Below are 144,179 nucleotides of genomic sequence, written 5' to 3' on the forward strand. Positions count from 1 at the left end.
TGCACTCCAGCCTGGGCGACAGGAGCAAAACTCTGTCTCAAAAAACAAAACAAAACAAAACCTTGCATCCTTTCAGGGGGCTCACACCTCCCTAAGGGCCCAGTAATTAAACCCCTTGGGCCTGAGGGTGAGAAACTTTGTCTAATTTCTTCCCCAAGTGATCAGCCCAGGGGTAAGGAAGGAGAAGCCAGAAAGCAGGACCCATGAGAAGGGCCCCCTCCTGGAGTTTGAGGCCCACTCCCTCCTGCCCCTGCCTCTCCTCTGTCCAGGACTCCTCCCTGCTCTGCCCCACTCCTGGGGCCATAACCATGGGGAGCTGTGGTTTTCTACAGGCCCTTGGGCACAAAGTGGGCAGGCTCACCTGGAGGCGATCAGAGTAACATGGCAGGAAGTGAGGGGGAAAGCCGCCCTGGAACTGCGCCTCTCTGTCCCCTGACGTCACTGGCGTGCACTCCTCCCTCCCCTCACTCAGGCAGTGGCATGAGTTCCATGTGAGCGCTGTCCTGCTCCTTCTGCTGCCTCTTTTTTTTCTTGGGGCTACCATAACACTTTCCCTTCCCCAGCCCTGCCAACCTGGTGGGACATTGGGCTTCCCTCTCACAGGGTCCTGGGGACAGGCCCATCCTTTATCATACCCACAGAGAGACCCTTTTTTCCTTCAGGACCTGGGGAGCAGCCAGGTTCCATGAGTTAAATGCACATCTGAACCAAGCTGGGATTGGGGTACACACTCTCCTCTACTGAAAAGTAGCTAGGGATTCCAACTAGGTGAGAAGGAGAGTGGGGCAGAGCCAGACCAGACAAGGACTGATCACCTGGAAAAAGCCTGCCATCAAAGGTCTTGGCAAATGCTGGGTGCAGTGGCTCACTCCTGTGATCCCAGCACTTTGGGGGGGCTGAGACAGGTGGAATACTTGAGGCAAGGAGTTTGAGTCCAGCCTGGGCAACATGGCAAAACCCCATCTCTACTAGAAATACAAAAATTAGCTAGGCATGCTACACTCCTGTAATCCCAGCTACTCAGGAGGCTGAGGCAGGAGAATCACTTGAACTGGGGAGGCAGAGGTCAAAGTGAGCTGAGATTGTGCCCCTGCCCCTGGAGACAGAGTGAAACTAGGCCTCAAAAAAAAAAAAAAAAAAAGAATATGGCCTTGGCAGAGAAGGGCCAGCCTAGCAGTGCCGTCCCTTGGGTTTCTCCTGGGTAGGCCTCTGCCATGAGGAGGCGCTTCCTTCTGCCTGTCCATGGCCCACAGCAATGGAATGTCTGCTTCTGGGGGTTGGGTGGGAGACTGCTGGCAGAACTGAAAACCTTCAGGTGGGGTTTTTTTGTTTTGTTTTGTTTTCGAGATGGAGCATCGCTCTGTCACCCAGGCTGGAGTGCAGTGGTGGAATCTCAGTTCACTGCAACCTCCGCCCCCCGGGGTTCAAACAATTCTCCTGTCTCAGCCTCCTGAGTACCTGAGATTACAGGCATGTGCCACCATGCCCGGCTAATTTTTGTGTTTTTTGTATAGATGGCATTTCGCCATGTTGGCCAGGCTGGTCTCGAACTCCTGACCTCAAGTGATCCACCCACCTCGGCCTCCCAAAGTGCTGGGATTACAGGCATGAGCCACTGAGCCCAGCCCCTTCAGGGGGGTTTTGAGGCTGCACTACAATACTAGTTTCCTGTGGCTGCTGCAACAAATTACCACACACTTAGTGACTTAAAACAACCAAAATGTATTCCCTTACAGGTCTGAAGGCCAGAATTCTACAGTAAGTCCTACTGAGTCAAGGTGGGAGCAGGGTCGGTGGCTTCTGAGGCTCTGCGGGAGAATCCGTTTCCTGTTCCTGGAGGTGGCCTGCACTCCTCAGCTTGTGCTGCCTGTCTCGAATGACTGGAGTTTCCTGCTTCTGTCACTACACCTCCCACCCTCTCCATCACCTGCTTTGCTCTTATAAGGATCCGGGTGAGTACATCAACCCCAAAAGCCAAAGACCCTTAACTTCATTATATCTGCAAAGCCCCTTTTGCCATATAAGGCCATGTTCACCGGTTCCCGGGATTAGGATATGGGCATCTTGGGGGCATCAGCCTGCTACAGCTAGGCTGCAAAACTATTACACCCTCCTGGTGTTTCAATGATTGGGAGAAAAAGGGTTGGCATTTTTTGCTTAGGGGTCCCTCTTAAACTTGTATCTGTAAGGTCTGGGGTCCCTCTTAACCTTGTGTTTTTGTTTTTGTTTTTTTGAGGTGGAGTCTTGCTCTGTCATCCAGGCTGGCAGTGGTGTGGTCTTGGCTCACTGCAGCGTCTGCCTCCTGGGTTCAAGTGATTCTCCTGCCTCAGCCTCCTGAGTAGCTGGGACTACAGGCGCCCACCACCATGCCCTGCTGTTTTGTATTTTTGGTAGGGACGGGGTGGGGGTGGGGCTAGGGAGGGGGGTTTTGGCTATGTTGCCGTGAGATCAAAGCGATCCGCCTGCCTCTGCTGCCAAAGTGCTGGGATTACAGGCCAGCACCACTGCACCCGGCTGCTGTAAAGTCTTATTTCACACAGCTGAGACATGTTTTAGGAAGTTTGCTGAAAGACCCCTGGAGACCTCCTCATTGTGACCTCCCTGTTATTGTGTTTAATTTGATTGAACTTTTCTGCCCTCCTGCTTTTCAGCTTCTCTAATAGTCTCCCATTAAACCAATTCTAAGAACCACCAAAAAAGGGAAATTTTTTTTTGAAAGCAGTAAAATGATATGGACTGTTAGAATGTAAAATATATGAAATAAATCATTATATGTTAGTGCTGCTCTGACATAGGGACGTATTATTGAGAATCAACTTTTGCTTTTCAGAGAAATGGAATAATTGTATCGCTCATCTACGTAAACAAATTGAAGAATTGTCTGAAAGAAAATATGGTAAGTCTAAACTGGAAAAGTCCTGTAATCTTATGTTCATGGGCGTTTACACAATGGAGTTACTGTTCATCATGGGGGTACCGTGGACAAGCCCAGGGCTGCCGGCGAGTCATGCCATCCTTACACGTTTCTGCTTGTAAGGTGCTTTGTAGTGTCTACACACTGTTTCTAGATTGCTGCAAAGCTGAGGAAAAGTTGTATTTCTTTAATTATTAGTTAGCATTTCTTTTAAACTTTCAGTATGGAGATTGGAAATTTATTTACATATTTATTGCAAAGCCCTGGATCTTAGGGATTTCATTGAATTATTTATTTTATTTTTTTTTTTGAGACGGAGCCTCACTCTGTCGCCCAGGCTGGAGTGCAGTGGCATGATCTCGGCTCACTGCAACCTCCGCCTCCTGGGTTCAAGCAGTTCTCTGCCTCAGCCTCCCGAGCAGCTGGGATTACAGGCGCCAGCCACCACGCCTGGCTGATTTTTGTATTTTTAGTAGAGACGGGGTTTCATGATCTTGGCTAGGCTGGTCTTGAACTGGTGACCTTCTGATCCACTCACCTCAGCCTCCCAAAGTGCTGGGATTACAGGTGTGAGCCGCCATGCCTGGCCAAATATTTTTTTTTTTAAATGAATTGTTTCTCTTAGTCTGCTTTGTTAAATTTGGAATTCATCTGGGCACGGTGGCTCACACCTGTAATCCCAGCACTTTGTGAGGCCAAGGCAGGCAGATATCTAGGTCGGGAGTTTGAGACCAGCCTGACCAACATGGAGAAACCCCGTCTCTACTAAAAATACAAAATTAGATGGGCGTGGTGGCGCATGTCTGTAATCCCAGCTATTTGGGAGGCCAAGGCAGGAGAATCACTTGAACCCAGGAGGCAGAGGTTGCGGTGAGCTGAGGTTGCACCATTGCACTCTAGCCTGGGCAAAAAGAGCAAAACTCCATCTCAAAATAAATAAATAAATAAAATGTTCCGTACTCAACGAGGTGCCTCTATTGTCTCTACTTTTATCTTGATGCATCACTGAATTGATGTTAGATTTCAAATTCATCAGTGCCCTTATACTATTCTATCCTGAAGCCACCTTTATATAATGATGAAAGAAATTAGCGATTTGTTATTATCCTCTCTCTCTTGGTATACATCAAATGCTCACCTAAAAAGAGCAACAACCAGTGGAAAACACATGATGTTTTTATTTGGATGACTATTTACTTGTAACCTACTAGCAAACTGTAAAATTGTATGATATGCAGAATTTTAACTGAATTGCTTTAAGTGAACATTTAAACATGATAAACCATATTGATGGTATTTATTTTAATATACTTAAAATGATATACTTAAAATGATACTTTCTTCATCATAAGTAATATAACCTACTCCTCAATGAAAACCTAGCATTAAATTTGCTAATGAATTCAATGACATTTCCGTAATATTTTTAGTTACATGCTTAAGGTTCTCTTAGTGTTTCTCCCACTTTTTAATAGCTTATGCCTTTTTCACCTTTGGTTTTTTTTGGTTCATTTTAAAGCAAAAATCTCACAACATGTGATACCTGGAAACACTGTAACCTAGTGGTAAGACCATAGGCCCTGGGAACACAGGCTGGCCATGTCTCTTCTCCTGTCTGAGCTTTAGTATCCTCTTTTGTGGTCATGAGAACTGAAGATCTGTCCCGAAGATTTGATAAGATAGTAAAGTGCTTCACATAATACCAGACATATAAATACACAGTAAATCCTTCCTCCTTATATTTTTATTGATTGATTGATTGAGACAGAATCTTGCTCTTTTGCCCAGGCTGGAATGCAGTGGCGTGATCATGGTTTCTGCAACCTCCACCTCCTGGGTTCAGGCAATTCTCCTGCCTCAGCCTCCCGAGTAGCTGGGATTACAGGTGCCTGCCACCATGCCCAGCTAATTATTGTATTTTTAGTACAGACGGGGTTTTACCATGTTGGCCAGGCTGGTCTCGAACTCCCGACCTCATAATCTGCCTGCCTCGGCCTCCCAAACTGCTGGGATTACAGGTGTGAGCCACTGTGCCCAGCCTGTCTTTTCTCTTCACACCCACAGTTCATGATGAAATATTAAATATGTACTAGTGGATATTACTTTGCTGAATATTGCCTGGTGAATATTAAGTATTTATTCTCACCTTTCAGACATGAACTTATGAATTCAACAGGTGAAGATTTACAACTTGATAAATCAGCTTCGTGAGGTACATCTTCAGTCTTAAGTCAGATTAGAAGATTATGTGAAGTAATTAACACTTAACGTTGATTTAATGATAGCTTCCACATGAAATAGTATGCCTCTAAGTATTAATTATGTCCTAGGACAGGAGAATTCATGTTGTCAAAATTCTCATACTCTCTAGAACAATAAACTCATTTTCTTTTTATTAGTAAATATTGCATTTATGGGCAGAGAAAACTGAAAGAACAATATTTGTTCTACTTTTGAGATGCAAGATTCATGTGGCATAATGCATTGAACAGGTTATTATTGAAGTCTACACCAGTCAACTGAATAAGCATTCATCAAATGTCCATGATATGCAGGACATAAGTTTTCTTTTAGAGTATGGAGCCATGCATATTATCTTTTAATTAGATGATTTAGTTAGATATGTTTTTAAAGAAATAGAAATATAATTGATTTTCTTGTTTTGGCTCTGGAGTGGAGTGGGGACGAAACAGAATGGATTCACACTGTTTAGATTTACTAAAATGGAAGGATTGCAGCAAGATCATATCCCTAGTCTCCCCGTAGCAAATGTCACCTGCTAGCTGTTTTTTTTTTTTTTTTTTTTTTTTTTGTAAGCTGAAGTTTTGTTCTGTCTCCCATGCTGGAGTGCAGTGTTATGATCTCAGCTCATGGCAAGCTCACCTCCTGGGTTCAAGCAATTCTGCCTGCCTTGGCCTCCTAAGTAGCTGGGATTACAGTCCTCTGCCACCACGCCTGCCTAATGTTTGTATTTGTAGTAGAGTTGGGGTTTCACCATGTTGGCCAGGCTGGCCTCGAACTCCTGACTTCAGGAGATTCATCCGCCTCAGCCTCCCAAAGTGCTGGGATTAGGGGTGTGAGTCACTGCACTTCGATTTAATGGGATATTTCACTACGGACTTTGGTAAACAGAATATTAGCATTTTTGGTGTTCTTTTTATTTTACTCATACTATTTTTCTTTGGACTCAATCACAATAACAGAATTACAGATCAAAGTGTAAAAGTTAAAGACCAGTACAGATTCAATAATTATTCTTTTCTACATACTGTGTTTAAATGATATCCCTTTTTCTTTTTGTTCTTATAGCTCGAGCTGTAAAAGCCAAAGGTCCGGTGATGATCCCATACCCTTTTTTCCAGTCTCATGTTGAAGATTTTTATGTAGAAGGCCTTCCCAAAGGAATTTTCTTTTTTTCTTTTTTTTGGAGATGGAGTTTTCACTCTTATCGCCCAGGCTGGGGTGCAATGGCACAACCTTGCTGTTCACTGCAACCTCTGCCTCCTGGGTTCAAGAAATTCTCCTGCCTTAGCCTCCCAAGTCGCTGGGATTACAGGTGCCCACCACCACACCAGGCTAATTTTTGTATTTTTAGTGGAGATGGGGTTTCACCATGTTGGCCAGGCCAGTCTCGAACTCCTGACGTCAAGTGATCTTCCCGCCTCGGCCTCCCAGAGTGCTGAGATTACAGATGTGAACCCATGCCAGGCCAGGAATTTTGTTTTTTAGGAAGGCTTTCTACTAATGGAATTCCTGGCCTTGAGAGGATATTACTTTCGATGGAAAGGATTTTTTTGTTATTAAAAGGTAAGATTCTTGGATTCTTATTGGACTGTTATCTCTGTTATGAGTAATCCATCTTTAGTCATTCACCACTAGGGTTGTATTTAATTAAGTCTGAGTTATTTTATGGTGGTTTTGTTTTGTTTTGTTTTGTTTTCTTTTGTTTTTACCGAATTTTGTTCTCATTGCCCTGGCTTGAGGGCAATGGCGCAATCTCAGGTCACCACATTCTCTGCCTTCCGGGTTCAAGCAATTCTCCTGCCTCAGCCTCCTGAGTAGCTGGATTTACAGGCATGCGCCACCATGCCTGGCTAATTTTTTGTATTTTTAGTAGAGATGGTGTTTCACCATGTTGACCAGGCTGGTCTAGAACTCCTGACCTTGGGTGATCCACCCACCTCGGCCTCCCAAAGTGCTGGGATTACAGGCATGAGCCACCGCACCCAGCCTGGGCCTGCTTCTTTCTCTTTTTCTTTTTTTTTCATTAGCAGCTTAAAATTGGTGCCTTATTCAGACAGAAGCAAAAGGACATTAGCCCAGCTTTGGAAATAGGTGTGAGCCCATATATGATTTTCCTAGTTTCTCCTCCCCCTTTGCTTTTTGCTCTCTTGTTAGTATGTTAATTGTTTTCACTCTCTGAATCTTTTTTCCCCATTTCTTTGGCAGACATTTTTACTTGTCTTGGAAGAGTAGGTGAAGAGCTGTTTTTAGGACTCTTTGAAAGGGTACAGTATGGGTGACAGTCTTGGCTAATGGTAACATCCAGGGAGCTGGGGTCAGCGTGAGCTGGAATCAGTTCAAATTAGCAAAGCACTGGCACTCAGTGGCAGGAATACAAGTAACTGCAAAATGTTAAACACATCTGGAAAGGGATACTGACATCATCCTCAGAATCTGTGGGGAGTTTACATAGCCAGTTAAGACCCATTCCTCTTTGACCCTATAAAGATTCTTTAAAGAATAATACCCTTAGTGGTTTTCTAGCCAGCTTGCCTGCTCATTTATCTTTGAGGACGACATGCCTTGTGGAGCTCCACAGGCCCCAGAGGGGTGTGGATTCTGCATTTGAAAGTGCTGAAGCTGAGAGACTGGGTCTTGGTGGACCCCAAGAGGTCTGTTTCTCCTCTACTCTTCGTTCCTTTTTTTCCCAGCAGCTGGCATTGTTGTTTAAATGGGTTGTTCTTTGCTGTTTTAAGTTGTTTCATAGTGGTGTGTCAGGATTTGGGTTTTCTGAATACTTTCCAAGCTGGTGACTTGAGTGGTGGTTAGGGAGGAGCTGTTTTAGGGCTGTTCTGGATCTATTGAGGTCAGGTATCTAGATACTCCCAGCTTGTCTGTTGAGGAGAATGCTGTTCTCATTGTGCTGCCTTTGGTGGTGCTGTGTGTGGCTCTTTAGATGTGGGTGGAGGTGAGCTGGGGGAGTTAATGAGATCTTTTTTAGGTGCTTTTGATAAAGTAGCCTGCACTACAGGATTCATTGTGACTTTTTTCCTTAACCTGTGCATTTCTCTCTGCTAGCTTTTGCTGTCTTTCTCATGCCTTTGATTTTCCCAGCTCCTCTTGGTTGAATTAACCTAAGTGCTCTGCTGTGGTTTAAATGTGTCCCCCAAAGTTTATGTGCTGGAAACTCAATCCTCAATGCAACAGTTGGGATGTGGGGCCTAATACAATAGCCTTCATGAATGAGTTAATGTTGTTGTTGTGGTAATAGATTAGTAATCACAGAGTGGGCTTATTATAAAACAGAGTTCAGCCCCTTTTGCCCTCTTGCTTTCTTGCACTCTCTTTTCCTTCTGCCTTCTGTAGTGGGATGATGCAGCAAGAAGACCCTTACCAGATGCAGGCCCCTCAACCTTGGACTTCCTAACATCCAGAACTGTTAAGAAATAAAATTTATTCCTTTCCTTTTCTTCCTCCTTTCCCTTCTCCTCCCTTTTCTTCCCTTCCCCTCCCTCCCTCTCTCTCTCCCTCCCTCCCTCCTTCCTTCCCTTCCTCCTTCCCTCTTTCTCTTTCCCTTCCTTCCTTCCCTTCCTTCCTTTCCTTCCCTCCTTCCCTTTTTCCCTCCTTCCCTCCTTCCTTCCTTTTTTCTTTCCTTCCTTTTTTCCTTTTCATAAATTATGCAGTCTGTGGTATTCTTTTATAGAAGCATGAAATGGACAAAGACAGACTCCATTTTCAAGAGCAAGCACTTTTGTAGTTTCTGAGCGAATTTTGACTGCAAAGGAAGTTCTATAGGTAGCCTCAGATCCACTACCTAGGAAGCATGCTACCAAGCAGACCTAGGATCTAGGATTTGATCAAGTGCTGGGCAACATGATACCTCTGCAATTTAGCACCTTCCTATATACCTCCAGTTGGCTCAGCACATCAGGGCTAAAACTACCCCTCATATCCTAGTGTCTCTTGTAGGCAAAAGCCTTGCCTAAACCCTAAGCTGTTTGGCTCACATTCTGTCTTGTGCTTTGTTGTAGGGGGTTCAAATATACACAAAACAAATATGTTGAACCTCCATGCACCCAACCCGCAGATTAAGCAGTTACCTCCATTTTTCCAGATTTGTTTCATCTGCTTCAATCTCCCTAAAAGTTTATGTTTGTACAGGAAAGACTGAATAAATAGCTAATTCTCCACCCTACCTCTCATCTTAAGTCACTTTTTAGAGTAGTGAGTTAGTGACCTAGTAACCTTCCCTCTAATGCTAGTAGTTTTTTTTCTGAATACCATTATGAACTCATAGATTATTGTTTGCATTTGATGTATTTCAGGCCATTGCAGTCTTTATTGTTTTGGATGCTTACATTGTCTCATCTAGGTTAATAATTATCTCTTCAAGTTGACTTTCATGTCTTTTTGACGTGATCCTGTTGGACTTTGATGGCTTCCTTGCTTTCTGGCAAAAAAGATGTTCCAGGATCAATATACTGCACCATACATGGAGTCAGCCATTTCTCTAGGGAACCTTGATTCCTTTTAGTAGAGAACACAGTTTGAGGTCTTGGACTGAATGACTTTTGTGAACCTCCTCTCCTGAGACTACAGCCTGCATCCCTGCATATAGCCTGTTTGGAGCTCTTGCTGGGCACCAACAGATCTCCTAAAACTGCTATATAGTTCTGCCTCACTCTTACAAAGATTCATCTCTTGAGAGTTTTGTGCTCTACCCCCAGATGTGGTCTTTCTGGTTCTGAAGCTTTTGCTTCAGTCACCCTGAATTTTGCCAGCCCTATGCATGCTATACCTTGGATTGCCAACTTGCCCTCACTGAAGCCAGTTTCTCTGGTTAGAATAGTTGCCCCAACCCATGCCTAATACTCTAGTAAACAAGGTTCTACCTGGGCTTAGGTTAACTTTTGCTCCTTTGGGCCCTGTGTTCTACCAGCATTCCATTTATCTGAAACTCTCCCTCACCTTAAGAACTTATCTGTTCTTTAATGATTTACTGCTGCTTTCTGGGTTTGAAAGAACCCAGTTCAGGAGTTTCTGTTTTAGTTTGAGATCTTAAAGGCCTGTCTCATCAGGTTGGTGTCAGCCCAGCTAGGATTAGGCAGAATTGGGTGGGGGCTGTAGTGCATTTTTGGCACAGCATGTACCTGTCTGACTAATTCTCTGTCTTTTCTTTCCTGTTGCAATTCATGGGTCTTAGCATCTTCTGAATGGTGTTTAGTAGGTCATCCTGTTGATTTCCTGCTAGGGAGTAGCATACTCTGGCTCTGTACCATTGGCCAAGGGACTTAAGGATAGATGAAGGGCTGCGGTTTTGTTAAATGGAACAATATGAAGAGATGGCATTGTAAAAAAAAAAAAAAAAAAGGTTTGGCAGCAGGGCCCATTTGAATGGTTGGTCCTTGGCTCATTTGTTGATATAGGCAGATCCTTGATGGGAATTTGGAATGATCCCAAATATTGTAGATGACTGGTACATCAAGTCATCCTCAAGGTTGTCTGTGTAACAGTCTTGAATGATATTTTGTCAGTCTTTGGAGATTCTCTGTATAGGGTTTAATCATTTAGTTATTTCAGTTGAGCCTGTTTAGTTTCTTTGCAAGGAGATAAGAAATGTGAAAGAGATGCAGACATTAGGGAAAAAAAGTCAGGAGCCTTGTTTCCCCACCCTCTACTTGGGTTCTGGAACCAGACTCATAGGTGAGTAGTGAGGAGCTGGGCCCAAGCACATTAATCCTAGATCTAGCTCTGCTTTGCGCTCGCTCCAGTTCTTGTATCAAATTCACTTCAAGCCACCCAGAGTAGTATGTAGAGGAGTCATTCAGGACCGTTCTTATACTTCATTGTATCAAATGGGAGATCCAGTAATTTATAGCCTATTGTTTCTGGAGCCTGGAGATGGCTCTGCATAAGATTTGCTGAAGCAAATTTTATTACATTAGAAGAGAACCTAGCTGGCTGCATCCTACACTGGAAGCTTTTAGATGCTAATAAGGAGGTCATGTAAAGGTCACAGAATGACTCTGGAATCCATTCCCCGCCAAGAAAGAATAATGACATTCTATGTTGGCATCTTTTCATTTCCCTTTGATTTTGAGTAATAAATTCTCTCCTCACTTCCCAGCTGAACTGTTTGGGAGTCTCTATTCCCTAGAAAGACTCTGGTCACATACCCATCAGATTAAATTAGGTGAAAACTCTTTGGCCTTCGTGAATGTTGAAGGATTTCAAAGGGCTAATGGAAATTCTTCTAGAAGTAACTGCAACCTCCGCCTTCCAGGTTCAAGCGATTTTCCTGCCTCAGCCTCCCGAGTAGCTGGGATTACAGTTGTCCACCACCATGCCCAACTAATTTTTGTATTTTTAGTAGAGACGGGGTTTCACCATGTTGGCCAGGCTGATCTAGAACTTTTGGCCTCAGGTGATCCGCCCGCCTCAGCCTCCCAAAGTGCTGGGATTACAGGCGTGATCCACCGCGCCCAGTTAAACTTCAGTTTTTCATGTTCCATGCATAGGTCAGGGTCTTAGGGAGTGATTCATTCTAGCAGAACTCCGTGGATTTTAAGGCAGATGTTCCATTTATTAATTGACAAAGGAGGCATATTTCTCCCCTGGTAAACCAAAGATGTAGGTTCTTTTCCCAGAGACTCCATTTCCACTGTGAGGGTTCTTGGAAAACTAAGCAGAGGATGAGGAAAAGTCTGTGAACAAGCTTGCTGGTCTCTCCCTGTCCTACAAAAGAGCATACCTCTTCTGTAACCAGAAGTCCCTTTTGATTAGTCAAGGCTGGACAGACTGAGATTGGGTGTGTGTGTGTGTGTGTGTGTGTGTGTGTGTGTATGTGTGTTTGTGTGTGTCTTGAGACAGGGTCTCACTCTGTCACCCAGGCTGGAGTGCAGTGGTGAGATCAGAGCTCACTGCAGCTTCCACTTCCTGGGCTCAAGCGATCCTCCTATTTCAGCCTCCAGAGTAGCTGGGACTGTACGAATGTTTTACCGCACCCAGTTCATTTTCTAATTTTTTGTAGAGATGAGGTTTCACTGTGTTGCTCAGGCTGGTCTTGAACTCCTGGCCTCACGGAATCCTCCTGCCTTAGTCTCCCAGTGGGCTGGGATTATAGGTATGAGCCACCTCACCTGACCTGCGACGATTTTTCAACAATGTAATTTCTCTTTTACAGAGCCACCTAAGCTGAAGATTCCCTTGAGAACAAGTACTGTCCTGCGGTTTCATGGCCTTTCTTCCATCTGTGGTTCTTGCGAAGTGGAATTTAAATGACATCTTATCAAGATGGATAAACCCTAGTTTCCCAGTGCTGGAATATAGAAAATGGATGGACAAGTAAATCCCACTCAGCACCCATAGTCCAGGCATGGGGACCTCAACACACCTGAGCCCCAGACATCACCTTTCATTGTGAGTAGCTCTGAGATGACACTTCTGCTGTTCCCAATTCCAGCATTAATTGGATTAGATAGTTATTTTATGAAGAATTTTCATATGCGACAGTCCTGACCATATCTTCAAGTGAACAGAAAAATTCTATTAAAAAGTCAACCTTCTGTCTCACTCTGTTGCCCAGACTGGAGTGCAGTGGTGCAGTTATGGCTCACTGCAGCCTCAACCTCCTGGGCTCAAGCAATCCTCCTGCCTCAGCCTCACAAGTAGCTGGGACTACAGGTGCTTGTCACCACACCTCACTAATTTTCCCATTTGTGTTACATGTGGATTCCACAGGACTGACTTCTAAAACTTGAGTATGCATGGATTTTGGTATACACAGAAATGGGAGAGCTGGAACTAATCCCCCCATATACCAAGGGACAAATTGTATCTGTTTTTACAATTATACAGTAGGAGACTTTATGTTCCATGACAATGGTAATTTTTAATGACAGTTTTTAATTGAGTGAAATTACCATAAAAATAATAATAGTAGCAGCTAATATTTACTGAGCTGTTACTAGGTGCCTGTAAATAGCATAGATTTTTAAATTCTCCATAATTTTCCTTATTTCACTTAACCACTCTATCTTAAATTACTCATGCTTGCCTCAGTAGCACACATACTTAAGTTGGAACAATAGAGAGATTGGCACGGCCTCTGTGAAAGAATGACATGCAAATTTGTGAAGCATTCCATATTTTTTTTAAAAAAGAGAAAAAAATTACTCCCAGATTTTCACTGTGTTTGTGCATATGACCTTTTGTTTAGGTTGAATTATATCCAAAGATGAAATTTCCAGAAGTGAGATAACTGTGAGTCACAGGGCATGAGCATTCTTATTACCCTTGATGTAAATTGCAAAGCTTTCAGGCATGGTGGCTGTCAGCCTGTAATTCCAGCACTTTGGGAGGCTGAGGTGGGAGGATTGCTTGAGGCCAGGAGTTGGAGGAGGCAGTATAATGAGTCACTGTCTGTATGATTTAAAAAAAATTTCCAAGCTTTATGCTGGAAGGCTTATATACATTTTAAACACCACTAATACTACAAGAAAATGGCCATTTCACTGCACCTTCGCCCACACAGGTATTATAATTTAACGAGTTATTTTCTGTGTGATAAATGAAAGACCTCATATTATTACTTTGTCACACATTCTTTTTTCTTTTTTGAGACGCAGTCTCGCTCTGTCGACCAGGCTGGAGTGCAGTGGTGTGATCTCGGCTCACTGCAACCTGTGCCTCCCAGGTTCAAGCGATTCTCCTGCCTCAGCCTTCTGAGTAGCTGGGATTACAGGCACATGCCACCATGCCCGGCTAATTTTTGTATTTTTAGTAGAAACATGGTTTCACCATGTCGATCAGGCTGGTCTCGAACTCCTGACCTCGTGATCTACCCGCCTTAGCCTCCCAAAGTGCTTGATTACAGCTGTGAGCCATGCGCCCAGCCTATTTGTCACATATTTTATCTTTCCTTATGTTAGCTTATTAGCTTTATTTCTTTATTGTCCTTTTTTTTTTTTTTGAGATGAAGTCTCGCTCTGTCTCCTAGGCTTCAGTGTAGTGGCACAGTCTCAACTCACTGCAGCCTTGACCTCCTAGGCTCAGGTGATCCTTCCACCTCAGTAGTTGGGACTATAGGCACATGCCACTATGCCTGGCCAATTATTTTTATTTTTTTATTTTTACTAGAGACGAGGTCTTGCTTTGTTTCTTAGGCTGGTCTGGAACTCCTGGCCTCAAGCAATCCCCCCACCACCCCCTCCCAAAGTACTGGTATTATAAGCATGAGCCACCATGCCTGGGGTATCTGTGTCTTTTCCATTTATTTATAGAGTTACTTTGTCTTTTACTAATTCAATGATCTGTTTAATCTTTTATTAAATTATAAAAATAATAAATACTTTTAAATAAGTGAAAAATGTCCTTCACTCTTTAGACCCATAATCTTATCTCAGGAAATAATTGCAATTGAGAAAATGGGCCATATCCTTCAAGATACGTACATGGTGATTGAACATCACTTCCTATTTTCATATTTCGTGGACATTTGTGCCAATACCTATTGATCTATCTTAATCCTTTTCATGGTTGCATAATATTTTATTATATGGATGTATCACAATTTACCAGTACCAGTCAACTGCTGGAGGCATTTAGGCTCCTTCTAATATTTGCTTTGAGCTCTTTATATAATTAAAAATTAACCCCCTCAGCCAGGTGTGGCAGCTCACACCTGTAATCCCAGCATTTTGGAAGGCTGAGGTGAGAGAACTGCCTGAGTGTAGGAGATCACCACCAACCTGATCAACATAGTGACACTTTGTCTCTACTAAAAATTAAAAAAAAAAAATGAGCTACACGTTGCGGTGCACACCTGTAGTCCCAGCTACTGGGGAGGCTAAGACTGGAGGATCACTTGAGTCTAGAAGGTTGAGGCTGCAGTAAGCTATGATCACACCATTGCACTTTAGCTTTGCTAAGAGCAAGACTGCATTTCTTAAACAAAATAAAAATTAGATGGGAATATTGCTCAAGTCCTGGAGGTTGAGGCTGCAGTTAACTGTGATTGCACCACTGCAGTCCAGCCTAGGCGATAGAGCAAGACCCTTTCTCTAAAAATAAAATAAAATAAAAATTAACCTTCTATCATATTTCCCAGTAACACCTTCCCTCCTACATTTCTCCTAGAAGCCCTTAAATTTTGTTTTTCACATATCGTTTTAAACTTTTAAGTGCTGATGTCTGTCTGTGTCATCCCTCTTTTTTTTTTTTTTAATGTCTTTTTGTCACTTCTAGCTGGACCTACCATGAAAGACTTCTGAATCCAGGAAGAGAAACTGACTGGGCAACATGTTATTCAGGTACAAAAAGACTTGGACTGTAAGTCAAAAATGATCAAATAATAGTGCATGCATCAAGTGCAATGGGAAGCTCTTCTGGAGAGGGAGAGAAGCTTCCAGTTAAGGTGACATTGAAGCCAAGTCCTGTAAGATAAGGAAGAGTTGTATGAGAGTGGGGAGGGAAGGGGGAGGTGGAGGGATGGGGATTGGGCTGGGATGGCATGGAGTGAGCTGCCCAGGCAGGGAAACCAGCACTATACAGACCTGAACAATGAAGATGGCACATTTTGTTCAGGGAATGGTGAATTAAGTGTGGCAGAAATGCTTTGTAGAGACAGTAATTTTCTTGTATGGAATTTTGCCCAAGAGACCTCATTACAGTTTCTAATTTTTTGATGTTATCATGCATCACTGCCCTTGTCAGATAGTATCATGATCACAATAACATCAAGCATAATATTTCATTGATTCTCACAAAAACAGGTGGGTGCCACAGTTATCCCCATTATATGCACAAAATGATGAAGACTTGGGGTTAATGAGCGATTTGCCTAAGCTCACCTGAATATTAAGACTGAGTCAAATGTTAGTCTGGTCTGACTTTAATGCTTGCCTTGTTCATCAGCACCATGCATTGCCTCTCCTATGCAGTTAAGCAGGTAGGTGAGAGAAGAGCCCGTGTGATATCGGGGGAAATTCACCCCTGATATTTCATGTAGGTTCTTTTCTATTTTCCCTGAGTGTTGGCCGGTCTGAGAAATAAAGGGAAAGCGTACAAAAGAGAGAAATTTTAAAGCTGGGTGTCCAGGGGAGACATCACATGTCGGCAGGTTCCGTGATGCCCCCCAAGCCGCAAAACCAACAAGTTTTTATTAGCGATTTTCAAAAGGGGAGGGAGTGTACGAATAGGGTGTGGGTCACAGAGATCACATGCTTCACAAGGTAATAAAATATCACAAGGCAAATGGAGGCAGGGCAAGATCACAGGACCACAGGACCGGGGCGAAATTAAAATTGCTAATGAAGTTTTGGGCACGCATTGTCATTGATAACATCTTATCAGGAGAAAGGGTTTGAGAGCAGACAACCCATCTGACCAAAATTTATTAGGCCGGAATTTCCTTGTCCTGATAAGCCTGGGAGTGCCACGCGAGCCCAGGGCTTATTTCATCCCTTATCTACGACTGTAAAAGACAGCCGTCCCCAAAGCGGCCATTTCAGACGCCTCCCCTTAGGGATGCATTCTCTTTCTCAGGGATGTTCTTTGCTGAGAAAAAGAATTCAGCAATATTTTTCCTATTTGCTTTTGAAAGAAGAGAAATATGGCTCTGTTCCACCCGGCCCACAGGCAGCCAGAGTTTAAGGTTATCTCCTTTGTTCCCTGAAATTGCTGTTATCCTGTTCTTTTTTCAAGGTGCCCAGGTTTCATACTGTGTAAACAACTTGTGCAATTAATGCAATTATCACAGGGTCCTGCGGGGACATTCATCCTCAGCTTACGAAGATGACGGGATTAAGAGATTAAAGTAAAGACAGGCATAGGAAATCACAAGGGTATTGATTGGGGAGGTGATAAGTGTCCATGAAATCTTCACAATTTATGTTCAGAGATTGCAGTAAAGACAGGCCTAAGAAATTATAGAAGTATTAATTTGGGGAACTAATAAATGTCCATGAAATCTTCACAATTTATGTTCTTCTGCTGTGGCTTCAGCCGGTCCCTCCGTTTGGGGTCCCTGACTTCCCGCAACACGTTTCTCTCTACTCACAGACTTCTGACCAAATGTGTGTGCAGAGTTTCTACGCCAGTTCTCCAACTCTCTGGATACCAACCGCGTATCCCACAATTCCATTCTGACACTACCTAGAGTTAGCGCAGAACCCACAGGTTAGGGGCTCAGTCCCACAAGACCACCCTCACTTCAGATGCCAGTTGCAAGTCCTAGGTTGTCACCTGTATTTTGACCAACCAGTTAGAAATCAGGGTTTCCCATGACCCTCTTCTTGAGTTTAATTATTTACTAGAACAACTCACAGAACTTAGAAAAACAGGTTTTTTTCTTTTCTTTTTAAGAGACAGGACCTCGCTCTGTTGTCCAGGCTGGTGTGCAGTGGTGCAATCATAGCTCATTGTAGCCTCAACCTCCAGGGCTGAAGTGATTCTCCTGCTTCAGCCTCTCAAGTAGCTGGAATTACAGGGTTCCCACCACCACATTTGGCTAATTTCTTTTATTTTTTGTATAGATGGGGTCTTCTTATGTTGCCCAGGCTGGTCTCAAATTCCTAGGCTCAAGTGATTCCACCCACCTCTGCCTCCCAAAGTGCTGGGATTACAGGCATGAGCCAGCGCATCTGGCCACCTTATTTTCTATTACTGGCTCAATGTAATGGCTCCATCTCAGGAAAAGCCAATGAAAGAGATGCACAGGACAAGGTAAGTGGGGAGGGGCACAGAGCTTCCATGCCTTCTGTTGGGCACACTACCCTCCCAGGACCTCCTTGTGTTTAGCAACACAGAAGCTCTCCAAACCCTGCTGTTTGGGTGTTTATGGAGGCATGATTGATAAAATCATTGGCCATTGGTAGTTAAGTCAATCTCCAGTTCCTTTTGCCTCCTGGAGTTCAGCAGGTGAGGCTGAAAGTTCCAAGCCTCAAAAAATGTGGTTGGTGCCAGGTGCGGTGGCTCACTCCTGTAATCCTAACAGTTTGGAAGGCTGAGGCACATGGACCACTTGAGGTCAGGAGTTTGAGACCAGCCTGACCAACATGGTGAAACCCCGTTTCTACTAAAAATAACAACAATTAGCTAGGCATTGTGGCACATCCCTATAATTCCAGCTACTCGGGAGGCCGAGGCAGGAGAATTGCTTGAACCCAGGAGGTGGAGGTTGTAGTGAGCTGAGATTGTGCCATTGCACTCCAGCCTGGGCTACAAGAGCCAAACTCCGTTTAAAAAAAAAATGTGGTTGCTTTCTCTGGCAGCTAGCCCTCCTCCTGAAGCAGTCTAGGAGCTTGCAGCCACCCTGTTAGCTCAACAGCATCCCACATGCATTCTTACCATGCTGCAGATCTGAAAGACCTTAGAGGCCCTTGTGTCAGGAACCTGGGACTAAGACTAAATATCAAAACAGAAAATACTCCTATTACCTCTGTCATGAAGGGCTTTATAAGAGCTTTGGAAGCTCTATGCCAGGCACCAGGGGCAGAGACCAAATGTATATTTCTTTTCTTATATTGGAGACAGAGTCTCACTCTGCCACTGAGGCTGGAGTGCAGTGATGTGATCATAGCTCACTGCAGCCTTGACCTCCTAGGCTAAAGCAATCCTCCCACCTTAGCCTCTCCAGTAGCTGGAACTACAGGCGTGCATCACCATGTCCAGCTGATTTTAATTTTAATTTTGTAAAGGCAGGGTCTTCCTATTTTCCCCAGGCTGATCTCTAACTCTTGGCCTCAAGCAGTCCTTCCTCTTTGGCCTCCCAAAATGTTGGGATTACAGATGGGAGCCCCCATACCCACCAATCACAAGGATCTTTATAAGAGAAGGAGGTAGGAGAGTCAGAATTAGAGAAAGTGATGTGGTAATGGAAGAAGAGGTCAGAGAGGGAGATTTGAAGATGCTGCACTTCTGGCCTTGAATGTGGAGTCACGAGGTAAGTCAAGGAATGGGGGTGGCTTCTAGAAGCTGGAAAAGGCAAAGGAGCACATTCCATCTAGAGCCTCCCCCAGAAGGAATGCAGCCCCTCTGACACCTTGACTTTAGCCTTAATAGACCTAGTTGGGCTTCTGGCCCCCAGAACTGTAAGATGGTAGATTTGTGGTGCTTGATGCCACTAAATGTAGGGTACTTTGTTGTAGCAACAACAAAAAATGAACATGAAGCTGGGACCTCATGTTACAGTTGCTCACGCCTGTAATCCCAGAACTTTAGGAGGCTGAGGTGGGAGGATCGCTTAAGCCCAGGAGCTTAAGACCAGCCTGGGCAACATAATGAGACCTCATGTCTAAAAAAAATTTTTTTAAAAGGCCGGGCGCAGTGGCTCACGCCTGTAATCCCAGCACTTTGGGAGGCCGAGGAGGGTGGATCACAAGGTCAGAAGTTCAAGACCAGCCTAGCCAAGATGGTGAAACCCCATCTCTACTAAAAATACAAACATTAGCCAGGTGTGGTGGTGGGTGCCTGTAATCCCAGCTACTCGGGAGGCAGAGAATCACTTGAACCCAAAAGGCAGACATTGCAGTGAGCCAAGATCGCACCCTTACACTTCAGCCTGGATGACCGAGACTCCGTCTCAAAAAAAAAAAAAAAAAAAAAAAAAAGCCATGTGTTGTGGCATGCAGCTGTAGTCTCAGTTCCTAGGGTGGCTGAGGCGGGAGGATTGTTTAAGCCTGGGAGGTTGAAGTTGCTGTGAGCTGTGATTGCACCAGTGTACTCCAGCCTGGGCAATAAAGCAAGACCTTGTTTCAAAAAGAAAGAAAGAAATGAGCATGGTGGGAATGGGGACAGATGGCAGTGTTAAGTAGAGTGGTCAGGGTTGGCCTCATAAGTGAATATTGAGCAAAAGTTTGAAGCAGGTGATGGAGCTGGCCAAGGTGCTGAGGGAAGAGCTTTGTAGGCTGAGTCAACAGGATAAAGGCATTAGGAGGAAACCCTCTGGTGTGTCTGAGGCTCTGGAAGGAGGCCAGTGGAGCAGAGAGATAGAGGGAGTGAAGTCAGCGAGGAGGCCAGGGAGTTGCTGGGCTGGGATCGGTACAGATCGTGTAAGCCCTGGGACGCTATTGCTGGGGCTTTGGCTTTTACTCTGACTAAAATGGGAACCACCGAGGGCTTCTGAGCAGAGAGGCGACGTGATCTGTCTCCTGATTTAAAAGCACGACCTGGCTGCCAAGTTGAGAAAGACTATGGGAAGATTTGGGTAGAAGCATGGGGGCCAAGCTGTGGCAACATCCCGCTGGGAGATGATAGTGATCCTGACCGGGTTCACGGTGGTGGTGAGAGATGGTCAGAGCCTGGATACATGTTGAAGTCAGTCAGTAGGATTTCCTGACAGACTGGATGTGAGCTGTGAGAGAAGGCAGTGGTCAAGGTTGAGTTTGATTCTGATTGAATTATTAAGTAATTTTAAAAAACACTACTGCCTTTCCCAATCCTACCAAGTAAAGGATGCTAGATAAAAGAAATCTCAAATTAGGCCAGGTGCAGTGGCTCACACCTATAGTTCCAACAGTTTGAGAGGCAGAGATGGGAGTATGTTTTAAGGCCATGAGTTTGAGAGCAGCCTGGGCAACACAGCAAGACCTCCTCTCTACAAAAATAAAAAAATAAATTTAATAAAATAAAATAAATATAGCCAGGCATGATGGTATGTACCTATGGCCCCAGTTACTCATGTGGCTGAGATGGGCAGATCTCTTGATTCTAGGAGTTTGAGGCCAGCTTGGGCAACATAGCAAGACTTCTCTCTCTACAAAAATGAAAAAAATGCCTGACATGGTGGTACTTGCCTGTATTCCCAGGTATGGGGGCAGCTGAGGCAGGAGCATCTCTTGAGCCCAGTTGGTCAAGGTTGCAGTGAGCTATGATTATACCACTGCACTCCATCCTGGGTGACAGAGTGGGACCCTGTCTCAAAATACAAATACAAATGAAATCTCAAGTCAGACCAGTCCCTTCTAGGCTATGTAGGCCTTGTAACCACATAGCTGCATGATCGGGTTTGTGTGGCTGTGGATGAGGAGACCCCTGTCCAATTGTTGGCTATGTAACCAGTTTATTTTTCAATATAGTAATCAAATATATTTCATCATACTTGATGGTCTCAGATATGTGTGGATTTTGGAATTCCCCTTGGAACAGGTTGTAACATCTTACTGGCTCCATAATTCCATATATTTTTTAATCTGATCAGTTTTTAATAAGATCAGAATTGATATTAGACTACTTAATCAGTTTTGTTAATGAGAAAATGAAATTGGGTTGTTTGCATTTTATCCAAGATGGGTGTCATATTGGCTACATCTCATCAATACTTGAACAAATGCAAAATTAGAGCTTCTTTATCATGAAACACGATGTAATTCTTGAAGAAGATGCCCTTTCTTTTTTTTCTTTTTTTTTTTAAGATAAGAGTCTTTCTCTTGTCACCCAGGCTGGAGTGCAGTGGTGCGATTTTGGCTCACTGCAACCTTCACCTTCTGGGTTCAAGCAATTCTCCTGCCTCAGCCTCCCGAGTAGCTGAGATTACAGGTGCCCGCCACCATACCCAGCTAATTTTTGTATTTTTAGTAGAGATGGGGTTTCACCATGTTGGCCAGGCTCCTCTGGAGCTCCTGACCTCAGGCAATCTGTCTGCCTCAGCCTCCCAAAATTCAAGGAGTACAGGTGTGAGCAACCACGCCCAGCCTCCATTTCTTTTTTGTAGTCTTTAATAAACAGCTGCTATCATTGCAGACTTGCTATTTAGGCACTTAGGAATTTTTCACTAGAAGGCATGTAAATAGAGACCATGGGCATTTGTAATGAATTTAGCATTCATTCTTTGACTACATGACTGTCCCCAGAGCTGTAACTTTATTGAATTTTTTAGAAGCTATTTAGCTAGCAACTGAGCCTAACCAGCCACTCACCGTCATTATTCAGTGCTCTTTTATTGTCTATTTCTCCTCCAACTTGGCTACACTCACAAAGTGATAAAAGCTTGCATTTGTTTTCTTTCCTTTTCAGAGACAGCGTCTTGCTCTGTTGCTCAGGCTACAGTACAGTGACATGATCATGGTTCACTGTAGCCTCAAACTCCTGGGCTCAAGCGGTTCTCTCACTTCAGTCTCCCAAGTAGCTGGGACTACAGACATGTGCCACCATGTCCAGCTAATTTTTTATCATAGAGACAGGATCTTGCCACGTTGCTCCGACTGGGCTCAAAACTCCTGACCTCCAGTGATCCTCCTGCCTCAGCCTCCCAAAGTGCTGGGATTACAGGCAGGCATGACCACCTGTCCCCAGCCCCCTATTATTATTATTTTAAATAATAGCTTTATTAAAATATTCACATATCATTCACTTTATTTATTGAAATCTGCAATTCAGTAGGTTTTAGAATATTCACAGAGCTGTGCATCGATCACCAGTCACTTTTAGAACCTTTCATTACCCTATAGAGAAATCCATACCCCGTAGCCACTACCTCCTACTCTCCCCACCTACCTTCTCCCACCTACCTTCTCCCCCAGCCTTAGGCAACCATTGATTAATTTTTTTGTCACTATAGATTTGCCTAATCTGGACAAATAGAATTGTACAATATGTGATCTTTTGTGGTTTTTTTTCCCTCTTAGCACGGTGTTTTCAAAGTTCCTTTATGTCATAGTGTGTATCAATATTTCATTCCTTCTATGGCAGTATTCCATGGTAGAGACACACTGCATTTTGTTTATCTGTTCATCAGTTGGTGGATATTTGGGTTGTTTCCATGTATTCCATGTATTGGTCATTATGAATAATGCTGCTATGAAGATTGTTGTACAAGTTTTTGTGTGGACATATATTTTTATTTTTCTGGGATATATGCCTAGGAGTGAAATTGTTGCATTATAGGATGACTGTACATTTAGCCTTTTGAGAAACTGCCAGACTGTTTTCTAACGTGGCTACACCAGTTGGGTGCAATGGCTCACACCTGTAATCCCAGCTACTCAGGAGGCTCAGCTAGGAGGATGGCTTGAGCCCATGAATTCAAGACCAGCCTGGGCAAGATAGTGAAACCCTGTGTTGATTTTTTAAAAATCCAATTAAAATGACAAGAAAAGAAATACCCAAACAAAATGGTTACACGATTTTATGTTCCCACCAGTAATGTATGTGGGTTCCAATTCCTCCACATCTTCACTGACATTTTTTTTTTTTTCTAGATAGGGGCTTGCTCTGTCTCTCAGGCCGCAGTGCAATGATGCCATCACAGTTCACTGCAGCCTTGACCTCCCAGGCACAAGTGATTCTCTCATCTCAGCCTCCTGAGTAGCTGAAAATTACAGGTGTACACCACCATGCCTGGCTAATTTTTATATATTTTTTGTAGTGATGGGATTTTACTATGGTGCCCAGGCTGGTCTCATACTCCTGGCCTCAAGTGATCTGCCCACCTCAGCCTCCCTAAGTTCTGGAATTACAGGCTGCCACCATGCCCGGCCTTCACCAACATTTGCCATTATCTGTTTTTTTTTTCTTCCTTTATACCTTAAAGCAGTATAAGAACAAGTGTCTTCAATTATAGGAAACAGTATAATCCCAGGGCATTGGGAGGCTAAGACAGGAAGATGTCTTGATGCCAGGAGTTTTTTTTGTTGTTGTTGTTTTTGTTTTTGTTATTGTTGTTGTTTTTGACAGAGTCTCGCTCTGTCACCCAGGGTGGAGTGCAGTGATGGGGTCCACTGCAGCCTCCACCTCCCAGGTTCAAGTGATTCTCCTGCCTCAGCCTCCCGAGTAGGTGAGACTACAGGTACACGCCACTACTGCCCAGCTAATTTTTGTATTTTTGATAGAGTCAGAGTTTCACCATGTTGGCCAGGCTGGTCTCAAACTCCAGACTTCGGGTGATTTGCCTGCCTTAGCTTCCCAAAGTGCTGGGATTACAAGCATGAGCCACCATGCCCAGCCTGATGCCAGGAGTTTTAGACTAGCCTGGGCAACCTAGCAAGACCTTGTCTCTACAGAATATTTAAAAATTAGCCAAATGTGGTGGTGCCTGTGTATAGTCTCTCTCCCTCTCTCTTTTTTTTTTCTTTCTAACTTTTTGTGACATGGTCTGGCTCTGTCACCCAGGCTGAAGTGCAGTGGTGTGATCATGGGTCACTGCAGCCTGAAACTCCTGGGATCAAGTGATCAATCCTCCCACCTCATCCTACCAAGTAGTAGGGACCGCAGATGTGTGCCACCCAGGTCTTGCTATGTTGCCCAGGCTGGTCGTGAGCTCCTGGCCTCAAGCAATCCTCTCACCTTGGCCCCCCACAGTGCAAGGATTACAGGTGTGTGCCACCATGCCTGGCCCCTACCCTGCCTATTGAGAACCAAAAGAAGGATCCAAATTCTCCTTAGCTCAACTCGAGCCATTTCCTGATTGCTTCATCAGCAAGGAGCTGGTTATTGGGCTGTCCAGGCCTCCCAAGCAGCACAGAAATGACGTGAAGGAGTTTTCCTGCTGCTCCACTCTGTAAGGAGTTGGAGGGTGATGTTTACTCATTTGCAGACAGAGATGCCTTGTAGGCACCTCAGGATGGAGAGGACCCTGATTCCAATGTCCTTTTTTTCTTTAGAAACAGGACCTTGCCCTGTCACTCAGGATGGAGTTCAGTGGTCCTATCATGGCTCATTATAGCCTCAAACTCCCAGGCTCAAGCAATCCTACCATGTCAGCCTTCCCAGTAGCTGGGACTACAGGTAAGCATCGTGACACTCAGTGAATTTTGTTTTTATTTTGTTGTAGAGATGGGATCTCAGTATGTTGCCATGGCTGACCTTGAACTCCTGCACTCAAGGGATTTTCCTGCCCTGGCCTCCCAAAGTATTGGTATTACAGGCATGAGCCATTGTGCCCACCGTCTCTGGTTCTTAACCTTCTGCCTCCCTCTTCCAGTTTTAAAGAATGCTTATAATTACATGGGCTCTCCTAGATACTCCAGGATAATCTTGCTTTAAGGTCAGCTGATGAGCAACATTAATTTTATCTGCACTCTTAATTCCCCTTTCCTATGTAATTGTGCTGTGTAACATAGGACATGAGCAATTGGTGGCGGTGGGAGTTATTACTTTGGCCACCACAGTAACTATTTTATGCCAGGTACTCAGCTAAGCACTGGTGAATTAAGCATGAATAACACACACTCCCTAATCTCCATCCATTCATGGGAGGAGCACCTCACCTGCCATGCTCCTGAGAGTCTCGGGAGTCAAAGAAGTCTTCTATGAGGAGGTGATGCCAAAGCGGACAAGTGACAGAGGAGTCGAAGCTAGCTAGGAAGAGAGTAGAGGTTTAAGGGGAAGCATATTATAAGCAGAGGATATTACCCACTTCAGAGACTCCAGAGGAGAAAGAGTGTGCGTTGAAGGGGCAGATGAGGCTCAGTTGGACTCCATAGCAGATGAAATGGAGAGGGGCAAGCAGTGAGGCTGCCTTGCAAGGCAGGGCAGAGCAGGGGCTGTTAAGGAGTTTGGACTTAATCCCTGAGGCAAGGAGAAGTGATGTAAATGGGGGAGTAACATGATGAGATTCATGGATTAGAGACATGGCTCAGGCTGCTGTAGAGAAGGCACCAGGGAGAGCAGATGGCTCAATGGGTGTGCAGGAGACCTCTCACTGAGTTTAGGGAGAGGTTTTTAAAACAGAAGAAGTTTGAGTAATTTAAATGAAGATGGGAAGGAGCTAAAAGTGGGGGATAGGTTAAAGATACAGGAAAGTGGGAGGAAGAACTGACAAGTGAGGTTCCAGAGAGGGCAGGAGAAGAGGAGATTCCCATAGGGGGATTAACACTTTCTTTTCTTTTTTCTTTCTAAGACAGGGTCTCACTCTGTCGCCCAGGCTGGAGTGCAGTGGCATGATCTTGGCTCACTGTAGTGTAGACTTCCCAGGCTTAAGGGATTTCTCCCACCCCAGACTTCCAAGTAGCTGGAACTACGGGTGTGCACCACCACCACACCTGGCTAATGTTTCTTTTTTTGGTAGACACAGAGTCTCACTATTTAGCACTGATTGGTCTCCAACTCCTGGCCTCAAGCAATCCTCCTGCCTAGGCTTCCCAAATTGCTGGGATTACAGGCATGAGCCACAATGCCTGGCCTCTGCTAGTTCCGTATTCTCTAGAGTTGTCTTTACTTTGTGCTAGTGTGTCCCTCATTGTGCTGATCCTCTGTAAAAATTAATACCTTTTTTTTTTTTTGAGATGGAGTTTCACTCTTGTTGCCCAGGCTGGAGTGCAATGGCGCTATCTCGGCTCAGCACAACCTCCACCTGCGAGGTTCAAGCGATTCTCCTGCCTCAGCCTCCCGAGTAGTTGAGATTACAGGCATGTGCCACCATGCCCAGCTAATTTTGTATTTTTAGTAGAGATGGGGTTTCTCCATGCTGGTCAGGCTGGTCTCGAACTCCTGACCTCAGGTGATCTGTCTGCCTTGGCCTCCCAAAGTGCTGGGATTACAGGCATGAGCCATTGTGCCTGGCCAAAATTAATACTTTTTATATTAAATTTACATATATATTCGTTTTTTCTTTTTGATACTGGGTCTAACACTGTCACCCAGGCTGGAGTACAGTGGCACAACCTCTGCTCACTGCAGCCTCCACCTGCCAGGCTCAAGCAATTCTCCTGCCTCAGCCTCCCGAGTAGCTGGGATTACTGGTAAGTGCCACCACACCCAGCTGATTTTTGTGTTTTTTGTAGAGACGAGGTCTCGCCATGTTTTCCAGACTGTTCTCAAACTCCTGAGCTCAAAGCAGTCCACCCACCTTGGCCTCCCAAAGTGCTGGGATTACAGGTGTGAGCCATCTTGCTCATTCTAGTTTAAACTTTTGAGTGGTTTGTGTCTCCTGATTGGACTCCTACAAATACAGAATTGATGCTAGGAAGGGTACCAAGAGATAGACGCACACAGATGGGATTTGGGAATAGGTTTGGTTATCCAAGGAGCAGTGCTGAGCTCCTTGCTAATGGGATATGGGATGCTGGTGATTTCCAGGAAGTGACCTCACAATGACTCAAGCTACCACATACTGTTGATTGTGAAATGCCGGTTGAAGCATATGTCCTGCGAGCTTAGGGGTGCTACAAGTTGACCACTGCAGCAGAAAAGATGACTCTGAAGAATGGCATGGGATGGATCCTCTCGAATGTACTTGAGCAGCGGTCTCCAACCACAGGGCCACAGAGCTGGAGGTGAGCAGCAGGCGAGTGAAGGGAAACTTCATCTGTATTTCTAGCCCCTCCCATTGCTTGCATGAGCACCTGAGCTCCATGTCCTGTCAGATCAGCAGCAGCATTAGATTCTCATAGGAGCACAAACTCTGTTGTGAAGTGTGCATGCGAGGGATCTTGGTTGTGTACTCCTTATGAGAATCTAATGCCTGATATTCTGTTACTGTCTCCCATCACCCCAGATGGACAGTCTAGTTGCAGGAAAACAAGCTCAGAGATCCCGCTGAGTCTACGTTATAGTGAGTTGTAGAATCATTTCATTATATATTACTATGTAGTAATAATAGAAATAAAGTGCACAATATATGTAATGCACTTCAATCATCCTGAAATTATTCCCTCATTCCCAGTCTGTGGAAAAATTGTCTTCCACACATTCACTCTGTTTTTTGGTAGAGGCAGGGTCTTAATATATTGCCCAGGCTGATCTCAAGCTCCTGGCCTCAAGTAATATACCTCTCTCAGCCTCCCAAAGTGCTGAGATTACAGGCATAAGCCACCACCCTCAACCAAAACTTTCTTAAACCAAATAAAAATTAAGTGAGATTACTTGAGCCCAGGTGGTCAAGGCTGCAGTGAGCCTGATTGCACCACGACTCCAGCCTAGGTGACAGAATGAGACTGTCTCAAAAAATAAAATAAAATAAAATAAAATAAAATAAAATAAAATAAAATACAAATTAACCCTTTATGACATTCCCAGTAACTTTCCCTCCTAAGTGTTCCCCACAAGTCTTTGAATTCTGTTTAATTTTCACATAACATTTAAGACATTAAAGAACTTATGTCTGTCTGTGTCATCCCTTTATGTCAAAAGATGTCTTTTTGTCACTTCCAGCTGGATCTACCAGGAAAGACTTCTGAATCCAGGAAGAGAGACTGACTGGGCAACATGTTATTCAGGTACAAAAAGATTTGGACTGTAACTTAAAAATGATCAAATAATAGTGCATGCATCAAGTGCAATGGGAAGCTCTTCTGGAGAGTGAGAGAAGCTTCCAGTTAAGGTGACATTGAAGCCAAGTCCTGAAAGATGAGGAAGAGTTGTATGAGAGTGGGGAGGGAAGGGGGAGGTGGAGGGATGGGGAATGGGCTGGGATGGGATAGCGCAAACTGCCCGGGAAGGGAAACCAGCACTGTACACACCTGAACAATGAAGATGGCATATTTTGTTCAGGGAATGGTGAATTAAGTGTGGCAGGAATGCTTTGTAGACACAGTAATTTGCTTATATGGAATTTTGCCTGAGAGACCTCATTTCAGTTTCTGATTTTTTGATGTCATCATCCATCACTGTCCTTGTCAAATAGTTTGGAATAGGTATAATGATCACAATAACCCCAAGCATAATATTTTGTTAATTCTCACAGAATCACAGGTAGGTGCCACAGTTATCCCCATTTTATGAATGGAGTGATGAAGCCTTAGGAATAATGAATGATTTGCCCAAGCTCACCTGGATATTAAGACTGAGTCAAATGTTGGGTTTGGTCTGACTTTAATGTTTGCTTTGTTCATGAGCACCACATATTGCCTCTCCTATGCAGTTAAGCAGGTAGGTGACAGAAAAGCCCATGTTTGTCTCTACTCACACACTTCCGACTGAATGTATGTATGGAGTTTCTACACCAAATTCTTCAGTGCTCTGGATATTAACTGGGTATCCCATGACTTTATTGTGACACTACCTGGAGTTAGCACAGACCCCACAAGTTAGGGGCTCAGTCCCACGAGGCTATCCTCACTTCAGATGCCAATGGCAAGTCCTAAGTTGTCACCGTACTTTTGACCAACCTGTTACCAATCGGGGGTTCCCATAACTGTCTTCTTGGGTTTAATAATTTGCTAGAACAGTTTACGGAACTCAGAAAAACAGTTTATTTTCTTTTTTTCTGAGAGAGAGGGTCTTATTTTGTTGCCCAGGCTGGTGTGCAATGGTGCAGTCATAGGTCATTGCAGCCTTGATTGTCTGGGCTCCAGTGGTTCTCCCACCTCAGCCTCCCTAGTAGCTGAGACTACATGCCTGCACCACCACATCTGGCTAGTTTCTTTTATTTTTTGTGTAGATGGGGTCTTGTTGTGTTGGCCAGGCTGGCCACAAATTCCTGGTCTCAAGTGATCCTCCCACCTCAGCCTCTGAAAGTGCTGGGATTACAGATGTGAGCTACCACATCTGGCCAGTTCATTTCCTATTACTGGTTCATTGTGAAGGATACATCTCAGAAACAGTCAATGAAAGAGACGTGCATGCTGGATGCAGTGGCTCATGCCTGTAATCTCAGCACTTTGGGAGGCCAAGGTGGGAGGATCGCTTAAACTCAAGAGTTTGAGACCAGCCTGGGCAACATGGTGAAAACCTGTCTCTATAAAAAATTAAAAAATAATAATAATAACCGGTGTGGTGGTGTGCACCTAGAGTTCCAACTAGGGAAGCTGAGTTGAGAGGATACCTTGAGCTGGGGACTGGGGAGGCTTAGGTTACAGTAAGCTGAGATTGTGCCACTGCACTCTAGCTTGGACAAAAGAGCCTGATCCTGTCTCAAAAAAAAGAAAGATACCCAGGGCAAGTTAAGTTCGGAGGGGCACAGAGCTCCCATGCCCTCTGTTGAACATGCGACCCTCCCAGCATCTCCTGTGTCCAGCAACCCTGAAAGCTCTGCAAACCCCATTCAGGGTGTTTATGGAGGCTTTATTATGCAAGCATGATTGATAAAATCTTTGGCTGTTGGTGATTAAGTCAGTCTCCAGCCCCTCTTCCTCCTGGAGTTCAGTGCATGAGGCTGAAAGTTCCAAGCCTCTTACCATGTGGTTGCGTGGTAATCAGCCCTCCTCTTGAGGAAATTTAGGAGCTTGCAGTCACCCAGTCATCTCAACAACATCCCCAAATGTATTCTTACCATGCTGGAGATCCCAAAGTTCTTAGAGGCTCTTGTGTTAGAAACCTGGGACCAAGACCAAATATTAAAACAAAAGATGTTCCTGTCACATCTATCACTGAGGTCTTTGTAAGAGCTTTAGAAGCTCTGTGCCACGAACCAGGGACAGAGATTAAATATATATTTCTTTTCTTTTTTTTGAGACAGAATCTCCTGTGTCATCCAGGCTGGAGTGCAGTGATGTTATCATAGCTCACTATAGCTTTGGCCTCCTGAGATCAAGCAATCCTCCCATCTCAACCTCCCAAGTAGCTAGGACTACACATGTATGTCACCCATGCCCAGCTCATTTTTGTAGTCAGAGTTTCGCCATGGTGGCCAGGTTGGCCATGTTGGCCAGATGGGGTCTTCTTTTGTTGCCCAGGCTGGCCACAAATTCCTGGGCTCAAGTGATCCTCCCACCTCGTCCTTGTAGAGATGAGATTTAGTTATGTCGTCCAGGCTGATCTCAAACTCCTGGGCTAAATCGATTGTCTCACCTCAGCCTCTCAAGTAGCTGGGACTACAGGCGCATACCACCATGTCGGGCTAATATTTATTTTTATTTTTTTCTAGAGGTGGGGGTCTCACTGTGTTTTTCATGCTAGTTTCAAACTTCGGGCCTCAAGTGTTCCTCCTGCCTTGACCTCCCAAAGTGTTGGGATTCTGGGTGGGAGCCACCATGCCCAGCAATCACAAGGGTCTTTATAAAAGAAAGAGAGTAGGAGATTCAGAATTGGAGCAGGAGATGTGGTGATGAAAGCAGAGGTGAGAGAGGGAGATTTGAAGATGCTTCACCTCTGGCTTTGAAGATGGAGTCAGGGGTCATGATCCAAGGAATGGGGGTGGCTTCTAGAAGCTGGAAAAGCCAAGGGAACATATTAGAGTCTCCAGAAGGAATGCAGCCCTGCTGACACCTTGACTTTAGCCTTAATAGACCTAGTTTGGGTTTCTGGCCCCTAGAACTGTAAGATGGTAGATTTGTGGTGTTTTAAGCCACTAAATGTAGGAAACTGCAAACTATGTTGCAGCAGCAAGAAGAAATGAACATGAAGCCAGGCATGATGGCTCATGCCGGTAATGCCAGCACTTTAGGAATTTAGGCAGGAGGATCACTTGAGGCCAGGAGTTCAAGACCAGTCTGGGCAACATGGTAACACCTTGTCTCTACAAAAAATGAAAAAATTGGCCAGGCGTGGTGGCTCACGCCTGTAATTCCAGCACTTTGGGAGGCTGAAGCGGGCAGATTACCTGAGGTCAGGAGTTCGAGACCAGCCTGGCCAACATTGTGAAACCCCGGCTCTACTAAAAATACAAAAATTAGCTGGGCGTGGTGGCACGCACCTGTAATCCCAGCTACTTGGAAGTCTGAGGCAGGAGAATCACTTGAATCTGGGAGGTGGAGATTGCAGTGAGCCGGGATCGCACCATTACACTACAGCCTGGGCAAGAAGAGTGAAACTCTGTCTCAAAATAAAATAAAATAAAATACTAAAAAATTTAGCCAGGCATGGTGGCATGAACCTGGAGTCCCAGGTACTCGGGAGGCTGAGGTGGGAGGATCGCTTGAGCCTGGAAATTTGAGGTTGCAGTGAGCTGTGATTTCGCCACTGCACTCCTGCCTTGGTGACAGTGAGATCTGAAAAAAAGAAAGAAGAAAGTAAAGAAAGAAGAAATGAGCATGGTGGGCATGGGGACAGATGGCAATATTAAATAGAATGGTCAGGGGTGGCCTCCTAAGTGAAAATTGAGCAAAGACTTGAAGGAGGGGAAGGAGGTGGCCAAGGTGCTGAGGGAAGAGGATTGTAGGCAGAAACAATAGAATAAACTGTCTGAGGTGTGTCTCCGGCTCTGGAAGGAGGCCCATGGAGCAGATGGAAAGAGGGAGAGAATTAGGGGAGGGAGCCAGGGAGTTGCTGGGTGGGGATCAGTACAGATCACATAAGCCCTGGGAGGTTATTGGTGGGGCTTTGGCTTTTACTCTGACTCAGATGGGAACTGCGGGAGGGTTCTGAGCAGAGAGGCGACATGATCTGTCTCCCGATTTAAAAGCATTCTCTGGCTGCTGAGTTGAGAAAGACTGTGGGAAGATGTGATAGAAGCATGGGGGCCAAGCTTTGGCAACATCCAGGCGGGAGATGATGGTGGTCCTGACCAGGGTCATGGTGGTGTTGAGAGATGGTCAGAGGGGAGAAGTAGGGGAGGAGGCCAGGGAGTTGCTGGGTGGGGATCTTTAGTAGATGTCGAAGACAATCAACAGGATTTCCTGACAGACTGGATATGGGGTGTGAGAGAAGGCAGGGGTCAAGGTTGAGTTTGATTGTTACTGAAATTATTAAGTAATTTTAAAAAACACTACTGCCTTTCCCAATCCTACCAAGTATGGGATGCTAGATTAAAGAAATCTCTTCAGGCTCATTGCAGTGGCTCATGCCTGTAGTCCCAGCTGTTTGGTAAGCAGAGGTGCGAGTATCTTTTAAGGGCAGGTGTTCAAGACCAGCCTGGACAACACAGCAAGATCTGCTCTTTACAAAAATATTTTTCAAAATTAAATAAATGTAGCTAGGCATGGTGATGTGTACTTGTAGTTTCAGCTACCCAGGAGGCTGAAGTGGGCAGATCTCTTGAGGTCAGGAGTTTGAGGCCAGCTTGGGCAACATAGCAAGACCCCTCATTCTACAAAAAAATTAAATAACCAGGCATGGTGACACTCAACTGTACTACCAGCTACTGGGGAGCTGAGGCAGGAAGATGGCTTGAGCCCAGGAGGTCGAGGCTGCAGCGAGCTGTAAGTGCACAGCTGCACTCCAGTCTGGGTGACAGAGCAGGACCTGTCTCACAATACAAATAAAAATACAAGTAAAATAATATCTCAAGTCAGAGCCTTTTGGCTCTGCAGCCCTTGCAACCCCTCAGCCTTGCAGTGGGGTTTGCGTCGCTGAGAATGAGGAGACCCCTGCCCGGTGTTGTTGCCTGACTAATCAGTGTTTTAAAACGTATATTAATCGGGGTGGGCGCGGTGGCTCACACCTGTAATCCCAGTACTTAGGGAGACCCAGGCGGGTGGATCACCTGAGGTCAAGAGTTCAAGACCAGCCTTGCCAACATGGCGAAACTCCTTCTCTACGAAGAAAATACAATAATTAGCTGGACGTGGTAGTGGGCGCCTGTAATCCCAGCTACTTGGGAGGCGGAGGTAGGAGAATTGCTTGAACTTGCGGGGCGGAGGTTGCAATGAGCTGAGATTGCGTCACTTCACTCCAGCCTGGGCGAAAGAACAAGACTTTGTCTCAAAGAAAAAAAAAAGTATTATATCAACATGTAATGGTTTTATTATTAATATGTAATGGATATTAAATATTTTTAAAATCTTGTATTATATCAACATGTAATGGCTTTAATATGTGATGAATAATATTTTAAAAATTGTGTCTTATTTTCTAGTTTTAATATAATTATCTACAGAAAGAAATAGTCTTAGAGATCTTCAATAAAGTTAAAAAATGTAAAGGGATGTTAGACCCCAAAAGATTGAGAATTTATAGTTTAGAAATATTCAGAGTAAGCCACATACAACTTGCTACTTGAACTATTTTTTTTCTTTGTTTTTTATTTTAGGAGATGGGGTCTCACCCTGTCACCCAGGCTTGAGTACAGTAGTGCTATCACAGCTCACTGCAGCCTTGAACTCCTGGGCTAAGGATCCTCCTATCTGAGCCTCCTGAGTAGCTAGGACTGTAGGTACACATGACGATACTTGGCTAATTTTTAAATTGTTTTGTAGACATGGGGTCTCACTTTGTTGGCCAGGCTGGTGTCAAACTAATGGCCTCAAGTGACCCTTCCACCCCTGCCTCCCATCCTAGAGGTATGTGCCACCACAAGGAGCACTTGTTCAATTTTCTAAAGAAAAAATTTCTAAAGTAAGGCTGTGGGATGATGGCAGGAAGATAAAAGAAAAACAGAAGAATAAGTTAAAATGACTTATTCACACATCTTCTTTTGACAGCAAGAAGAACTTTTAGTATATACATTCGTTACAAACAAACAAAAGGCAGATAAACAATGTTGTATAGGAACTTCAACACACACTGTACAATATTCCCACTTTGCTGACATAAGTTATGGAAATTTCGTGGTTTACTTGAGTGTCACTACCAGTATTTTGCTTCTCTGATGATTTTTATCAACTTCCTCATCTGTTAACTTCTCTCCAAGGTATGTCATGTCACGACATACTGCCGCTGCACGAACATGGCCAGCGTCTTCCTATTAAACATGTAGAATGCTTTCCTAATTTCTCTTTTTACTCTCTGTCTTTGTGTTTTGCATTTTCCTTACTTTTATTGTCAGAAACTCCAGGAAGTCAATCGTACTAATTTATCACGATTTGCTTTATTAGTTTATACTTTGCTTGTATGGAATTTTGCCCAACAGACCTCATTACAATTTCTAACCTGTTTTATTTTGTTTTTTTTTTTTTTTCTGAGACAGGGTCTCCCTCTGTTGTCCAAGGCTGGAGTGTAGTAGTGCTATCACAGCTGACTGCAGCCTCAACCTTCCAGGCTGAAGCGATCCTCCCATCTCACCCTCCCACGTGGCTGAGACTACAGGTGCTTGCCACTATGCCCAACTAATATTTGGAATTTTCATATACGTGGATTCCAGAGGGGTCACAGCGAAACGTGAGTAAGCATGGGTTTTGGTGTATGCAGAGATGGGGGGCTGGACCTAATTCTGTATACTGAGGGACGACGACTGTATATGTTTTTACAATTATGGTGTAGGATACATACTGTTGCATAGCCTTGAAAATAATAATTTTTAATTGAGTGGAATAATAATAATATTGATAAAAGTAGCAGCTGGCGAGGTGTGGTGGCTCACACTGGTAATCGCAACACTTTGGGAGGCTGAGGCAGGAGGATGGCTTGAGGCCAAGAGTTTGCGATAGGCCTTGGAAACAAAGGGGGAGTCACCATCCCTACAGAAAAATACATGAATTAGCCTAGTGTGGTGGCATGTTCCTGTAGTCCCAGCTACTTGGGAGGCTGAGGTGGAAGGATCACTTGAGCCCAGGGAGGCTGAGACTGCAGTGAGTCATGATCAGGCCTCTGCACTCCAGCCTGGGTGACAGAGTGAGACCCTGTCTCAAAACAACAAAAAAGTAGCAGCTAACATCAACTGACCTTTTATACCAGGTGCCTATTGATATCATAGTTTAATTTCTTATAACTGTTTCTTATTTCACTTACCAACTCTGTCTTCAGTTACTCCCAGATTTTTACTGTGTTTGTACAGATGACCTTTTGTGTAGATTGAATTGTCTCCCCGGAAGTAAGATTACTGTGAGACATGGTGAATGGACATTCTCATTACCCTTGATGTAAATTGACAGGGTTTTGGGTGCCTCCCAGCCTATAATCTTAGCACTTTGGGAGGCTAAGAGAGGAGGATTGCTTGAGGCCAAGAGTTGGAGGAGGCAGTATGGCAGTATGGTGAGACCCTGTCTCCATTATTTTAAAAAATTGACAAGCTTTACCCGGGAAGGCTTATACACAATTTAAACACCCCTCATAGTATAAGAAAGTGCCCATTTCACTGCACCTTTGCCAGCACAGGGTATTATAATTTAGTAAGTCATTTTTTGTTTGATTATTTTAAATAGATAAAAGACCTCATATTACTTTACTTGTCACATTTCAACATCCTTCCTTAGCTTATTAGCTCTATCTCTTTTCTGTCTGTAAATGGTTGTTGTTGTTTTGTTCTTTGAGACAGGGTCTTGCTCTGTCACCAGGCTGGACTGTAGTGGCATAATCATGCCTCACTGCAGCCTTGACCTCCCAGGCTCAAACTTCAGCATTCCGAGTAGCTGGGAGTACGAGTGTGCACCACCACTCCCAGCTAACTTTTTTCTTTTTTTGGATAGAGACAGGGTCTCACTGTGTTGTCCAGACCGGTCTCTAGCTCCTGGCCTTAAGCAAGCCTCCTGCATTAGCTTCTCAAATTGCTGGAATTTCAGGCATGAGCCACCATGCCTGGCCTGGGCTAGTCCTGTATTCTCTAGAGTTCTCTTTACTTTGTGCTAGCCAATCTCTCATTATGCTGTTCACCTGTTATAATGAATAATTCTCCGTATTAAATTTTACCACTTTAAACTTTTGAGTGGTTTATGCTTCCTGATTGGACTCTGACTAATGTGTTAGGAAGGGTCCCAGGAGATAAACCCACACAGATGGGATTTGGGCATAGGTTTGGTTTCCCAGGGGGCAGTGCCGAGCTCCTTGCCAGTGGGAAATGGGATGCTGGTGATTTCCAGGAAGTGACCTCACAATGACTCCAGCTACCACTTACTGTTGATTGTGATGAAATGCCAGCTGAGGCACATGCCTTGGGAGCTAAGTGGTTGCTGCACTTGACCACTATGAAGACTGGTGTGGGAAGGGTCGCTTTGGATGCACTTGAGCAGGGCTCCCCAACCCCTGAGCCATGGAGCCATAGGGAGCCACAGGGAGCCACACAGCAGGAGGTGAGTGGTGTCGAGTGAGGGAGTGAGGGAAGCTTCGTCTGTATTTACAGCCACTCCCCTTTGCTCACATTCCCGCCTGAGCTCCACCTTCTCAGATCAGCAGCAGCGTTAGATTCTCATAGGAGAACGCACCCTGTTGTGAACCGTGCATGTGAGGGATCTAGGTTGCGCTGTCCTTATGAGAATCTAATACCTATTGATCTGTCACTTTCTCCCATGACGCTCAGGTGGGACCATCCAGTTGCAGGAAAACAAGCTTAACACGCCCACTGATTCTACATTATGGTGAGTTCTGTAGTTATTTTATTATATATTACAGTGTAATAATGGAAATGAAGTGCCTAATAAATGTAAATGTGCTTAAATCTTTTGGCCCAGCTCCTACCTCCCGGCAGCCTCTCCAGGCCCAGAACTTTCTCCAGTCAGCCTCTACAGACCAAGCTCATGACTCACAATGGCCTATTTAGGCCCATACCCTACCTCACGGCAGTCTCCGCAGATGAGCCTACTGCCTCACAACAGCCTCCACAGGCACAGCTCCATCGTTACAATGGCCTCTTTAGACCCAGCTCCTGCCTCCCAGCCTTCTCTCCAGGCCCTGAACTTTCTCAGTAAGTTCAGGTAGCTGGGACTGTAGGTATACATGACGATACTTGGCTAATTTTTAAATTGTTTTGTAGACATGGGGTCTCACTTTGTTGGCCAGGCTGATGTCACACTAATGGCCTCAAGTGACCCTTCCACCCCTGCCTCCCATCCTAGAGGTATGTGCCACCACAAGGAGCACTTGTTCAATTTTCTAAAGAAAAAATTTCTAAAGTAAGGCTGTGGGATGATGGCAGGAAGATAAAAGAAAAACAGAAGAATAAGTTAAGATGACTTATTGACACATATTCTTTTGACAGCAAGAACTTTTAGTATATACATTCCTTACAAACAAACAAAAGGCAGATAAACAATGTTGTATAGGAACTTTAACACACACTGTACAGTATTCCCACTTTGCTGACATAAGTTATGGAAATTTCGTGGTTTACTTGAGTGTCGCTACCAGTATTTTGCTTCTCTGATGATTTTTATCAACTTCCTCATCTGTTAACTTCTCTCCAAGGTATGTCATGTCACGACATACTGCCGCTGCACGAACACGGCCAGTGTCTTCCTATTAAACATGTAGAATGCTTTCCTAATTTCTCTTTTTACTCTCTGTCTTTGTGTTTTGCATTTTCCTTACTTTTATTGTCAGAAACTCCAGGAAGTCAATCGTACTAATTTATCACGATTTGCTTTATTAGTTTATACTTTGCTTGTATGGAATTTTGCCCAACAGACCTCATTACAATTTCTAACCTGTTTTATTTTGTTTTTTTTTTTTTCTGAGACAGGGTCTCCCTCTGTTGTTCAAGGCTGGAGTGTAGTAGTGCTATCACAGCTGACTGCAGCCTCAACCTTCCAGGCTGAAGCGATCCTCCCATCTCACCCTCCCACGTGGCTGAGACTACAGGTGCTTGCCACTATGCCCAACTAATATTTGGAATTTTCGTATACGTGGATTCCAGAGGGGTCACAGCGAAACGTGAGTAAGCATGGGTTTTGGTGTATGCAGAGATGGGGGACTGGACCTAATTCTGTATACTGAGGGACGACGACTGTATATGTTTTTACAATTATGGTGTAGGATACATACTGTTGCATAGCCTTGAAAATAATAATTTTTAATTGAGTGGAATAATAATAATATTGATAAAAGTAGCAGCTGGCGAGGTGTGGTGGCTCACACTGGTAATCGCAACACTTTGGGAGGCTGAGGCAGGAGGATGGCTTGAGGCCAAGAGTTTGCGATAGGCCTTGGAAACAAAGGGGGAGTCACCATCCCTACAGAAAAATACATGAATTAGCCTAGTGTGGTGGCATGTTCATGTAGTCCCAGCTACTTGGGAGGCTGAGGTGGGAGGATCACTTGAGCCCAGGGAGGCTGAGACTGCAGTGAGTCATGATCAGGCCTCTGCACTCCAGCCTGGGTGACAGAGTGAGACCCTGTCTCAAAACAACAAAAAAGTAGCAGCTAACATCAACTGACCTTTTGTACCAGGTGCCTATTGATATCATAGTTTAATTTCTTATAACTGTTTCTTATTTCACTTACCAACTCTGTCTTCAGTTACTCCCAGATTTTTACTGTGTTTGTACAGATGACCTTTTGTGTAGATTGAATTGTCTCCCCGGAAGTAAGATTACTGTGAGACATGGTGAATGGACATTCTCATTACCCTTGATGTAAATTGACAGGGTTTTGGGTGCCTCCCAGCCTATAATCTTAGCACTTTGGGAGGCTAAGAGAGGAGGATTGCTTGAGGCCAAGAGTTGGAGGAGGCAGTATGGCAGTATGGTGAGACCCTGTCTCCATTATTTTAAAAAATTGACAAGCTTTACCCGGGAAGGCTTATACACAATTTAAACACCCCTCATAGTATAAGAAAGTGCCCATTTCACTGCACCTTTGCCAGCACAGGGTATTATAATTTAGTAAGTCATTTTTTGTTTGATTATTTTAAATAGATAAAAGACCTCATATTACTTTACTTGTCACATTTCAACATCCTTCCTTAGCTTATTAGCTCTATCTCTTTTCTGTCTGTAAATGGTTGTTGTTGTTTTGTTCTTTGAGACAGGGTCTTGCTCTGTCACCAGGCTGGACTGTAGTGGCATAATCATGCCTCACTGCAGCCTTGACCTCCCAGGCTCAAACTTCAGCATTCCGAGTAGCTGGGAGTACGAGTGTGCACCACCACTCCCAGCTAACTTTTTTCTTTTTTTGGATAGAGACAGGGTCTCACTGTGTTGTCCAGACCGGTCTCTAGCTCCTGGCCTTAAGCAAGCCTCCTGCATTAGCTTCTCAAATTGCTGGAATTTCAGGCATGAGCCACCATGCCTGGCCTGGGCTAGTCCTGTATTCTCTAGAGTTCTCTTTACTTTGTGCTAGCCAATCTCTCATTATGCTGTTCACCTGTTATAATGAATAATTCTCCGTATTAAATTTTACCACTTTAAACTTTTGAGTGGTTTATGCTTCCTGATTGGACTCTGACTAATGTGTTAGGAAGGGTCCCAGGAGATAAACCCACACAGATGGGATTTGGGCATAGGTTTGGTTTCCCAGGGGGCAGTGCCGAGCTCCTTGCCAGTGGGAAATGGGATGCTGGTGATTTCCAGGAAGTGACCTCACAATGACTCCAGCTACCACTTACTGTTGATTGTGATGAAATGCCAGCTGAGGCACATGCCTTGGGAGCTAAGTGGTTGCTGCACTTGACCACTATGAAGACTGGTGTGGGAAGGGTCGCTTTGGATGCACTTGAGCAGGGCTCCCCAACCCCTGAGCCATGGAGCCATAGGGAGCCACAGGGAGCCACACAGCAGGAGGTGAGTGGTGTCGAGTGAGGGAGTGAGGGAAGCTTCGTCTGTATTTACAGCCACTCCCCTTTGCTCACATTCCCGCCTGAGCTCCACCTTCTCAGATCAGCAGCAGCGTTAGATTCTCATAGGAGAACGCACCCTGTTGTGAACCGTGCATGTGAGGGATCTAGGTTGCGCTGTCCTTATGAGAATCTAATACCTATTGATCTGTCACTTTCTCCCATGACGCTCAGGTGGGACCATCCAGTTGCAGGAAAACAAGCTTAACACGCCCACTGATTCTACATTATGGTGAGTTCTGTAGTTATTTTATTATATATTACAGTGTAATAATGGAAATGAAGTGCCTAATAAATGTAAATGTGCTTAAATCTTTTGGCCCAGCTCCTACCTCCCGGCAGCCTCTCCAGGCCCAGAACTTTCTCCAGTCAGCCTCTACAGACCAAGCTCATGACTCACAATGGCCTATTTAGGCCCATACCCTACCTCACGGCAGTCTCCGCAGATGAGCCTACTGCCTCACAACAGCCTCCACAGGCACAGCTCCATCGTTACAATGGCCTCTTTAGACCCAGCTCCTGCCTCCCAGCCTTCTCTCCAGGCCCTGAACTTTCTCAGTAAGTTCAGGTAGCTGGGACTGTAGGTATACATGACGATACTTGGCTAATTTTTAAATTGTTTTGTAGACATGGGGTCTCACTTTGTTGGCCAGGCTGATGTCACACTAATGGCCTCAAGTGACCCTTCCACCCCTGCCTCCCATCCTAGAGGTATGTGCCACCACAAGGAGCACTTGTTCAATTTTCTAAAGAAAAAATTTCTAAAGTAAGGCTGTGGGATGATGGCAGGAAGATAAAAGAAAAACAGAAGAATAAGTTAAGATGACTTATTGACACATATTCTTTTGACAGCAAGAAGAACTTTTAGTATATACATTCCTTACAAACAAACAAAAGGCAGATAAACAATGTTGTATAGGAACTTTAACACACACTGTACAGTATTCCCACTTTGCTGACATAAGTTATGGAAATTTCGTGGTTTACTTGAGTGTCGCTACCAGTATTTTGCTTCTCTGATGATTTTTATCAACTTCCTCATCTGTTAACTTCTCTCCAAGGTATGTCATGTCACGACATACTGCCGCTGCACGAACACGGCCAGTGTCTTCCTATTAAACATGTAGAATGCTTTCCTAATTTCTCTTTTTACTCTCTGTCTTTGTGTTTTGCATTTTCCTTACTTTTATTGTCAGAAACTCCAGGAAGTCAATCGTACTAATTTATCACGATTTGCTTTATTAGTTTATACTTTGCTTGTATGGAATTTTGCCCAACAGACCTCATTACAATTTCTAACCTGTTTTATTTTGTTTTTTTTTTTTTCTGAGACAGGGTCTCCCTCTGTTGTTCAAGGCTGGAGTGTAGTAGTGCTATCACAGCTGACTGCAGCCTCAACCTTCCAGGCTGAAGCGATCCTCCCATCTCACCCTCCCACGTGGCTGAGACTACAGGTGCTTGCCACTATGCCCAACTAATATTTGGAATTTTCGTATACGTGGATTCCAGAGGGGTCACAGCGAAACGTGAGTAAGCATGGGTTTTGGTGTATGCAGAGATGGGGGACTGGACCTAATTCTGTATACTGAGGGACGACGACTGTATATGTTTTTACAATTATGGTGTAGGATACATACTGTTGCATAGCCTTGAAAATAATAATTTTTAATTGAGTGGAATAATAATAATATTGATAAAAGTAGCAGCTGGCGAGGTGTGGTGGCTCACACTGGTAATCGCAACACTTTGGGAGGCTGAGGCAGGAGGATGGCTTGAGGCCAAGAGTTTGCGATAGGCCTTGGAAACAAAGGGGGAGTCACCATCCCTACAGAAAAATACATGAATTAGCCTAGTGTGGTGGCATGTTCATGTAGTCCCAGCTACTTGGGAGGCTGAGGTGGGAGGATCACTTGAGCCCAGGGAGGCTGAGACTGCAGTGAGTCATGATCAGGCCTCTGCACTCCAGCCTGGGTGACAGAGTGAGACCCTGTCTCAAAACAACAAAAAAGTAGCAGCTAACATCAACTGACCTTTTGTACCAGGTGCCTATTGATATCATAGTTTAATTTCTTATAACTGTTTCTTATTTCACTTACCAACTCTGTCTTCAGTTACTCCCAGATTTTTACTGTGTTTGTACAGATGACCTTTTGTGTAGATTGAATTGTCTCCCCGGAAGTAAGATTACTGTGAGACATGGTGAATGGACATTCTCATTACCCTTGATGTAAATTGACAGGGTTTTGGGTGCCTCCCAGCCTATAATCTTAGCACTTTGGGAGGCTAAGAGAGGAGGATTGCTTGAGGCCAAGAGTTGGAGGAGGCAGTATGGCAGTATGGTGAGACCCTGTCTCCATTATTTTAAAAAATTGACAAGCTTTACCCGGGAAGGCTTATACACAATTTAAACACCCCTCATAGTATAAGAAAGTGCCCATTTCACTGCACCTTTGCCAGCACAGGGTATTATAATTTAGTAAGTCATTTTTTGTTTGATTATTTTAAATAGATAAAAGACCTCATATTACTTTACTTGTCACATTTCAACATCCTTCCTTAGCTTATTAGCTCTATCTCTTTTCTGTCTGTAAATGGTTGTTGTTGTTTTGTTCTTTGAGACAGGGTCTTGCTCTGTCACCAGGCTGGACTGTAGTGGCATAATCATGCCTCACTGCAGCCTTGACCTCCCAGGCTCAAACTTCAGCATTCCGAGTAGCTGGGAGTACGAGTGTGCACCACCACTCCCAGCTAACTTTTTTCTTTTTTTGGATAGAGACAGGGTCTCACTGTGTTGTCCAGACCGGTCTCTAGCTCCTGGCCTTAAGCAAGCCTCCTGCATTAGCTTCTCAAATTGCTGGAATTTCAGGCATGAGCCACCATGCCTGGCCTGGGCTAGTCCTGTATTCTCTAGAGTTCTCTTTACTTTGTGCTAGCCAATCTCTCATTATGCTGTTCACCTGTTATAATGAATAATTCTCCGTATTAAATTTTACCACTTTAAACTTTTGAGTGGTTTATGCTTCCTGATTGGACTCTGACTAATGTGTTAGGAAGGGTCCCAGGAGATAAACCCACACAGATGGGATTTGGGCATAGGTTTGGTTTCCCAGGGGGCAGTGCCGAGCTCCTTGCCAGTGGGAAATGGGATGCTGGTGATTTCCAGGAAGTGACCTCACAATGACTCCAGCTACCACTTACTGTTGATTGTGATGAAATGCCAGCTGAGGCACATGCCTTGGGAGCTAAGTGGTTGCTGCACTTGACCACTATGAAGACTGGTGTGGGAAGGGTCGCTTTGGATGCACTTGAGCAGGGCTCCCCAACCCCTGAGCCATGGAGCCATAGGGAGCCACAGGGAGCCACACAGCAGGAGGTGAGTGGTGTCGAGTGAGGGAGTGAGGGAAGCTTCGTCTGTATTTACAGCCACTCCCCTTTGCTCACATTCCCGCCTGAGCTCCACCTTCTCAGATCAGCAGCAGCGTTAGATTCTCATAGGAGAACGCACCCTGTTGTGAACCGTGCATGTGAGGGATCTAGGTTGCGCTGTCCTTATGAGAATCTAATACCTATTGATCTGTCACTTTCTCCCATGACGCTCAGGTGGGACCATCCAGTTGCAGGAAAACAAGCTTAACACGCCCACTGATTCTACATTATGGTGAGTTCTGTAGTTATTTTATTATATATTACAGTGTAATAATGGAAATGAAGTGCCTAATAAATGTAAATGTGCTTAAATCTTTTGGCCCAGCTCCTACCTCCCGGCAGCCTCTCCAGGCCCAGAACTTTCTCCAGTCAGCCTCTACAGACCAAGCTCATGACTCACAATGGCCTATTTAGGCCCATACCCTACCTCACGGCAGTCTCCGCAGATGAGCCTACTGCCTCACAACAGCCTCCACAGGCACAGCTCCATCGTTACAATGGCCTCTTTAGACCCAGCTCCTGCCTCCCAGCCTTCTCTCCAGGCCCTGAACTTTCTCAGTAAGTTCAGGTAGCTGGGACTGTAGGTATACATGACGATACTTGGCTAATTTTTAAATTGTTTTGTAGACATGGGGTCTCACTTTGTTGGCCAGGCTGATGTCACACTAATGGCCTCAAGTGACCCTTCCACCCCTGCCTCCCATCCTAGAGGTATGTGCCACCACAAGGAGCACTTGTTCAATTTTCTAAAGAAAAAATTTCTAAAGTAAGGCTGTGGGATGATGGCAGGAAGATAAAAGAAAAACAGAAGAATAAGTTAAGATGACTTATTGACACATATTCTTTTGACAGCAAGAAGAACTTTTAGTATATACATTCCTTACAAACAAACAAAAGGCAGATAAACAATGTTGTATAGGAACTTTAACACACACTGTACAGTATTCCCACTTTGCTGACATAAGTTATGGAAATTTCGTGGTTTACTTGAGTGTCGCTACCAGTATTTTGCTTCTCTGATGATTTTTATCAACTTCCTCATCTGTTAACTTCTCTCCAAGGTATGTCATGTCACGACATACTGCCGCTGCACGAACACGGCCAGTGTCTTCCTATTAAACATGTAGAATGCTTTCCTAATTTCTCTTTTTACTCTCTGTCTTTGTGTTTTGCATTTTCCTTACTTTTTATTGTCAGAAACTCCAGGAAGTCAATCGTACTAATTTATCACGATTTGCTTTATTAGTTTATACTTTGCTTGTATGGAATTTTGCCCAACAGACCTCATTACAATTTCTAACCTGTTTTATTTTGTTTTTTTTTTTTTTCTGAGACAGGGTCTCCCTCTGTTGTTCAAGGCTGGAGTGTAGTAGTGCTATCACAGCTGACTGCAGCCTCAACCTTCCAGGCTGAAGCGATCCTCCCATCTCACCCTCCCACGTGGCTGAGACTACAGGTGCTTGCCACTATGCCCAACTAATATTTGGAATTTTCGTATACGTGGATTCCAGAGGGGTCACAGCGAAACGTGAGTAAGCATGGGTTTTGGTGTATGCAGAGATGGGGGACTGGACCTAATTCTGTATACTGAGGGACGACGACTGTATATGTTTTTACAATTATGGTGTAGGATACATACTGTTGCATAGCCTTGAAAATAATAATTTTTAATTGAGTGGAATAATAATAATATTGATAAAAGTAGCAGCTGGCGAGGTGTGGTGGCTCACACTGGTAATCGCAACACTTTGGGAGGCTGAGGCAGGAGGATGGCTTGAGGCCAAGAGTTTGCGATAGGCCTTGGAAACAAAGGGGGAGTCACCATCCCTACAGAAAAATACATGAATTAGCCTAGTGTGGTGGCATGTTCCTGTAGTCCCAGCTACTTGGGAGGCTGAGGTGGGAGGATCACTTGAGCCCAGGGAGGCTGAGACTGCAGTGAGTCATGATCAGGCCTCTGCACTCCAGCCTGGGTGACAGAGTGAGACCCTGTCTCAAAACAACAAAAAAGTAGCAGCTAACATCAACTGACCTTTTGTACCAGGTGCCTATTGATATCATAGTTTAATTTCTTATAACTGTTTCTTATTTCACTTACCAACTCTGTCTTCAGTTACTCCCAGATTTTTACTGTGTTTGTACAGATGACCTTTTGTGTAGATTGAATTGTCTCCCCGGAAGTAAGATTACTGTGAGACATGGTGAATGGACATTCTCATTACCCTTGATGTAAATTGACAGGGTTTTGGGTGCCTCCCAGCCTATAATCTTAGCACTTTGGGAGGCTAAGAGAGGAGGATTGCTTGAGGCCAAGAGTTGGAGGAGGCAGTATGGCAGTATGGTGAGACCCTGTCTCCATTATTTTAAAAAATTGACAAGCTTTACCCGGGAAGGCTTATACACAATTTAAACACCCCTCATAGTATAAGAAAGTGCCCATTTCACTGCACCTTTGCCAGCACAGGGTATTATAATTTAGTAAGTCATTTTTTGTTTGATTATTTTAAATAGATAAAAGACCTCATATTACTTTACTTGTCACATTTCAACATCCTTCCTTAGCTTATTAGCTCTATCTCTTTTCTGTCTGTAAATGGTTGTTGTTGTTTTGTTCTTTGAGACAGGGTCTTGCTCTGTCACCAGGCTGGACTGTAGTGGCATAATCATGCCTCACTGCAGCCTTGACCTCCCAGGCTCAAACTTCAGCATTCCGAGTAGCTGGGAGTACGAGTGTGCACCACCACTCCCAGCTAACTTTTTTCTTTTTTTGGATAGAGACAGGGTCTCACTGTGTTGTCCAGACCGGTCTCTAGCTCCTGGCCTTAAGCAAGCCTCCTGCATTAGCTTCTCAAATTGCTGGAATTTCAGGCATGAGCCACCATGCCTGGCCTGGGCTAGTCCTGTATTCTCTAGAGTTCTCTTTACTTTGTGCTAGCCAATCTCTCATTATGCTGTTCACCTGTTATAATGAATAATTCTCCGTATTAAATTTTACCACTTTAAACTTTTGAGTGGTTTATGCTTCCTGATTGGACTCTGACTAATGTGTTAGGAAGGGTCCCAGGAGATAAACCCACACAGATGGGATTTGGGCATAGGTTTGGTTTCCCAGGGGGCAGTGCCGAGCTCCTTGCCAGTGGGAAATGGGATGCTGGTGATTTCCAGGAAGTGACCTCACAATGACTCCAGCTACCACTTACTGTTGATTGTGATGAAATGCCAGCTGAGGCACATGCCTTGGGAGCTAAGTGGTTGCTGCACTTGACCACTATGAAGACTGGTGTGGGAAGGGTCGCTTTGGATGCACTTGAGCAGGGCTCCCCAACCCCTGAGCCATGGAGCCATAGGGAGCCACAGGGAGCCACACAGCAGGAGGTGAGTGGTGTCGAGTGAGGGAGTGAGGGAAGCTTCGTCTGTATTTACAGCCACTCCCCTTTGCTCACATTCCCGCCTGAGCTCCACCTTCTCAGATCAGCAGCAGCGTTAGATTCTCATAGGAGAACGCACCCTGTTGTGAACCGTGCATGTGAGGGATCTAGGTTGCGCTGTCCTTATGAGAATCTAATACCTATTGATCTGTCACTTTCTCCCATGACGCTCAGGTGGGACCATCCAGTTGCAGGAAAACAAGCTTAACACGCCCACTGATTCTACATTATGGTGAGTTCTGTAGTTATTTTATTATATATTACAGTGTAATAATGGAAATGAAGTGCCTAATAAATGTAAATGTGCTTAAATCTTTTGGCCCAGCTCCTACCTCCCGGCAGCCTCTCCAGGCCCAGAACTTTCTCCAGTCAGCCTCTACAGACCAAGCTCATGACTCACAATGGCCTATTTAGGCCCATACCCTACCTCACGGCAGTCTCCGCAGATGAGCCTACTGCCTCACAACAGCCTCCACAGGCACAGCTCCATCGTTACAATGGCCTCTTTAGACCCAGCTCCTGCCTCCCAGCCTTCTCTCCAGGCCCTGAACTTTCTCAGTAAGTTCAGGTAGCTGGGACTGTAGGTATACATGACGATACTTGGCTAATTTTTAAATTGTTTTGTAGACATGGGGTCTCACTTTGTTGGCCAGGCTGATGTCACACTAATGGCCTCAAGTGACCCTTCCACCCCTGCCTCCCATCCTAGAGGTATGTGCCACCACAAGGAGCACTTGTTCAATTTTCTAAAGAAAAAATTTCTAAAGTAAGGCTGTGGGATGATGGCAGGAAGATAAAAGAAAAACAGAAGAATAAGTTAAGATGACTTATTGACACATATTCTTTTGACAGCAAGAAGAACTTTTAGTATATACATTCCTTACAAACAAACAAAAGGCAGATAAACAATGTTGTATAGGAACTTTAACACACACTGTACAGTATTCCCACTTTGCTGACATAAGTTATGGAAATTTCGTGGTTTACTTGAGTGTCGCTACCAGTATTTTGCTTCTCTGATGATTTTTATCAACTTCCTCATCTGTTAACTTCTCTCCAAGGTATGTCATGTCACGACATACTGCCGCTGCACGAACACGGCCAGTGTCTTCCTATTAAACATGTAGAATGCTTTCCTAATTTCTCTTTTTACTCTCTGTCTTTGTGTTTTGCATTTTCCTTACTTTTATTGTCAGAAACTCCAGGAAGTCAATCGTACTAATTTATCACGATTTGCTTTATTAGTTTATACTTTGCTTGTATGGAATTTTGCCCAACAGACCTCATTACAATTTCTAACCTGTTTTATTTTGTTTTTTTTTTTTTCTGAGACAGGGTCTCCCTCTGTTGTTCAAGGCTGGAGTGTAGTAGTGCTATCACAGCTGACTGCAGCCTCAACCTTCCAGGCTGAAGCGATCCTCCCATCTCACCCTCCCACGTGGCTGAGACTACAGGTGCTTGCCACTATGCCCAACTAATATTTGGAATTTTCGTATACGTGGATTCCAGAGGGGTCACAGCGAAACGTGAGTAAGCATGGGTTTTGGTGTATGCAGAGATGGGGGACTGGACCTAATTCTGTATACTGAGGGACGACGACTGTATATGTTTTTACAATTATGGTGTAGGATACATACTGTTGCATAGCCTTGAAAATAATAATTTTTAATTGAGTGGAATAATAATAATATTGATAAAAGTAGCAGCTGGCGAGGTGTGGTGGCTCACACTGGTAATCGCAACACTTTGGGAGGCTGAGGCAGGAGGATGGCTTGAGGCCAAGAGTTTGCGATAGGCCTTGGAAACAAAGGGGGAGTCACCATCCCTACAGAAAAATACATGAATTAGCCTAGTGTGGTGGCATGTTCATGTAGTCCCAGCTACTTGGGAGGCTGAGGTGGGAGGATCACTTGAGCCCAGGGAGGCTGAGACTGCAGTGAGTCATGATCAGGCCTCTGCACTCCAGCCTGGGTGACAGAGTGAGACCCTGTCTCAAAACAACAAAAAAGTAGCAGCTAACATCAACTGACCTTTTGTACCAGGTGCCTATTGATATCATAGTTTAATTTCTTATAACTGTTTCTTATTTCACTTACCAACTCTGTCTTCAGTTACTCCCAGATTTTTACTGTGTTTGTACAGATGACCTTTTGTGTAGATTGAATTGTCTCCCCGGAAGTAAGATTACTGTGAGACATGGTGAATGGACATTCTCATTACCCTTGATGTAAATTGACAGGGTTTTGGGTGCCTCCCAGCCTATAATCTTAGCACTTTGGGAGGCTAAGAGAGGAGGATTGCTTGAGGCCAAGAGTTGGAGGAGGCAGTATGGCAGTATGGTGAGACCCTGTCTCCATTATTTTAAAAAATTGACAAGCTTTACCCGGGAAGGCTTATACACAATTTAAACACCCCTCATAGTATAAGAAAGTGCCCATTTCACTGCACCTTTGCCAGCACAGGGTATTATAATTTAGTAAGTCATTTTTTGTTTGATTATTTTAAATAGATAAAAGACCTCATATTACTTTACTTGTCACATTTCAACATCCTTCCTTAGCTTATTAGCTCTATCTCTTTTCTGTCTGTAAATGGTTGTTGTTGTTTTGTTCTTTGAGACAGGGTCTTGCTCTGTCACCAGGCTGGACTGTAGTGGCATAATCATGCCTCACTGCAGCCTTGACCTCCCAGGCTCAAACTTCAGCATTCCGAGTAGCTGGGAGTACGAGTGTGCACCACCACTCCCAGCTAACTTTTTTCTTTTTTTGGATAGAGACAGGGTCTCACTGTGTTGTCCAGACCGGTCTCTAGCTCCTGGCCTTAAGCAAGCCTCCTGCATTAGCTTCTCAAATTGCTGGAATTTCAGGCATGAGCCACCATGCCTGGCCTGGGCTAGTCCTGTATTCTCTAGAGTTCTCTTTACTTTGTGCTAGCCAATCTCTCATTATGCTGTTCACCTGTTATAATGAATAATTCTCCGTATTAAATTTTACCACTTTAAACTTTTGAGTGGTTTATGCTTCCTGATTGGACTCTGACTAATGTGTTAGGAAGGGTCCCAGGAGATAAACCCACACAGATGGGATTTGGGCATAGGTTTGGTTTCCCAGGGGGCAGTGCCGAGCTCCTTGCCAGTGGGAAATGGGATGCTGGTGATTTCCAGGAAGTGACCTCACAATGACTCCAGCTACCACTTACTGTTGATTGTGATGAAATGCCAGCTGAGGCACATGCCTTGGGAGCTAAGTGGTTGCTGCACTTGACCACTATGAAGACTGGTGTGGGAAGGGTCGCTTTGGATGCACTTGAGCAGGGCTCCCCAACCCCTGAGCCATGGAGCCATAGGGAGCCACAGGGAGCCACACAGCAGGAGGTGAGTGGTGTCGAGTGAGGGAGTGAGGGAAGCTTCGTCTGTATTTACAGCCACTCCCCTTTGCTCACATTCCCGCCTGAGCTCCACCTTCTCAGATCAGCAGCAGCGTTAGATTCTCATAGGAGAACGCACCCTGTTGTGAACCGTGCATGTGAGGGATCTAGGTTGCGCTGTCCTTATGAGAATCTAATACCTATTGATCTGTCACTTTCTCCCATGACGCTCAGGTGGGACCATCCAGTTGCAGGAAAACAAGCTTAACACGCCCACTGATTCTACATTATGGTGAGTTCTGTAGTTATTTTATTATATATTACAGTGTAATAATGGAAATGAAGTGCCTAATAAATGTAAATGTGCTTAAATCTTTTGGCCCAGCTCCTACCTCCCGGCAGCCTCTCCAGGCCCAGAACTTTCTCCAGTCAGCCTCTACAGACCAAGCTCATGACTCACAATGGCCTATTTAGGCCCATACCCTACCTCACGGCAGTCTCCGCAGATGAGCCTACTGCCTCACAACAGCCTCCACAGGCACAGCTCCATCGTTACAATGGCCTCTTTAGACCCAGCTCCTGCCTCCCAGCCTTCTCTCCAGGCCCTGAACTTTCTCAAGTTGACCTCACCAGTCCCAGCTCATGCTTCTTTGCAGCCTCTCCACGCCCAGCTTCTGCATCTTGGTGGCCCCTCCAGGCCCCTCTGCCTCCTGTCTGCTTTTACAGTCCCAACATCTGCCTCATAGCAGATTCTTCAGGCCCAGCCTCTGCCTCACTATGGACCCCCCAAGCCAAGGTCCCAACCTTTCAGCAGCTTCTACACACCCAGCTCCTGCCACCCAGTGGCCTCTTTAGGCCCAGCTCATGCTTCACAAGGGCCTTTCCAGGCCCAACTTTCGTCTCATGGCAACCTTGCCTGGCCAGATTCCTACGTGTCTCCCAGCAGCCTAGACAGGCCCAGGTCTTGCCTCACACTGGCCTCTCTACATCCAGCTCATGCCTCACGGTGGCCTCTCCAGGCCCAGCTCCTGTCCCAGGACATCATTTCTGGGCCCAAAACTTACTCAAGTCAGGCTCTCTAGTCCCAACTGCTGCCTCCTGGTGGCCTATGAAGGCCCAAAATCTCCTCAAGTTGACCTCTCCCGGCCCAGCTCCTGCCTCCTGTCTGCGTCTAGAGGCCCAACCTCTGCCTCATGGGGGCTTCTCCAGGCCCAGCTCTTCCTCTTGGCTGAGTCTACAGGCACAACTGCTGCCTCACAACAGCCTTTTTTGGCCCAGTTCCTGTCCAGGTCATGGCGGCCAATGTAGGCCCAAAACTTCCTCAAGTCAAACTCTCCAGGCCCACCTTCTGCTTCCCAGTGGCATGAAAAGACCCAGCTTTGGCTTGAGAACAGCCTCTGCAGGCCCTGCTCTTGCCTCCCAGGGGCTTTTCCAAGCCCAGCTCTTGCCTCATGGCAGCTGCCCCAGGCCAAATTTCTGCCTGCCTGCCAGCAGACTCAACAGGCACAGCTCCTCCCTCACAGTGGCCCATTTAGGCCCAACTCATGACTGTCGGGCCATTTCCAGGCCTAGTGCCTGCCTCCTGGCTGACTCTTGAAGCCCAAAACTTCCTCAAATCAGCCTTTTGCCCAACTTCTGTCTACTGTCGGACTCTACAGGCCAGCCTCTGCCTCACAGTGGACCCTCCAGACCCAGATGGTGTCTCACTGTGGCATCCTCAGGCGAAGCGCCTGCCTTTCGGCAGCTTCTACAGGCCCAGCTCCTGCCTTGCAGTGGCCTCTTTAGGCCAAGCTCATGCCCCATGGCAACTTTTCCAGGCACAGCTTTTGCCTTTTGCAGCCTGTCCAAGCCCAGAATGTCCTTAACTCGGCATCTCCAGGATGAGCTCATCCTCCCAGTGTGTCTACAGGCCCGTCTCCTGCCTCACAACAATCTCCTTTGGCCCAACTCCTGCTGAGCTGCTGGAAGCCTCTGTAGGCCACAGACTTCTTAAAGTAAAGCTTTCCAGGCCCACCTTCGGCCTCCCAGCAGACTCAGCAATCAAACTATTCCCTCACTGCGGCCACCGAAAGCCAAGTTTCTCCCTGCCTCGCGGCATCCTCCGAAAACTGAGCATTTGCCTCACGGTGGCCTCCCCAGTCCACGAATCTGCCTGCCTCCCAGGCAGGTGCTGCCTCACAATGGTCTCTTTAGGCCCCGCTCATGCTAAAAGATGGACTCTCCAGGCACAGCTCTTGCCTCCTGGCAGCCTCTGCAGGCCCAAATTCTCCAAAAGTTGGCCTCTCCTAACTCAGCTCCTGCCTCATGTTGGTCTACACAGGCCCAGACTCTTACCACACAGTAGACTCTCCAGGCCCACCACTTGCCTGATCATAGCCTCCTAAGGCCAAGCTCCTGCCTTTCGGCAGCCTCTACAGGCCCAGCTCCTGCCTCGCAATTGCCTTTGTAGGCCAAGATCATGCCACGAAGTGGCCTTTCCTAGCCTAACTTTTGCTTTTTGACGCATACTCCGGTCCCAAAACTTCCTCCAGTCAGCCAGTCCAGGCCAAGCTCTTCCTCCCAAAGGCTTCTGCAGGCCAAAATCGTCCTGAAGTCACCCTCTGCAGGCCCAGCTCCTGTCTCCAAGTGCTGTGTAGGCCAAGCTAATGCCTCACAGCACACTTTCCAGGCTGAGCGTTTCCTTTTGTGCATCCTCTCCAAGTCCTGAACTTAACTCCAGTTGGCCTCTCCAGACCAAGCTCTCCCTCCCAGTGGCCTCTACAGGCCAAAATTGTCCTCAGGTCAGCTTCTCCAGGGCCAACTCCTAGCTACCGGTGGCTTCTGCAGGCCAAAATCGACCTCAAGTCAGCCTCTTCACACCCAGCTCTTGCCTCTGAGTGGCCTCTCCAGGAGCAAAACTTTCTCAAGTCGGCCTCTCCAGGCCCAGCCTCCTGCTTCCCGAGGGCATGTACAGGCCCAGCCTCTGCCTCACAGCAGACTCTCCACACCCAGCTCTTCCCTGTCTGCGGCCTCTCCAGTCCAAAGCTGCTCCTGCCTTTTGGCAGCTTGTACAGGCCCAGCTCCTCCATCACGGTGGCCTCTTTTGGCCCAACTCATGCTTCTTGCAACCTGCACAAGTGTCAGCTCCTGCCTCACACTGGCCTGTTGAGGCCCAGCTCATGCCTCTCGTGGCCTCAACAGGCCCATCCCCTGCCTGTCGGCGGCCTCTACAGGCCCGGCCTCTACCTCACAGTGGGCTCTTCAGGCCCACCTCTTCCTCACCGTGGCCTCTTGGGGCAATACTCCTCCCTCTTGGGAGCCTCTGCGGGCCCAGCTCCTGCCTCCCAGTGGCCTCTGTAGGCCAAGCCCGTGCCTCAGGGCAGCCTTTCCAGGCCTAGCGTTTGCTGCTTTGCATCCTCTCCAGGCCCTGGACTTCCTCCAGTCGGCCTCTCCAGGCCCAGCTCTTCCTCTCGGCGGCCTCTGCAGGCCCAGACTGTCGTCAAGTCAGCCTGTCCAGGGCCAGCTCCTGCCTCCCGGCGGCCTCTGCAGGCCCAAGTCATTCTCAAGTCGGCTTCCCCAGGCCCAGCTCCGGCCTCTCGGCGGCCTCTCCGGGTGCAAAAGTTCCTCGAGTCAGCCTCTCCAGGCCCAGCTCCTCCTGCCTCCCAGTTGCCTCTTTCGGCCCAGCCCAGCTCATGCCTCCCGGCGGCCTTCCCAGGCCCCGCTTTTGACTTTCGGTGGCCTCTGCAGGCCTCGACAAGGCCCGGCCTCCTGCCTCCCGAAGGCCTGCACAGGCCCAGCCTCTGCCTCACAGCGGACTCTCCACGCCCAGCTAGCTCTCGCCTCACTGCGGTCTCCCGAGTCCAAAGCTCCTGCCTCTCGGCCGCTTCGGCAGGCCCAGCTCCCGCCTGCCAGTGGCCACTTCAGGCCCATGGGGCTCATTCCTCACAACGGCCTTTGCAGGCCCAGTTTTTCCCTTCCGGCGGCCTCTCCGGGCCGAGAACCTCCTCAAGTCGGCCTCTCCAGACCCACTTGCACCCTCTGGGTGTCCTCTCTGGGCCCAGCTCTTCTTCCTGGTTGCGTCTCCAGGCCCGACTCCTGCCTCTTAACAACCTCTTTGGACTCAGTGCCTACCCATTTCCTGGCGGCCTTGGTCGGCCCACAGCTTCCTCAAGCCAAGCTCCCCAGGCCCAGGTCAGGCTTCACGGTGGCCTCTCCAGGCTCAGCTCCTGCCCTCCAATGGCATCTGCAGGCCCCAAACGGCCTCCGGTCGGTGGGCTCCTCTAGGCCCAGCTTGGGCCTCCCGGCGGCCTCTGCAGGCCCAAATCATCCCGAAGTCGGCCTCTCCAGGCCCAGCTCCGGCCTCCCGGCGGCCTCTGCAGGCCCAAGTCGTCCTCAAGTCGGCCTGGAATTGGGCCTGGAAGAGCAGCAAGTCGGCCTCCCTGGGCCCAGCTCCGTCCTCTCGGCGGCCTCTCCAGGTGCAAAACTTCCTCAAGTCAGCCTCTCCAGGCCCAGCTCCTCCTGCCTCCCAGTGGCCTCTTTCAGCCCAGCCCAGCTCATGGCTCTCGGCGGCCTTCCCAGGCCCCGCTTTTGACTTTTGGCGGCCTCTTCAGGCCCAGAACTTGACCTCCAGTCGGCCTTTGCAGGCCCAGCCTCCTGCCTCCCAAAGGCCTGTACAGGCCCAGCCTCAGCCTCACAGCGGACTCTCCATGCCCAGCTAGCTCTCGTCTCACTGCAGCCTCCCCAGTCCAAAGCTCCTGCCTTTCGGCTGCTTCTGCAGGTCCAGCTCCCGCCTGCCAGTGGCCTCTTTAGGCCCAGCTCATTCCTCACAACGGCCTTTCCAGGCCCCATTTTTCACTTCTGGCAGCCTCTTGGCCTCTAATTTTTTTATCTTTTGTGTATAAATCCCAAAATATGGAATTTTGGAATATTTCCATCATTATATAAATATTTTGGTAGGTAATTTATTTGGAGTGAGTTTCTGCACCAAGCCCGAATTTTTTATTTTCCTTATTATTTGGTGTTAAACAGGTTTAATGACGGTCATGGCAACTTTTTGGCACAATAAAAAATATCGCCCATGATCAACGTGTTCTGTTCTGGGGAAGGGCGCAAACGCAGGGTGAATCACTTTCTTAAGAAGTACAACTCAAGTTGGGATAGCAGAGGGAATGGGGAGAAAACCCTCCCGCTGCCTGTGTCGAAGTGCAGGAGCCTCCACCCCCATACTCACCTGAGTCCAGCCCCTCTGGGGAAAGAAGGGGTGCATGAACTCCCCGTAGTCGACAGGCACCTCCCTGTGGCCCAAGGCCCTTTTCACACTCCATCTTGTAGCCCCAGCAGGAGCTGTTTTCCAAAAAGTGAAAATCTCTGAAGGTCCCACACTTCATGGTATGTACAGGGGCTCGGAGGAGGGAAACTGCCAAGCTTTCCCCCGGTACAGCTGCAGGGGTAGTGGGTATATATAAGAGGAGCAGGCCTTGGCCAGGCCTGGTGGCTCACGCCTGTAATCCCAGCAATTTGGGAGGTGGAGGCAGGCGGATCACGATGTCAGGAGATCGAAATCAGCCTGGCCAAGATGGTGAAGCCCCGTCTGTACTAAAAATACAAAAATTAGCCGGACGTGGTAGCGTGTACCTGTAATCTCAGCTACCCGGAAGGCTGAGGCAGGAGAATTGCGTGAACCCGGCAGGAAAAGGTTGCAGTGAGCCAAGATCGCACCACTGCACTCCAGCCTGGGCGACAGAGCAAGACTCTGTCTCAAAAAAAAAGTAAATAAAAAAAAGCAGGCCTTATTCCATCCCAAACTGAAAGGATTAAATGGCTTTACCCGGGAGAAGATAACCTTCCTGACCTCCATTGCTACCCCCACATAGTGTCCATGTTCTCAGGGGGTACTGTGAGTCCTGGGATCTTCTTTGGGGTCGCCCATCTGCCTGTGGTAGTTAATGAAGGGACCCAGGTGTTGAGGCAGGGCTGGGGTGTCCCCTTCCAGCCAGGCTGTCGAGGCCCCAACTCTGGGGCAGAGGCAGTGGCAAGGCACCCAGAGTTGCACCAGAGCCTGAGCAGGGTGAGGTGGGGTCAGGCAGGGCTGGGAGTCAGGGCAGGGGCAGGAGCAGTGGACCTGCTATGCAATCATTTTCTTCTCCAAGGTTTGTGTGCAGAACATCCTGCCCATGCTGCCCCAGCAGCTTCAGTTGGCACCTGCCCCAGTCCAGCCTCTGGGACCATGCAGCAGCTCCCAGTGGCCCTGCACCCACCACCAGCATCCGTTTCACCTGCAGTTGAAGATCCGTGAGGCGCCCAGAAGATCATGCAGTCATCAGTCCCACGGAACAGCCCGCGAGGCTGAGGCTCCTCCCACTGGACCGCCCCCCAACTGGCACCACTGCTGCCCCTGCCCCTACTCTCAGCCTCACGTGACTCTCGGGCAGAGGCAGTGGTGGGGCAGCCAGGGCAGCATCAGAGTCTGAGCCAGGTGAGGTGGGGTCGGGACCCCCACAGGGCTGGGAGTCAGGGCAGGGGCAGAACAAATCTTGGAGGGGAAGATGTGTGCATAGTGGGCCTGGAGGGCAGCTGTGGCCTAGTGGACAGGAAGAAGCAGTGGGCCTGGAAGAGCTGCATGATCAAGGCCAGCACTGGTCCAGGGCGCGTGCAGTGAAGAGGACAGCGCCTTCTCCGTCTCCGGTTCCCTGAGCCCGTCCTCGGCTTCTCCACCTGTACAGGCAAATGGGGAAGCTGTCCCCATCACACATGGCACACTTGGGGGTGTTGGGCTTTGGGCTGCAGCTGGAGCATCTTCTCATCTTGCATTTGGGTGTGGTGGGGTCCGCCAGTGCGGGATCCATGTCCATGGGGTTCCCTCTGCCCCAACCCCCAAAGCCCAGTTTCTCCTCTTCAGGCTCTGCCCCCCGGGTGGCTCAGCCCAGCTCCTGCCTAGGAAAGCCTTAGTGTTGGGAGGGACCACAGTGACTGAGGGACCTGGTAGCTCCAGGTCGCCTACACTTTCAGGTCTCTTGCACCAGAAGGTGGCAGGATCCATTGGGAGGAAACAGGTCACCTTGGAAGGCATCCCTGGGCCCCCATCCCCAGGGGTAGGGGCCGTAGGGGGCCCGCTCTGCTGCCCTGACCAGACTCCTGGGCTTTGAAGGCTCCTGGGCCCAGTAAGAAGGAGGTGGGTGCCAAGGTTGAGGAGGAAGCATCCGAGAATGTGTAGGAGAAGGACGGGGTGGGACCATAGACTTTGCCAAAAACTGCAGGTGGATCGGGGGACCCTGGGGGCTCAGGATCCAGCAAGGGGTGGCAGGAGTAAAGGAGGAAGGAATGACAGGTGCAAATACCTTCCCATGAAAGCCCTTGTTGCGCTCTGGCTCCTCCCCAGAGCTGTCCCCACTCTCAGTCGGTCACCCACTCCTTGAACTTGAGATAAGTGTCAGTGGTGCTAAAGCCGTCATCAGCAATGACATCATCACCCCCTCCTCCTCATGGATGACCATGTGCTCCTCGTCACTCGCTATGTCCTCACTGGCCATGTGCTGGATTAATGAATGGATAAATGAAATTGGTATATACATACACTATATATACGTACAATTCCTTAAAAAGGAAGGAAATCCTGTCACAATGCAACATGGTTGAAGCTTGAGAATGTTATGCTAAGTGTAGTGAGCCAGTCACAAAAATAAAAAAATACTGTATGATTCCACTAATATGAGGTATCTAAAGGAGTCAAGTCAGATTTATAGAAACAGGAAGTATAATAATACTTGCCAGGGACAGTGGAAAGTGGAAAAGACGAGTTGTTTAAAAGGTACAGAGTTTCAGTTTTGCAAAATGAAGACGTTCTAGAGATCTGTTTCACAATAAAGCAAGTACTTACACATAACACTACTGAGTGGAACACTTAAAATGGCTAAGGTGGTAAATTTCATGTTATATGTTCTTTACCACAAATATTTTTAAAAGTTTATAACCATTTGAAAACACTGGTGATGAAAATTAAAAAACAAAAATAAAAACAAAACAAGCAACTAGATTCAACTACTTTCCTTCCCCAGTGAGAAAGGAAGTGTTGCTATAGACAGTCAATGCATGTCACTGTCTTGACTTCAGTGGACAAATACCTGCTCTGCTAAAAAAGAAAGATCACTGGGTTAACATCCCTACGTTTGGCCGCTCTCTTACCTTGTCAGCCTCCACACCAGACTTCTCAAGAGCAGATCTCAATTCTGAAGCCTCTGCGTGCTGATGCACACTCACATCTTTATGTTATGGCATAGCCTCTGGCTCAATTTTACCTTGAAATAGTTCTTTGGAAGTCTTTTTCTTGGCATTAGTCCTACTCAACCTCTCTGCTGATTTTAAGCTTAATGGCCTTCTCTACTGGTTAGGATTCTATATATTTTTCTACCTTTCTGACCACTGAATCTGCCTCCTTTACCTCCCTAAAACTAGGTATTACTATGGTCCTGCCTGCCTTCAGCCTCCTTTTGATTCTCCACTTGTTCTGTCTTAACTATCTAATGTATATTACTGTCCACAGTTATCTTTATTACCCTAATATTGTTGCTTCCAGATCCAACCTCTCCCCCAAACCCCAATGTTTGAATTTCTAGCTGTCTGTTAGTCTCCATATGAATATGATCTAATCATCATGGCTCTTTTAAACAAGACAGAGCCACCCAAACACCATGAAACCAGTAACACATATAAGCAGTCCTCTAAAACCTTCACATTAATTACTACCTTGGGCCACTTACCTTGGCCTGTTTTGAGCTCTGTGGTCTGACTTTTCATCATTGTGCATTTTTCCACTGATGCTATGCTTCACTCTTTGGCCTGATACTTTGATAAAGATTCTCTATGTCTGTTGATATTCCTCTCAACATAAATCAAGTTCTTCCTCTGGCCAAGCTGTCTTTGGCTACTGTTAAACATCTTGCCCAATCTGAGAACCTTTAAATTGATACTGCACTTCACTGCTGGCTCTCCCTCAAGCAAACAAGATGAGGATATACCTACATTTCAAACCGTTTCAGTGACCTCCTCCAGACACCTGCTGGACCTCCCGTGTTCCCTTTGTGTCCTAATGGCTTCACTGTGATTCCAAGGATGAATGAAGTCTTAGTCACAGTGATTCTTGCCTCCCTCCCTCTCTTTTATTATGTGACTAAAAACATAAAATTTACCACCGTAACCATTTTTAAGTGTAAAGTTTAACAGTGTTAAGTATATCCACACTGGGCCAGGCATGGCGGCTCATGCCTGTAATCCCAGCACTTTGGAAGGCCGAGGCAGGTGGAACACCTGAGGTCAAGAGTTCGATACCAGCCTGGCCAACATGATGAAACCCCGTCTCTACTAAAAATACAAAAATTAGCCAGGAATGGTGGTGGGAACCTGTAATCCCAGCTACTTGGGAGGCTGAGGCAGGAGAATTGCTTGAACCCAGGAGGCGGAGGTTGCAGCGAGCCTAGATTGCACCACTGCACTCTAGCCTAGGGAACAAGAACGAAACTCCATCTCAAAGAAAGTAGTATATTCACACTGTTATGAAAAAGATCTAACATTTTCATCTTGCAAATATGAAATTCATTAAGTAACTACCCTTTCCCTCGTCATCCCACTCTTTTTTAACCCCTAATGTGAATTATTTCATAAGCCCTGTTAATTCTTTCTCAGTAATGCCATAAAAATCAAAAGATTTAATAGTATAAGAGATCTGAAAGGTCACCTGACACAGCTTCTATAATATGTATGCATAACCTCAAAAATTTTCACAATAAATGGTTATCTGGCTGTAGTTTACACACATCAACAGATGGCAAGACAGTCACATCATCCTTGAACACTGATAAGGTTTGGCTCTGTGTCCCCATCCAAATCTCATCTTGTAACTCCCATAATTCCCACGTGTTGTCGGAGGGACCTGGTGGGAGATGATTGAATTATGCAGGCAGGTCTTTCTCCTGCTGTTCTCATGATAGTGACTGAGTCTCACGAGATCTGATGGTTTTAAAAATGGGAGTTTCCTTGCAGAAGCTCTGTTTGCCTGCTGCCATCCATGTAAGATGTGACTTGCTTCTCCTTACATTCCACCATGATTGTGAGGCCTCCCCAGCCATGTGGAACTGTTAAGTCCAATAAACCTCTTTCTTTTGTAAATTGCCGAGTCTCAGATATGTCTTTATCAGCAGTGTGAAAATGAACTAGTACAGTAAATTGGTACCAGTAAAGTGGGGTGCTGCAGAAAAGATACCCAGAAATGTGGAAGCAACTTTGGAACTGAGTAACAAGTAGAGGTTGGAACAGTTTGGAGAGCTCAGAAGAAGATGACAGAAAACATAGGCCAGGCCAACATAGAGCTCAGGCCGTGGCCTCCAAGGGTGCAAGCCTCAAGCCTTGGCAGCTTCCACGTGGTGTTGAGCCTGTGAGTACACAGAAGTCAAGAATTGAGGTTTGGTAACCTCCACCTCGATTTCAGATGTATGAAAATGCCTGTATGCCCAGGCAGAAGTTTGCTGCAGGGGCGGGGTCCTCATGGGGAACCTCTGCTAGGGCAGTGCAGAAGGGAAATGTGGGGTCAGAGCCCCCACACAGAATCCCTACTGGGGTACTGCCTAGTGGAGCTGTGAAAAGAGTACCACCATCCTTCAGAACCCAGAATGGTATCACTGATAGCCTGCACCATGTACCTGGAAAAGCCACAGACACTCAACACCAGCCCCTGAAGGCAGCCAGGAGGTAGGAGCTGCCCAAGACTGTGGGAACCTACATCTTGCATCAGTGTCACCTGGATGTGAGACATGGAGTCAAAGGAGATCATTCTGGAGCTTTAAGATTTGACTGCCCCACTGGATTTCAGACTTGCATGGGGCCTGTAGCCCCTTTGTTTTGGCCAATTTCTTCCATTTGGAATGGCTGTATTTACCCAATGCTTGTATCCCCAATTGTATCTAAGAAGTAACTAACTTGCCTTTGATTTTACAGGCTCATAGGTGAAAGGGACTTGACTTGTCTGGGATGAGACTTTGGACTGTGGACCTCTGAGTTAATTCTAAAATGAGTTAAGACTTTGGGGGACTGTTGGGAAGGCATAATTGGTTTTGAAATGTGAGGATATGAGATTTGGGAGGGGCCAGAGGTGGAATGATATAGTTTGGTTCTGTGTCTCCACCAAATCTCATCTTGCAGCTCCCATAATTCCCATGTGTTGTAGGAGGGACCCAGTGGAAGACAACTGAATTATGGGGATGGGTCTTTCCCATGCTGTTCTTGTGATAGTGAATAGGTATCATGAGATCTGATGGTTTTAAAAATGGGAGCTTCCTTGTACAAGCTCTCTTTGCCTGCTGCCATCCACATAAGATATGACTTGCTCCTCCTTGCCTTTCACCATGATTGTGAGGTCTCCCCAGCCACGTGGAACTGTTAAGTCCAATAAACCTCTTTCTTTTGTAAATTGCCCAGTCTCAGATATGTCTTTATCAGCAGCATGGAAATGGACTAATACAAACACTTACTATTAGAAGTTCTTCTGTACGTTGCTCTAAAATCTTTTTCACTCTTATTTTGTAACACTGATAATTCTGCCACAACAATAAACAGAACAAGATTAATTAATCTTTCTCTTATGAAATTCCTCAAAATCTTACAGAGAGCATTATATTTTCCCAAATTATCCTTCAATGGTCTGTACCGTCCTATGTCCTTCAACCACTGCTTGCACAACATGATTTGGGGTCTTCATCATCACCCTGACTATAAATTCAGGGCTCTAGTGCATCAGTCTCTCTCAAAACACTGAACCGAAAAATAAACTCAATTTCATAGCTATGGTCTGATCTGGACAGAACAGAACAGGATAATCACCTTACACCTTTCTGGACACGATTACATAATTGGTTCCCACTGAATATACCATCAACTAAAAGCCTAACATCTTTGCATCAGTTTGGTTAATATAAGCCTAACACAACACAGCCAAAGTGAAAAATTCTTCCATTTCAGTGAATGAATTCTTTTTCATCCTACTGTATCTCAGTAAGGTACAGTAAAAATCAACAGCTACTGCACACTTGCTGTAAATATGCACACACTAAAATGTACCTACAAAGAATTTACCTAAAATGTAATGCTAAAAGGTAGGTCATCTCAGAGTTTAATCTGTTTGCTCTACTTATACTCAGAGTTAGTTCCCATATCTATGATCTTGCTTCATTCACCTCCTCTCTATGTTCATTACACTAGTTCTAACCCTATTACCAACCTCAATTATTGCTTCCCAACCTTTCACCCACATACTGACAGGTCATTTTGTTTATGGATCATAGCTTGTGACATTAGTAATTTACCTTCAGTAGTTCACCACTGGCCACTGAATAAAGCCCAACATAGTTATACTGACATTTAATCATCAGTTGCTTTTCTCTAAACAAATACCATAACTGCAATAGGGCACAATTCCAGGTAGTAAAGACTATGCCATCAATATGCTATATACGTTAAACACATAAACTACACTCACATAATATATAATATACATATGCATCCTTCCATATATGTATATGGAATATACATTCCATTCCTTCCATAATTAACATATATGCTCATTACTCTCTAAAGCAATTGAACTTTTCTATTTCCCTCCAGGAAATAAAATAAGCTAATCATGAAATGAAAGACACTCCCTAGAATTTGCCATACCAGGTCAAGAGAGAGCATCAGGGCTGGGCGCGGTGGCTCATGCCTGTAATCCTAGCACTTTGGGAGGCTGAGGCGGGTGGATCACGAGGTCAGGAGATTGAGACCATCCTAGCTAACACAGTGAACCCCTATCTCTACTAAAAATACAAAAAATTAGCCAGGCATGGTGGCAGGTGCCTGTAGTCCCAGCTACTCGGGAGGCTGAGGCAGGAGAATGGCTTGAACCCGGGAGGCAGCACTCACACTGAGCCGAGATCGCACCACTGCACTCCAGCCTGGGTGACAGAGCGAGACTCCATCTCAATAAAAAATGAAAAAAAAAAAAAAAAAAAAAGCATCAGGTTAGGACCCTCATCCCAAATAAGTGTAATAAAATCAACAATATAAGTCTCAAATGTTATTTGTTCTGTTTTGTATCCTGTAATAAGGTACAAAGTACCCTTTGTATTTGATTTCTAAACACCAAGCACCTTTTTGAACAAAATTAAAATGCCACGATGGTCTCCATAATTCCTCTATACTCAATGCAGAGTCCCATTTGAGAAGTCAGGGCAAAAGTATGAATAACAGTAGTCTCTTATGAAGGGGTGGGTTGCCCCTCCACACCTGTGGGTGTTTCTCATTAGGTGGAACGAGAGACTTGGAAAAGAAAAAGACACAGAGACAAAGTATAGAGAAAGAAATAAGGGGACCCAGGGAACCAGCATTCAGCATATGGAGGATCCCGCCAGCCTCTGAGTTCCCTTAGTATTTATTGATCATTCGTGGGTGTTTCTCCGAGAGGGGGATGTGTCAGGGTCACAAGACAATAGTGGGGAGAGGGTCAGCAGACAAACACATGAACAAAGGTCTTTGCATCATAGACAAGGTAAAGAATCAAGTGCTGTGCTTTTAGATATGCATACACATAAACGTCTCAATGCTTTACAAAGCAGTATTGCTGCCCACATGTCCCACCTCCAGCCCTAAGGTGGTTTTTCCCTTTCTCAGTAGATGGAACATACAATCCAGTTTTATACCGAGACATTCCATTGCCCAGGGACGGGCAGGAGACAGATGCCTTCCTCTTGTCTCAACTGCAAGAGGCATGCCTTCCTCTTATACTAATCCTCCTCAGCACAGACCCTTTACAGGTGTGGGGCTGGGGGACGGTCAGGTCTTTCCCTTCCCACGAGGCCATATTTCAGACTATCACATGGGGAGAAACCTTGGACAATACCTGGTTTTCCTAGGCAGAGGTCCCTGCGGCCTTCCGCAGTGTTTGTGTCCCTGGGTACTTGAGATTAGGGAGTGGTGATGACTCTTGAGGAGCATGCTGCCATCAAGCATCTGTTTAACAAAGCACATCTTGAACCGCCCTTAATCCATTTAACCCTGAGTTTGACACAGCACATGTTTCAGAGAGCACGGGGTTGGGGGTAAGGTCATAGATTAACAGAATCTCAAGGCAGAAGAATTTTTCTTAGTACATAACAAAATGGAGTCTCCTATGTCTACTTCTTTCTACACAGACACAGTAACAATCTGATCTCTCTTGCTTTTCCCCACATCTTAGATCCACAAGCAGCTCATCCCTAACAGACAAAGTGTTTTTGGGAAAACAGAAATATCTCTGGTCTTCATTTTCCTAATTAATAAAATGAAAGTGTTAGACTAGATAACTGCTAAGATTTCCTATAACATTAATACTCTGTGATTCTTTGACTTTCAACACTGTTAATCTTTAGGAGAAAAAAACCATGTATGTCTCCAGCAGTTCTATTAACATAAGGCAGTTTTAATGAAACCTGAAAACAGTTAACTCATGTAAGCTAGAAAAAATTCCTGTCAACAAGGCACAGCAGAGACTGCATGTAGTTTACTAAGGAATAAAGAAGACCATAATGAATGCATGAATATACAAATAATTAACTCTTTTAAGAAGCATCATTTGAGTTGGGATAACTTCAGCTAAAAAGTGCTGTGTATCAAGTGCTTTCACAGTTCTCCAAAGGAAGAATCTTCTGTATCAGTAAATTAACATTATAATAGACCGTTGAATAATCAGCATCTATTCTTTGGCATGCATATCCCATGGCTAAGGCTAGTAATACTATTATTAAAACCACTCACTCAACACAAATTTCTTTCAAGAGGGCGGCATTCAAATCGAGTTTATTCTAACCGATGTTTATTCCAAGCAGTGATTCCTAGCCTAAATTATAGAAAGGTGGGCAAATGATTGAAGTAAATTTTCTGTAGAAGAAACTGTTATAAAAACTGGTTTTACAGAGAATAACGCATATTCCAAATATACTTAATTAGGGTGTGAGTTTATTGTTACTGGACTATAAAGTTAGATTATAAGCAAGGGTTAAATTGTATTGAGCCTGTTATCTATCACCCACAACAGTGTGGGCAATGCCAGGCACATAAAGAGAATAGCTTTGAAATGACTGACTACTGGGTCTAGGCTGAATGGCCAAGAGTTGGCTGGAAGAACAAGGGCCAAAGAGCACAGATTTATGAAGAAATACAAGAGAATGAGAAGGCACACATCTAGTCCGAACCAAGGTGGGGACCCCAGAGTTCTAAATACCAGAAAGGTCCAACAGACCCTGGAACTGCAGTCTAAGGTGATGAATGGGTTTGTGGGGGGAAGATGATAGTCACAAGGAGCTATGAAGGAGTCTCACATGAGCCAACAGTATAGATTCTGAAGGCGTTTATGGCAGGAGAAACAAAATACACAGGGAAAGATAATCTCAGTGTTAAAGACAGATGTATGCCTGGAGGCCAAGGGAGAAAATGAGCTGCAGAGAGAATGCAGTAGCCTGCTAGCCAGCCAGTAAAGAAGTGAGGCTGGTTCAGCGGACTCGCGCGGCCTCGCTCTTTGGACTCGTCACCCGCCCTTCCCCCTCCCGCCGCCGTCACCCAGGAAACCGGCCGCAAACGCGGGCGGACCTGAAGCTGGTTTCATGGCAGCCTCAAAAAAGGCAGTTTTGGGGCCATTGGTGGGGGCAGTGGACCAGGGCACCAGTTCCATGCGCTTTTTGGTTTTCAATTCAAGAACAGCTGAACTACTTAGTCATCATCAAGTGGAAATAAAACAAGAGTTCCCAAGAGAAGGATGGGTGGAACAGGACCCTAAGGAAATTCTACATTCTGTCTATGAGGGTATAGCGAAAACATGTGAGAAACTTGGACAGCTCAATATTGGTATTTCCAACATAAAAGCTATTGGTGTCAGCAACCAGAGGGAAACCACTGTAATCTGGGACAAGATAACTGGAGAGCCTCTCTACAATGCTGTGGTGTGGCTTGAACTAAGAACACAGTCTACCATTGAGAGTCTTAGTAAAAGAATTCCAGGAAATAATAACTTTGTCAAGTCCAAGACAGGCCTTCCACTTAGCACTTACTTCAGTGCAGTGAAACTTCGCTGGCTCCTTGACAACGTGAGAAAAGTTCAAAAGGCCGTTGAAGAAAAATGAGCTCTTTTTGGGACTATTGATTCATGGCTTATTTGGAGTTTGACAGGAGGCGTCAATGGAAGTGTCCACTGTACAGATGTAACAAATGCAAGTAGGACTATGCTTTTCAACATTCATTCTTTGGAATGGGATAAACTCTGTGAATTTTTTGGAATTCCAACGGAAATTCTTCCACATGTTTGGAGTTCTTCTGAGATCTATGGCCTAATGAAAGCTGGGGCCTTGGAAGGTGTGCCAATATCTGGGTGTTCAGGGGACCAGTCTGCTTCACTGGTGGGACAAATGTCTTTCCAGATTGGACAAGCCAAAAATACGTATGGAACAGGATGTTTCTTACTATGTAATACATGCCATAAGTGTGTATTTTCTGATCATGGCCTTCTCACCACAGTGGCTTACAAACTTGGCAGAGACAAACCGGTATATTATGCTTTGGAAGGTTCTGTAGCTATAGCTGGTGCTGTTATTCGCTGGCTAAGAGACAATCTTGGAATTATAAAGACCTCAGAAGAAATTGAAAAACTTGCTAAAGAAGTAGGTACTTCTTATGGCAGCTACTTCGTCCCAGCATTTTCGGGGTTATATGCACCTTATTGGGAGCCCAGCGCAAGAGGGATAATCTGTGGACTCACTCAGTTCACCAATAAATGCCATATTGCTTTTGCTGCATTAGAAGCTGTTTGTTTCCATATTCGAGAGATTTTGGATGCCATGAATTGAGACTGTGGAATTCCACTCAGTCATTTGCAGGTTGATGGAGGAAGGACCAGCAACAAAATTCTTATGCAGCTACAAGCAGACATTCTGTATATTCCAGTAGTGAAGCCCTTGATGCCCGAAACCACTGCATTGGGTGCTGCCATGGCAGCAGGGGCTGCAGAAGGAGTCGATGTATGGAGTCTTGAACCTGAGGATTTGTCCGCCGTCACGATGGAGCCGTTTGAACCTCAGATTAATGCTGAGGAAAGTGAAATTCGTTATTCTACATGGAAGAAAGCTGTGATGAAGTCAATGGGTTGGGTTACAACTCAATCTCCAGAAAGTGGTGACCCTAGTGTCTTCTGTAGTCTGCCCTTGGGCTTTTTTATAGTGAGTAGCATGGCAATGTTAATCAGAGCAAGGTACATCTCAGGTATTCCATAAAACCTACCAACTCATGGATTCCCAAGATGCGAGCTTTTTACATAATCAAAGAACAACCCAGCAATTGTCTCAATGCGATGACACTATTCATAGACTTTGATTTTATTTATAAGCCACTTGCTGCGTGACCCTCCAAGTAGACCTGTGGCTTAAAATAAAGAAAATGCAGCAAAAAGAATGCTACAGAAATATTGGGTGTGTGTGTGTGTGTGTGTGTGTGTGTGTGTGTTTGTTTTTGTTTTTTTAACATCCACAGTTAAGGTTGGGCCAGCTACCTTTGGGGCTGACCCCCTCCTTTGCCATAACATCCTGCTCCATTCCCTCTAAGATGTACGAAGAATTCAGATCCCCACCATTGGAATCTTCCATCAAACATACTCAAACACTACTGGAACAGGACTTGAGTCTCTGCATGACATATACTTGATTAAAAGGTTATTACTAACCTGTTAAAAATGAGCAGCTCTTCGCTTTTAACAGACACCCCAAAAGTCTTCTTTTCTACATAGTAGAAGATGGAAACACCTTCACTGAGTGTTTGAATAGAAACATCTACTAAATTATTAAGATAGACATTTAGTGTTCTCATAGCTTGGATATTTTTCTGAAAAGTATTTGCCAAAACTGAAATCCTTCCAATATTTTCCATGGTCCCACTAATTATAATGACTTTCTGTCTGGATCTTACAGGAAAGGATACTTTCTTTTTTCTTCCATCTTTCCTTTTTATATTTTTTACTTTGTATGTATAACATATATGCCTATATATTTTATACACTGAGGGTAGCCCATTTATAAATTAAGAGCACATTATATTCAGAAAGTTCTAACAGGGCTGGTCTTAAGTGAACCACTATGTATATAAATATGTTGGAAAACAGCTGTATACATTTTTGAGCAATGGTTATGCATAATATTTACCAGGAGAATTTTTTTCTTAAATAGCCAACATTTAAAATTTATATTTTATGTCCATAAAAGAAAATATACTTTATTGTGACTTCAACTATATTTCTTATCCCTTACATTTTTATTTAATTGCCTTAGCCTAAAAAAAAGAAGAAACTGTGGAATACTACAGTAAATACTGTTTTCAAACACAAGCAATAATTCAAAGAGTTTTCTTTTGAATTAATTTTAGACATATTTTGGATCCTATTGAGGGGATAAGAGGATGTCAAAAAAGTTAAATACCTAAGTAGAAAAAAATATAGAAATAAAGCCAAGAATCTCTTTCAGTTCAAATATTATCAATTGTTGATAAGAAATTGCTATCTGGGATGACAAAATTATCTCTGCTTAGTATCTTATTATAACTGAAAAAAGGTTTATCATTACAAATGCCTTCCAACGAAACCAAGAATTTCTCAAAATATTTAATGTCACATATTATAAGAAGTTACCTAATCTAGCTTCTTAATGTCAATTTTAAAAAATATCTTTAAATTACTTTGTTTTGTAGTAAACAGTGAAAAAAAAAGTGAGGCTGATGGCAGTGAGAGCAATGGTCTGGAAGTGGTACCCTTCTACCTAGGTTCCCAGTGAGCTGTGGCGAGTGATCCCTTCGAGAAGTCTGCTCACGACATACAGGTTTGGGGGAAACACAAAGTTTCGTTTACGACAAAGACAAAGGGGACACACAAGAAAATACTTGCACATATAAAAAAGTTTGATCATTTTATAGGCCTAGTGGAAAGGACAGAAGCTGGACAGTGAGGGATGCCTGAACAGGCCTGGGTAAAGTAGTTACTACCACCGGGGCCTGGGATATATAAACTAATAACAGAGTTAAGAGCCAAAGAATGGAAAATAAAATGAAAGCACATCGGTAACTGGAGGACTTCTTTTTTGTTGTTGTTATTGTTGAGATGGAGTCTCTCTGTCGCCCAGGCTAGAGTGCAGTGGTGCGATCTCAGCTCATTGCAACCTCCGCCTCCTGAGTTAAAGTTATTCTCCTGCCTCAGCCTCCCAAATAGCTGGGACTACAGGCACATGCCACCATGCCTGGCTCTTTTTTTTTTTTTTTTTGTATTTTTAGTAGAGACCAGGTTTCACCATGTTGGCCAGGCTGGTCTCGAACTCCGGGCCTCAAGCAATCTGCCCATCTCAGCCTCCCAAAGTGCTGGGATTGCAGGTGTGGGCCACCATGACCAGCTCTGAAGGAATTCTCCACAGGTAGTCCTGTTACTGAGGAATGCTGAGTGCTTACCAAGCCCAGAATTTCAGCTACAGCTCTAGCTTGAAAATGATAGTCAGGCTGGGTGTGGTAGCTCATGCCTGTAATCCTGACTCTGGGAAGCCAAGGCAGGAGGACTGCTTAAGGCCAGGAGTTCGAGCACAGCCTGGGCAACACAGCAAGAGCCCGTCTCTATTTTGAAAAAGAAAATGATACCACAAACTTCCCCAAAGATCAGTTAGAACTAGTACTAAGTAGTTTCTCAAATTTTCAGTATGGGAAGTGGTGAGGTATAGGAATGACTAAAAATCTGAAACAATTTTTTTCCCCTTAAATGTGCTTGGCTATCAACAAGAAATACTGAATAAAATTCATATTTCAAGTTAGAATTAAAATCCAATTTCCAAAGAGTCTTTTGCTAGAACTATTAAAATGCATCTAAACCAATGAGTTCAATTTTTATCTCCTCTATATTTTTGGCCTGCCAAAAATGCTAAAAATAAAGGTGCTAATGATTTGAGAAATGGTTAAAATATAGATACCACCCAAGAAACATGAGAAGAGTCCACAAACCAGCACTCTCTGAATAAGTTAGTACAGTTGGGGTTAACTGAGAAAAATTTCATTTTTAGACATGATACAAAAAATAATTTCATACAGCTTTTTAAGCTAAAATAAAATAAAATAAAATAAATGTTTCAGGAGTGTAACAAAGGCTGACCATAGTCCAGAACACCATGCCTCAGCACACAGGCCATTTAATCTGGGTGTTCTGGTCACACTGAACTGTCACTCCACGCCTTGGAGAAGCAGGGTGTTCAGTGCAACAGGCTGTCACTGCCAGAGCCACGCTGCTGAAGCCACGAGAGCGTCTCAGGGTGAGCAGTGTGGATTCCACATCCTCCCCTGCTCTCACTCTCTAACCTACCCATTTGGTTGCTCACATTTTTACTTTCCCTAAAGATACTGATGTTATTAAAAATAAGCATGAGTTCATGGAAGAGATCTCCATGGAACACTGTTAATTTTTTCATTATACCTGTACAATTTAATTTAATTATAATGTATTCTAGAAAGCTTGTTTCCAATGGGCAAGAGAGAGAAATGAAGCAGTTCTTATGTCCAGAATCTCCAGTGAGTTTTCAAAGGATAGAGAGTGCTCTTTTTTTTTTTTTTTTTTTTGAGACGGAGTCTCGCTCTGTCACCCAGGCTGGAGTGCAGTGGCGCGATCTCTGCTCACTGCAAGCTCCGCCTCCTGGGTTCAGACCATTCTCCTGCCTCAGCCTCCCGAATAGCTGGGACTACAGGCTACCATGCCCGGCTAATTTTTTGTATTTTTAGTAGAGATGGGGTTTCACCATGTTAGCCAGGATGGTCTCGATCTCCTGACCTCATGATCCGCCTGCCTCGGCCTCCCAAAGTGCTGGGATTATAGGCGTGAGCCACTGCACCCGGCCCGAGAGTGCTCTTCTTATGTGCAGGCACACCATGGACCAGACAATACCCCGAGGTCCTGCAGGCTTTCTCTCCTTATCCATCCTTTTTTCCCTCAGCTTCTTTCTCCTCCATTCTGCTTTACTTGTCTTTCTCCTCCATTCTGCTTTACTTGTATATATGTGTCTATGTATTGAGTCATTTATTGCTATTTATTTCTTCCCTTCCTTCTTTTCTTTCCTACCTAGAAAAGCCTGTCACAAGTCCTACTGCCTATGATAGGGAAAAGAAAAAGAAAAAGAAAAATATTAACTTTACTGCCACTGTGTCCCGTCACCCTCTTGGAGTTCTTCACAAGCTATATGATTTGACTTGAAAGTAATTTGAAGGTTTGGGTAAATTTTCTGGACAAATAGAGTGCTTTAAAGACAAATCACCTAAACAACAGTTATTTGTTTATGGTAGAAAAGGAGCTATAGACATCTTACTGCATGGACTCCTTATCTCCCCATCTCCTATTTGCTTAAAATGTCAACAACAATCAGATAGTTTCACTATGAGGAACAATTGTGTATTAGTCTGTTTTCATGCTGCTGATAAAGACATATGCAAGACTAGGCAATTTACAAAAGAAAGAGGTTTAATGGACTTATAGTTCCACGTGGCTGAGGAGGCCTTACAATGATGGTGGAAGGCAAGGAGGAGCAAGTCATGTCTTACATGGATGGCAGCAGGCAAAGAGAGAGAGCTTGTGCAGGGAAACTCCCATTTTTAAAACCATCAGATCTTGTGAGACTTACTCACTATCACAAGAACAGCAAAGGAAAGACCTTCCCCCATGATTCAACTACTTCCCACTGGGTCCTTCCCACCACACATGGGAATTCAAGATGAGATCTGGGTGGCGACATAGCCAAGCCATATCAAACTGTTTTATAGTATTATTCTGGATTATTTTGGAAAGTTTGTTGCAACTAGTTATCAATACACCAAAGATATGGAAATAGCTTCATTATACAAGCATGGTCTTTGTAATGGCATTTGTTTAAAATATAAGGATGAAATACGTAGGTAAAGCATGACAATTGCTTCAAGATAATACAAGAGGATGTATAAAATTCCTCAAGCTGTAGACATGATTTGTGTACTTTTCTATATGTGCATTAGACTTCAGTAAAATGTTTGCATATAAAAAAAAGGGAAGGTGAGTAATGAAGGTTATAATTAAAACAAAATTGTCCCTGAGTTGACAACTGTTGAAGTTGGATCATGAGTACTATTCTATTCTTGTACATGCTTGCAATTTTTCATAATGAAAGATGTTTTAAAATGTTACCTAAAACCTAAGAAACTCAAGCAAATACAAGATTCAGAAGCATGGTATAAAAGCAGTACATCCTTTAAAGCTAGATTCAGATGCAAAATATAGTGCATTAAAAATGAAGAATCAATGCTTCTTTATAATTTTACTGAAAGTGAATAATTTTTCATGAAAAATTCTTGGCATAATTACAAAGGAGGACTCTACAAACTAGGAAACAGAAGTGTTCTAATTCTGGTGGAAAATTTTTTATATTTTGTAGTATACTAGAATAAATTTAAGATTTTAAATAAGAGAAAGATTTTTAAAAATCTAATGATCTCCTAAAAACACAGTAAATGAGTTGCTTCTGATATAAGCAAAACTAAGAGTTCTAGTACATCATATGAACTATGTTTGGATATCCTGTGCATTAATCCTACTTTATTCATTCTCTCCCCAGGCACTGACCCTCCTCTCCCCATTAGCAGTCAGTAACATTTATCAAGCACTATAGAGAAAACTGGCAGCCCAGGAAAGATAAAAGGTTAAACAGTGATTGTTTCATGCAGCAAAAAATATCTAAAAATACAAAAGCTTTCTTGGTTTTCCTAATAGAAGTCACTTACAACAGGTGCATTAAGTCTAGCAGTTAATGGAATCTGAATTTAGAAGTAATATTTTCTACTTAGTTGAACAGAATTGCTTGCATTGGTATACACCAATAAATTCATATTTGTCTTTGGTTTTTCATAAAATGCTTCATTCTATTCAAAAGTGCTGCATGAATAGTGTTACACACTACAGGCATTCCCCAACTTACAGAAGGGTTGTGTTCTAAAAGCTCATCTGTAAATCGGCTTCCTAGAACTCAGATCACATTTTTTCACTGAAATAATTTTCTAAAGGGCAGTTAGGCCATCAGGCCACCCAATAGAAATCAATAAGGTCTAAATTTATTGGACCTACTGTGATTTAGTGAAGCACTGTGGTTTTTGTTTTTTCAACTAACCACTTTGAACCATTATTTATTTGGTAAATGAAATAGGGATTCTAGGACTACTACTCTCCAATGCTCTGTGCAGGCAGAGATACACATATATATACACACATGCATTCTCCCTTACCCAGATCTATGGACCAAAATCTTCCTTACTCATCAGAGTAAGCACACTGAGCAGTTTAGACAAATGGCTCTTGCATTTGAAAGCTGGGGAAGTTACAGTTCTAGAGCCTATTAAAGGAGCAGTGAACACAGAAGCTTCCATAGGAACTATTTCTATTGAGTCTCATAGATGCAAAGCAGAGTCTTGCAGGCAGTTGGTGGATTGTAACTTCTACCAGATTTATCTTCCAGAAATATAGTTTAAAAACAAATTAGCAACTTCTGCAAGTCCTAGACAGAGTAATCAGGCAAAAGAAAGAAATAAAGGGCATCCAAATTGGAAAAGAGAAAGTCAAACTATCTCTGTTTGCTGATGATGTGATCTTATACTTAGAAAGCCCTGAAGACTCCTCCAAAAGGCGCCTAGCTTTGATAAATGAATTCAATAAAGCCTCAGGTTACAAAATCAATGTACATAAATCAGTAGCACTGCTACATACCCACAATGACCAAGCTGAGAATCAAATTAAGAACTCAATCCCTTTTATAATAGCTACAAAATAAAATAAAATAAAATACTTAGGAATATATTTAACCAAGGAGGTGAAGAACTCTAGAAGGAGAACTACAAAACACTGCTTAAAGAAATCATAGATGACACAAACAAATGGAAATACATCCCATGTTCACAGAGTAGAAGAATCAATACCATGAAAATGACCATACTGTCCAAAGCAATCTACAGAGTCAATGCAATTCCTATCAAAATACCATCACTCTTCACAGAATTAGAAAAAAAAAATCCTAAAATGCATATGGAATTTTTTTAAAAAAGCCCAAATAGCCAATGTAATCCTAAGCAAAAAGAACAAATCTAGAGGCATGACATTACCTGACTTCAAATTATACTAATATAAGGGTATCATAACCAGAACAGCATGGCACTGGCATATAAGTAGATATGTAGACCTATGGAACAGAATAGAGAACACAGAAATAAAGTAAATATTTAGAAATGACTGATCTCCGACAAAGCATATGAAAACATAAACTGGGGAGAACAAAAGAGAGCAGACAGCTTCTGCAGACTTAAAAGTCCCTGTTTGACATCTCTGAAGAGAGCAGTGGTTCTCTCAGCATGGCATTCGAGCTCCGAGAAGGGACAGACTGCCTCCTCAAGTGGGTCCCTGACCCCAGTGTAGCATGACTAGGAGACACCTCCCAGTAGGGGATGACAGACACCTCAAACAGGGGGGTGCCCCTCTGGGATGAAGCTTCCAGAGGAAGGATCAGGCAGCAATATCTGCTGTTCTGAAGCCTCTGCTGGTGATACCCAGGCAAACCGGGTCTGAAGTGGACCTCCAGCAAACTCCAACAGACCTGCAACTGACGGGCCTGTTAGAAGGAAAACTAACTAACAGAAAGGAATGGCATCAGCATCAACAAAAAGGACATCCACACCAAAACCCCATCTGCAGCTCCCCAACATCAAAGACAAAAGGTAGTTAAAACCACAAAGATGGGGAGAAACCAGAGCAGAAAAGCTGAAAATTCCAAAAACCAGAGCATCTCTTCTCCTCCAAAGGATCGCAGCTCCTCGGCAGCACGGGAACAAAACTGGATGGAGAATGAGTTTGCCAAATTGACAGAAGCAGGCTTCAGAAAGCTGGTAATAACAAACATCTCTGAGCTAAAGGAGCATGTTCTAACACATCACAAGAAAGCTAAAAACCTTGAAAAAAGGTTAGACGAATGGCTAACTAAAATAAACCGTGTAGAGAAGACCTTAAATGACCTGATGGAGCTGAAAACCATGACACGAGAACTTTGTGATGCATGCACAAGCTTCAATAGCCGATTCGATCAAATGGAAGAAAGGGTATCAGTGATTGAAGATCAAATGAATGAAATAAAGTGAGAAGACAATTTAGAGAAAAAAGAGTGAAAAGAAATGAACAAAGCCTCCAAGAAATATGGGATTATGTGAAAAGACCAAATATACGTCTGATTGGTGTACCGGAGAGTTATGGGGAGAATGGAACCAAGTTAGAAAACACTCTTCAGGATATTATCCAGGAGAACTTCCCTAACCTAGCAAGGCAGGCCAACATTCAAATTCAGGAAATATAGAGAACACCACAAAGACAAAGACAATCCTCAAGAAGAGCAACCCCAAGACACATAACTGTCAGATTCACCAAGGTTGAAATGAAGGAAAAAATGTTAAGGGCAGCCAGAGAGCAAGGTCAGGTTACCCACAAAGGGAAGCCCATCAGACTAACAACAGATCTCTCAGCAGAAACCCTACAAGCCAGAAGAGAGTGGGGCCAATATTCGACATTCTTAAAGAAAAGGATTTTCAACCCAGAATTTCATATCCAGCCAAACTAAGCTTCATAAGTAAAGGAGAAATAAAATCATTTACAGACAAGCAAACGCCGAGAGACTCTGTCACCACCAGGCCTGCCTTACAAGAGCTCCTGAAGGAAGCACTAAACATGGAAAGGAATAACTGGTAGCAGCCACTGCAAAAACATGCCAAATTGTAAAGACCGTAGATGCTATGAAGAAACTGCATCAATTAACAGGCAAAATAACCAGCTAACATCATAATGACAGGATCAAATTCAAACATAACAATATTAACCTTAAATGTAAATGGGCTAAATGCCCCAGTTATAAGACACAGGCTGGTAAATTAGATAAAGAGTCAAGACCCATTGGTGTGCTGTATTCACGAGACCCAACTCACATGCAAAGACACACACAGGCTCAAAATAAAGGGATGGAGGAAGATCTACCAAGCAAATGGAAAACAAACAAACAAAAAAAGCAGGGGTTGCAATCCTAGTCTCTGATAAAACAGACTTTAAACCAAGAAAGATCAAAAGAGACAAAGAAGGCCATTACATAATGGTAAAGGGATCAATTCAACAAGAATAGCTACCTATCCTAAATATATATGCACCCAATACAGGAGCACCCAGATTCATAAAGCAAGTCCTTAGAGACCTACAAAGAGAATTAGACTCCCACACAATAATGATGGGAGACTTTAACACCCCACTGTCAATATTAGACAGATCAACGAGACAGAAGGTTAATAACAAGGATATCCAGGACTTGAACTCAGCTCTGGACCAAGCAGACCTAATAGACATCTACAGAACTCTCCACCCCAAATCAACAGAATATACATTCTTCTCAGCACCACATTGCACTTATTCTAAAATTGACCAAATAAGTGGAAGTGAAGCACTCCTCAGCAAATGTAGAAGAACAGAAATCACAACAAACTGTCTCTCAGACCACAGTGCAATCAAATTAGAACTCAGGATTAAGAAATTCACTCAAAACAGCACAGCTACATCGAACTGAACAACCTGCTCCTGAATGACTACTGGGTACACAACGAAATGAAGGCAGAAATAAAGATGTTCTTTGAAGTCATTGAGAATGAAGACAGAATGTACCAGAATCTCTGGGACACATTTAAAGCAGTGTGTAGTGGGAAATTTACAGCGCTAAATGCCCACAAGAGAAAGCAGAAAAGATCTAAAATCGACACCCTAACATCACAATTAAAACAACTAGAGAAGCAAGAGCAAACACATTCAAAAGCTAGCAGAGGACAAGAAATAACTAAGATCAGAGCAGAACTGAAGGAGATAGAGACACAAATAACCCTTCAAAAAAATCAATGAATCCAGGAGGTGGTTTTTTGAAAAGATCAACAAAATTGATAGACTGCTAGCAAGACTAATAAAGAAGAAAAGAGAATCAAATAGATGCAATAAAAAAATGATAAAGGGGAGATCACCACCAATCCCACAGCAATACAAACTACCATGAGAGAATACTATAAATTCCTCTATGCAAATAAACTAGAAAATCTAGAAGAAATGGATAAATTCCTGGACACATACACCCTCCCAAGACTAAACCAGGAAGAAGCTGAATCTCTGAATAGACCAGTAACAGGTTCTGAAATTGAGGCAATCATTAATAGCCTACTAACAAAAAAAAGTCCAGGACCAGATGGATTCACAGCCAAATTCTAACAGAGGAACAAAGAGGAGCTGGTACCATTCCTTTTGAAACTATTCCAAACAATAGAAAAAGAGGGAATCCTCCCTAACTCATTTATGAGGCCAGCATCATACTGATACCAAAGCCTGGCAGAGACACAACAAAAAAAGAGAATTTTAGACCAATATCCCTGATGAACATTGATGCAAAAATCCTCAATAAAATACTGACAAACGAAATCCAGCAGCACATCAAAAAGCTTATCCACCATGATCAAGTCAGCTTCATCCCTGGGATGCAAGGCTGGTTCAATGCACACAAATATATAAACGTAATCCATCACATAAACAGAACCAATGACAAAAACCACGTGATTATCCCAATAGATGCAGAAAAGGCCTTTGACAAAATTCAACAGCTCTTCATGCTAAAAACTCTCAATAAACTAGGTATTGATGGAACGTATCTCAAAATACTAAGAGCTATTTATGGCAAACCCACAGCCAATATCATACTGAATGGGCAAAACCTGGAAGTGTTCCCTTTGAAAACCAGCACAGGACAAGGATGCCCTCTCTCACCACTCCTATTCAACATAGTGTTGGAAGTTCTGGCTAGGGCAATCAGGCAAGAGACAGAAATAAGGCGTATTCAGTTAGGAAGAGAGGAAGTCAAATTATCTCTGTTTGCAGATAACATGATTGTATATTTAGAAACCCCATTGTCTCAGCCCAAAATATCCTTAAGCTGATAAGCAACTTCAGCAAAGTCTCAGGATACAAAATCAATGTGCAAAAATCACAAGCATTCCTTTACACCAATAATAGACAGAGAGCCAAATCATGAGTGATCTCCCATTCACAATTACTACAAAGAGAATAAAATACCTAGGAATACAACTTACAAGCGATATGAAGGACCTCTTCAAGGAGAACTACAAACCACTGCTCAAAAAAATAAAAGAGGACACAAACAAATGGAAGAACATTCCATGCTCATGGATAGGAAGAATCAATATCTTGAAAATGGCCATACTGCCCAAGGTAATTTATAGATTCAATGCTATCCCCAACAGGCTACCACTGACTTTCTTCACAGAATTGGAAAAAACTACTTTAAATTTCATATGGAAACAAAAAAGAGCCCACATAGCCAAGACAATCCTAAGCAAAAAGAACAAAGCTGGAGGCATCACGCTACCTGACTTCAAACTATACCACAAGGCTACAGTAACCAAAACAGCATGGTACTGGTACCAAAACAGAATATAGATCAATGGATCAGAACAGAGGCCTCAGAAATAACACCACACCTCTACAACCATCTGATCTTTGACAAACTTGACAAAAACAATCAATGGGGAAAGGATTCCCTATTTAATAAATGGTGCTGGGAAAACTGGCTAGCCATATGCAGAAAGCTGAAACTGGATCCCTTCCTTACACTGTATAAAAAATTAACTCAAGATGAGTTAAAGACTTAAATGTTAGACCTAAAACCATAAAAACCCCAGAAGAAAACCTTGGCAATACCATTCAGGACATAGGCATGGGCAAAGACATCATGACTAAAACACCAAAAGCAATGGCAACAAAAGCCAAAATTGACAAATGGGATCTAATTAAACTAAAGCACTTCTGCACAGCAAAAGAAACTATCATCAGAGTGAAGAGGCAACTTACAGAATGGGAGAAAATTTTTGCAACCTACCCATATGACAAAGGGCTAATATCCAGAATCTACAAAGAACTTAAACAAATTTACAAGAAAAAAACAAACAATCCCATCAAAAAGTGGACAAAGGATATAAACAGACACTTCTCAAAAGAAGACATTTATGCAGCCAACAGACATATAACAAATGCTTATCATCACTGGTCATCAGAGAAATGCAAATCAAAACCACAATGAGATACCATCTCAGGCCAGTTAGAATGGCGATCATTAAAAAGTCAGAAAACAACAGGTGCTGGAGAGGATGTGGAGAAATAGGAATGCTTTTACACTGTTGGTGGGAATGTAAATTAGTTCAACCATTGTGGAAGACAGTGTGGCAATTCCTCAAGGATCTAGAACTACAAATACCATTTGACCCAGCAATCCCATTACTGGGTATATACCCAAAGCATTATATATCATGCTACTATAAAGACACATGCACACATGTTTATTGCGGCACTATTCACAATAGCAAAGACATGGAACCTCCCAATGTCCATCAATGATAGACTAGATTAAGAAAATGTGGCACATATACACCATGGAATACTATGTAACCATTAAAAAAGGATGAGCTCATGTCCTTTGCAGGGACATGGATGAAGCTGGAAACCATCACGTTGTGCACGTGTACACATTTTATATGTGGTGAGAGATCCCTATCTCTCACCATATATAAAAATTAACCCAAGATGGATTAAAGACTTAAATCTAAGACCTGAAACCATCAAAATTCTAGAAGAAAACTTAGGAAAAACTTCTGGGCATTGGCCAAAACAAAAAATTTATGACAAAGACCCCAAATGCAAATGTGACAAACACAAAAATAAATAAATGGGACCTAATTAAACAAAAAAAAAACTTCCACAAGACCAAAGAAATAATCACCAGAGTAAACACACAACCTATAGAATGGGAGGAAATATTTGCAAACTATGCCTCTGACAAAGGACTAATATCCAGAATCTAAAAGGAACTCAAACAAGTCAGCAAGAAAAAATCAAATAATCCCATTAAACAGTGGGCAAATGACATGAACAGATATTTCTTAAAAAGAAGATATACAAATGGTCAACAAACATGAAAGAAATGCTGAACACCACTAATCATCAGGAAAATGCAAATTAAAACCTCAGCGAGATACCACCTTGCCCTAACCAGAATAGCTATTATTAAAAGTGAAAAAACAATAGATGTTGATGCGGATGTGGTGAAACGGGAACGCTTATATGCTGTTGGTGGGAATGTAAATTCGTACAACCTCTATGGAAAACAGTCTGGAGATTCCTCAAAGAAATTAAAATCCAATCCAGCAATTTCACTACCGAGTATCTACCTAAAGGAAAAGAAATCACTAAATCAAAAAGACACCCAGATATGTATGTTTATCACAGTACAATTCACAATTGCAAAGATATAGAATCAACCTAAGTGCCCATCAGCCAATGAGTGGATAAAGAAAATGTTATATATATATATATATATACACACACACACACACACACACACATACACATATATACACGCATACATATACATATGTAGACACATATGTATATACATGTGTGTACATATATACATGTGTATATACATACGTGTGCGTGTGTGTATGTATATATATATGATGGAATACTACTCTACCATAAAAAAAGAAAGAAATAATGTCTTTTGCAGCAACTTGGATGAAACTGGAGGCCATTATTCTAAGTTAAGTAACTCAGGAATGGAAAACCAAATACTACATGTTCACACTTATAAGTGGGAACTAAGCTATCAGTATGCAAAGGCAGACAGAGTGGTATAATGGACATGGGAGACTCAGAAGTGGGGAGGTTGAGAGGATGGTGATGGATGAAAAACTACCGATTAGAGTACAATGTCTACTACTCAAGTGACGGGTACATTAAAATCCCAGACCTCGTGACTATACAAGTCATCCATGTAACCAAAAACCACTTGTACTCCTAAAGCTATTAGAATAAAAAAAAGGATGTAATCATTAAATGAAAGCATAAAGAAACTAAAAAAAGAAAAGTATGTTTATTGTGGCATTATTCACAATAGCAAAGACTTGGAACCAACCCAAATGTCCAACAATAATAGACTGGATTAAGAAAATGTGGCACATATACACCATGGAATACTATGCAGCCATAAAAAATGATGAGTTCATGTCCTTTGTAAGGACATGGATGAAATTGGAAATCATCATTCTCAGTAAACTATCGCAAGAACAAAAAACCAAACACCGCATATTCTCACTCATAGGTGGGAATTGAACAATGAGATCACAGGAAGGGGAATATCACACTCTGGGGACTGTGGTGGGGTGGGGGGAGGGGGGAGGGATAGCATTGGGAGATATACCTAATGCTAGATGACGAGTTAGTGGGTGCAGCGCACCAGCATGGCACATGTATACATATGTAACTAACCTGCATGTTGTGCACATGTACCCTAAAACATAAAGTATAATTAAAAAATAAATAAATAAATAAATAAAAATAAAAGAAATTTCCTAATAATCACTTTCAATATATATTTTTGTTTATAAACTCAAATAAAATACAGATTACATTTGTGAACTATGTGTGTGCATTCAAAGCTATAACAATCTCCCCTCCCCAACTGCAGAGATGAGGGGCCTGAAGGGCCTGAACAGCAGCTAAAGCAAGGGCTCCTTGAAAACAGCAACAGGCCCTCGCTCTGCCACAGGGAGATGCCAGCAGTAGCAGGAGGCCATGGAACCAGCATGCAAGGAGTGGGCTGCTTCTATTGGTGGTCTACTTTTCTACTCCACCAAACATATCTATATTTCACTGCTTTGAAGATTTTTTTAAGCCACAAAATTGTTTTCATAGATGCAAAAAAAAAAGAATAAAAAATCAGAGCTAAAATAACTTCACATGCATACAGTTTCTCATATGCCTATTCATTTAACAATTTGAAAGAAAAATACATACAGCTATTCTTCTTGAACCCTGGAGGCGGAGGTTACAATGAGCCAAGATTGCACCACCACACCACTACCTGGGTGACAGGGCAAGACTCCGTCTCAAAAAAAAAAAAACCTAGCTATTCCTAGCTATTCTATTATTCAGGTCCAATCCCAATGTATAGTTGCTTGCTTTTTAAGTTCAGAATTTTATGAGTATGCTTCAGTTATGCAGTGTGACCATTATAAGATTTTAAATGTATTTTTATAAAGCCCAGATTCAGAAATATGACATGACTTTCCAGAGACCACTGTAGAATCATATCAACAACCAAGCAGTTTCCTCCCAAATTCAGCTGAGGTCTACTCCACTTGCCTGCATAGGTGTTGGCCTTGTTCAGAAGGTCGGTACATGCATGCATATCAGCAAAAGCCTGGATTCCTAAGCAGTTGACAGGGTGAAGCTGGGATTCCAAAAATTCACAAGTCTTCTTCACATCCTGTAACTGTAAGAGACCAGCTGCTGGGAGAAGTACCTGCAACACACACGTCAATATTCTTAGGCACTTGGGTGGAAAAACACTGTCTCTTTGACCACTTCTACATAGGACACAAGATGTTCAGCCATAGTTTATTATCTGCGTCCATACCCCCATATTCCCTAGAAAACAAATATAAAAATTGTTTTCAATAACAATGATGACTCTTCACATTCCCCATAATTTCCATGTAATCTTTCAAAGGCCTCTTCTCCTTGGTCAGAAGAATATGAGATATCAGATCTTATAAGATTCATGGTTTGTTTTATAAGCATAAACAAAATGTTCCTTTGACTTCTAAAAACACAAATCCTTGGCTGGGCCTGGTGACTCACACCTGTAATCCCAGCACTTTGGGAGGCCAATACAGGAGGATCACTTGAGTTCAGAAGTTTGAGACCAGGCTGGGCAACAGCAAGACCTCATCTCTACAAAAAATATAAAAATTAACCTGGTGTGGTGGCACGCAACTGTAGTGGCAGCTACTCAGGAGGCTGAGGTGTGAGGATCACTTGAGCCTGAGAGGTCGAGGCTGCAGTAATCTGTGATCACCCCACAGCACTCCATCCTGGGTGACAGAGTGAAATCCCATCTCAAAAACAAAACAAAACAAAACAAAACAACAACAACAACAACAAAAACCCATAAATTATTAGGATGCTAGGGGGTGCTATGATTCAATGAAAATGGTTTTGTTCTCTTAGTTCAAGCAGTCATGCGCTTCAGTGATTTGTGGGGAAGGAGTGGCCCCAGAGCAATCCATATCACAAGAAGCCTCATTTTGCTGAAGGCCTGTTTTTCCACTGTATAAGTATCATAACAACTTTCCTTACGGGATAGAACAATTTAAAGTTCAACAACAGTCTCTACCTATAAGCAGACAGTTTCTCTAGAATGTAATATATGTGCTAACAAGGAAAATGTAATAGGTGATTATCTAATAACTTTTTAATTTTCATTTTTATTTGAGTGACTCCAAGCAATTTTATATTAATTATAGGTTATTCTGTGGGATTGAACCACTATCTTCACTATAAATACTATATCCAACACTACAAGTGCTTTTCAAATAAGTCAATAATAGAAAAACATTTTTCCTTGTAAGTGAATTATTACAGTGCTATATAAAGGACCATATTTGAAAGTCAAATTAAGGAGAAAAACTTCAAAAAAAGGTTATCGAATTCTGATGATCCTTTATAAAAGCCAAAGAAACCCCACAAAAAAAACCCTCAATTACTCGAACAATGGTAAATTTTAGAAAAGACATTAGCATTAAAAAAAGATCTAAGTTCCTTCAGAAATTGACTTTCATATATGCCACACTGCAGCCCAAAGACAGAAAAATAATAGTGGTTTATGACTATATGTTATGACTTTCCTAAATCTATGGAGTAAGTCCTAAACATAGAAAAGAAAGACATCATTCACATCTCTCTGTAACAAACTTCTTACCTTCTTAAAGGAAGCACAGAAGCTTTAATTCCTGAACCTAAAGGCTCAAGAAAAAATAGAAACAGTATATAGACATAAGACCTTTTCCTTCGGAGTTTAAGAAAAATAGGTCAGGCGTGGTGGCTCATGCCTGTAATCCCAGCACTTTAGGAGGCCGAGGCAGGTGGATCACTTGAGGTCAGGAGTTTGAGACCACCTGGCCAACATGGTGAAAGCCCAATCTACTAAAAATACAAAAATTAGCTGGGTGTAGTGGCACACACCTGTAGTCTCAGCTACTCAGGAGGCTGAGGAAGGAGAATCACTTGAACCCTGGAGGCAGAGGTTGCAATGAGCCGAGATCACACCACTGCACTCTAGCCTGGGTGACAGAGAGAGACTCTGTCTCAAAAAATAAAAATAAAAATAGAAAATAAAGTATAAATAATGTTACAGCCAAACTTTTTGCATGATATGTATAGTAGGTTTTATTATGAGAGTGAATATCCACAGAAGGCTTTAATTTGTTGATAACTTTCAAATTGCGGGTTTTTCCATGCCAGTGTAATTGCGCTCTGAAGCAACATAAAGTGCGTTCCAAGATGCTTAACAGTACAGCCATTTAATTCAGCAAATTAAATTTCTACATATAGTTTAGAAAGTGGTCTTCAGTGTAAAATTCAATCTCTGTGAAATCTGCACAAATAGTATGATCACCCCTCTAATTAGCATTTTCCTAGAGAAAACAGTATAATACTTGAATTGTTTGGTCACACAGAACGATGAGGAAAAAGTGGTTGGGTGGAAAACAGGCTCACTTACACATTGGTGGTGGGAGCACATATTGGTCCAACCTCCATGAAGAACAATTTGTTTATTTCAAATTCAAAATTACAAATGCACATGTCCTCTGACCCAGCAATTTAACCTATAGATATGCTAACACATGCACAAAATCTCACATGCACAAGATATTCATTACAGCATTATCGTGGCTAATAGCAGTTAGAAATAAGCCTTTAATGTCCATCATAAGGAGACTGATCAAATAATTGGAATCATCCATTCAATTGCAGTCATTCAAACGAAAGAGGAAACTAATAAATGAGATAATTTCTAAAATATATTCCTGAGTGAAAAATAAATTAGTCATTGGTATATTATGCTAACATATACACCGCCACCCCCCCCCCACACACATATGTGTGCGTAGCAGGCTTTTAAAATTTCATTTTGCTTTATTGATTTCAACTTAATCATTACCAAGTTCAGATCTACTGTATTAGGAGACCGAAATTCATAAAATTGTAGATTCTTCTATCTGGAAGGAGCCTAACAAGTCATCTAGGTAGAAATATAAAAGTTATTTCAACAGTGGTCCATGTGGCTACATTATATTCACATATAATTTTTATTGATGACAGTGAAAAGTGGTTACATGCTTGACAAATACATACTAAACATAAAATAAACGTAAGTCAAATGTACAAAAAGTTTGTTCATATTTTTCTTTTGTCAGTAAATCTTTTGAAATTGCCTTGGTTTTATGATGTAGTTTTACTAGGACTAAACTTCAATAGCTCATAATTATGTAATTAATTATATACAGCTTCAAAAGCAATTACTAATTGACCCAGCTTGCTAACATGACGCCTGGTGACCATCAGTCACTCATAATGAAAACAGGAAAACAGCTGGGGCCACATCAACACCTAACTTATTTTGTGTGTCAAACAGCCACTTAAAATTTAAAATGCTCTGACTTCAGATGAACCACATCCCATGATCAAAACCACTCAAACAGCTGTCACCCTGCAAGGTGAATGTCTTGAGATCAAATCAAATCAGACCTTCTAATTTGTGTGATGAAGAAACCACACCCTCGAGGGGTTAAACAGCTTGACCAAGTCATACAGCGAGTCATGGAAAGCTAGGGATATAATCAAATTGGTCAACTCTTTGGTCTACTGTTCTAATACCTTCAACCCCAAATTTAGGTGCAGAATGGAAGTATTTGTATAATTTCTAAATCTCCAACACGGTCCTTTTCATGAAGAATAATAAAGACAACAACCACTTCAACAATGCATTATTGCAGTTACTTCCATTTACTGAGTAATTACTACATCATGCACTGCGCTAAGCACTTGCCAGACAATAATATCTCATTATCTTCATCATACACAAGTGAATACAGAGGGTAGGAGAAGTTGGTAACTTGCTAAAGGTCACACACCTGGTATGGGACAGGCCAAGCCTGCTATGAGAGCGGTACTAACCAAAATGTGCATAATGATTTTAGATGACATACAGATAAACTTCTTGCATTAATAGTTAAGAATATAGGTTCAGGGCAGGCTTGGTGGCTCACATCTGTAATCCCAGCACTTTGGGAGGCTAAGGTGGGCAGATCATTTGAGGTCAGGAGTAGGAGTTCAAGACCAGCCTGGCCAACATAGCGAAACCTCGTTTCTACTAAAAATACAAAAATTAGCTGGGCGTGGTGGTGCACACCTGTAATCCCAGCTACTTGAGAGGCTGAGGAAGGAGAATCGCTTGAACCCAGGAGGCGGAGGCTGCAGTGAGCCGAGATCGGACCACTGTACTCCAGCCTGGGTGACACAGTGAGACTCCATCTCAAAGAAAAAAAAAAAGAATATAGGTTCATAGTTAGAAATACATTTTTTAAAGTTATTTTCCATTTATTTCAATAATACAATAATATAAACATTCCTTCTCAAGTAAACTTATTTAAGCAAAAATTGACTCACTGTAGAGAAAAACATTAAAAATTTAATAGCATCAGCACTTGTAGAATATAGCAAAATCCTGAAGCTGGCCCACAAATGATTACAAGTGATCAGAATTTGGAAAACCCTGATTTAGGAGATCAGATTTAATATTCTAATCTTTCAATATCTAATATAATTCTGATCCTGTGGTTTTACATATCACTGAAAAAGAAGAATGTGCTTTAATCTGGAGGTATCATAATCCCATGGCTTACTTTCTACTGAAGTGGATAAATTGTACTATTGGTAACAAATGTGAGAAACACCTAGCAATGTAAAGAGGTGATTTCTTAATTTGCTATTTAGGTCACAAAAATATCTTGGGCATTGTAACTAAAAGGTCTCTAGTTCTCTTAATTGTGATGTTAGGGTGTCAATTCTAGATCTTTCCTGCTTTCTCTTGTCGGCATTTAGTGCTATAAATTTCCCTCTACACACTGCTTTAAATGTATCCCAGAGATTCTGGTACGTTGTGTCTTTGTTCTCATTAGTTTCAAAGAACATCTTTGTTTCTGCCTTCATTTCCTTATTTACCCAGTAGTCATTCAGAAGCAGGTTGTTCAGTTTCCATGTAGTTGTGTGGTTTTGAGTGAGTTTCTTAATCCTGAGTTCTAATTTGATTGCACCGTGGTCTGAGAGACAGTTTGTTGTGATTTCTGTTCTTTACATTTGCTGAAGAGTGCTTTACTTCCAATTATGTGGTCAATTTTAGAATAAGTGAGATGTGGTGCTGAGAAGAATGTATATTCTGTTGATTTGGGATAGAGAGTTCTGTAGATGTCTATTAGGTCTGCTTGGTGCAGAACTGAGTTCAAGTCCTGAATATCCTTGTTAACCTTCTGTCTTGTTGATCTGTCTAATATTGACAGTGGGATGTTAAATTCTCCCATTATTACTGTGTGGGAGTCTAAGTCTCTTTGTAGGTCTCTAAGGACTTGCTTTATGAATCTGGGTGCTCCTGTATTGGGTGCATATATATTTAGCATAGTTAGCTCTTCTTGTTGAATTGATCCCTTTATCATTATGTAATGGCCTTCTTTGTCTCCTTTGATCTTTGTTGGTTTAAAGCCTGTTTTATCAGAGACTAGGATTGCAACCCTTGCCTTTTGTGCTTTCTATTTGCTTGGTAAATATTCCTCCATCTCTTTATTTTGAGCCTATGTGCGTCTCTGCATATAAGATGGGTCTCCTGAATACAGTACACTGATGGGTCTTGACTCTCGATCCAATTTACCAGTCTGTGTCTTTTAATTGGGGCATTTAGCCCATTTACATTTAAGGTTAATATTGTTATGTGTGAATTTGATTTGTCATTATGATGTTAGCTGGTTATTTTGCCCATTAATTGATGCAGTTTCTTCTTAGCATCGATGGTCTTTACAATTTGGCATGTTTTTGCAGTGGCTGGTACCGGTTGTTCCTTTCCATGTTTAGTGCTTCCTTCAGGAGCTCTTGTAAGGCAGGCCTGGTGGTGACAAAATCTCTCATCATTTGCTTGTCTGTAAAGTATTTTATTTCTCCTTCACTTATGAAGCTTAGTTTGGCTGGATATGAAATTCTGGGTTGAAAATTCTTTTCGGAATGTTGCATATTGGCCTCCACTCTCTTCTGGCTTGTAGGGTTTCTGTGAATAAATCCGCTGTTAGTCTGATGTGCTTCCCTTTGTGGGTAACCCGGCCTTTCTCTCTGGCTGCCCTTAAAATTTTTTCCTTCATTTCAACTTTGGTGAATCTGACAATTATGTGTCTTGGGGTTGTTCTTCTCAAGGAGTATCTTTGTGATGTTCCTCTGTATTTCCTGAATTTGAATGTTGGCCTGCCTTGCTAGGTTGGGGAAGTTCTCCTGGATAATATCCTGAAGAGTGTTTTCCAACTTGGTTCCATTCTCCCCAGCACTTTCAGGTACACCAATCAAGTGTAGATTTGGTCTTTTCATATAGTCCCATATTTCTCGGAGGCTTTGTTCATTTCTTTTTACTCTTTTTTCTCTAACCTTGTCTTCTCACTTTATTTCATTCATTTGATCTTCAATCACTGATACCCTTTCTTCCATTTGATCGAATCGGCTATTGAAGCTTGTGCATGCATCACAAAGTTCTCGTGTCATGGTTTTCAGCTCCATCAGGTCATTTAAGGTCTTCTCTACACGGTTTATTTTAGTTAGCCATTCATCTAACCTTTTTTTGAGGTTTTTAGCTTCCTTGTAATGGGTTAGAACATGCTCCTTTAGCTTGGAGAAGTTTGTAATTACTGACCTTCTGAAGCCTACTTCTGTCCACTCGTCAAAGTCATTCTCCATCCAGCTTTGTTCCATTGCTGGCGAGGAGCTGTGATCCTTTGGAGGAGAAGAGGCTCTGGTTTTTAGAATTTTCAGCATTTCTGCTCTGGTTTCTCCCCATCTTTGTGGTTTTATCTACCTTTGGTCTTTGATGTTGGTGACCTACAGATGGGGTTTTGGTGTGGATGTCCTTTTTGTTGATGTTGATGCTATTCCTTTCTGTTTGTTAGTTTCCCTTCTACCAGTCAGGTCCCTCAGCTGCAGGTCTGCTGGAGTTTGCTGGAGGTCCACTCCAGACTCTGTTTGCCTGGGTGTCACCAGCAGAGGCTGCAGAATGGCAAATATTGTAGAACAGCAAATATTGCTGCCTGATATTTCCTCTGGAAGCTTTGTCCCAGAAGGGCACCTGTCTGTATGAGGTGCTCATTGGCCCCTACTGTAAAGTGTCTCCCAGTTAGGCTACACGGGGTTCAGGGACCCACTTGGGGACAGTCTGTCTGTTCTCAGACCTCAAAGGCCATGCTGGGAGAACCACTGCTCTCTTCAGAGCACAGTTGGAAATGTAGAAATCACCTGTCTTCTGCATCAATCGTGTTGGGAGCTGCAGACCGGAGGTGTTCCTATTCGACCATCTTGGAATGGAACCCCCATTTAGATGCATTTTGACATAGGCCTATGTTATGGTTTTAATGTGTCCCCCAAAATTTCATGTGTTGGAAACTTAATTGCCTTTGTAACAGTATTCAGAAGTGGGGCCTCTAAGAGGTGAAAGATTAATGCCATTATCTTGGGAGTGGTCTCCTGATAAACAGATGAGTTTGGCTTGATTTTCTCTCTGCCTTGTATGCTTCCTTGTCATTCTGCCTTCCACTGTGGGGTGACCCTTGGCAGATGCTAGAGCACCATGCTTTTGGACTTCCCAGTCTGCAGAACCATGAGTCAAATAAATCTAAGGGCTAAGGGGGCAATATGAGGGATTGGCAATTGGAAGCTGGCAGAGGCTGAATGTGCCAGACAAAAGTAGGGTCTTAGCGGGGGCACACAACAGTTGCCATACTGTAGACCTGCAGGAAGCTAACCAGGCCTCTGCTCCTGCCTGTTGACTTCTGGAACCAACTGGAAGCCAGAAGACAGGGGATCCATGATGCATTCTGCACAGCTCAGTCACCAGAGGTTCAAAGAAGAGCCAGAAAGAATAGATAGTGGGTCTGGAGAAGCATACAGAGAATATCCATGTACAGACTTCCAACAATACCCTGTTCTCCTTATACATTAATGCCTTAAACTACTCACTTCTGATCTAGAAAGTCATAATACATGGTTTCAATCTAGAGACTAGTGGTTCTCAAAATTTTCTTTCTATACTTTCCTAATGTAAGATTATTCTAGGAAGCGAACACTCATCCAGGAGCCACATTTCCCATCCCCTTGTATGTAGGTGACATATTGAGACTGAATTGACCAATGGGAGCTGAGTATAAAGGGTTTATCCCTCTTTCAAGCTCGGCTCATGAAAAACTGCATGTTTGATCATCCATGCTCTTTTCCTCTTTAAATTGGCTGGAACGAAGGCAAACTTTACTATTATGATGTTAGGAATCATATGTTGAAGATGAAAAGGTCAAAGATGGATGAAATCTGAGTCCCTGAATCACTATTTAGAGAGCTCATAGAAACAGAAATACTTGCACTGGAAGAAAAAATAAAATACACACAAGAAACTTATTCATTAGGGAGGCGCTATGGTTTGAAAGCTTATGTCCCCCTCAAAATTCATGTTGAAACTCAAATACCCAGTGCAATGGAATTAGGTATAGAGGGCCTGTAGAAGCTGATTAGGTCATGAGGGTGGAGCTCTCATTAGTGACCTTGGGGGTAGAGAGAACTAGTCAGGTCCTCTTGCCTGTCTTCCTCCCACCATGTGAGTATGCAACAACAGAGCACCACCTATGAAGCAGGGAGCTGACTTCACCAGACACAGAACCTCCTGGCACCTTGACCTTGGACTTCCCAGCATCCAGAACTGTGAGAAATAAATTCTATTTGTTATACATAAAAAAAAAAAAAAAAAGAAGAAGGCCTGGTGCAATGGCTTATGCCTGTAATCCCAGCACTTTGGGAGGCCAAAGCAGGCAGATCACTTGAGGCCAGGAGTTCGAGACCAGCCTGGGCAACATGGTGAAACCCCGTCTCTACTCAAAATGCCAAAAAACTTAGCCAGGCATGGTGGTCCCAGCTACTTGGGAGGCTGAGACTGGAGAATCGCTTGAATCCGGGAGGTGGAGGTTGCAGTGAGCTGAGATGGCACCACTGCCCTCCATCCTGGGTGACAGACCAAGACTCTGTCTCAAAAGAACAAAAACAAACAAACAAACAAACAAACAAACAAAAAAAAAAAGAGAGAGAGATTGGTGGTTCTTAATTCCTTTGGGGTCACAGATTTTAAGATGTGCATGTAAGTACTCACACAAATTTATGTACAATATTTTGCCTCCTCAGAGACAGATAATATTTTAGTAAATAATGAATTTGATTTTTTCACTTATATTCTCGGAAAAAAAAGTGGCCAATATGTAACAACTTAAAAAATAAATCCAAATTGTGTATTTAAAATTAAAAAAAAAAGAAATTCAATAGGATATTTCTGTTAACAAGGACATTCCAAAAGTACATGGATTTTTTTTTTTTTTAACTTCAATAAGAACAACTTTTGGAGCGGTCACTGGCAGGTTAACATGCCAACTTTTTCAACTTTGACATTCCACAGATGTAAACTCTAACACTAATGATAGAAAGTTATGAAATCTCTGACTTCAAGGGTGAGTATTGCAGATGGAATCAAAATTCCCATTGCTTGCTTGCTTTTTCAAGTAAGGATTGTATCAAAAAATACCAGAATTCTCAAACAGTTTATGAGTTGGATTCTATTTGTGCCTTTTTTTTTTCCCCCGGATCATTGAGAACATCTTTGTTACTGGCACTGTCTAGATGGTATTTTGAGCAGAGTTTTGCAGTGTTTCCAAGTGCTGCAGTTTCTTCCCGCAGAGAGATGGCCACTACAGACTCTAGCTGCCAGAAGAATTTCCCCCAGATCTGGAAAGTTTCTACAGTTGCTTACCTCGAATATTCACATCCAGAGAGGTACTTCCTCCAAAGTGCGGTTTTCCAACAACTCCATAATGGTGAGTATGAGACCTGTAGTTAGGAGTATGGGCTCCAAATTTAGACTACCAAGGTTAAAAGCTTTGCTCCACCCACTTGCTAACCATGGTAATTTAAGCAAGTGACTTGCCTGTTTCTTCATCAGTGAGTAAAATAGTACCTATTTGATAGGATTATTGTAGGAATTAGCTTAATTCAGATAAAACCTTATAATAGGGGCATCTGCATTTTTTAGTTGTTCAAATGGCCACATATATCTGGAAGACTATGAAAAAATCTCTTCCTTGCTGTTCGTTCTTCTGTTCATTCATTCATATATTTCTAAGTATTTACTGAGCACCCACTATGTGCTCAGCATTGTGCTGTGTGCCAGAGATACAATGATCAGCTAAAATAGAATCAGTGCCTGGCCTCACTGAGCCCTCAGTCTAATGGGGAAGACAGATATTAATCAAACAGTCATAAACACACATGTAAAGTTGCTGTGGAGAAAAGGTATATTGTCCTGTGAGAAAAAATAATGGAGACTTAACCAATAAGAAAACATTGTTTAATCTGCAATCTTAAGACTAAGTAGAAGTTATCAAAGAGTTACTTACCCCAAGTTCAATTAAGTTCTATTAGGCTTAACTTCCAGACAGCTGATGAATTTCCATATAGCAAAAGAAAACTTCATAATCTGCTTTTCTAAGAAAACTTCTTGAAAAGACAGAAATGCAAGGCTCTGAAGCTAAACAGGTTGATGACTTTGTGGTTGCAAGCAAAATTTTATTTGGGATTTACCTTTGACACTAATGCAAGACAATCTAGAATGGAATGAATCTCATTGCTAGTTCTCCAAGCATGCATAGTATCAATGTTTCTTTGAGTGGAAATTTTGTTTGGCCAATAAAGTTTTTACAATTTCAACACCATAGGAGGCCTTTGAACTTTCTAAAAGTGCTCCCAAAATAGAAATCCTCATTTGATGCTGTGCTTGTGCAGATAACATGGGAACTGGACCTGGCTCTGCCAACAGATGTCAATACTTTCACGATGAAGAGAAATAGCGATTCCTTCATGATCTGCTTCAAAATATTGGAATAGATTTTAGTGATTCTGGAATGGATGAGAAGATTTGACAGAAGCATTGTTTTACTTTTTAAATTTTCCTTCAAATTACAAATCAGCATAACCATTTCCAGGACATTTTGCTTCAGCAAGGTCTTTTATTTAGTCGTGCAGCAAGCGATCTTGCAGGATGACTCAAGACAATACATCTTTGTGTTGGAGAAAATCCAAGTTTTTAATGCTTTCCAATTGACCCTTTTACTAAGGCAAAAGAGTGTATTTTCAGGATGTAAGGGATCACTTCGGCTTTGTTCGGTTCCTGCTTCCATAGGTAATATGTTCCACAATGCAAGCAAAATCCAAGGGGGCAGACAGAGATAAAGAGAGATTCTTGGCCAGGCGCGGTGACTCACGCCTGTAATCCCAGCACTTTGGGAGGCCGAGGCAGACAGATCACGAGGTAAGGAGATCGAGACCATCCTGGCTAACACGGTGAAACCCCGTCTCTACTAAAAATACAAAAAATTAGCCGGGCATGGTGGCAGGCGCCTGTAGTCCCAGCTACTTGGGAGGCTGAGGCAGGAGAATGGCGTGAACCCGGAAGGCGGAGCTTGCAGTGAGCCGAGATTGTGCCACTGCACTCCAACCTGGGCGACAGAGTGAGGCTCCGTCTCAAGAAAAAAAAAGAAAAAAAAAAGAAAAAAAAAGCGAGATTTTTGCTGGGCACGGTAGCTCATGCCTGTAATCCCAGCACTTTGAGAGGCCAAGGCGGGTGATCATGAGGTCAGGAGATTGAGACCATCCTAACTAACACGGTGAAACCCCATCTCTACTAAAAATAAAAAAAATTATCCAGGCGTGGTGGTGGGCACCTGTAGTCCCAGCTACTGGGGAGCCTGAGGCAGGAGAATCGCTTGAACCTGGAGGCGGGTGCAGTGAGCTGAGATTGCGCCACTGCACTCCAGCCTGGGCGACAGAGCGAGACTCGGTCTCAAAAAAAAAAGAGAGGGATTCTTTTTTTTTGGTGATATATCCTAGCCTAAACTGATATTAAGGTATAAACAGACGTTCATAATCATAATATGTTTCATTTTCAATTCATGTCAAAGAATGGCCTGGTAAATATCATAACAGGCCAATGACACCAATAATGTACCAAACTGTAATTTTGCATACTGCTTTTTACTTATTTATTATGAAACAATGCTTTCATAAAAATATGTTATACAAAAAGTTTTTCTCCCCCAACTATAGTTTTAAATATTGGGGAAGACGTGCAAAAAAAGTATATTTTTCCCCAGGTTTGTGGATCCTCTAGAAGTCATCCATTAGTTCTCTGGCTTATAAACCAAGGGCTAACAACCTCATCTATCAATAAGGCTTTAATCTTCTGATACTAATCTATCTCTTCACTTTCACCTTCATCTATTAAATATAATTGTCTGAAGTGAGACAGGAAATAATTAAAATAACTTGGAGCAGCAATTTCTAAACTGTGGTGCAAAGGGACACTGACGGCCCCTGGAAAAAACTCATCTTTCCCTTTGCCATCTCCTCCTCTCTCTCCAGACTTTTTTTAAAATCCCAGTGTTTCTCTGAAATTATGATGAATCTCTCAAGAGTTTTTGTGTATCAAGATTGACCACTTGCACATCTGAGAGAATATTGCCTTCTTCTAGCAGGGAGTTTTGACCTATGTAGGGTTTGGGAACACTTACAGCATTCAAAGATCCCCTTTAAAAGGGGTCTGGAGCCCAAACCTCCATTTTAATTTACACATCCTGTGTATCATCTGTTACAGTTCTTTCTTTTCATGCTATGACTCTTCATCCTGCCCTTGCTCTGATTTTTACTGAAGACCAGCTACTTCAGCCTGTCCATGCGTGATCACTTTATCTGGTATTCTTTTTCCTTCCTCATGTTAAATCCTCATGTTCTTAAGTTTTCTAATTTGTGACCTTCTCATTTACTCTAAGCCTGGCCCTATATGGAGAGCTTCATCCTCCCAGCAGGGGTCACCATAGTTCCTTCCCGGAGAGCCTATAGGTATCATGTTAAAGAATCCACCCTCTGGTCTTTATACAGTTCCAGTTTCTATAGAACATTATAAACACTAAGGCTCAACATTCACATTGTATTCATGTCTGTCCTGATTTAATATTGACTAACACTTTAAACACTTTTTGAAGCAAGTAATGTTATTTTAAAATCGTACGTATTTGTTTTTGTTATAAATTCCTGGATGGACAGGAAAGATAACCCCCACATCATGCCTCATACATTGTAGATTAAAGTTCTTATCCTTAGATACAAATGTATAAAAGACAAAATTACTGTACTTTTTTGTTCTTTTTTTCTTCAATCTATACTTTCTCCTAATAAATTGGAGATATTTGAAGCACTCAGAATCTAAGTATCTGAAGCACTTAGAATCTAAATGATGTAATATAAATAAGATTAAATTAGAATATATTTGTTTTTTAGAATCAAGCATTCTCTTTAAAATTCTTTTCTATATTTATGCCATTTTAATTCATTGCATTGATTTTTAAAAAAATTACACAAATGAAAAAGAACCAGGAAAAGTTAGCTATGTGGTAGTTAGTTATGGAAACATAATAAAGTGATTATTTGAGTGAAACTCCGGGAGCAACTTGACTTAAACAAAGATATCACACCAACAATTCTACCTTCTCATTTGTGCATTATTAAATTAGATCATTCCTACAAGCATCAAATATACTATTGTTTTTCTAATCTTAAACAAATATGACTTTTTTTTTTTTTTTTTTTGAGACAGAGTGTCACTCTGTTGCCCAGACTAGAGTGTAGTGGTGTGACCTTGGCTCACTGCAATCTTTGCCTCCTGGGTTCAGGCAATTCTCCTGCCTTAGCCTCCTAAGTAGCTGGGACTACAGGTGCATGCCATCATGCCCAGCTAATTTTTGTATTTTTAGCAAAGACAAGGTTTTGCCATGTTGACCTGGTCTCGAACTCTTGACCTCAAGTGATCTGTCCACCTCGGCCTCTCAAACTGCTGGATTACAGGTGTGAGCCACCATGCCCAGCCAATACAACTTCTTTTGAGCCTACTTCTCCAGCTACTGCCCTGTGTCTCTGCCTTCCTCTGCAGCAAAAATTACTTGAAAAAGTTGCTTATACTTTCTGTCTTCTTCTTCCAGTCTCTTATACCCATTCAAATCAGGCTTTTCCCCACCTGTCCCTGAACTTGCTCTCATCAGGGTAACCAGTGACCTCCATGTTGCTAAATCCAATGGCCGCTTCTCAGTTCTCCTCCAATTTGGCTTATGGGCAGCATTTGGCAAACATTTTCTTCACTTGCTTCCAAGACACCACAGAGGCTGGTTGTCCTGTTACTTAGTTGATCCTTCATGGCTGATCTCTTTCTGTATCCTCTTCCTCTTCCTGAACATTAGCATGCTAGAATTCCATAGGCTCTGGCATGGTCCTCTACTCTCCTCTACCTCCATTCACTTCCCAAGTGATCTCATCCAGTTCCATGACTTTAAATATCATCTGTTCCCTAAGCAATTTTGCTCAACTGCTGATAACAAAGATGCAATTACAGCAGCTTTGACACAAAATAGTTCATTCTCTTCCATATTAGGAGTCAGAAGGAGGCCATCCACAGCTGATATGGCATATTCACAAGGTCATCAGAAACTCAGGCTGCTTCTGATTTTCTGTTCCATCATCTTAGCACGTGGCTTATATTCTCAAGTCTGGGACTACAGGCACGCACCACCACATCCAGCTGATTTTTGTATTTTTAGTTGAGACGGGGTTTCACCATGTTGGCCAGGATGGTCTCAATCTCTTGATCTCGTGATCCTCCCACCTCGGTATCCCAAAGTGTTGCGATTACAGGTGTGAGCCACTGCTCCCAGCCTAAATGTGAAGTTCTAAGGGGGAAGAGGAAAAAGAATATTTGTTAAGTACCTGGTAGTTTCTGCCATAACATCAATATATCAAAGAGTCCCATATTCATATTTCCAGCCCTGCACTCTTCTCCAAGCCTCAAGACCACTTACTGTGCTTGGATGCACACTTGGCAACTAAAACTTAACATGAGCAAAGCACTGCCTTTGTAATGGAGACTCAAAGATGAATGACTGTGAGTTGAGGGAAGAATGAGGAGTGAGAAAGTGAAGACAGTGAATACAGTATAGAGAACTCTTTCAGGAGTTTTGATAGAAAGAAGAGCAGAGGAACAGAAAAATGGGAAGTAGCTGGAGGAGAATGTAAAATCTCAGAAGAATTTTGTTTCATTTTATAAAAAGAATAATATTTCAACCTATTAGTATAATAATGGGAGTGGTTTAGGAGAGAAGAAATGAATGACTCAGGGAAAGGGGAATAATTGTAGGAGTAAAGTCCTCAAGAAGATGGGGGAGACAAAATACAAAGCACAAATGAAATCAGCATTTGATGTAAATGACAGAGAAAGCAGAGTATGGGGGCACAACTTATAGGCAAGACGGCTCACTGAGTTTAAGCTTCGATAACGCATTTTGCTCCAAATACATGACAAAAATAGATCAAATGTAAAAAAAAGATAAGTCTAGGATAAAAAATAAGACAAACATCTCCTAAATGAAAATAGAACAAAAATGTCAAAGTGGCTAGACTGAAGTCACAAAGTTTATGGAAAATCCAGAAAGCATCAAGTACTGGTTAGGATTTCAGCTCCTGAGGGGCAGAGGACACTAAACTTGCTCCATGAGAAACTGAATCCAGTTTTACAGCTTGAAAACTCTTCTATTCTCAGGAGTGAGGCTGGAAAAAATTACATTTATTTATCTATTTTTTAGAGATGGGTTTCACTATGTCACCCAGGCTGGAGTGTAAAGCTATTCACAGGTTCAATCATGGCTCACTGCAGCCTTGAACTTTTGGCCTCAAGTGATCCTCCTGCCTCAGCCTCCTGAATAGTGGGGACTACAGATGTGTGCCACCATGCCTGGCTCTGAAAAAATATTAAAACTCTGCATGACTTGTATTTGGAGATGTGGCTTTTAGGAAGCTGTGGACCTAAGGAGAAGGGGGTGCATAGATACAATCTCACAATTAAAAATTGAGTCAAAATACCTAATTGCTCTATGACTAGACCTATGGAATCCTCAATATCACCTTGTAGACAAAATTTCAAGCTGGAACAGTTGGATTTGGTTTCTGATTGAAGGTCTGCTGACAGAATGAGTTCATGGTTAAGGCATGGGGGAAGGGCAGAAAAAAATGTGAAAAGCTTCCAAATGTTTCAATATGAGCCTGAAAATCCAAATTCCAAAAAACATGGGTAGGTCTAATGCTCAGCAAGAAAGTCAACAAAATCAATAATTAGAATGTGAATTACCTGTAGATAAAAATTAATTTTACCTCTGAAGCAGCTTGATAATCTTTTTTAAAAAAATTATTATTATACTTTAAGTTCTGGGATACATGTGCAGAACGTGCAGGTTTGTTACATAGGTAAACACATGCCATGGTAGTTTGCTGCACCCATCAACCCGTCATCTACATTAGGTATTTCTTTTTTTCTTTCTTTCTTTTTTGAGATGGAGTTTTGCTCTTGTTGCCCAGGCTGGAGTGCAGTGGTGCAATCTCGGCTCACTGCAACCTCTGCCTCCTGGGTTCCAGCGATTCTCCCATGTCAGTCTCTCACATAGCTGGGATTACAGGCTCCTGCCACCATGCTGGGCTAATTTTTGTATTTTTAGTAGAGACGGGGTTTTGCCATGTTGTTCAGGCTGGTCTTGAACTCTTGACCTCAGGTGATCCGTCCACCTTGGCCACCCAAAGTGTTGGGGTTACAGGCATGAGCCACTGCAACCAGCCAGGTATTTCTCCTAATGCTATCCCTCCCTTGGCCCCCTACTCCCTGACAGGCCCCGGTGTGTGACATTCCCCTCCCTGTGTCCATGTGTTCTCATTGTTCAACTCCCACTTATGAGTGAGGACATGTGGTGTTTGGTTTTCTGTTCCTGTGTTAGTTTGCTGAGAATGAGGGTTTCCAGCTTCATCCATGTCCCTGCAAAGGACGTGAACTCATCCTTTTTACGACTGCATAGTATTCCATGGTGTATATGTGCCACATTTTCTTTATCCAGTCTATCATTGATGGGCATTTGGGTTGGTTCCAAGTCTTCGCTATTGTGAACAGTGCTGCAATAAATATACGTGTGCATGTATCTTTATAGTAGAATGATTTATAATCCTTTGGGTATATACCTTGTAATTGGATTGCTGGGTCAAATGGTATTTCTGGTTCTAGATCCTTGAAAACTGGCCACACTGTCTTCCACAATGATTGAACTAATTTACACTCCCACCAACAGTGTAAAAGTGTTCCTATTTCTCCACATCCTCTCCAGCATCTGTTGTTTCCTGACTTTTTAATGATTGCCATTCTAACTGGCATGAGATGGTATCTCATTGTGGTTTTGATTTGCATTTCTCTAATGATCAGTGATGATGAGCTTTTTTTTTTTTCCCTCGTAGATGGAGTTTTGCTCTTGTTGCCTAGGCTGGAGTGCAATAACGCGATCTTGGCTCACCACAACCTCCACCTCCTGGGTTCAAGCAATTCTCTTGCCTCAGCCTCCCAAGTAGCTGGCATAACAGGCATGTGCCACCACGCCCAGCTAATTTTGTATTTTTAGTAGAGATGGGGTTTCTCCATGTTGGTCAGGTTGGTCTTGAACTCCCAACCTCAGGTGATCTGACTGCCTTGGCCTCCCAAAGTGATAGGATTACAGGTGTGAGCCACCATGCACAACCTATGATGAGCTTTTTTTCATGTTTGTTGGCCGCATAAATGTCTTCTTTTCAGAAGTGTCTGTTCATATCCTTCACCCAATTTTGATGGGGTTGTTTTTTTCTTGTACATTTGTGTAAGTTTTTTGTGGATTCTGGATATTAGCCCTTTGTCAGATGGATAGATTGCAAAAATTTTCTCCCATTCTGTAGGTTGCCTATTCACTCTGATGATAGTTTCTTTTGTTGTGCAGAAGCTCTTTAGTTTAATTAGATCCCATTTGTCAATTTAGGCTTTATTTTTGCCATTGCTCTTGGTGTTTTAGTCATGAAGTCCTTGCCCATGCCTACATCCTGAATGGTATTGTCTAGGTTTTCTTCTAGGGTTTTTGTGGTTTCAGGTCTTACATTTAAGCCTTTAAACCGTCTTCAGTTAATTTTTGTGTAAGGTATAAGGAAGGGGTCCAGTTTCAGTTTTCTGCATATGACTAGCCAGTTTTCCCAACACCATTTATTAAATAGGCTATCCTTTCCCCCTTGCTTATTTCTGTCAGGTTTGTCAACGATCAGATGATTGTAACTGTGTCTCTGCCAGGTTTTGGTATTAGGATGACGCTGGCCTCATAAAATGAGTTAGGGAGGAGTCCCTCTTTTTCTATTGTTTGGAATAGTTTCAGAAGGAATGGTACCAGCTCCTCTTTGTACCTCTGGTAGAATTTGGCTGTGAATTTGTCTGGTCCTGGGCCTTTTTTACTTGGTAGGCTATTAATTACTGCCTCAATTTCAGAACTTCTTATTGGTCTATTCAGGGATTCAGCTTCTTCCTGGTTTAGTCTGGGGATGGTGTACGTGTCCAGGAATTTATCCATTTCTTCTAGATTTTCTAGTTTATTTGCATAGAGGTGTTTATAGTATTTTCTGATGGTAGTTCGTATCTCTGTAGGATCAGTGGTGATCTCCCCTTTTTCATTTGTTATTGTGTCTATTTGATTCTTCTCTCATTTCTTCTTAATTAGTCTTGTTAGCAGCCTATTTTGTTAATCTTTTTGAAACACCAGCTCCTGGATTCATTGATTTTTTTGAAGGGTTTTTCACGTCTCTGTCTTCTTCAGTTCTGCTGTGATCTTAGTTATTTCTTGTCTTCTGCTATCTTTTGAATTTGTTTGCTCTTGCTTCTCTAGTTCTTTTAATTGTGATGTTAGGGTGTCGATTTTAGACCTTTCCTACTTTCTCCTGTGGGCATTTAGTGCTATAAACTTCCCTTTAAACACTGCTTTAAATGTGTCCCAGAGATTCTGGTACATTGTTTTTTTGTTCTCATTGGTTTCAAATAACTTTTTTGTTTCAAATAACTCATTGGTTTCAAATAGCTTATTTATTTCTGCCTTAATTTTGTTATTTACCCAGTAGTCATTCAGGAGCAGGTTGTTCAGTTTCCAGGTAGTTGTGAGGTTTTGAGTGAGATTCTTTTTTTTTTTGAGGCAGAATCTTGCTCTGTCGCTAAGCTGGAGTGCAGTGGCGCGATCTCGGCTCACTGCAACCTCTGCCTCCTGGGTTCAAGCGATTCCACTGCCTCAGCCCCCTGAGTAGCTGGGACTACAGGCATGTACCACCACGCCTGGCTAATTTTTTGTATTTTAATAGAGATGGGGTTTCACCATGTTGGCCACGATGGTCTCGATCTCCTGAACTCGTGATCTGCCCGCCTCAGCCTCCCAAAGTGCTGGGATTACAGGCATGAGCCACCGTGCCCGGCCACTTGAGTGAGATTCTTAATCCTGAGTTCTAATTTGATTGCACTGTCGTCTGAGAGACTGTTTGTTATGAATTCTGTTCTTTTGCATTTGCTGAGGAGTGTTTTACTTCCAATTATATGGTCAATTTTAGAATAAGTGAGATGTGGTGCTGAGAAGAATGTATAGTCTGTTGATTTGGGGTGGAGGGTTCTGTAGATGGTCTATTAGGTCTGCTTGGTCCAGAGCTGAGTTCAAGTCCTGAATATCCTTGTTAATTTTCTGTCTCTTTTATCTAATATTGACAGTGGGGTGTTAAAGTCCCCCACTATTATTGTGTGGGAGTCTAAGTCTCTTTGTAGGTCTCTAAGGACTTGCTTTATTAATCTGGGTGCTCCTGTATTGGGTGCATATATATTTAGGATAGTTAGCTCTTCTTGTTGCATTGATGCCTTTACTATTATGTCATGCCCTTCTTTGTCTTTTCTGATCTTTGTTGCTTTAAAGTCTGTTTTATCAGAGACTAGGATTGCAACTCCTGATCTTTTTTGCTTTCTATTTGCTTGGTAGATCTTCTTCCATCCCCTTATTTTGAGCCTATGTGTGTCTTTGCATGGGAGATGGGTCTACTGATTACAGCACACTGATGGGTCTTGACTCTTGATCCAATTTGCCAGTGTGTGTCTTTTAATTGGGGCATTTAGCCCATTTACATTTAAGGTTAATATTGTTATGTGCCAATTTGATCCTGTCATTATGATGCTAGCTGGTTATTTTGCCTGTTTGTTGATGCAGTTTCTTCATAGTGTTGGTGGTCTTTAGAATTTGGTAAGTTTTTGCAGTGGCTGGTCCTGGTTTTTCTGTTCCATATTTAGTGCTTCCTTCAGGAGTTCTTGTAAGGTAGGCCTGGTGGTGACAAAATCTCTCAGCATTTGCTTGTCTGTAAAGGATTTTATTTCTCCTTCACTTATGTAGCTTAGTTTGGCTGGATATGAAATTCTGGATTGAAAATTCTTTTCTTTAAGAATGTTGAATATTGGCCCCCACTCTCCTCTGGCTTGTAGGGTTTCTGTGGGTAAATCCACTGTTAGTCTGATGGGCTTCCCTTTGTGAGTAACCTGACTTTTCTCTCTGGCTGCCCTCAACAGTTTTTCCCTCATTTCAAGCTTGGTGAATCTGACAATTATGTGTCATGAGAGTTCTTCTCAAGGGGTATCTTTGCGGTGTTCTCTGTATATTCTGAATTTGAATGTTGGCCTGTCTTGCTAGATTGGGGACATTCACTTGGATAATATCCTGAAGAGTGTTTTCCAACTTGGTTCCATTCTCCCCATCACTTTCAGGTAAACCAATCAAATGTAGGCTTGGTCTTTTCATATAGTCCCATATTTCTTGAAGGCTTTGTTAATTCCTTTTCATTCTTTTTTCTCTAATCTTGTCTTCACACTTTATTTCATTAATTTGATCTTCAATCTCTGATATCCTTTCTTCCACTTGATTTATTCGGCTATTGATACTTGTGTACGCTTCACAAAGTTCTCATGCTGTGTTTTTCAGCTCCATCAGGTCATTTATATTCTTCTCTAAACTGGTTATTCTAGCTAGCAATTCCTCTAAATTTTTTTCAAGGTTCTTAGCTTCCTTTATTGGGTTAGAACATGTTCCTTTAGCTCGGAGGAGTTTGTTATTACCCACCTTCTGAAGCCTACTTGTGTCAGTTGGTCACACTCATTCTCTGTCCAGTTTTGTTCCCTTGCTGGTGAGGAGTTGTGATCCTTTGGAGGAGAAGAGGCATTCTGGTTTTTGGAATTTTCAGCCTTTTTGGCTGGTTTATCCTCATCTTCGTGTATTTATCTACCTTTGGTCTTTGATGTTGGTGACCTTCAGATGGGGTTTCTGTGTGGACGTCCTTTTAATTTATGTTGATGCTATTCATTTCTATTTGTTAGTTTTCCTTCTAACAGTCAGGACCCTCTGCTGCAGGTCTGCTGGAGATTGCTGGAGGTCCACTACAGACCCTGTTTGCCTGGGTATCACCAGCGGAGGCTGCAGAACAGCAAAGATTGCTGCCTGTTCCTTCCTCTAAAAGCTTCATCCCACAGGGGCACCCACCAGATGCCAGCTGGAGCTCTCCTGTATGTGTCTCCTGTATCTGTCGACCCCTGTTGGGAGGTGTCTCCCAGTCAGGAGGCACAGGGGTCAGGGTCCCACTTGAGGAAGCAGTCTGTCCCTTAGCAGAGCTCGAGCACTGTGCTGGGAGATCCACTGCTTTCTTCAGAGCTGGCAGGCAGGAAAGTTTAAGTCTGCTGTAGCTGTGCCCACAGTCGCCCCTTCCCCCAGGTGCTCTGTTCTAGGGAGATGGGAGTTTTATCTATAAGCCCCTGACTGGGGCTGCAGCCTTTCTTTCAGAGATACCCTGCCTGGAGAGCAGGAATCTAGAGAGGCAGTCTGGCTACAGGGGCTTTGCCGAGCTGTGGTGGGCTCTGCCCAGTTTGAACTTCCCAGTGGCTTTGTTTATACTGTGAGGGGAAAACCGCCTACTCAAGCCTCAGTAATGGCAGATGCCCCTCCCCACACCAGGTCCACTTCAGACTACTGTGCTGGCAGCAAGAATTTCAAGCCAGTGGATCTTAGCTTGCTGCACTCTGTGGGAGTGGGATCCGCTGAGCCAGACCATTTGGCTCCCTGGCTTCAGCCCCCTTTCCAGGGGAGTGAACAGTCCTGTCTCGCTGGTGTTCCAGGTGCCACTTGGGTTTAAAAAAAACAAACAACAACAAAAAAAACTCCTGCAGCTAGCTTGGTGAATGCCCAAATGCCTGCCTGGTTTGTGCTTGAAACCCAGGGCCCTGGTGGCGTAGGCAACAGAGGGAATCTCCTGGTCTGTGGGTTGCGAAGACCCTGGGAAAAGCATGGTATCTCGGCTGGAGTGCACCGTTCCCCTTGGCACAGCCCCTCACAGCTTCCCTTGGCTAGGCGAGGGAGTTCCCCGACCCCTTGCACTTCCTGGGTGAGGCAATGCCCAACTCTGCTTTGGCTGACCCTCCGTGGGCTGCGCCCACTGTCTAACAAGTCCCAGTGAGATAAGCTGGGTACCTCGGTTGGTAATGCAGAAATCACCCACCTTCTGTATTGATCTCACTGGGAGCTGCAGACTGGAGCTGTTCCTATTTGGCCATCTTGGAAGAACCTCTTCTCTTTTTTGAGACAGAGTCCCATTCTGTTGCCCAGGCTGGAGTGCAGTGGTGACATCACTGCAACCTCTGCCTCCTGAGTTCAAGTGATTCTCCTGCCTCAGCCTCCCTAGTAGCTGGGATTGCAGGTGTGTGCCACCACACCAGGCTAATTTTTGTATTTTTTAGTAAAGACAGGGTTTTGCCATGTTGGCCAGGCTTGTCTCTAACTCCTGACCTCAGGCTATCCACCTGCCTCAGCCTCCCAAATTGCTGGGATTACAGGTGTGAGCCACCACACCTGGCCATTTGAAAAGCTTTTAATGTAAATATGAATGAGTGGTTCAAAGACATAAAAGCCTAAGTTCTACTAAAAGGAACAAGGAATTATGAAATAAAAAGAAGCAAAAATAAAATACAAAAGAAATTATTAGAAATTTGTAAGCTGGAGTGTGAATGTATTTGAAGATTTGAATTTTGATATAGTTGAAGAAAAAATTAGTGATTTCCAAGATCTTAAAAAGGAATACCCCAGAATACAGGAGAGCAAAGAGAGAGTATGTATGGGTATGGACACAGGCAAATTGGTGCATTCTGTGATGGAAGATTAGGCAGATACCTTTGTATTGCTTCTATTTTTTTCAGTAAAATTAGAGATACAAGCATCAGCTGAAGTGAAAAGATGTTGCAGGTTTGAGGAGAAATGATAAGGTGTCCTTTGAGAGAACGGGATAGCAAATTGATTACAGAAATGTGGAAGGATTATCAGGAAGTGCTGGTGGCCCACTTTAGTCTAAATAGGATTTAGACCCCCTAAAAGGTATTTGTTTCTAATGAGACAAGTCCCGGGCAAGGAGCAAGAAGAAAACTGAGTGAAAGGAAAATAAATACCAGGAACACTTTCAATTCATTGTGATTACTTACTTTGATAAATAAAAAATTGGATTCTGTCTGTAAAAAGCCAGATTTTCAAATGAAAGTGTAGAGAAAAGAGGATATAAATGATCTGTGATGCAAGAACAAAGAGAGAAAAAAAGAAGAGGAAAACAGTAGAGATATATCACGGTACCATGTATTAGAAGCAGGTGCAGTGAGTAACAGATACTTGGAAAGCAGAGACTATAGTTTAGGAGACAAAGAAATTTAGTTCCTGGAGGGGGCATCAAATAGCTATCCACCTCTATTGACCCTCAAAAGTTTCTTTGTAATATATTTTAGGAAATTTTTATCAAAGTAAATTAAAAGTTTATAATTTATAATTTAGTCTTCTAAGAGTTCATTGTCTATCTAGAAAACTCTGCTCTTGGCCAGGCACTTTGGGAGGCCAAGCGGGTAAATTGCTTGAGGCCAGGAGTTCAAGATCAGCCTGGCCAACATAGCACAATTCTGTGTCTACTAAAAATACAAAAATTAGCTGGGCACGGTGGTGTGGGCCTGTAATACCAGCTACTCGGGGGGCTGAAGCATGAAAATCACTTGAACCCAGGCGGCAGAGGTTGCAGTCAGCTGAGATTGCACCACTGCAGTCCATCCTGGGTGACAGAACAAGACTCTGTCTCAAAGAAAAGAATACAAAAAAGAGAAAAGAAGAAAAGAGAAGAGAACAGAGAAAAGAAAAGAAGAGAAGCCGGGGAGAAGCCGGGTACGGTGGCTCATGCCTGTAATCTCAGCAATTTGAGAGGCTGAGAAGGGCGGATCACCCGAGGTCAGGAGTTCAAGACCAGCCTGGCCAACATGGTGAAACCCCATCTCTACTAAAAATACAAAAATCAGCTGGGCATGGTGGCAGGCACCCGTAATCCCAGCTACTTGGGAGGCTGAGTCAGGAGAATCGCTTGAACCCGGGAGATGGAGGTTGCAGTGAGCCAAGATCACACCTCTGCACTCCAGCCTGGGCAACACAGCGAGCGTCTGTCTTGAAAAAAGAAAAAAAAAAGAGTAAAGAAAAGAAAACAAAAAACTGTGCTCTTGGAAGCTCATTTCTCAATGATGACAGTTATTAATGGTGGGAAAGTTTCTTTTTCCTTTCCTCATTTAGAAAATAATAATATATGCCACGAGAACTTGGTAATACTCTGACTACTTGAAAAATAGGCATCTATATATGTCCATTCAGTCAGTCAACATGTATTTTATTGCTTGTGTACCTGCACACACCATGGTTTATCTACAAGAGAATGTCGTGGCATGTCAATTTGATTGCCTGGATTCAATCCCAAATTCTGCTACTTAATACTATTGTAACTGGGATTGAGGAAGTTAAACTTTTTTTTTTTTTTTTTTTTTTGAGACAAGAGTCTTGCTCTGTCACCCAGGATGGAGTGCAGTGGCATGATCTTGGCTCACTACAACCTCCGCCTCCTGGGTTCAAGTGATTCTCTTGCCTCAGCCTCCCGAGTAGCTGGGATTACAGGTGTCTGCCACCACGCCCAGCTAATTCTTTTTTTTATTTTTAGTAGAGACGGGGTTTCACCATGTTGGCCAGGCTGGTCTTGAACTCCTGGCCTCAAGTGATCCACTCACCTCGGCCTCACAAAGTACTAGGATTATAGGCAAGAGCCACTGCGCCTGGCCTACTTAAACTCTTTGAGTCCCTATACCCTACTATGAAATAAAGCTGATTATAACAATACCCTCTCTCATTATGTTCCTGTGAACATCAAATGATATAAGGTATTTAAAGAGTTTAGACTAATGCTTCACAGGTGCTCACTAAAAGATAGCTGCTATGATTATCTACTAATTAAAATTCCAAGGAGTATATTATACTGTCCTAGACAATTATGCCAAAGTTAAATATTTTAGAGTGGCCATAATGCATGCATTTTATGTCTCCAATGCACCTAGCAGCATTTTGCCAAACAAAACTACTTTAAGTTTGATAAATACTTTGCAATTCTCAAAATGGTGGCATAGCATTATCTAAATTGGTCCTCACTGCACCTGGAGAAGGGCAACTGTTATCTCAGTGTAAGAGAGGTAGGAGAAGAGGCTTGGAGAAAAGTTGAGTTGAACATGGCTGGTAAACTGAAGAACCCAAAGTAGAATATAAGTTTTTATTACTCATGGTTGTTAATAAGCATCATGGAGATTGAAAACAGTCATTCGTGGAATTGTTGGTTAGCTTAATAATTGCCCTAATCATGTCTTTGTTTTGAAATGGAAATTGTCTTATTTTACTTGCCTTGTAGTAATATACCTAAGCATATCCACAAACCACAAAGAAACTTTGTCAGTTCATGTGCTGTATGAAGCATAATTTTTCTTTTTTCTTTTTCTTTTATTATACTTTAAGTTTTAGGGTACATGTGCACAACGTGCAGGTTTGTTACATATGTATACATGTGCCATGTTGGTGTGCTGCACCCATTAACTCGTCATTTAACATTAGGTATATCTCCTAATGCTATCCCTCCCCTCTCCCCCGACCCCACAACAGGCCCCGGTGTGTGATGTTCCCCTTCCTGTGTCCATGTGTTCTCATTGTTCAGTTGCCACCTATGAGTGAGAACATGTGGTGTTTGGTTTTTTGTCCTTCAGATAGTTTGCTGAGAATGATGGTTTCCAGTGAAGCATAATTTTTCTTATTCATTTACACTGCAAGCTATTTCATATTTTAATAGAACACTTAACGCCTTTTATTGGATAGCTTAAAATTCATATTTTCAGCAGTTCCCTTCCAGTTACACATGGTTTGCAAAAGAAAATCTAACTATTGCTCTTGCTTCATATATTTTTTGTCGTTATCTACCTCTTTCCCTTTTCCTTTTCTGTTTCACACTGAAGATCAGTGAAATCTGTGGCATTTGTTATTTTTGCCGTATGGTGCCATATGAAAATAAATTAATATGTTTTTGTTCCAATCGTTTTATTATTTATTGAAGGTGGGAAGTTACTGGCACTTTCTATGATGCTATATTAAGCACTTGCTTGGAGTTTGCTATTGCTATGATTTGACCTTCATGTGTCTTTCTCTCTTCACTTTTGTCTAAAGAGGAAGGTCTTTTCCTGTTTGGGAAGATAGACTGGGGTCTTTGACATACTGGTGGAGAAATGTGCAAGGCTGCCGACCCATGGGAGCCTAGAAAAGAGGGTAGATGGTTTCACATATATAAGGACATGAGGCAGCTCTCTTGGAACAGGCAAGAGAGACAGGAAGAATATTGTGGGCACAGCAGCTTCCATGCGATGTGAGACTGAAGGGAACCTTGTGGTGTAGAAGATCTATGAAGATTTACGTTATTTTTCAAGGCTTTTGGAGTTGAATTTGTAAATTTTTTTTTTTTTTTTGAGATGAAGTCTTGCTCTGTTGCCAGGCTGAAGTGCAGTGGCACGATCTCAGCTCACTGCAACCTTCGCCTCCTGGATTCAAGCGATTCTCCTGCCTCAGCCTCCTGAGTAGCTGGGACTACAGGTGCGTGCCACCACACCCGGCTAATTTTTTTGTATTTTTAGTAAAGACGGGGTTTCATCGTGTTAGCCAGGATGGTCTCGATCTCCTGACCTTGTGATCCACCCGTCTCAGCCTCCCAAAGTGCTGGGATTACAGGCATCAGCCACCGCACCCAGCACCAGAATTTGTAAATATTTTGAATGTGTCACTGTGAGTCCTAAGATTGCAGCAATGTTATATTTGGATAATACAATCATATACACAAAATGTATTTAATTCAGCTATATTTAATTAAATACACATTTGTGTATGGCCTTGTGCAGAATGCTTATATAAGAAAAAAATTGTGTTTTTGATGATAATGCAAAAAAGTTGAGAAAACCTGCCCACTAAGGGATTTCTTTTGAAAAACTGCCTTAAAAGAGAGCAAAATAATTTTTTTCTTTTGCATTTATCTAGACAAGCACTAAAACTTTGTCAGTAGTCTTTAAAATTAGATGCAAGGTTTCTTCCTAAATGGATGAGCTTCTCTGGAAAAATAACAAATATGAATGTTGGGATATGTTACAAATTATGGGCTTTAGTTTATAAATTTATTCAGAAAGTCTCTTAATTTTTCTGGAAATAAAATAGCAGCATTGTTCCAGCAATTTTCCTGAACTATGTGGTTGGTTTTACTGCCCTCTTTGCTAGAAAAATTTGGCTCATAGATTTCCCAAGTTAGCAGAATCAGTGAAATTTAGTATAAAGCTGTCATTTTTTCCAGTTAACCAAGTGGGTGATTCTCTCCTGATTGGTTCCACCACAAATTTGTGATTTCAAGCGTCGGCTGGATCTTCAGTGCTGTTAGGCAATCATTTCTGTGACAGAGGCTGAGGCTGAGCTATCTGAAACAATTTATAATCATCTTCTCTCTTACCTTTATCTGCAATTCAGATGAGAAAACTAAAATTCCCTACTTCCCAGCCTCCTTTGCAGTGAAGAGATATAAAATAGTTCTGGCCGATGAAGCAAAGTGCTTCCTTTGGCAAATAGAAAGGTAATAGCTCCCTATGAAAACACTTTTCCCCTTTAAATTGTTTGGTCCTTTTTCTTTTTCTTTTTCCTACCTTGAACTTGGATGGAATACCTGGAAGTGCCGCAGCCATCTTTCCACATGAAGTAACAATCCTAAGAAACCTGGGCTTCTAAGGGCATCATTAAACCACCTTTATTTCCTTTCCATTGTTCCTTCATTGGGTAAATAAAGAAACCCCTGTCCATTTAATCCATGTTAGGCTCCATTATTTGATTACACTTTGTATTGAAACACTTTTTAGCACCAGTTGGCTCCCTTTCTTTACAGTGGCAGTTTGCAGTTCTACCTGAGTGTGCATCTTTTGGTGGTCTCCTTAACTGGTTCACAAAGTTCCTACTTTTGTTCCCAAATCTGTATGGTTTATGGAAAATCAACTCATTCCCATATTCAGGGACAAAGCAGACTCACCAGGGACAAAGCCAGTTGGTGCACTCCACAGTCTAGCCATACTGTTCACAACTGGGTGTTTAAACCAAGATAGCCCAATCAGAGTGAGTCTCAAAACTTTTGCTGGGAATTCTGAAACATTGTCCTTCTCTTTCTCCAGTCAGTGTGGTGTTCCAGTGCAATGTCAGGAGCTGCTACATCCATTTTGCTACTATGCAGTAAAGTAGTCTAAGTAGACAGTTGGCACACTGAGGAAAGCAGGTCCCACAGCATGGCAGAGAGACAGCCTCCTGACCTGACTGCACTTGAAACCTGTCCGTTAACTCCTTTTTATTGTTTAATTACTTCAACTAAGCTGAAGTTTTACTGATACACTGTTCTAGTGTGGCCTCTCTCAGTGGAAAACCTCATGTGCAGGACATCTTCCGTTTGCTCCTCCAGATCTGTTCCACTCGTTTGCTCCCTGTTCTTACCTCATGAAACAAAATGGTATTGACTCCATTAATAGGCATCCTTGCCTCTGACTTCCAGGCGGGTTTGGCCAAAGGGAATCATCAGCAGGTGATCAGAGGAATGGAGAGAGAGGAGTAAGATCAAGGTATTTTTTTCCCTGGACCCCCACCTTGTCGGGTCACTACAAGCTGCTGTGTCCCTTGGTCAAATGCTAAAGCTCCTTTCACATGGTCTCTCCACACAGACTTTTCTCTCCCTGTTCTAATAACCACATCATCCTCTTGCTCACTCAGTCCTATGCATGGTAATGGTTCCTCACGGATGCCACCTAGAGAACTCCACTAGGTCTTGTGGTTTCCCTACATTCTGAGCACTCTTTTGTAGATAGTTCCTTTATTAAAATCTCCTCAAAGTATCAACTTTGACCATGTCATCTGTTTCCTGCTGAGGCACTGAGCAGTACATCTCATTCTCTACTTCACCAAGGAAAAGGCAGCCATATGTCTTCATATCTCCAGCCATCATTCAGAGTACCCACACATACTCGAACACAGTTTGAGGCTTCAATTCTGTATTTCTGAGACTGCTAGGGGATGTGGAACAAGTCTGTGCCTCTTTTCCTCTTCAAAAGAATGAGAATAATGATGTTTTCCCTATATATCTTGCCAGGAATTCTGTGATAACTAAATCATATAATGGATATGAAAATACTTAGCAAAGCTGAGTTCTAGACATACAAGAAGTATTATTACCATTATTGTTACTACTATAGAGCTAAATGTCAACCCAAGTTTTGACTGTAGCCCAATGAAAGATGACTGAATTCTCTCTCTCTCTCTGAGTTTACATGCTGCTATCTAAACACATGTATGTGTTTTGGTGACAATTGCAAATACCTTTACATACTGGCCATATACTCCAATCAACCATCATTTTAGTACAAATTATACTTGCTATTCATATCCTTTCCTATGTGGTGATTACATGGTAGAAAGAGCTTTGGCTTTGGAGCCCACTGCATTTAGCTTCAAGCTTTGCTCCATCATCACTTACTAGTTCTTGGATACCAAGGAAATCACTTAGCCTCTCTGAGCCTTGGTTTCTTGGTTAATAAAATGATGAAAATTGCAAAGACTGAATACCTGCTCTGGTATCCTTCCCTTTTCCTTACCTAGTAACAGGAGAAGATGTCCTGCAATGGTGCAGCACACACTTCCTGGACCTGGAACAAGAAGGCCATGGCTTAACTTCTGTATAAAAGACAGAGGGATAGCATGCCAAAAGACGGACTCTGAGATGATTGTGGCAAAAGGACTGGGAAATGACAGCATGCTCAGGTCAGGGAGGGGACGCTCTCTTTGATTGAAGCTTACTGGAAACCACACATTGTGGGTGGGACTAACTGGCCACAGAAATTCTTCCCAGAAGTAATCCATGTGATTTGAGGACATTTTACTGATGAGATTAAGATGCTAAAATGCCATCGTGAAGCAGCCAACCTAAAGTATAACTAATGTATAACCAGCTGTAAACTTGGAAATTGTAACATTTTATGTATATTGATTGAAATAATAATACTGGGTGAGGGAAATAGCATTTTTCTGGAGCATCTACTTTGGGTGGGCCTGGCAACTTATACAGCATACATCATCTCATTGAGTCTTCTTATTAACCTCATGCAATGGGTATTAAAATCCTTATTTGACTTATGGGGAAATTGAAACTCCAACGGTGCACACAATATGTAAGTAGTTCTGGATCAACCTCTCCAACTCATAGGACTCTGATGTGAATAATATGTATAGTGGGTATGAATCTAAGGCCACAGATTTAGGTGCACAAGAAATACATCAGTTTTATTCTTATGTAACTCAGCTAAATTTACATCCTGAGCCACTATTCCAACAGGATGGCAAAAAGTTGATCTCTCCCAACTTGAATTCCTGCCTTCTCTCTTACATGGGATTATATCTGAGTTCTGACTTTGTATGGTTTATATAAATTTATGTGATTATATGGTTTATTTGGTTCCAGAGCATTGGTGGTTAGCATAGGGTTAAAGGAAATCTGATCTTCACTGAGGGGGCCAAAGGGAAATCTGTTACTCCCTCATTGGGCTATGCAGGTTGTCATGGCAATATCTTTTGTTCTCATCTGTGCAAATCTAGTTAGTCTCCCTCAAATATTTTTGTCCTTTGGGTGCATGAGAATATTCTGTTGCTGCTCCACCATGATAGCTTCAAAGTTAGACATTGAGAGTATCCCTGGACAGATCACAGAGATATTTCTTCTGTGGTATTATGCTATTTACCCAGGATTCTACTTAGTTGCAGGAGCACAGGTGTCTTCTGCTGTTGGATTCCATAATTTCGTCTGGGGTTTTGGCTCTGCCTCACTTTCCTATGCTCAGTCTGAGAGCAAGGCAGTGTCACGCATGTCTGTGTGAAGTGAATCCACCGAACAGGTTTTGTGTGAGCAACAGGGCTGTTTATTTCACCTGGGTACAGGCGGGCTGAGTCCGAAAAGAGAGTCAGCAAAGGATGGTGGGATTAACATTAGTTCTTACAGATTTGGGATAGGCGTACAAAGTACATTCTCAAGGGTGGGGAGAATATTACAAAGTATCTTTTTAAGGGCAGGGGAGAATATTAAAAGTACCTTCTTAAGGGCAGGGGAGAATATATCGTATCAGTTAGGGTGGGGCAGGAACAAATCACAATGGTGGAATGTCATCAGTTAAAGCTATTTTCACTTTCGTGGATCTTCAGTTGCTTCAGGCCATCTGGATGTATACGTGTAGGTCACAGAGAATATGATGGCTTAGCTTGGGCTCAGAGGCCTGACATTCCTGTCTTCTTATATTAATAAGCAAAACAAAACAAAATAGTGGTGAAGTGTTGGGGCAGTGAAAATTTTGGGGTGTGGTATGGAGAGATAATGGGCAATGTTTCTCAGGGCTGCTTTGAGCGGGATTAGGAGCAGCATGGGAACCTAGAGTGGGAGAGATTAAACTGAAGAAAGATTTTGGGGTAAGGGGTGATATTGTGGAGTTGTTAGAAGGAGCATTTGTCATATAGAATGGTTGGTGATGGCCTGGATGCGGTTTTGTATGAATTGAGAAACTAAACAGAAGACACAAGGTCCAAATAAAAGAAGGAGAAAAATAGATATTAAGGGACTAAGAATTGGGAGGACCCAGGACATCCAATTAGAGAGTGTCCAAGCGGTTTCGGCATAATTATTTGCTTGGCTGGCGAGTTTTTGGGCTCTTTCAGTTTTTTTATGTTGTCATATACCGGCCATATTGATTAAGATAAAAACAACACTCTTCATTAAAAAATATACAGAGTCCCCCTTTTTTTAAGCAGTGAGTAAGTCGGGGCCTCGACAATTTTGGAGGAAAGAGAAATGCAAAGCCAGCAATTGTTTGTTAAAGAATGATTAGAAACGGCTAGGAGAGAGTGAGTGAGATTGATAGTGTGGTGGAGATAGCTGGGGAGAGGTAGAGGGTGGCATAAGAATGGGAACAAGAATAAGAGTGAGTATAAAAGTAAAAAAAAAGGACTTCATCAGGGTAAAAGTGTTGGAGTGTGCCCTGTCAGCAAAGATCATCTATCCACTCCAAAAGGGAGTCAAGAGTAGCGGATTGGGAATAGATTTTCACGATGGAAAGGAAATGAGAGGTTTTAAGAGGTGGGCTAATGGCTTGTAACCTACATGGAAGAGGATGTGAAATGATGACAGAATAGAATGGGCCTATGAGGCTGGAAGGATATATATATATATATTGGTCTAAGAGCCATCTGCCTTGAGTGGAGATGGATTGATAGGTGGGAACTTCAGTGGGAGAGTAAATAGGAGTGACCAATGAGAAGGAGAAAAACTGGCCATGAGGGACAGAAGTTGGAATGCTAGCTGCTTCTTTAGCCACCTCATCACCATAAGCATTGCCCTGAGCAATGGGATCTGATGCCTTTTGATGGCCTTTGCAGTGAATGACTCCAACTTCCTTTGGAAGTAAAGCAGCTTTAAGAAGAGTTTTTATTAAGGAGGCATTAATGATGGAGGACTCTTGTGTAGTGAGGAAATTTCTTTCTGCCCATTTAACAGCATGGTGGTGCAGGATATGGAAGGCATATTTAGAGTCAGTATAAATATTGATGTGTAGTCTCTTTGCAAGAGTGAGGGCCCAAGTTAAGGCAACGCGAAGGGCGGCAATGAGGTATGGCGGTAGCCTAGGAATAGTCAGTGAAGCAGATAATTTAGTTAAAATGCCTCGACCTAATAAGGGAGCTGGGCAGGTGGGGATAACTAAAAAGGAGTACATAAAACAATGTTGCCCAAGTTGGCACCAGAATTGGGGAGTTTTAAGAGGTTTAGAAGCCTGGCCATCAATACCCACAACAGTTATGGAGGACAGGGAAACAAGCCCTTGAAAAGAAGGTAATGTGGAGTGGGTAGCCTCCGTATTGATAAGAAGGGGACGACTTACTCTCCACTGTGAGAGTTACCCAAAACTCAGCGTCCGTGATGGCCCAGGGGGCCTCTGAGACAATCAGGCAGCATCAGTCTTCTTAAGCTGAGAAGATCTGGGAAGGAGTCAGTCAGAGAGCCTTGGGCCAGAGATCTAGGGGCTCTGGGAGTGGCTGCTGGGCAAGTTGGACAGTCCAATTTCCAGTGGGGTCCCATACAGATGGAACATGGCTTAGGAGGAATCATGGGCTGAAGGCATTCCTTGGCCCAGTGGCCAGATTTTTGGAACTTGAAGCAAGATCTTGGGGGAGGAGGTCCTGGAGGAATGCCTGGCCACTGCGGTTTAGGCATTTTGAAGTTCTTGTGTGCTGGAGATGTGGCTGGGATTTCTCTCACAGTGGAGGCAAGTAATTGCAACTGTTTTCTATTATTGTACACCTTGAAGGTGAGGTTAATTAAGTCCTGTTGTGGGGTTTGAGGGCCAGAATCTAATTTTTGGAGCTTTTTCTAATGTCGGGAGTGGATTGGGTAATAAAATGCATACTGAGAATAAGATAGCCTTCTGGCCCCTCTGGGTCTAGGGCGGTAAAGCGTCTAAGAGTTGTTGCCAAATGGGCCATGAACTGGGCTGGGTTTTTATATTTGATGATAAAGAGCCTAAATGCTAACTGATTTGGGAAAGGTCTGATAGAAAAAAGGAGCATTAACCATGACTATGCCTTTAGCTCCATCCACCTCTTTAAGAGGAAATTGTTGGGCACATTGGGGAGGGCTAGTCGCTGAATGAAACTGTAAGCCAGACCAGGTGTGAGAAGGGGAGGTTACAGAAGGATTATAGAGTGGGAGAGCGGAGGCTGAGGAAGAATTGGGACCTCGCTCAGCCTGGCGAGGAGCAGCCTGGGGAGGAGGGAAGAGGTCAGATGTGTTCATAGAAAAGGAGGATTCAAACGACTCAGAGCTTGGGGTGGAGACTGAAGGAACAGAGAGGAGAAAAAGAAGAAAGATTTGGAATGAGTCGCATTGGGAGCAAAGATTAGGAAGGGACCGATGTGTAAAAGAATGCCTAGACATCAGGCACCTCTGACCGTTTGCCCAGTTTACGACAAGAATTATCTAGATCTTATAGGATGGAGAAATTGAAAGTGCCATTTTCTGGCCATTTGGAACCATTATCGAGTTTGTATTGGGGTCAAGCAGTGTTGCAGAAGAAATAAGTCAATTAGGTTTTAGGTCAGGTGTGAGCTGAAGAGGTTTTAAGTTCTTGAGAACACAGGCTAAGGGAGAAGGGGGAATGGAGGGTGGAAGGTTGCCCACAGTGAAGGAGGCAAGTTTAATGAGAAAGGTAGAGACACAGAGAAGGTGGGTGAGTGGCCCTGGGCTGCAATGTGGGTGAGCAGCCAAAGCAGGCATCCCCGCAATTGACTTGCCACCAAGGGAATGTGGGTGAATGACCAAGGCAGGCATCCCTGCAGTGATCAGACACCAATGGAGTGTGGGTGAATAATCAGGCAGGTGTCCCTGCAGTGATTAAACACCAAGGGAAGACTGTCTTCCCGAGTCTGTGACCAGCGCCGGAGTTTTGGGTCCACGGATAAAATGTGTCTCCTTTGTTTCTACTAGAGAGGAAAAAAGAACTGGAATTGGAAGGACAGGGAGATTCAAGGGTAGCGAGAGAGGCTGGAGAAGAGAGTGAAAAGACCGCTTACTGATTTGAAATTGGTGACATGTTCCTTGGGCTCATTTGTCTGAGGACCTGAGGTCATAGGTGGATCTCCTCAAGGAGTGAGGGCGAGGACAGGGGACTGGTCTCCTGAAGGAGTCCTCCTGTCCCAGGTTTCGGCACCAAATGTCACGCGTGTCCATGTGAAGAGACCACCAAACAGACTTTGTGTGAGAACAAGGCTGTTTATTTCACCTGGGTACAGGCAGGCTGCGTCCAAAAAAGGAGTCAGCAAAGGGTGGTGGGATTATCATTAATTCTTATAGGTTTGGGATAGGTGTACAAAGTACATTCTCAAAGGCAGGGATAATATCACAAAGTACCTTCTTAAGGGCAGGGGAGAATATTACAAAGTACCTTCTTAACGGCAGGAGAGAATATCATATCAGTTAGGGTGGGGCAGGAACAAATCACAATGGTGGAATGTCATCAGTTAAGGTTATTTTCACTTCTTTTATGGATCTTCAGTTGCTTCAGGCCATCTGGATGTATACTTGCAGGTCACAGGGAATATGATGGCTTAGCTTGGGGTCAGAGGCCTGACAGGCAGACTCTCCCAGACACACTGGTATCATACCGTTATCACTTCCCCTTTAACCTTTTTCCCCCCAGATATGGAGAATCTGTTTGTAGTTGGTAAGGGAGGCTGATAGAAAAGGTCTGCTCATACTGTTCAAGAATGTTGTCATGATCCTTTGTGTTACTCTAAGGAGCTAAATTTCAAAAGACAAAGCTAAAAAGAGTTTCCATTTTTTCCTCTCTTTTCTGCTATTACATATCTTTCCTAAGCCGGTTAATACCTATTGGTTTAGGTGTCTTAGTAGAGTGAAGAAAATGCTGGGAAACAAAAAACTCCTCTTTCAGAAATATTGTCTTGTCTACGTACAAAGGACTTCATTATTTATTTATTTAAATACAGTAACAAATTTGAATTCAAGGTGGACTGGAATCACCCCTAACCCTCCCTTGGCTGATTGGGATGTATTTTCTTTTCTTTCTTTCTTTTTTTATACTTTAAGCTCTAGGGTACATGTGCACAACGTGCAGGTTTGTTACATATGTATACATGTGCCACGTTGGTTTGCTGCACCCATTAACTTGTCATTTACATTAGGTATTTCTCCCAGTGCTATGCCTCTCCCATTCCCCCACCCCACGACAGGCCCCAGTGTGTGATGTTTCCCGCCCTGTGTCCAAGTGTTCTCATTGTTCAATTCCCACCTATGAGTAAGAAGATGCCATGTTTGGTTTTCTGTCCTTGTGATAGTTTGCTCAGAATGATGGTTTCCAGCTTCATCCATGTCCCTACAAAGGACATGAACTCATCCTTTTTTATGGCTGCATAGTATTCCATGGTGTGTATGTGCCACATTTTCTTAATCCAGTCTACCATTGATGGACATTTGGGTTGGTTCCAAGTCTTTGCTATTGTTAATAGTGCCGCAATAAACATACGTGTGCATGTGTCTTTATAGTAGCATGATTTATAATCCTTTGGGTATATACCCAGTAATGGGATGGCTGGGTCAAATGATATTTCTAGTTCTAGATCCTTGAGGAACTGCCCCACTGTCTTCCACAATGGTTGAACTGGTTTACACTCTCACCAACAGTGTAAAAGCATTCCTATTTCTCCACATCCTCTCCAGCATCTGTTGTTTCCTGACTTTTTAATGATTGCCATTCTAACTGGTGTGAGATGGTATCCCATTATGGTTTTGATTTGCATTTCTCTGATGGCCAGTGATGACGAGCATTTTTTCATGTGTCTGTTGGCTGCATAAATGTCTTCTTTTGAGAAGTTGTCTGTTGATATCCTTTGCCCACTTTTTGATGGGGTTGTTTGATTTTTTTCCTGTAAATTTGTTTAAGTTCTTTGTAGATTCTGGGTACTAGCCCTTTGTCAGATGGGTAGATTGCAAAAATTTTCTCTATTGGGACATATTTTCTATGTGGATAATACACATGGGAAGCCAAATAATAATTAGAAACTTGCTATCAAAGCAAGTAGAGTCAAATGGATTATGTCAATCACTATCATAGTCTAAAATGCCTTCTTCTACTGCTGGAGAAAGACCTTACAGAGACCAAGAGTTACACTTACTTGGGTACCCAGTATCTGAATGGAGATACATTCTTGATGTCCATCTCTCACTTTCCTTGGCTCCATAGTGCTCATCTATGTTTCAGTTGTCCCACTACTCTTTCCTTGGCTCTCAGATTGGCCATCAGGCTTTCTCCAGGCAGAGCACAATAAAATTGGTTAACCATTAATTTAATATAAGTTGTATATCTATTTCAGGCCAGTTTCTGAGAGGCTGCACCCAGTATGGCTTGGCTAAACTTGAATGTGCCCCAATCACCTGAGCCTAGCATTTCTGGGCAACTTCATGCATTCTTGTTTTGTTTTGAAATGAAAATACATGCCAAAAAAAAACAAAACAAAACAAAAAAAACACCAAAACCAAAACCAAAAAAAACCAGCAAAAACACATGCACACACACAAAAAGTACAGAACAAAAAAGTCCACTCATACTTTTTTTTTTAAATAAAGAAAAGTTTAATTGGCTCACGGTTCTGTAGGCTGTACAGGAAGCATAGTCCTGGCTTCTGCTTCTGGTGAAGGCCTCTGGAAGGCAAAGATGGAGCAGGCATGTCACATGGTGGGAATGAGAACAAGAGGTGGGAGTAGGTGCTTTTAAACAACCAGATCTCATGAGAACTCACTCACTATCATGGGGACAGTACCAAGCCATGAGAGAGCTGCCTCCATGACCCAAACATCTCCCACTAGACCCCACCTCCAACATTGGGTTTACATTTCAACATGAGATTTGAATGAGGACCAAATATCCATACTATATTATGCCACCCCTCGTTTCCCCAAAATCTCGTTCCCTTCTCATATTGCAGAATACAATCATGCCTTCCAAATTGTCCCCCAAAGTCTTAACCCATTTCAGCATTAACTCAAAAGTCCCAAGTTAGAGTCCAAAGTCTCATCTGAGACTCATCTACTTCCACCTATAAGCCTGTAAAATCAAAACAAGTTATTTACTTCCAAGATACAAGGGGGGTACAAGTATGGGGTGAACATTCTCATTACAAAAAGGAGAAATTGGCCAAAAGAAAGGGGCTACAGGCCCCATGCAAGTCTGAAACCCAGGGGAGGGCAGTCATTAAATCTTAAAGCTCCAAAATTGTCTCCTTTGATGACTTCTATATCCTGCAACCAGGGCACACTGGTACAAGGGTTGGGCTCCCAGGGTCTTGGGAAGCTCCACTTCTGTGACTTTGTAGGATGCAGCCCCTGCAGTTGCTGTCACAGGTTGGGCTTGAGTGCCTGTGGCTTTTCCAGGCTCAGGATGCAAGCTGCTGGTGGCTTTATCATTCTAGGGGATCTGGAGGATAGCAGCCCCTTTCCCACAGCTCCGCTAGGCAGTGCTCTGGTAGGGACTCTGTGTGGGGCTTACAACCCCACATTTCCCCTCTGCACTGCCCTAGTAGGGGTTCTCTATCAGGGCTCCACTCCTGCAGCAAGCTTCTGCCTGGGCACCCAGGGTTTCTCATACATCCTCTGAGATCTAGATAAGGCTGCCAAGTCTCCTTCACTCTGTGCACCTACAAGCTTAACACTACATGGAAGCCTCCAAGGCCTGTGATTTGTGCCCTCCAGAGTGGAGGTCTGAGCAGTAACTGGGCCCCTTTGAGCTGCAGCTGGAGCTGGAGCTGGAGCAGCAGGGAGGCAGGTATGCAGGTACCAGTGTCCCCAGGCTGCTCAGAACAGTGGGGCCCTGGGCCTCACCCACTAAACAATTCTTTTCTCCTAGGCCTCTAGGCCTATGATGGGAGGGGCTGCTGCAGAAATCTCTGAAATGCCTTCAAGGTCTTTTTCCCATTGTCTTGGCTATCAGCACTTGCCTCCTTTTTAGTTATGCAAATCTCTCTAGCAAGTAGTTGCCCTGCAGCCTACTTGAATTCCTCTCCAGATAATGCTTTTTCTTTCTCTGTCACATGGCCTGACTGAAAATTTTCCAGACTTTTATGTTCTGCTTCCTGTTTAAATATAACTTCCAACCTTAAGTTATTTGTTTGCTCCTGCATCTGAATGTAGGTCATTAGAAACAGCCACGCTAACTCTTGAACACTTTGATTGGAAATTTCGGGCTGGGCGTGGTGGCTCATGCCTGTGATCCCAGCACTTTGGGAGGCTGAGGTGGGTGGATCATGCGGTCAGGAGTTTGAGACCAGCCTGGCCAACATGGTGAGACTCCGTCTCTACTAAAAATACAAAAATTAGGCGGGCGTGGAGTGTGTGCCTGTAATCCCAGCTACTCAGGAGGCTGAGGCAGGAGAATCACTTGAATCTGGGAGGCAGAGGTTGCAGTGAGCCGAGACTGTGCTATTGCACTCCAGCCTGGGTGACAGGGTGAGACTCCATCTCCAAAACAAAACAAAAAAACAAAGAAATTTCATCCACCGGATACCCTAGGTTATCACTCTCAAGTTCAAACTTCCACAGTTCTCTAGGACATTGACACAATACAGCCAAGCTTTTTGCTAAGGTACAACAAGGGTTTCCTTTATGCCAGCTTCCAGTAAGTTCCTCGCTTTCATCTGAGACCTGATCAGACTGGACTTCATTGTCCAAGTCACTTATCAGTATTTTGGTCGCAATCATTTTACCCGTCTCTAAGATGTTCCAAACGTTCCCTCATCTTCTTGTCTTCTTCTGAGCTCTCTAAACTCTTCAAACCTCTGCCTGTTACCCAGTTCCAAAGTCATTTCCACATTTTCAGGTATCTTTATAGCAATACCCCACTTCTCAGAGCAAATTTTCTGTATTTGGCTGTTCTTGCATTGCTATGAAGAAATACCTGAGACTGGGTGATTTATAAAGAAAACAGGTTTACAGCTGGGCATAGTGGTTCCCACCTGTAATCCCGGCACTTTGGGAGGACGAGGTGGGTAGATCACCTGAGGTCAGGAGTTCGAGACCAGTCTGGCCAACATGGTGAAACCCCGTCTCTACTAAAAATACAAAAATTATCTGGGCGTGGTGGTGGGTGCCTGTAGTCTCAGCTACTCAGGAGGCTGAAGCAGGAGAATTGCTTGAACCCGGGAGGTGGAGGTTGCAGTGAGCCAAGATTGTGCCACTGCACTCCAGCCTGGGTGACAGAGCGAGACTCTGTCTCAAAAAAAAAAAAAGAAGAAAGAGGTTTAATTGGCTCACGGACAGGACGCATAGTGCCAGTATCTGCCTCTGGTGAGGGTTTCAGGAAGCTTACATTCATGGTGGAAGGTGAAGGGGGAGCAGGTGTCTCACATGGTAGGAGCAGAAGCCTTTACTAACTCTTGACCACTTCCCTCAACCCAGTATTTCTAATCCCATTTTTAAGAGGCAACTAGTTTCCTGTCTTTCCAGAGACATTTCTCTCTGTCTCTCTCTTTCATACACACACACACACACACACACACACACACACACACACACACACACACACAGTAGTATATTCTGTCCATTGCTCTTTCTGCTTTTTTTACTTAACAATATATCTATCCATTATATTTTGAGTGCCTCACTTTCAGTTCTTATGTTCCCACCATATCCATCATTATTGCACACAATTGTTGCTTCTAACCTTCTCTTTGGCCCTCTGTTCATCACTACACTAATCTTCAGAGGAAGTTACCTTCTTCCTTATGTGAAGTCAGAATTGTTTGAGGAAAAACCATTATGGAATTATTAGCTATAAATCATTATAGAATCATTATGTATATACCATTAACAGACCACTCAAAAAACCTTCCAGCAGACTTTAACAGTACCACAAGCATGCAATTATTTGTAAATCATTTTCTTATGATGAACAAAGAAAAAGGAAACTCAGATATTTTGAAAATAGAAAGATCCATATTTTACCATATTTTTATTTCTGCACCTATAATCTATGACCATGTATGGCACACTAAAATAATGTATTTTAATTTGCTATGACTACAAATAAGATTGTCCTAAGCTCTAAAAATCGATGTTTAAGTAGATTATCCTTTATATTTAAATTGTTTCTACTCTAATAGTATGATTTTTCTTGTAAACTTGTATATATCAGGATGGAAGTCCTTTTTAAAAAAGTGGAAGTGTCTTTTTAAAAAAGAGAGACATTTTTTAAGAAATGCACTACACTTCATAGTGTAGAAAGAAGGTGACATGATTTGGCTGTGTCCCCACCCAAATCTCATCTTGAATTCCCATATGTTTTGGGAGAGACCTGGTGGGAGGAAATTGAACCATGGGAGCAAGTCTTTCCCATGCTGTTCTCGTGATAGTGAATAAGTCTTATGAGATCTGACGGTTTTAAAAAGAGGCATTCCCCTGCACAAGCTCTCATTTTTTGCCTGCTGCCTTCCACTTAAGATGTGACTTGCTCCTCCTTGCCTTCAGTCATGATTGTGAGGCTTTCTTTTGTAAATTGCTCAGTCTTGGGTATGTCTTTATTAGCAGCATGAAAAAGGACGAACACAAAGGGAAATCTAATAGTCTGAAAATAACCCTCTAATTCCTAATTTTTTTTTTATTTTTTCGGAGACAGAGCCTTGCTCTGTCACCAGGCTGGAGTGCAGTGGCATGATCTTGGCTCACTGCAACCTCTGCCTCCGGGGTTCAAGCAATTCTCCTGCCTCAGCCTCCTGAGTAGCTGGGATTACAGGCATGTGCCACTATGCCTAGCTAATTTTTGTGTTTTTAGTAGAGATGGGGTTTCACTGTGTTAGCCAGGATGGTCTTGATCTCTTGACTTTGTGATCTGCCCTCCTCGGCCTCCCAAAGTGCTGGGATTACAGGCGTGAGCCACTGCACCCAGCCTAATTCCTAATTTCTTATGCATGGAGACGTCATGGGACAAAAGTGCTCCTCCGGGAGGGCTGTCTAGAATGGTCATGTTTGGGAAAAACTCAGGAAATATTTTCCCCTGTGATCTCATGCCACAACAATCATTAACACAGAAGACATATATGACCAAATATGTGTGCGGGGTTTTTTCCCACCACCAAGTATACGGTCACTTCTGCAGCAGACACCAACTTAATGTTCTCTAATTTAATTACAACACTATCTACCTGAATCTAATGTCAGATCCCACAGGTTTGGGGCTCAGACCCCAAAACTGCCCTCACCTTCAGATACCAGTTGCAAGTCTGAACCTCTAGAACTTCTGATCAACTGGCTTCAAGCTGGGGTTCCCACAATCCTCTCTTTGGATCTCAATAATTTGCTAGGGTGGCTCACGGAACTCAGGGGAACACTTATGTTTACCAGTTTATTATAAAGGATATTGCAAAGGAGGCAGATGAAGAAATGCATAGCGTGAAGTATTGGGGAAGGGGCGTGGAACTGCCATGCCTTTTCTTGGTGTACCACCCTCCACGAACCTACACATGTTCGGCTCTCTGGAAGCTCTCTAACTCTGCCCTTTTGGGTTTTTATGGCAACTTCATTGTGCAGGCATGATTGACAACCATGCAGAAATGTGATTGGACAAAAAGCATATGATTTAAACTCAGCAAGGCCTGTCTGTTCAGATTCTTCTTGGCCTCTCTCTGTAGCATTCCTTCCTCCAGAGTATGGGGCAGGACTCTCTCTGAAGTGAGGATCTTTTAGCCCACAGTCAGATTAGAGTCCCGCCATAGGCAAGTAAAAGGAAGACAGGAGAAGGTGAGAGGGAGAAATTCTGTTTCCTGAGAGCTGGTCCTGAGGCCTAAAGTGCCCCAACATTATAACAAAGGACTGTAACAAGGGCAATGGGAGGTATAAGCCAGGAACTGCGAATTAAAAAAAAAAAAAAAAAAATATATATATATATATATATAAATCACAGGTTGCCACGTCTCTTTGCTGGCCAAGAGAGCCCACTGCTGTGTGGGTCCTTGGCTTCTTTCTTCAGGACTTGGTGAAAAAGCTAGCCTTTAAAGATATTGTGCTGCTTCTGAAAACCTATGCAGACTCTGCAGGAGAGGGCCTTATTCTTGAAAGCTTTCTGATTAAGATTTGATTTTAGTATTACCTCATCTTTCATGTCCTGCTTGATCCTCTGCAAACTTGGCCTTTAGAGTCAGAAAGACCTGGATTCAGATGCCAGTTCTGCCTCTTATAACTGTATCAACTTAGACATGTGTCTCAACCTCTTGATGCCTTGCTTTCAACTTCCACAATGATGGGAATAATGATATCTACCTTATAGGAATTTCATGAGGGTTAAATGATATACTGTACATAAAATGATTAACCAGAGTAGATGCTTCATATTTGTTATTCATTCAATAATAACTATGTGTCAGAAACATACTTCAGGAGAAGGCTAAACATTGATGTATTAACAAGAGTTAGTCAATAAAGGTGGATGGAAGGGCCCTGGGATTAGGGAGAAGATTATTATTCCAAACAGAGGGAACAGCATGTGCAAAATGATAGAGTAACAGTGAGCATGTTGTGTTCTAGAAATAGAAAGAGGATTAAGATGACTGGACCAAAAAATGTAAGATGGGGAATGGCCAGGGATGAAGCTGGAGACCATGCAGGAATTTATAGGCCAAGCTAAGCTACTCTAATTTCATATTAAAATTAATGGGGTCACCATTATTATGCCTATTCTTCAAATGGAGAAATGGACTCAATGAAGGTAAATATTTTCCTAGTGCCAAACAACTTGTGAATGACATAGTGTTGAAGGGTTTTAAATAAAAAGTGACATAATCCAATTATACTTTAGGAATATCATTAGGACAACAGAATGGAGTATATGTGAGGCTGGGAGGCAAGGAAGCTGCTGAAGCAACGTACAAGAAAGAAAATGAGATTGAGAGCCTTAGGAATTAGCATGGCAGGACTTGGTGAATATGGGGAAATGGTGGGAGTCAGGAAAATCAAAAGTGCTCCTTCTTCCCTACGGAGTTTGGCAGTCCTGGTGCCTTCATTGGTGACATGACCATCAATGTCCCAGGCTTCAGGGACATGGCATGTGGACTGATAGATTTAAAGCAAAAGCAGGGGGTGAGAAGGACAAGGTGAGGAGAGGGAAAGATGAAGCCATAGCCATGCTATGCTGAGTCAAGCAAGTGGTGGAAGAGAAGAGAGCAATAAAGTGAAATCTCAACATGTGCAACAATCTTCCCTTGCTGATTTGGGGATGGATAAGCTATTTACAAGGTATCTATGTACTTTTTTCTTTTTTTTTTTTTTAAACTATAAAGTAGTGGTAAAGACCTATCCAGGCCATAAAAGAGGCTAAAGAGAAATCATTTAGTCTTGTTGCTCTGAATCTATGACTTGGGAGGTTATATTTTTGTTTGTATCTGATCTTGGCCAGGTCCCTTTCTTTCACTGTTCTCACTTTTCTTATCCCTGTAATAAGACTACATCATCTAAGTCTGTTTTGAGTGCCTATTGTATATCATACATTTTATGTGCATTGTCTCATTCATTCCACAACAACCTTGCAAGGAAGTTATCTCAATTTTACAAATTAGGAAACTGAAATATAGAAAGGTTAGATGGTTTTAATATTTATAATCTTTTTTTTTTGAGATGGAGTCTCACTCTGTCTCCCAGACTAGAGTGCAGTGGCATAGTCTTGGTACACTGCAACCTCCGCCTCATGGTTTCAAGCAATTCTCCTGCCTCAGCCTCCTGAGTGGCTGAGATTACAGGCGTGTGCCACCACGCCCAGCTAATTTTTGTATTTTTAGTAGAGACGGGGTTTCACCATGTTGGCAAAACTAGTCTCAAACTCCTGACCTCAGGAGATCTCCCTGCCTCAGCCTCCCAAAGTGCTGGATTACAGGTGTGAGCCACCGCGCCCAGCAAATGTTTATAATTATATCAGAAGAAGATTTGTTATTGTATTGGGGCTGGAGAAAACATTTCTATGCAAAATTAGAGCTTGTGAGCTTTTAGGAAAATAATTACAGATTACCCTCTATAAAAAATTTAAATTTCTATAGGTTGAAAGACACTTAAAGACAGTTAAAAGGCAGGTGGCAGGCTGAAAGAAACTATCTGCCTGGTGTATAACAATATACAGAATATATAAAGAGAACTCACAAATCAATAAGAAAAATTGCAATGACCTAAGAGGAAAAAGTGAGCAAAAACTATGAACAGATATTTCATAGAAATGGAAGTCTAAATAATCAAAAAAAAAATAAAAAGATGTTCAACATCGCTAGTAGTCACGAGAAATTTTTATGTTTAATATTTTTCCAAAATATTGAAACATTTAAATTTAGTTAATCAAATTTCTTGTTTCCGAGAACTGTAATTGATTCTTTCTCACAGCAATCTCTTCTGTTTTAATGAGTGTGATATTCTCTTGGGATAATAAATTATATACTTTAAAAATTATCTTTCATTTCCTGTATTAATCCTATTTTCTCAGAGGTTAATTCAGTGAAATAAAATGATACCACACAATGAAATAATTTGGTTTTATTTCAATGTTTGGTAGTTTTCTATTGTTTGTAACTACTTGTAAAAGAGGCCTAGATTGGCTGATGTGTCTCTGAAGACACTTGATCTCCTGTCAGTGAATATGACTTCCCGTCACAGGATCCAGCAATGGTGATTGAAGGAAGGGGAGGGCCAGGAGTACTGAGTGTGGCCAAATGAGCTCTGTTCTTCAGGGCATCTGGAACCTGGTTTTCTGCATGTGGGAGCTCCCTGTCCCTCAAGCTCGTTGTCAGTTATAGGGGTTATTGCCTAAACTCTGTAGTCTCAGAGCTCACACTGGGAGTCTTACTTAACAGAATATTAATTTTATTTGGCTATTTGAAAGTGGATTCATGGCTTTACCCCAGGGCTGAGGCCAAGTCAGCAGTTCTGAGAGTTGCAAGCTGATGCAGTTATTCCCTAGACCCTTCGTTACATGCTGGCTGCCTCTTAGACTCAGTTTCCTGCTAGCCCCAGCTACTTTGAATCAGAGTTTAGTCCTATTCTTCAGTAGGAAAGTTTATAGGGTTTCTTCTAGCTGGATTAAATCTTCTAGAAATTCCATACTCTTCTAGTCTATTGGTACCTTTCATGTTATGGATTTATTTGTATTGCCATATTTCTTTCATCATGTTGTTATGATTTTGGAAGGGAAGAGAGGTGAGTGAGGAGTTTAGTTAGCCATCTTAAACAAATCCACATAATTATTTGAGTTCGTTTGTGGTAAGTGCTTTGAAGGATAAATACAATATAGTGTGAAAGGGTATACTGGAGGTACCTACCCTAATTTGGAGGAGTTTAGGGAAAAGCCTTCCCTGGAGATATATTTTAAGTTAGACTTTTACTCAGAAGCAGGAAAATAGGCTAGACGCCCTTTAGAGATTTCATTCATATTTATGATTCATTGGTTTCCCAAATTTGTGTTCATTTTTTAAAAGAATTTTTTTAAAGTGAAGTAGAAATGGAGGAAAAGAATACATTTCCTTTCAAAACAGGGATACTTAAAAACGTGAAATTGCAATGGCCTGAGCTCAGCATTTCAGCTAGCTCCTCTGTCATCACCTCATTGGATTTGCTCTACCCAACCTAAATGAGCTCCTCAAAGGGTTAGAGCTTTTACTGGAGACTGGAAGACTTTTCCTTTTTTTTCTTTTCTTTTTTTTTTTGAGATGTCTCATTTTGTCACCCAGGCTAGAGTACAGTGGTGCAATTATGAATCATTGCTCACTGTAGCCTCGACCTCCTGGGCCCAAGTGATCAAGTGATCTTCCTACCTTAGCCTCCCGAGTAGCTGGGACTACAGGCATGTGCCATCATGTCTGCCTAATTTTTAAATTATTTTTTGTAGAGACAGGGTCTCTCTATGTTGCCCAGGCTGGTCTTGAACTCCTGGACTCAAGCCATCCTCCCACCTCCGCCTCCCAAAATGCTATGATTATGCGCATGAGCTGTTGCGCCAGGCCCTGGAAGACTTTTCAAGGGATTAACTTTCCTTGGGGAAGAAAAGCTAATTTCTTGATTTGGCAATACTTATCTCTCTTCTTTAACTCTAATTTCATGGAGGAAAAAAAGCTGCTACAGAAATTAATAGAATACAAAAAGCTAAATTGATCTTTCCTATAGAATTTAGAGTAAGTTGAATTTATATTCCTTTTTTGGTTATAATTAGTAATTATTTTACTATCGTGATTATACCTTGACCATCAGCATTAGGATCAGAACTATTATTACTCATATAATCTTGTTAATAGGATAAACTAATGGCTCGATATAATGGGATTAAAGAAGAGATTCTTCTTGTCATACTTAAGTGTGAGTTTCGGGAACTTGTATTAAGAAGAGGTTCTCTAGAATACAAAAACTTGAATGAATGTTCTGATAGTTTCCAAGTTAAGATCACCATAACAGTCATTTAACGTATACCTCCCTTACCTAGTGAAGAATCCCCAAGTATGAACATAAAATTTCATAAAATCTACTTAAAATGCATTGGAAGCATAGATTTGGTTATTCTATGGATCAAATTCTACCTCCTGTGTACATAGCAATGTTCACCACAGTATTAAAGTTATGGTCATTTGTCATATAATTAGCCATAAATTAACTGGTATTACCAATACTTCAGTTGAAAAGTGTGTTATTTTAGGCTGGGTGTGGTGACTCATGCTTGTAATCCCAGCACTTTGGTAGGCTGAGGCAGGATTGTTTGAGCCCAGGAATTCAAGACCAGCCTGGGCAACATAGTGAGACCCCCATCTCTACAAATAATAATTAAAAACTTAGCCAGGCATGCTGGCTCACACCTGTAGTCCTAAGCTACTCAGGAGGCTGAGGTAGGAGGATTGCTTGAGCCCAGGAGGTTGAAGCTGCAGTGAGCTGTGATTATGCCACTGCACTCTAGCCTGGGCAACAGAGTGAGACCCTGTCTCCAAAAAAAAAAAAAAAAAAAAAAAAAGTTATCTCGGACTTGTCTCTAAAAGAACAATTGGGAAGAAAATTTTGTTTTAAGAGTTTGTTATTTTAGAGTAACAATAGAAGGAATGTATTAGCTACTTGCTATTTCTCTTACTCTCTATGTCCGAGAAAAATTACATTCCCAAGAAGCAATATACCTGGATTTTGCAATCTCACCTCCCCCACAGAAATTGCTTCTTAGAGATATGACTTAGTAAGTTGCCCTCTCAATCTTTATGGAAGTTCACTCTTTGAAGGTCTTTTTACCCAAGACAAATGTAAAATTCTGTTTGTATTCTAACATCTCTTAGGGAAAAATTTCTTTTGATATTTAATTAAAGAAATTTCTCTCTCTAATATACTTTCTTTTTAGCATATGAAAATGTATTGCTACCATTTTTGCATCATCAAACCTTATGATTTTGGCCTTTCCTTCTTGTTTTTGCATCAGGCCATGAGAAGCATCAGCTACTTTGACAACCTTAAAGCGAAATCCAGGAATGTCACCAACAGCATGACTTTTGCAACCAAATCTAGCAACCAGAACTTAATCATTTTCCTCGGTAAAGTTTAAGCAACTGTCATTGCATATGACAGCTGTGATTTTATTGCATTTCTTGGTTAGCTGGACCCTGATACACTTCTTGCTGGCAGCATCTGGCTATTTGGGTTCAACCTCTACTTTTTCTAGCACAATTCCCGTTGCATGTGAAGTGCCTTCAAAGGGGTTTGCCTTAGGTCAGGTGTGATGGCTCACACCTGTGATTACGAATCCCAGCACTTTGGGAAGCCAAGGTGGGAGGATCACTTGAGCCCAGGAGTTTGAGACCAGCCTGGGCAACACAGTGAGGTCCTATCTGTTAAAAAAAAATTTTTTTTTAAATTAGCTGGATGTGGTGGCATGCACCTGTGGTTCCAGCTACTCAGGAGGCTGAGGTGGGAGGATCGCTTGAGTCTGGGAGGTCGAGGTTTCAGTGAGCTGTGATTGTGACACTGCATTCCAGCATGGGTGACAGAGCAAGACCATTTTCCCCCCAAAAAACTTGGTGGCAGCTTGCCTTCAAAAATATACCCAAATGGGTCTTAAACTGTTTATTATGCCTCTTCTGGTCGCGTTGGTGGCTCGAGAGCTTCCTGGCATTGTAAAGACTGCAACACAGGCCGGCTGTGGTGGCTCATACCTGTAATCCCAGCATTTTGAGAGGCCAAGGCGGGTGGATCACGAGGTCAGCAGTTCGAGACCAGCCTGGCCAATATGGCAAAAACCTGTCTCTACTAAAAAAATATAAAACTTAGCCGGGCATTGTGGCACACGCCTGTAGTCCCAGCTACTTGGGAGGCTGAGGCAGAAGAATCACTTGAACCTGGGAGGCGGAGGTTGTAGTGAGCTGAGATCGTGCCACTGCACTCCAGCCTGGGTAAAAGAGTGCACTGCACTCCAGCCTGGGTAAAACAGTGAGACTCTGTTTCAAAAAAAAAAAAAAAAAAAAGACTGCAACACTTGCCCATCTTGCTGGTGCCACAGGCCTGAGTGAAAGAGCTAATATACTTTTATTAAAAATTGTGGTAAAATACACATAACATTTATCATTTTAACCATTTTTACGTGTACAGTACCGTAGTGTTAAGTATATTCACGTTGTTGCGCAGAACTTTTCATCGTACAAAACAGAAATTCTATTACCTATTGTGATGCTTAATTTTATATGTTAACTTGGCTGGGCCACAGTCCCCAGATATTTGGTCAAACATTATTCTAAATGTTTCTGTGAGGGTGTTTTTGGATGAGATTTACATTTATAAATACACTGCCATGGGATTTTTAAATTTTAAAAAAGAGATTTACATATTTAAATTAATGGACTTTGAGAAGAGCAGACTGCCCTCCATAATGTGAGTGGGCCTTATCTAATCAGCCAAAGGTCTGAAAAGAACAAGACTGCCTCCCTCAAACAATAGGGGATTCTGCCAGCAGACAGCCTTGTACTGCAACATGGGCTCTTCTCTGGGTCTCCAGCCTGGTGGCCTTTGAACTCGAATTGCAACATTGGCCCTTGCCTGAGTTTCCAACCTGCCAACCTACCCTGCACATTTTGGACTTGCCACTCTTCATAATCACCTGAGCCAGTTCCTTAAAATAAACTTTCTTTGTGTGTATGTGTGTGTGTGCGCGCATGTGTGTGTGTGTGTGTGCATACATATATTCACATCCTATTGGTTCTGTTTCCCTGGAGAACCCTGATTTACACAACCATTAAAAAACAACTCTCCCATTTCCCTGTTTGCCCCTCCAACTCCCCAGCCCCTCGCAGCCATCATTCTACTTTCTTTGTTTTTTATTTATTTATTTATTTATTTTGAGACAGAGTCTGGAGTGCAGGCTGGAGTGCAGTGACACGATCTCCCCTCACTGTAACCTCCGCCTCCCGAGTTCAAGCAATTCCCCTGCCTCAGCCTCTGGAATAGCTGGGACTACAGGCGTGCACCACCACAGCTGGCTCTTTTTTGTGTATTTTTAGTAGAGACGAGGTTTCACCACATTGGCCAGGCTTGTCTCGAACTCCTGACCTCAAGTGATCCACTTGCCTCAGCCTCCCAAAGTGCTGGGATTACAGGCGTGAGTCACTGCGCCCAGCTTGTTTGATTTTAGAGATGGAGTCCTGTTCTGTTGCCTAGGTTGGAGTACAGTGGCACAATCATAACTCACTGTAACCTCAAACACCTGGGCTTGAGCAATCCTCCTGCCTCAGCCTCCTGAGTAGCTGGAACTACAGGTGTGAGTCACCATGCCCAGCTAAGTTTTAAATTTTTCTGTAGAGACACGGTCTTACTATGTTGCCGAGGCTGGTCTCAAACTCCTGGCTTCAAGTGATCCTCCTGTTTCAGCCTCCCAGAGTGCTGGGATTACAGGTCTGAGCCACTATTCCTGGCCCCTACATTCTGTTTCTATGAGTTTTACTACTTTAGATACTTCATTCATATAAGTGAAATCATATTGTACTTGTCTTTTTGTTACTGGCTCATTTCACTTAAGGTAATATTCTCAAGGTTTCTCCACGTCATAGCATGTGTCAGAATTTGCTTTCTTTGTAAGGCTGAATAATATTCCATTGTATGTATATACCACTTTGTATTTATCCATCCATTCATTAAAGGACACAAATTGCTTCCACTTTTTGGCTGTTGTGAACAACACTGCTATAAATACGCATGTACAAGTATCTCTTCAAGACCTTGTTTTCCATTTTTTAACTCTATACCTAGAAGTGGAATTGCTGGATCATATACTAATTCTATTTTTAATTTTTTAAAAAGCTGCCATACTGTTTTCCATATGGCTGCACCATTTTCCATTTCTACCAAGTGTACGTGGGTTTCAGTTTCTTCACATTCTCACCAACACTTGTTATTTTCTGTTTTTTTTCTTTAATTTTACAGTTGCCATCCTAATGGGTGTGAGGTGATACCTCTTTGTGCTTTTGATTTACAGTTTTGTAATGATTACTTATATTGTGCATTTTTTCATACGCTTGTTGCCCATTTCTATATCATCTTTGGAGAAATGTCTATTCAAGTTATTTGCCCATTTTTACTTCAGGTTGTTTCAGTTTTTTTTGTTGTTGAGTTGTATTTCATTACATATTATGGATATTAACCCCTTCTCAGATACATGAGTTGATATATCTTCTCTAATTTTGTAGGTTGACTTTTCACTCTGTTAATTGTGTCATTTGATGTGCACAAAGTTTTAATTTCGATGTAGTCCAGTTTATTTTTCCTTTTGTTGCCTATGTTTTGGTGTCATATCCAAGAAATCATTGCCAAATCCAATGCCATGAAGGTTTCTCCCTACTAAGAGTTGTATAGTTTTAGGTTTTATGTTTATGTCTTTGACCAATTTTGAGTTAATTTTTTATACGGCATAAAGTAAGTGTTATAGACTAAATTGTGCACCCTCTTCAGTTCATATGTTGAAGCTCTAACCTACAATGTGACTACATTTGGAGATAAAGCCCTTAAGGGGACAATTAAGGTTAAATGAGGTCATAAGAGTGAGGCCCTAATCTAATAGCACTGGTGTCCTTATAAGAAGAGGAGGAGACACCAGAGATCTTGCTCCCTCTCCATGTGCATGCAGAGGAAAGGCCATGTAAGGACTCAGTGAAAAAATGGTCATATTCAAGCCAGAAAGAGAGGCCTTCCCAGAAATTAACTCTGCTGCCACCTTGATCTTGGACCTACAACATCTAGAACTATGAGAAAATAAATCTCTATTGTTTAAGACACTCAGTCTGTGGTATTTTGTTATGGCAGCCCAAGTAGCCTAATACAGTAAGTGTCCACTTTCATTATTCTGCATGTGTATATCTGGTTTCCTCAACATCATTTTTTGAGAAAAGACTGTCCTTTTGCCATTGAATAGTCTTGGCACCCTTCTTGAAAATCATTTGACCATATGTGTGAAGGTTTATTTCTGTACTGTATTATATTTCATTGGTCTGTATGCCTATCTTTATGCCAGTCCTACACTGTTTTGATTACTGTAACTTTATAATATGTTTTGAAATCAGGAAGTGTGAGCCCTCCAACTATGCTCTTATTCAAAATTGTTTCATCTATTCAGGGTCTTTGGGAGTCTATATGAATTTCAGAATGAATTTTTCTATTTCTGCAAAAAAAGCTGTTAGGATTTTGATAGGAATTGCATTAACTCTGTAGATTGCTTTGGGTAGTATGGACAGCTTTACAATATTAAGTCTTCTAATTCATGAACATGGGATGTCTTTTAATTTATGTTTTCTTTCAGAAACATTCTGTAGTTTTCAGTGTATAAGTCTTTTGCCTCCTCGGTTAAGACTATTGTAAGTGGCATTATTTTCTTAATTTCCTTGTGGATTTTTCATTGTTAAGTGTACAGAAACACAACTGATATTTGTATGTTGATTTAGTATCCTTCAACTTTGCTGAATTCATTTATTAGTTCTAACAGTGTTTGTGTGCATGTGTGTGTGTAATCTTTAGGGTTTTTGTTTGTTTCTTTGTTTTTTGAGATGAAATCTCATTCTGTTGCCCAGGCTGGAGTGCAGTGGCGCCATCTTGGCTCACTACAAACTCTGCCTGCCAGGTTCAAGTGATTCTCCTGCTTCAGCCTCTTGAGTAGCTGAGACTACAGGCCTGTGCCAGCACACCTGGCTAATTTTTGTATTTTTAGTTGAGACGGGGTATTGCCATATTGGCCAGCTGGTCTGAAACTCCTGATCTCAAGTGATCCACCCGCCTTAGCCTCCCAAAGTGCTGGGATTACAGGCAGGAGCCACCGTGCCTGGCCTTCTTTAGGGCTTTCTACACATGAGACCATGCCATCTGTGAACAGAGATAATTTTTACTTCTTTACCAATTTGGATGCCTTTTCTTTCTTTTTCTTGCCTGATTGCTTCAGCTGGGACTTCCAGGATTATGTTGAATAGAAGTGGCAAAAGTGGGCATCCTTGTCTTGTTCCTGACCTTAGAGGAAAAGCTTTCAGTCTTTCATCATTGATTATGATTTAGCTGTGGGCTTTTCATATATGATTTTTAAGAGATTCCTCAGAAAGTTATCTTTCTTTAAAAAATGATCAGCTTAATAAAGTTGGAAAATTAAAGAAAATAATAAAATATGTTTTAACTTAATCATTCCACAGAGTGGTTCCTGCTTCTTAGAAAGTTAAGGTATGCTATAAGGAGTCTCATTTCTAGATATTTTAAGATTAAGAGTAATAATACCCCAAATGTGCTGGTTTATTATTTTCTGGTAATGATCTTTTTCTTGAGTTGGGTGTTGATTATTTGGATATCAAGTTGCTTACTTTGTGAAACTCATCTAAGCTGTACCTTTAAGATTCATGAACCTTCTAATATTTATGTTATACTTCAAAAATATGCTAACAAACTTATTTTGATACAAGGACAAAAAAGATTTATGCATTTTATTAATGATTATTGTCAAAACTGAAAATGATATTTCCAACAATAATAATCCTGCAGGAACCCAAAATAATCTTCCACAGGTAGAGCCCATCCTCGAAAATATGTTGTTAAGACTTGGTATAGACATAATTTAGCCTGAATCTACATGATATCAAAGCAATTATTTGGAAGTAAAAATTCTGTGGCTGGGAGCAGTGGCTCATGCCTATCATCTCAGGACCTGGGGAGGCTGAGGCAGAAAGATTGCTTGAGCCCAGGAGTTCAAGACCAGACAGGGTCAAAAGTGAGACTGTGTCTTTACAATATATAAACAATGTTAAAAATAAGCCAAGTGTGGTGGTATATGCTATTCATGAGGCTAAGGTGGGAGCCCAGGAGTTGGAGGCAGCAGTGAGTTATGATCGTGCTACTGCACTCCAGCCTGGGCAACAAAGCAAGACTCCATCTCTTAAAAAGAAAAACAAAAGTGAAAAATTCTGTCAAGAAGTTACTTTGCCCTGAAGTGCTAAATGACTAGAGTTTCCAGTTCTGTAGTTTATAATTTGTATACAAGCAATCTTACTCAAGTTTTTTTCTCATAAAATGTGTACAGATCATTATAAATGTCACCAAATCATTTTGAGTGGTAAGCATTTTTAAATTCTGAGGGAATTCATAATATAAAGCAGCCAGTACAAACTGGCAGGCCAAATCAGGCCTGCAGACATATTCAATTTGTCCTATACATTTGTTGGCCCACACAGTGTTTTTTGTTTCTGTTTTTTTTGTTTTTTAATTCTCGTTGTCAACTTATTAAATAGAGCGGTTTCATGCAAAAATCATGATTCCTAACTTTTTTGGAAAAATTTGCTGACCTGGCAAGACTGAGCCTCCATTCCCACATGGCAACAGTTGGCTGGAGCTGGGGAGCAGCTGCTGGTGCTATCCAGTTCTCCTCAGTCCCCACCCCACTCTGAGACTGGAGTGCTTGTGAACACCGAGGCAGTGGACCTCCCGGTCTCTCCAGGAACCTCTTCTAACTGCCCATAGTGGCCAGCAGAAGGCAGGGCTCAGGGTGGGCTCTTTGTAGGTGCTCGATTGTTCCCTGATTCTGATTCTTCAGACTTCTTCGCTTTCTTCCTTGGTTGAAAAGGAGATGGTAAGACTATGGCCTTCAATAAATGAAATGCCACAAAAGGAAAATGATTTCGACAATTCAGAGAGAAGGGAATGCCTTAAAAGAAAATATTACACAAATATAATTTTTTACTATGTAATTTAGCTTTGAATTCTTTCTCTTATGTGAGGAAAACTGAAGAAAACAGCACCCAAGAAATAAGCCCTCTGTTTAATACAAGAAGGAAGCAGGGGGCAAAAGGTTAGTCAGCTGTATTACAGTGGTTGAATTCTTGAGTTAACATAAATAGAAATAGATACAGAAAATGAGGACCATATGGTGGGCTAGGCCACAGCCACCGTGTGTGTGTGTGTGTGTGTGTGCGCGCGCACCCGGCCACCCACTGAGAAAACTATTCAACTTAAAGTATCCCAAGATATTAACTCCCCCTTTTTAATTACTGAAGCAAAGTATAATAGTCAATCCTTATTAAAGTTGGATTTCAATATTTCTACCATTCCTATTAAAAATAATGCTCATTTAAAAAGTGTAAGAAATACAGAAATTACCAAGAAGAAAGGGAAAATACACCCAAGGCCCACTACCTAATACAAACTATTCTTAAAATTTGTTGCACACCATTCCAGAAACCTCTGCATATAAACCTCTCTACTTAGAGGTGTTTCTGATTAGCTTAGAAGGGTCTCCAGGGATGATGGAGGATAGCAGCCTGAACTGAATTAGAATCAGTTCTCCACTCTCCTAGAACAGTTTTTGATCCTTTTTATTCTTTGAACTATGTGTCTGTTTGTAAGTGAGCTTTGACTCACCAGAGTTGGAGAACCCAAGAGACGTTGGAGAGAGGTGGAAGAGATAATGTATACTCATTGAAAAAAATCAGCAAGAAATGAGGAGAAGAGAAGGAAAGGAACAGCATCCACAAAAGCCATCCAAGAGGGAGAAAAAAGAGCAAAGTATGATCCACCAGTGGGGATTCTGTGATGCAGACAGGGCTGACTTACTATCGGGCACAGTGCTGAGGGGCTAGAAAAGTGTTTTAATTTCTTTAACATCAGAAGAAAAATAAATGAGCCTTTAGGTCAAGAAAAAAGGTTGTTTTTTGTTTGTTTGTTTGTTTGTTTTTTGAGACAGAGTCTCGCTCTGTTGCCCAGTCTGGAGTGCAGTGGCATGATCTCGGCTCACCACAACCTCTGCCTCCCAGGTTCAAGCAATTCTCCTGCCTCAGCCTCCTGAGTAGCTGAGACTATAGGCGTGCACCACCATGTCCGGCTAACTTTGGGCTTTCACTATGTTGGCCAGGCTCGTTTCAAACTCCAGACCTCGTGATCCACCCACCTCGGCCTCCCAAAGTGCTGGAATTACAGGTGTGAGCCACCGCACCCAGCCAAGAAAAAGTTTCGATATATGATATTAGTGTGTTTATCATTATACCAACACAGTCATAAGATAATGTTTAGTATATTTTTATGAGGAAGGGGTCCATGAAGGCAAAAGTGTCTAGGGCCCATAGAAGTCACAAAATGCACCCTTGGGTACACTCTCATGTCCCAAATGATTTAAATTTATTAAACATGTATGTGCTATGCAGTTTTTTGCCACCTGTGATATTCTTATTCTAATTTTACAAATGAAGACTCTGACGCCTGGAAGGCAGTGAAGAGAAAGAAAGTGATAGAGTTGGGGGCTACTCTCAGGTGTCCTGATCTTCATTTCAGTGCTCTTTGCGCAAAGGGTGCCACAGGAGGTGGCAGATATGGGGCAGGGACAAATATGGAAAGAATAGAATCAAAATTTAAAGTATGGAAGGATTTATAACTGGCCAAGTGTTTCCCCAGCCACCACATTTTCTTCCTGAGACGACACTTAGTTGTCAAAATGTATACTTTTAGGTAGCTCAAGAAGGTATAAGGGAAAGTGAGGGGATGGTGCTGCTGCCCAAGACAGACTCATCAGGGTGGTTATTATTAGTGCTTCACTTTCCTTTGTGATCATGTTCTATAAACATGAATAAGACATGACAGAAACAAAGTTTAAGCCCTTGGCATAAAGTTAAAGCCTTTTAAAGACATTTAGTAAGACTGCCAGTTGCTGAGTTGTTACTGTGTTTAGAGGAAGGCTGCATTAAAATTCAGTGGTGAGTTAAGGTTCTTAACTGATATGTATGTGTTTTCTAAAAAACCCAGTTTCTCTCAGAAAGATTGTTTTTGTCTTTCATAAAATATATATATACACACACACATATGTATATATATGTGTGTGTTATATATGTATATGTGTGTGTATATGTTTTGCTCCCTTTTGCTATATTATCTATAAACTAATTTATTCTGAACTTGAACTTGTGGTTTGATAGGTAGCCCAAATGAGTCATTCAAACAAAAAAAGACATGATCTCATGAGCATTATTTCAAACACTTACTCTATTATTCAGAAGTCTTCATGTTTCTAGAAACAGCCATCTCTGCCTCCCAGATGGTCAACTGTGGACAATGAGATAACCCCCGCAAAGGAGTGAGGAGAGGATAGTGCCTCTAGGAGTAAAGTACTGATAATCACACCTCAAAAAGCCATGCTGCTCTGGTCTGAGACAGAGACCGTCCCAAAGTCTAACTCTCCTAATAAACTATTAGATACTACATTAAAAATTAATTTGGACTAGAGTTACCCTGTGATTCACTTTATGTAGATCTAAGAAAGCAAGAACATGAGTTAGCTTACAGCTAACCCAGCAGCATGTTTTCCTTCTTAGCTGCAGGGGAGAATAATGTACAGGAAAAGGTGATGTAATGATTGTCTCACGTTCATTATTCTCTCCCAAATGAATAACCTTCCACACCAAGGATGAGCTCACTCACTATTAGTGGAATAACATCTGGTGAGCATGGGCCCCCAGCTGAACACGCTATTGGTTTGGGGTTATATTTAACCAGTAGAGACTCAACTATTGTTACATGTATCACATGTGCAGCCCAGTTATATTGCAAATATCTTTTTATGGGGTAAGGAAATACAGCTTAAAGTATTTTAACATGCAAGCCTTTTCCTTATGAAACAAGGCACCAACCTATTCCAAAAGAGATCTTAGGCTATTATTAGAGTGGAATATCTGAGACATGTGACAGATGCCTTGGTCCGCTTTGGCTGAGGCTCGGATGCTTGCCATAGCTATCTAAGTTTAAATTTCAAATCACGGATAGGAATCTCTCTCCTTCAATTTCCCTTCCCATTCTTAATTTCCAGGCAGGCCTGCCACATGGACAATGGTGGATTTTGCAGTGTAATCTCTCTAATAGATTTACTGTAAATGATGAATCATCCTAGTACTTAAATCTAATGAGTAATGCTGTAAGTCAATTTGGTTTTAAAAAATGCAGCCTAGCTAAGGTCATCAGTTAAATGTGCTAATACAGAGTAATGTAGATGTTCAGACACAAGCACAATTGGTCCTAATGGTCAGGAAGCCCAAATACTCTGGAATCTGCTGTGTGTCAAAACCTGTAGGAGAATTGCTCCCTGAAAATCATGACATTTAGAAAAGAAGATAAGAATTTCATTCCATCAGCATGAGGAACACTCCCTAAAGTTTAGGCTCCTCTGATTGTTCTCTTCATAAAATGTATTAACACTTTATTGTGAAGACATTAACAAGCTATAATAATTTTTATTTAAAAGACCAGTTATGAAAATAATACCTATTTATTGAAGAAGACACAAGAAATTCAGAGAAGCACAAATAAAATACAATGCACCCTGCTTCTAACCATGCAGACCTCTTGACATATGTTAGTTTTTTTTATTTGAGTCTATGTAAGCATTTTCTCATGTTATTAGCTATTCTTCTATATTTTATTCTGAATGGTCATATAATGGGATATCATGTGACTGTACCATAATTTATCAAATCTGCTCCATCTTGGACTCTAATTTCTTGCTATTATAACCAAGGCCGTGATAAAAGTCTGTGTAGCTAAATCTTTGCACACATAGATGATTATTTGCTTAGGATAAATTTGCAGAAATAAAATCGTTGGGTCAAAGTGAATGTGTATTTTTAAGGGTTTCGATAACTGTTAAGGATACCATCATAAGAGAATGGGAGATTTGCTTCCTTCCCTGCAAATGGTATCCTCAGGATTAGAGATGTTGCCTAAGTCCCTCTGCCTCAGTCAACCTCCGGTTCCTTATCTATAAAATAAGAGGGCTGGAACAATGAGAAAACAATGATGTTAATCCTGCCAAATGACTCTCATATATTACCTCATTTACTCTCTGTACGGTAATCCCCTGAGACAGGTTAAATGCCTTGGTGAAGTTCAATAGCTTGCAGAGCGAAGAGTCAGAACTTGAACCTGGGTCTGCCCTCTCCAAAGCTCATGTTCTAACCTACCTACCTATACAGTTGCTTCCAGGGTTATCACTGTCACTCACTGATCCTGTACACTATGTGAGAGCCACTGTTCCAGTGCAGGGGATTCACTGGTGAACTAAACAAAGTCCTTGACCTCAGGACTCCTAGTAGGGAGACAGATAGTAAGTTTATAATATAGTATCAGGCAGCAGTAAGTTCTATGGGAAAGATGAAGCAGGGAAGAAGATAAAGGATGGCTAGGATCCTGTTTTAGATAGAATGGTGGGAGAAATCTGCTGTGTCTGAGTGGATGAAGTGAGTGACGCTGCCATGGAGATTTGTGGAGAGTAAACTCTCCAGGCAGAGAGGCCCTAACACCGGGACATGCCTCGTGAGTCTGGGGAACTGCACACCCGTCATTAGGGCTGACACGCAGTGAGACTCACACTGAGTCTATGAATCGGCCCAAGCATATTCTGGGGCAGGGGTAGTTAGATATTAGGCACGAGTGAGCACTGAGCAGCCACTGGCAGGCAACACTGGTGGAGGTGACATCACCTCCATGCTTCTGAGAAGAAAACATGGCTAAACTCCCATCACCTGATGCTTCTGTAGCTGGAGCTTAGGCCACAGCATTAAAACTCTATGCCCTGGGAAAACTCATGCAACTGCATTTCTGGACTCAAAGGGAAGAATTTTGATCCATGGATCATTTGGCCATATAATTACTCACCTTCTCCCGAGGAGAAGCAATGTTTGCTCCATACTGGGAAATAAAATAGCAAGATAAAACATAAAGAATTTATTTGACTAGAATTATCATGCAGAATTGGAAAAATATTCCATTTCAAAGTCCAAAATGGTGAAGTTATTCATCACTTTAGAAGACAAACACATCTATCCAGAGACCAGCTGTTTCCTGGTGTCATTTAAATTTGAAAACCCCACATGTTCTGCTAGAGGAAGGAATCTAGCTTCCTTTCTGTTCTTGCAAACTTTTAAAATTTAATTTGGGATTCAATTAATTTATTATACATTATTAAGAACCTAAATGTTCTCACAGACCAATTTTCAAGAGTATAGTAACATTGTACAGTATATCATTGCTTGGTTGGAGTTACCTGAAGCAAATGAACTGAGTAATACAGTATACATCAGATAGAAGAGATGTGAAGTACACAGAGAACTTTTATTGTTCCAATGTAATAACCCATGCAACTTATGCAAGAAAAAGCTGGTGTGTTTTGGAATATTCCAGCTTCAGGATTAAATTCATTCCATGTACTCTGGCAGGGAGGAGGGAGATTCTTAACAGCTGGGACCAGAATCTGTGCTAGTGAAATACTCCATAAACTATGAGCCATGGAGGATGCCTCCTGAGGACATAGGATAGCTGGGGACAAAGAACAGTCACAGCTAATCGTCTCTACAATAAATATATGGAGATGGGAAAAACTGAGAGGTGGGAGAGTGAGTGGTGAAGAAATATGATGATATACCTTAAAATCTTTTCAGATGTAGATTATGCAATGTTCAGTTTTAGGATCTTTTCATTTCTGTGATGCAAACCCACCTTCACCATCCCAAATCTTTAGTGGATTCTGCTATTTACACAAATGCCTTGTGTGGATGCTGTTCATGTGTGAGCTTGTGTCCTGTGGGAATTGAGAGACTGAGTTCCATGTCTGGGTTAATGTGGTACAGAATAGGGACGGCACATGCCACATGGCAAGATAATCTGTCAATTAAACTCATCAGTGGAAGCAGCACTCGGAGCCAGAAATAACGAGAGTGAAAGTACCCTGGGAATTCCCAGATATTCTGGGGATGCGCATTGGATTTTTACTGA

The 144,179-nt window shown here is 42.7% G+C and overlaps 2 protein-coding genes, 1 long non-coding RNA gene, 1 other non-coding gene and 3 pseudogenes across 22 annotated transcripts; 5 read left to right on the forward strand and 2 right to left on the reverse strand.

Annotated features, from left to right (window-relative positions):
• The first annotated feature begins 2,243 nt into the window (after positions 1-2,243).
• Positions 2,244-55,590, forward strand: LOC115936299 (putative uncharacterized protein FLJ44672). Of its 19 annotated transcripts, XM_063705571.1 has the most exons (25): positions 2,244-2,390; positions 2,831-2,896; positions 6,224-6,721; positions 12,321-12,556; positions 15,383-15,447; positions 17,671-17,860; positions 24,736-24,859; positions 27,152-27,348; positions 28,226-28,290; positions 34,797-34,987; positions 37,062-37,119; positions 37,213-37,445; positions 38,220-38,410; positions 40,485-40,542; positions 40,636-40,868; positions 41,646-41,836; positions 43,911-43,968; positions 44,062-44,294; positions 45,074-45,264; positions 47,339-47,396; positions 47,490-47,722; positions 48,500-48,690; positions 50,328-50,537; positions 50,765-50,822; positions 50,916-55,590. In XM_063705571.1, exons 24-25 carry the CDS (start codon positions 50,820-50,822, stop codon positions 52,125-52,127), a joined length of 1,215 nt encoding a protein of 404 aa, XP_063561641.1. In that variant the 5' UTR covers positions 2,244-2,390; positions 2,831-2,896; positions 6,224-6,721; positions 12,321-12,556; positions 15,383-15,447; positions 17,671-17,860; positions 24,736-24,859; positions 27,152-27,348; positions 28,226-28,290; positions 34,797-34,987; positions 37,062-37,119; positions 37,213-37,445; positions 38,220-38,410; positions 40,485-40,542; positions 40,636-40,868; positions 41,646-41,836; positions 43,911-43,968; positions 44,062-44,294; positions 45,074-45,264; positions 47,339-47,396; positions 47,490-47,722; positions 48,500-48,690; positions 50,328-50,537; positions 50,765-50,819; the 3' UTR covers positions 52,128-55,590. The 19 variants fall into 19 exon arrangements, with proteins under 19 accessions (XP_063561641.1, XP_063561644.1, XP_063561646.1 ...); XM_063705574.1 differs by lacking the exon at positions 50,328-50,537 and having other exon boundaries at positions 2,245-2,390; positions 38,220-38,414; XM_063705576.1 differs by lacking the exon at positions 50,328-50,537 and having other exon boundaries at positions 2,245-2,390; positions 41,646-41,840.
• Positions 13,186-13,289, forward strand: LOC129533338 (U6 spliceosomal RNA). The gene has a single exon (XR_008679480.1). It is a non-coding gene; the product is annotated as a U6 spliceosomal RNA (small nuclear RNA).
• On the forward strand, positions 52,711-53,869 carry LOC134758407 (putative uncharacterized protein FLJ46235). Its single transcript, XM_063705710.1, has 2 exons — positions 52,711-52,804; positions 53,205-53,869. The coding sequence occupies exons 1-2, from the start codon at positions 52,711-52,713 to the stop codon at positions 53,867-53,869; spliced, it is 759 nt and encodes a 252-aa protein (XP_063561780.1).
• On the forward strand, positions 54,438-55,590 carry LOC134758363 (putative uncharacterized protein FLJ44672; annotated as a pseudogene).
• Positions 55,591-66,168: 10,578 nt separating this feature from the next.
• LOC129533257 (glycerol kinase 3-like) lies at positions 66,169-67,991 on the forward strand (annotated as a pseudogene).
• A 25,271-nt stretch (positions 67,992-93,262) lies between these two features.
• LOC129533258 (uncharacterized) lies at positions 93,263-113,546 on the reverse strand. Its single transcript, XR_008679351.2, has 2 exons — positions 112,939-113,546; positions 93,263-97,702 (listed from the first exon to the last, which is right to left on the reverse strand). It is a non-coding gene; the product is annotated as an uncharacterized lncRNA (long non-coding RNA).
• Positions 113,547-131,312: 17,766 nt separating this feature from the next.
• On the reverse strand, positions 131,313-143,095 carry LOC101128217 (small ribosomal subunit protein uS12-like; annotated as a pseudogene).
• Positions 143,096-144,179: the final 1,084 nt, after the last annotated feature.

The sequence above is a fragment of the Gorilla gorilla genome, chromosome 3, assembly GCF_029281585.2.
Source record: "Gorilla gorilla gorilla isolate KB3781 chromosome 3, NHGRI_mGorGor1-v2.1_pri, whole genome shotgun sequence".
Lineage (NCBI taxonomy): Eukaryota > Metazoa > Chordata > Mammalia > Primates > Hominidae > Gorilla > Gorilla gorilla.

Coding starts and splice junctions, on each gene's coding strand:
- LOC134758407 (XM_063705710.1), top strand. CDS start 52,711: ATGGTCTCTTTAGGCCCCGCTCATGCTAAAAGATGGACTCTCCAGGCA. Junction 52,805..53,204: donor CAGGCCCAAATTCTCCAAAA/GTTGGCCTCTCC, acceptor TTCCAGGCTGAG/CGTTTCCTTTTGTGCATCCT.